Source organism: Perognathus longimembris, chromosome 5 (assembly GCF_023159225.1).
Source record: "Perognathus longimembris pacificus isolate PPM17 chromosome 5, ASM2315922v1, whole genome shotgun sequence".
Lineage (NCBI taxonomy): Eukaryota > Metazoa > Chordata > Mammalia > Rodentia > Heteromyidae > Perognathus > Perognathus longimembris.
The window spans coordinates 17,834,433-17,978,611 of record NC_063165.1 but is presented as its reverse complement, the minus strand read 5'-3'; the positions used below and the strand labels follow the sequence as shown (position 1 = coordinate 17,978,611).

General features: G+C 36.4%; 1 long non-coding RNA gene across 1 annotated transcript; it reads right to left on the bottom strand.

The window, feature by feature from the left end:
- Positions 1-29,049: 29,049 nt before the first annotated feature.
- Positions 29,050-74,211, bottom strand: LOC125351563. Its single transcript, XR_007210972.1, has 3 exons — positions 73,766-74,211; positions 36,209-36,304; positions 29,050-29,354 (listed from the first exon to the last, which is right to left on the bottom strand). It is a non-coding gene; the product is annotated as an uncharacterized LOC125351563 (long non-coding RNA).
- Between the last annotated feature and the right edge of the window lie 69,968 nt (positions 74,212-144,179).

The window sequence follows — 144,179 nt, the reverse complement described above, 5'->3', positions numbered from 1 at the left end:
GTTCAAACACCAGTACTCTAAAAAATTAAATATAATAGGGGCTGGGGATATGGCCTAGTGGCAAGAGCGCTTGCTTCGTATACATGAAGCCCTGGGTTCGATTCCCCAGCACCACATATATAGAAAATGGCCAGAAGTGGCGCTGTGGCTCAAGTGGCAGAGTGCTAGCCTTGAGCAAAAGGAAGCCAGGGACAGTGCACAGGCCCTGAGTTCAAGGCCCAGGACTGGCCACACACACACACACACAAAATTAAATATAATAAAAACTAAAAATATAAATTTGGGATTCATACATAATCGTTTGGGAGAAAAGCTGAATTCATATTCCTGCTCTAGCATATCTAAATTATAAATATAAACAAGACCACATTCATACTAGTAAAAACATAAGTACATTACAAAAATTCTATCCGACTAAATCCAATTATAATAAAAGGTTAGTAAAATTTAATAAACAGAAAAACTTACGTGAAAAAAATGTTATAAGCAAAATACAAGGAAACGACTGTAAAATGCAATGTCTTACAATTTAAAAGCCTTCATTTTTGAACACATTAAGATTTCTTTACTATCAAAAGAAGGGGGGAAAATCTCAAAATCTGGCAGAAAGTGGTAAACATGAAAAAGCACTCAACTGGTAATAAGAGAAATGCTCATTAAATCTAGGATATGATATAGTTTTGTTCCTTTCTGCTTGATAAATCTTAAAGAGTTTAGAAAGCTCTTTTGTGGATGAAGCTGAGGAGAGGGGCTTAGTGATAAACAGGTAAAATGGCTCAGGCTTACAGAACGGAGATTGGTAATATATAACAAAACTACACATGCATTCACTGTTTGAGGCAGCAATCCAATCCACTCGCCTGAAGATGCATTTTGACACACACACACACACACACACAAACACACACCCCAAAAGCAAAGTTACCTAGGCATCATTACTTAATAGCAGTTACAGAAAACAATTCCAATAGCCATTCATCAGAAACAGTACAATAATAAAATGAAATATTACAAAATCAGATAAAGACAGAGAGACTGAGAGATAGTGACAGAAACAGACACAGAAAGTCAGAGACGTGAGAGAACAAGAAGGAAGCAATTTCCAATCAAATTACAGACCAATGCAAGATTCAGGTGTTTTTTTCTTCAGGATTTTTATTTTTTTCTATGAAAAAAAGATTTTTTTCTATGAAAAATAAGATAGTAGGAAGAAAGATGATTGAGATAGAGGCAGAATGGAGATGCCAAACAATGTAAAATAATGTGGGTTTTGTTTTGCTTAATTTATTGTTTTATATCATTCTTTTTTGTCTTTCGAAGTTTTATATTATGCTTAAATTGCTACTTAACCTATTTCCTGGTTGCTGACCTACGTTTCTTGCCAGCATGGGATAGATTTTCTTTACTTGTTCTTTAAAAATGGGGTTGTGCTGTTATTTTTCAACTTGTATTACACTAAAAGATTACTGAAGCAATTTCCCTCTTACTCTCAGATATGTTCCTCTGCAGGTTTTAAGTGTTTAAAACACAGACACATTCTCCTGTTGTGAAGCAAAGAAACCTAAAGTAGAGTTTTTTTTAAACCTAGTTGAGAGGGGAGAGGCAGAGGATATGTGTATATATTTATTACTTGAGTGATACTAAAATGCTGGCTAGGAGAAAACACCTCTAATTTCCTCTTTTCTTTTTGTGAATATTCCAGGAAAAATGCCTTTGGAAAATGATCAGCAAATCCAAATACTTGCATAGAAGTTAAAATAAATTTTGCTAACTACCTAAATTCTGAAAGTACCCTGACTCTACAAATTGGTGGAGTGGGAGAAGAATTTGATGTGATCATTAAAAAATCATTATTATTGGCAAACCTAAAATACAGGATTTTGTCAAATTTCCCTCAGCCAGAAAAAGAATGAGCTGCAGTTTGCCTCGGGGAGAGGATGTTACATGGAATTTTACCTTAGTAGGGGAGGTGCTCCCCAAACACTCAGGTAAGTCCAACCTTCTTGCTCCCATCCACAATACCCTACATGGTCCAGCCTTGCTTGCACCTCAGACACCATCTGCACTCTGCATTCCTCAGCTTGCTGTAGGAAGATCTGTCTCTCACACATATCACACTAGCCCCAACTTATGTCTGTGCCTTTCCTGCTTTCTGAAATACCCTGTTCAAGAAGTGGCATATCTAGAGGCTTCTAATTCAAGTCACAGCTCATAAAGCCTTCACCTCAGAAGCTACCAGCCCCGTCCCATCCATTACTACTTACTTTCCATCTCCATTCTGTTGTTTTCATCTTTCTTAGTACTAGTTGAAATTGCCTTATTTATGCATTTACTTCCTAAGACCATATGGGTTGTTCCACCAAACATATTATGAAGAATGGAACTTAAAAAAAAAAGCAGAAGTGTATTGCTTTATATTTTTCCATCATTGAAAGAGTCTTTCCCTCTGCATACATGGAACTTTAAATCCTGCTCCTCAGTATTCTCAGTAATGAGATTAGGGTATGTACAACCATATTCTCATTCAAAATTTATTTTTCATAGTTTGGAAGACTGGGAAGTCCAATATCAATGTGCTAAAGTGCTTGGTTTTGCTGAGGGCACAGATACATCACTATAACTTCATGTAGTGGAAGGGACTGATTAGTTTTACTAGGCCTCTTTGTTAAGGATACTTAGTCCATTCATGGAAAATCTGCCTCCTAAATGCTCAACCTGAAACCAGTACTTTGAAGGTTTTCCGATGTGAATTTGGGAAGTATGTGAGTATTTAAACCATAGAGGATTTTTTTCTGTTTTGTTTTGTTTTAAATCTCCACGAGACTATCTTTTCACTTTTGGCTAGGATTCCAACTTCAAGTCATAGATCCTGGTGGGTACTTGGTAAATACTTGCTGCACAACATATCAGCCTTTCAAAACAAAGCAGGCAGAATAGTATTTTCCCTTAGTATAACCATGCCTTCATCTCCATAACCTGAGAATATATCATTTTCATATGAAAAAAAGGTAGTTTGTGGATTAAAGATTTTGAGCAAGGTTTTCCTGGATTAGGCAGGCATGTCTCTTCTAATCACAAGAGAAAGACAATTCAGAGTCATAGAGATACTAGCCGTTTCTATGCTGCTGGGTGAAAGATGTAGCTACAAGTGAAAACATGCATGTTATTCTATGAGCTAGAAGGGTAAGAGGAGCAGACAGATTCTTCTTCAAAACCTGTAGAAGAAGATGGCCTTGTGGACTTCTTGATATTATTCCAATGAGATGTACATTGGATTTCTAATCTCCAAGTCCACTTGACAATAACTTATGTTGTTTTATCCCACTAAACTAATGTAAATATGTTACAGAAGAATTAAGAAATGGAAGCACAGGCAAAGTTGTTTCATCCCAGTGTATTTGTAATACATTCATGTATGTTAGGATTCTCAAAAAACAAAAATGTCAGAACGAGGTACAAACACATGGGTAAGCTTTTAGTGTGTGTGTGTGTGTGTGTGTGTGTGTGTGTGTGTGTGTGTGTGTGTGTGTGTGTGGAACCAAACACAAGGCCTTGACCATGTTTGGTGAGTATCTACTGAGCTACATCCCCAGCCTACATTTCTTGTTATTCTGAGAGAAAGACAGAGACAGACAGAGAGAGAGACAGATACAAAGAGAGACAGAGACAAGGGAAGACACAGAAGATTCATTTTGGATTTCACTTGCTTGATTGTGGATGCTAGCAGCTATAATACATACAAGATAGACTAGGAAGCTGGTGACCTAATAGAGACTTGATATTATAGCTCAAGTTCCAAACTAATCTGAAGGCAGAATTCCTTCTTCCCTGGGGATTATAGGCTTTTTTTCTGAGTACATTGTAAACGGTCTATACTGGTATTAGAAATAGCAAACTGCAAGGGAATACCAAAATTGAGAGACACAGGGTAAAAAAAGACAAAAGACTACAAAAGCAATACTTGCAAAACTGTTTGGTGTAAATCAACTGAACAACTCATGGGGCAGAGGGAAAGGGGGAGGGGAGAGTGGGGAATGAGGGAGGAGGTAACAAACAGTACAAGAAATGTTCCAATGCCCAACGTATGAAAATGTATCCTCTCTGTACATCAGTTTGACAATAAAATAAAAAAAACAACAATGAAAATTTTGAAAAAAGACTTTCAACTAATTGAGAACCACATACATTCTGGATCATAAGTGTTATTCTCAAAAATGGACTTAAGTGTTAATCTCATCTAAAAAATTCTTTAAAACAACATAAAGATTTTTTTAAATCAAATATCTGGGTATTGTAGCCTAGTTAAATTCACATATCAAGTGAACCATCACAACTTGTCAGAGACAAGTGCTATAGAGCTCATGACATCCTGGGCATTGTTTTTGCTACTTTGATACAAACTTTTCCTCCTCTGGATTCTTGGGGATAACAAGTTATCCACATGAACAAAGTAATAAATTCAAATTATTTAGGCAATAAGTTTTCTTCAATGCACCCTCTGCTGAGCAGATTCTTATCTAGATTAAACTATACATTTTTATCTATGACTTAGTATTTCACAGGAAAACTGAATTTACAGATGTGAAGAAACACCCACAATTTTCAGGGTTTTTTTTTCCACCCATATAATAAGTATATTTGGATGTAATTTTGTTCGTTGGTTTCATGTGACCTAGAATTGGTCATTTATCTTGTAGCAAAATGTTTGCTTTGACTAAGATATCAAGACTTTCAAGGTATTATTCCTATATAGTATGAAACTACTGATTGTCACCATATTGAATCTAAGAAGGGAATGCAGCTAGAGGAAATAGATCAGGAAATGGAGCCTAGCGCACATCAGATATCAAGTCCTCCTATAAGTTAATTTCACTTTTCTTGGGCTTTTCAGTTATCTGTCTACATTAATAAATTTCCCATCCTGTTGAAGTCAGATCCATTTGGCATTTATATCATTTTCAATCTTTAAAAAAGTACTAAATATACTAAGCCTAATTTCTGCAATGTTATATTCTAAAAGCTTGGACCCAGAATATGAGATTGGCTAAGGTCAGGAGATAAGTCAATGAAGGTTTCTGATCAAATATTCCCCTGGCTTTTGGTGTATACCAAAATGCCATGAGCTCCAAGGTGGCTACAAATACACGAAAGGAACCCCTCTCAAGTTTCCATTTCTTAAGCACCACTAACGTACAATGGAGACCCATCTCATAGAGCAAAACTAGAAACTGTGGGAAATAAGCAATGATAGCAATCATCTCAGAGAATAGTGCCAAGGTCAGCTGGAGTTTGCCCTGCCAAGTGAGTGAGTCATTGGCTTCCCTGCCCCCAGGATAGGACACATGCCCTGAACTGTGCTTCAGTGTCCATTGTTTCCCAATAGGCCTCTTCTATCTTTTCTAACAAGAGTTCTGGTTATAGTTGCTGGGTCCTTCCTCCATCTTTGCACATTCAATGTGTTGGGATGGTTAAACTTGCTCTTCATACATTGATTGGTAGAGCACTACTCCCCCCAAAACCCTTATATCCTACACTGAGAACACATCCCATAGAGATACTTGAAAATTGATATATTGACTGAGACTTTGTGCTCTCCCTCTCTCTGTCTCTCTGTCTCTGTCTCTATCTCTCTCTGTCTCTCTGTCTCTGTCTCTGTCTCTCTCTCTGTCTCTCTCTCTCTCTCTCTCTCTCTCTCTCTGAGATTTCATACTTTGGGAAAAACAAAGTGAAGACATCTGTTGTTCTTGCCCAGTTGTTTTCCATTCTCTCTTACGAACACGAAGTCCTGATTTCCTCATATTCAACTCCTGTGCTTGGCATAAAAGTGACTCTAACCAAACCTACAGGTCACAGTATGTGACCAAGGTTAAATTAATCTATTCATTCTTCTTCCTGGTCACAGTGTTTGGATAAATGTCAGGAATTTGAGCCAAGTCTATTCAATCAGGGCAATGAGGCTCAATTCTGGGACGAGTGAACGGGGAAGCAGGCTCCCTGTTCATGCTGCTGGAAGTCAATCTTCTGGCTCATCTGCACAACCTAAACATAGAGCCAACTCAGAAGAACTCAGAAGAACCAAGAAATGAATCTAGTGACATAATTGAACCAGGAATAAGCTCTTATCCAACAAATCTACCTCTAGATATAAATTTATTCAAGTCTTTTTGGCTGAAATTGTCACTCACTTGAAAACAGAAAAACAGTAAACAATACAACTCTTGTGTCCTATGGGAGTGCCTTGTGCTGGAATAAGTGAGCAAATGAAGCGTTGAACAAAAGAAAGGCACTCCAGCTTGATATTCTTACTGCCTCCATTCTTAATGGTAGGAAATCTTAGCGGCTGCTTCTGTCAACATCTTTCACTGGTGAGAGATTTACCCTTACCAGTTTCTGATAACATTGAATCCCAGCCACTTGAACCTTCTCACAGTTCATGATGAGCTTTGTAGAAAATGGTGCTGAAAGAACACAAGACATGTAGCTGAAAATAAAGTCTTGTTTATTTTTAAATTCTAAGTTCATCATTAAAAATACCTAAAAAGGGAAGTATGGAGATACTAATAGTTTCATATCTGCAAGATAATTTATCAAACATTTCAAATTTATTAGGTTCATAGAGTAAACTGCAAAAGAACTCTATCTAATAAGGTTAAACTATGAATAACAAAGGTCCAAAATACAATAGGTTAAGATATAGAACTAAATTTTTTTCTGCCCTCTGGGTATATGAACATTAGAAATTTGAGAGTGATGACTCTTCAATCACGGGTGAACTTCTACTTTTCTATTCAAATGATGTTACTGAACATAAGAATGAAGTTCCCAGCTGGATAATACATCTTCGCTTGGTCAAAATGCAAGTTTAGCCAAGGAGCTATATCATTATCAAATTGTGTGAGCAAAAATGATGTGTGCCTTGTGATCTTTTTCCCTCACTGATTTCAAATGGTAAAGGCAAATCAAATCTATAAGCCATGTTTAGTGGTGGACAATATGCATTATTAGTTGAAACCCTGACTAATTTTTATTTCCTTTTCAAATCTTATTTTAAAGTTTTAAAGTTATCTGGCATGAGTAACACTTGTTCAAGGGAGGTGAGGGAATACAGAAATGTGTGGTCTTCTTGTTTTATTAAAATGAGAGAAAAATGAACATATAAATTTATCCCAATTTTTAATGTTAAGCATCAAGACTAGCCATAGACTGGCATATATACGTACACACATGTTGCTTTCCAATGTCTGAAATATGATAGTGTGGATCTGAATACATTCTTTATTGAGAAACTCCTTTAGATCAAAACAAACAAACAAAAATAGTTTTTCCACATGGAAAGTGAAAATTAGTCATTTCCAGAATGTATTCTTTTTAAGTTTTTGTTCTGACCTAAATGAAAGACACCGTAGAATCAAGAACATCAAACAGAACCATCTATCCTGTGGTCTTTTGGAGCATTTTGTTGTGTTGGTCTACTGAAGATTCATGTCTAACTTTTGGCTTGGGTTGATTTTTGTTGTGCTCACTTTTTTCCCCCAAAGACATCATTTGCTGTTCCTCTTGACCAGATCAGAAGGGCCTAGCAAGATCTTTGCCAAACAAAAATGTAACCAAACACAATAGATTCTCCTATTGGTGAATAAGAAGCCAACACATTCAGCCAGAAGAGCTGGGCACTAGTGGTTCAGGCCTGTAACCTTAGCTACTCAGGAGGCTGAGATCAGAAGATTACAAGATAGGGAAACCTGTGAGACTCTTATCTCCAATTAACCACCAAAAAGCAAAATGTTGAGTTCTAGCACAAGTGATACAGAGCACTAGCTTTGAGCAAAAAGCTCAGGGATAGTGCATAGGCCCTAAATTTAAGCCCACCCTAACATGATTTATTAAATCTCACATTAAAAAAGGACTGTAATTTTTAGTTTTAAATAAAAAGTTTCTTTCCACAAGGATATTTTCAATATGCATAAATGACTGGTAGTGTTACAACCTCTAATACCTTGACTCTTCTTCAATAATAATACTAAGATTAGTATTATTCCTGTGAATGTCAAGTGCTGTTCTAGTACTCCATGTGAAGGATGTTAATTCCCTTTGATTAGAGAGAGCTGAGAACCTGGAGGCGTAAACATTGGGATAAACTTCGAGTTACTCAAATCTGATGTTATTGATGTCTGTGTGGTAGGAGGTGGGAAGATGGCTTGCACTGATTGGAGATCTCTGAGATCTCTGTAGCTGTTCAGCACCATGGTAATTCCGAGGGCAAATCAATTATAAATATCTAATACTAAAGTGTAGTATACGGCTAATCTGAAACTCAGTTCCATTTCACTCCAGGCTATGCAATGTAATTGCCTTTTTGTTTTGTTTTGTTTTGGAAGGAAGCAAGTTGAAAAGAAACCATACCTAATCGGAACAGGAGGTACAAATCTGGTATAACAGAGGTACAATAGAGGCAGGGAAAGTTGGCAATGGCCCTTCACTCATCTCCTGGGATTATCTTCCATTCTTAGGCCATATTTGATGGGTATCCTTGTAGGAATAGAAAATTTTAGTATGCCTGTATCTTCCAAGAGAGCGTGTTAAACATGTCAAGATGAACACATTCTTTCCATATGTCTCCTTTAGAAATATTTTATGATTGGCTTAGGCATTTCCTCTAGCAACTTTTTCTCTCCTTTAGGGAAATGAAAATAAAATATTTGACATTTACATCACAGAGAAATTCAGAATAATGTTAAGGAAATCTTTGAGTCATTTCTCAAACTAGTGGGAAGGAGCAAGAAGTGGGTACCTTTTTCCCGAGTCTTGAAAAATAGTTTCTCCTGTGTAGCCATAATCCATCCTTCCCCGTGCAGAGACACCAAATGGTTATGCATGAAGAGGAATCTTCAAAAATTGGTTAACAAAGAACAAAAATAACACATATTTCCTTGAGATCACAAACCTCATTTCTATGATATCGCTTTTCATGGATGAAAAAGGGCAAAAAGGTACTTCAATTCTATTTGACATATAAATTTGACAACATTCTAGGATTTCCTGTACTCTCCACTGAATATTTTTTAAACTTTTTTCTTCCAAGGTTTTATAGTTTACCTTGTAGAGTTTATTGATCCTTAAAAAGAGGAAAAACTAGGGGAAAAAATGAGTGAGAAATATCTAGAGGATATTGAGTAGATTAGATAACAGATTGCTTTGTAGTTTCTAATAATTAATAACCAAGTTGAGTTGCCATTTAAATATTCTAGCATTCTAAACCAAAATATATATAAACCAACTCATGACCTTGGGCACTGTGTCTGCAATGTCCCCTCATCTCCATCTTTGTAAATCCTTTATCATCTATCTGATTACATGTCCAGATAACTGGAGTCTCTTGGTGGGTCATCCTTGTCACCATTCTTAGTATTCAGGCCACTGTGGAGTCCTTTGTTTTGACCTCTAGAAGATTACTGGGATTTATATACTTTTCTTGTCTCCAGAGACCCACTATAGGTCAAAATTATTCACGGAGTTCCTTCTATAGTCTTTTATCTCTTGCCCTATTTTAAATCTATTATTCACACTGCTATTGAAATAGCCAGTGGAAAACACAAACCTCAGTATAATAGACTCTCTGTATTCAAGTAACTGTGAATCTGAAATACATAGAAAAAATTGCAACTGTACAGAACATATGCACAGTTTTATTGCTATTCCCTAATCAATTCAGTTTAATGGCTATTTCCATAAAGTTTACATTGTTTTCAGTATCGTAAGCAATCTAGCGATAATTTCAATTTCATGCATGTATTTGTAAGTCACACATTAAACGCTTTGTAATTTCATATAAGTACTTGAATATCTGTGGATTTTGGCATATGTGTGATGTGGAGGAGGTCCTGGAATGAATATACTTGTATGTATAGCTTATGATATATAACCTAATTAAAATCTACCAAGAGTTCCCATTGCTCCTAGAACAAAAGTCATTTTTTTTTTCATAATCTTATGGCTCAGGGTGTAGGACTTGCTTATTTCTGAAGTCTTTTTATCAAAGTAGGCTCCTAAAGTCTGTGAGAATGCTGTTTGTATTAGTGATGTGCAATGGTGTGTGTGTGTGTGTGTGTGTGTGTGTGTGTGTGTGCGCATACGAGCACGTGCTTCATAGAGTTTTACAGTAGAAACTGAGCAACTTGTCTTCCTTTCACTCTGGAGCTGCCTTGTGACCTGAATGGTTTGCATCTCGACTCCAGAGGAGCCTTCATATCATTGAGAATGAACAGACTTCTCCAGGTATCCTACCTGGATCCTGCAAGTCAATGATCCAGCAGCACCAGGTTCCAGCCCAGTGGTGCAGAAGTCATTTTAGCTTCCACTGTCCAGTGCATGCAGTCCCAAGGAGCAGCCTGCCTTCCTAGAGTGTTCGCTCTAAGAAAACCCTATTCATCACTGGACCTGCACTTCTTAGGCTGCTCCTTATTACTGGGTGTGGAGAGCTGTTTCTCAAGTGTAATGGCCCTCAACCTGTTAAGGATTCCCCCTCCCCTCTTTTTAATATCCTGCCATAAGATTAATAGTTCAAACGTGATGCCACATGCAAACACCCTGATAAAAAAAATCTTACTTAATGAAAAGCAAGCAGAGACTTTCTTCTGAGAACATATGCCTTTTGCGAAATTCAAAGCAAATTGGAGATAACACGTAAAATGTCTCAGGGAAAGAAAAAGTTCTAAATGAGAACATTTGTCATCATCACAGATTCATGTGGGCTGTCAAGACACAATAAAGATTTTTAACTCATTTTGTCTCTGGCAGTCTTTTTCCACCAGGAACCTTCATTAACAATATGCCTTGCTTGACCTATTTCTTCCCAGCCAGAGCTCCTACCTCAGAGGACAGGGTGTGAAATAGATCTTTTCAAATGGATGTCATTGATTTTAATATACCTTTAATAATATTGCTGCCCAGTGTTTTAATTACTCATACTTTCGTGGTACTTCCACCCTCGGGTGATTTTATCTAATAAATCTGATAAGTACAGTAGACTCCATGACACCCAAATATAAGATGTACAATTCATGCTGGGGGAAGCCCATTTCCTCTCTGGTAGACTCAGACATGGGTCAAAGGTATGCTCTAAAGAGCCCACAGCAGCACAATGCTTTCATATACTTGGTAACAGCAGAACATTCTTCCTGGCTCCATGACAGGAGAATCCTTGATGGTGCCATTCAATGAAATCCATGCCTGACCACTCTCCTCAGATACCAGTGTAATGATTATTTGTTCTCTGTGCTTTGCTATTATTTACAATTTATTATCCATGCTTAGTTTTTCACTTGTATCCTGTTAAGTTCACCTGTCGGTATTTTGGCCCCCTTCTTTGGGTTGCATCAAAGCATCCATGTGTTGAATTGCACAACCTCAGTGTTACACTCAGAGTGTTACCTCCTGTGGAACTAGGATCATTACAGATGTGGTTAAGACATTGCTAGACTAGTATAGTGTGAACCCGAAATGGGAAAATTTGGGCAAAGTCACAAAAAAGAGGATGTGAAGATGCAAGACAAGCAGCACTGAGGAGCCAAGGACCACAAAGGGCTACCAGAGGCTAGGAGGGAGGGACCTAGCAGGTTCCTTCTCACCTTTAGAAGGAACCTACCATGCTTATACCTCCATCTAGATTTCAGACTGCTAACCACCAGAATGGGGAAATGATAATTTTATGTTTCACTGTGAGACATTTTATTGTCTTAAATCCTGCCATCCTCAAAATTTAATATAGTTGATAAAGCACCAACTTTCTTAGGGGAAAAGGTTTTTCCTTCAGTTTTGTATGTCTGAAATAGCACCAACATAAAATCATTACTCAATAAATATTTCTTGTACTAAATTATATGAGTAGTGAAGGATAACAAGTCAAAAGCTGAGTGAGGAGAAAGACAATCAAAGGGAGAAATGACTTGAGAGGAGATAATGACTAAGGAACAGAAGAAATGGGGAAAGAACAATGATTCAAGACTTCAACTTGAACACAAAGCGTTTGCCTAATATGCCTCCATGGTATGCCTGACCATGTCAGATGAGGACAAGCAAGTTGAAAGAGATCATGCTAGGATGACTATTAGGTCCCAGTTTGCATTTATTCATCAATTTATGATGGAAGAATAAGCTAAAAATAATAGTGCAATGGTCAAAGGGAAAATAATTGTGTGGAGATAAAAGTTCTTGCAAATCATGGAGATAAAAGTTCTTCCAAACTGTAGATAAGACTCTGGGACATAAAGGATGAGACTGATGCAACTGGAAGTCTTCAGGGTCTCATATATAGAAAATAAACACAGGGAGTTCTTAGGAATTGCACCCAAAGCTAACTGACCTGGTCCTGAAACCATAGGGAGATGTACAGACAGTTCTATTTTGAGATGATTCTTTAGGAGAGCTTGTTTTTATGTAGGATCATGACAGATATTCCATATTCTGGTATTTAAAAAAAAGCTTGACAATTTACATGTCATTTTGGTAGTAGTTGATATTCAAATGAAGTGAATATCTACAACTATAAACCAGTGACTAACTCAAGAAGAAATTGCAAAGTGATTTCCTTTATTTCATAAGTAACCAGTTAGGCTTATATATCTGATCCACTTGCCGTTTTCAAAGTGTTGTTTCATTCATACATGACTCCAGTCTGTTCCGTCAACATTTATGTGCTTGATACCAGGATCAAACTGATTAAACCTTAGTTTTCCTTAACATTCCAAAAAAAATTGTTTTAAAATAGGATATAGAATGATGTTGTCCTAAATTGTTTTAATTTACATATATCTAAATGCAAATTCTAGGATTGGATTCTAGAAAAAAAATCATAACTGTCCTACTTGTAACAAACATTTGCAGTATAAAAATGTCTAGTTGAAAATAAAGCACGACTAAACCAGATGGATGGTGCAGTGATCTAACTGATAAGAGTTTAAATAAAGTAATTGGTTTTTATGACTTTGTAAGTAACAAATGAGAACCACAGAAAAGTTGAAAATATAGAAAATTATACAGGAAAGCCACCACAATTCTTCTCACATACAAAAATGACACCCATTTGAGATTTTTCACTCTCTTTTGTCCATAGAATTTCTCATATTTTTCAGCCTTTAAACCAAAGTTTAGGGCTGGGAATATGACCTAGTGGTATAGTGTTTACCTCGTATACATGAAGCCCTTGGTTCGATTCCTCAGCGCCACATATATAGAAGAAGAAAAAAAGTCGGAAGTGGCGCTGTGGCTCAAGATGTAGAGTGCTAGCCTTGAGAAAAATTTAAAAAAAAAGAAGCCATGGACTGTGCTCAAGCCCTGAGTCCACGCCCCAGGATTGGCAACAAAAACAAAACAAATAAACAAAATAAACCAAAATTTACAACAGTAGGTGTTAAGAAAAAGCTTAGCCTTTATACATTCCTGCATTGTATACAGTCTGAGTAGAGGGCATGTCATCAAAAAGACATGTCAATAAAGTAACCAATTTTTAGGGCCAGGTGTAGTAGCACCTAACTGTAATCCCAGTTATGCAGAAGGCATAGGTAGAAGGACTGAAATCTTAAGACAGTCTAGGGGAAAAGTGTCCAAAACTCTCTCTGAAAAATTACTAAAGCCAAAAGGACTTGAAGTATGGCCATTTGTCAATTAGAACATTCTAGAAAGGAAATTTTCCCTTCATCCTACACTAGTCATTATAGTTATCCAACCTCTTAATGCCAGGCATAGGGCACCTGGAAACAAATTTTCAGTCCACAATTTCTAATATTTTTTCCCTCTTCTCCACAGTTCCTACCACATACTTACATTGTTCCAGAAGTCTACATATTGGGGAGCTAGGCAGCATTTTGTACAAATGGGTTTCCATGAGCTGAAGAACCTGAAGAGGAGATCACTTCCCGGTGCTGGAAGAGGCCTCATAATCCCCCCACTCATCCTCTTCTCATCAACTTCCCTCCTCAAGAACATTTGAGTCTCTCTCACCACCCATCAATATCTACTGTGATGTCATCCAGGGGTGGGAAGGTGTGTGCACGGCAACTGCTACATTGCATTCCTATGGTTTTTGGCTTTTCCCAAGTCATCTTCACTTAAAGAAGAGTTAAAAAGTTCTATAAGAAAAAGAAATCTCATAACAATAGGAACTAAATAAATTCATTTCTTGTGCCTTTTTTCTGCCATAGATACTGGATATAATTAGGACCATACTATCTGGAATTCCTTCCCCCTCTTCCTCCTTCTTTGTTGTTTTCATCATCATTGTCTTTACCATCTCCTCTTCCTCCACCTCTTCCTCCTCCCACTGTGCCTCTTCATCGTTTTCTTCCTTTTCCCCATTCCTCCTCCTCCTCCTCCTCCTTGCCCCTCCTCTTTCTTGTTGTTCTTGTTCTTCTTTTTCTTCCTCCTCCTCTTCCTTCTTGAACTCTTTTGAATTTTTCCCAGACATCAGTCCTTCCACCATTGCCTCCTGAATAGCTTTGCATTGTCACCCCTGGCACTAAAAGTGTATTTTATTTGCCTTATAATTATTTGCAATGTTATTAAAACTCCTAAGAAAATATGATTAATATGTGCCTTTGTTTAAACTTGAGTCTGTATCTATCTACATAATGTTGTAAGGCAGCATAATGTGGGAAGCAAGTCAAGAAGCTATGAGTCTAGGATTATCTGGATAAAATCCAATCTCTGTGCTTAGTACTTAATTTTGTTATAGTAACTAACCTCACTGTGCTTCAGTTACCTTACTTGTAAAGTAGGGTTAGCAGTCTTCATTCATAGTCTATAAATTACAACCAGTATATATAAAGCCATGAGATGTCTGTCTTCCATGGCAGAGAAATGCTATTATTTTAGCTTACCTGCCAGCTGTGCCATTTTGTTAAGAAATTGATATACTTTGGTTCCTACTGAGTGCTTTTCTCTTACTGCTTCCAAAGCTTGTCAGTTCTTTGCAGTTTCTTTTCCTGCTCACACAGCCCACCCTTCATTTGAAACTGAGCTTGACTCTCTTCCATTGTGTGTCCTTGGATAAATTACCTAGCTTTTCTTAGGTTTAATTTCCCAACTATACCATGAAAATGACAGAGCATCTATCCAAGGCAGTTATTCCAACAAAATACAAAACCAAATGTGAATCTCTGGGCACAGTTCCTGGCACATTTCATAGTCACCTTGCTTTTGAAGAGGTCCTCAAAATATCTGTTATATAGATGCCTATTGAATGAAGACCTTGTTCATAAGGAACTAAGGTAAATATAAAATACCAGAAAATTTCCCTGGGGAATAAGATTGGGGAGACTTCAGAGGATGTCATTTCATCTGTATTCCTAATATATAAGCACAATAAATACATTTTATTTTTGTTATGTAAGACAAATTTAAAAAAAATTAAATCTAATTATAAAAGAGTGGAGGCAGGACAAGCAACATCATGTAGAGTCCTGGGCTGGGTGGACAGTTACTTTACTACAATTGGTGTGATGGAGAAATCAGGGAAAAGGAGAAGCCATCCACATACAGAAGAAGCACTGTGTTCACCAGAAGGGCATGACAGGAGGGCTTCGCCATTCATTCCACTTGTGACCCTGCCTATCTGATGTGCTCACCTTCTCTACTGCCAATGACAAGTAGAGACTAGCTGAGCAACCAGCCTCTCTCTCTCTGCATTATAATTTACCATTTCTGTGAAGGAACTGGCCCTGTAGCTGCGGGCATAGTTGAAATTATGATCTAAGATCTGGTACATGTACAGTCCCAGAGAAAGGAAAAAGTTCAGGTCACATCTTGTTTATACCCATTTTTCTCCCTTTATCACTCCCCACTGGTAACCCCTAATATTACTTTCTTGTACACCTTTTCAGTCTTCCTTTAGGCAAATAGAAAACAAGAACAAATATGAATTCTCTTTTTTCCACAGGTGCATATAACATATTTAACATAGGCCAAACTGTTCTATCTTCATATTTCCACTTAAAGACACACCCTAGAGATATTTCTAGTATGCACAGTGCTGCTCCTTGCTTTTGTGCTCCTATATAATGTCTCATTGTATGAATATACCATAGTTAATTTAACCAGTCTCTTCAGTGATGAAATTTGAGTCATTATACAATGTATATCTTTGATGTATTTGTCATTTTTATTCCTACTTTTTAATCAGAGCAACATCTCTCAAGACCAGGGTTGATGAAATGCAAGAGCAATTGTTCTAAAGTCTCTCTATCTTGTTATGAAGGTACAAATTGGTTCAGGTTTCCCAAAAGGATGTGTTAAAATTTGTCAGTGGTGAGAAAAAGGGTAAAAAGAACCAATACAACAGCAATACTTACAACTGTAAACCATTTGTATAACTTGTGGGGGGGGGGGAATTGAGGCAGAGGGAAGGTGGGAGATAAATGAGGGAGGAAGTAACCAGTTTGACAAGAAATGTGCTCACTACCTTACATATGTAACTGTAACCCCTCTGTACATCACCTTGACAATAAAAATAAAATTAAAAAGAATTATGAGAAAAAAAGGTCTAGATAAAATTATTTTTAAAAAGAAAACATATTGGCTTTTTATTTGTTTAGATATCATTCTTTTTTCCTTTTCTATTTATCTAAAAGTTTCCAGCATTCAAAGGAATGAATGACTAATGGAAATGTGTCAGACTGGGATCCACTGGGCCAATTATCTAATTGGGGGACTAGAATCTAATTGTCCCATCTGCATCTCCATGCAACACAATCTAGGCAATTGTATCTTGCTATGGCAAAAAAAAAGCGCCTCTTAATATCTGGGAAGACCTGTTCATGGCTGGAGTGTGAGGAGGTTGTGGAAGAAGGACAGTCTACCATCTGTGTGTGCTGGGTCACAATTAGTATGAAAAGTGGTCTGCAAGTCAATAGCCTAATAAAACCACTTTGTCTAATGTCCTACCAACCTTTTCATGCAATTTCCAAAGAGCCGTCTGTGAAAATCTCCTTCAGAAAGATGATCATCTGAGCTTGCAGATTTCATACTATATAGCTCTACAATTTCTTGTGAGAAACCACAAAGCTACTCAATCATTCCCTTTGAGATGATTATAAATAACAACAATGCCACATAAATAGCATCAGTTGGCTGCAGGGGCAAGCTATCATTTTCAGGAGAGAGATGTGTTTTGGTTTTTTTTTTTTTTTCCTTTTCTCCCATGAGTGCAGTAAATGATCAGATTTTTTAAAAAGATCTCAAAGATAGCAGAATTCAGCTTTGCCAGGAAGCTGACTGCAGGTGTTTCATTAGATCACTTGCCACATTTGCAAAAACCAGACAGAAAGATGTAAGATTTTGCTTAATTCATTGAATTCCAGAAGAAAAAAATATATATATATGTTACCCCATGAAAAACAGAAAATTGTCTCAGACAAGCTTGATACATTGCCAGCCTGTGCTCTAATTTTGCCTGAGAATGTCACTCCACTTTTCCAAAGTCATCAGGATCAGAGGCCAAAAGGAAACAAAATAATGAGGCTTTTCTTAGATAGCTCAGATGATACAACTTTCACACAGTTCATACCTAAGTGTCACTGCAGGTGTTCAAGAAACAAGGGGCAGAGGGCAAAACAAAAAGCCTATATAGGGCTTCTGATACTATGGGACACGATAGATTCAGGACACTTCTAACCAATTGGGCTACATCAGCATTTCTAAATTTTTAACAAAGAAATATTGATTTATGTTTATTATGCTTTATGGCACTTTAGAGCAATTTATAACACTTACATTAAGAAATGGATGGACCGGGAGAAAAGCCAATATGGGCATGAAAAAAGATGAAGTGCTGTCAGGAAGAGTAACTTTCAAGTATCAGGTACAATCTCTTGCTTTTGCATTTTGTCTAACTATTTAATATGAAACAAGAAAACAATCATTGATTTTGCTACAGAGACAGAAAATATGATATTAATGGAGCAAACATGAAGGAATTTTAAAGATAGATACACACCAACATACATGTATATCTATAGTCACAATCATTAAAACCAAAGAGAATAAATCCCTCCTAAATATTTATTTAAAAATAAACTTCTGTAGTGCAATTGTGAAAAATAAAGATAGCCAATTCTTCTGCATAAAATATGAGATTTTACTTCAAATAGGAATTCTTTGAATAAAATGAAAAACAATAAAATATTATGTCTCTCTGTCTAGACATCATTTTCCTTCCCTAATATGTTCTGAGAATGAGTAAAGAACAAATCCAGATACCAAAAGACTTTCCTTGTCTATGTCCCTTAAGAGCCATTTTTGGATTTTAGCAGTAAGTAAACAAATGAAACTATAGCGAGTAGTCTCAAGAGACAATAATAGTGCATATTGATGTATTTTTAACTGATATTCATACTTTTTATGGTTATCTAGTAAAGTTCTCAGTCACCATGATTGGAAAACACTTTGGAAGCTAAAAAGTTGCCAAAATCATTTATCTCGCTAGTTCCTGTATCATTAACATTTTTGAATGATGAAACATTTGATAAGGTATTCTGTATAAAACAGAGATCTATCTCTAGGAAGACTTCAGTCTGAAATAAGATAAAAGTAGAATTTCAGAGAAAAGTGGAACACAGTCAAACATCTTAGGATGGATACAGATTTTAATAACTTTAATTTGGAATTTTTATTTTAGAAGAGTGTCTATGCATCTAGAGAAATATTCTATGCTTGATTCATAGAATTCTAAGCAGATGAGAGTATAACATTAAATAGAATGTTTGGTTTTGATGGTTGAGAGCTAGAACAAGGATTCTCCAGCAAAATTTTCAATGATAGAGTATAAGTGATATTAATAAGCCCTGTAACACTAGCATGAGCACAGAAGATAAGATTAAAAGCTAGGCACCAGTGCCTCAAGCCTGTAATCATAGTTACTCAGGAGGCTAAGATCTGAGGATTATTTTTTGAAACCACCCCAGGCAGGAAAGTCAATGAGATTTTTAATCTTCAATTAACAAGTAAAAAGCTGAAAGTGGAGTTAGGAATCAAATGATAGAACACAGCTTTTAGATAAAAGGGTAAGGGACAGGTCTCTGGTCTGGAGTTCAAGTCTTAGCAGTATGTATGTGCGCGTGCGCGCACACACACACACACACACACACACACATTAAATAGGACCTTTTACATGTGAACAAATGAAAACTTGGGAAGGAAAAACCTAAGTACAAGTGTAAAAAGAAATTATATAAAAGAATAAACATCAGTAGAAATCAGTTCAACTTGATTTAGGGAAATACTCTAAACCACAATACAGAAATAAATGAGGAAGAATGTACCCCCGATTATCAAAGGCCTGGAAGTTTGTTTGGTTCATACTGTAGGCTTATTCAGAGTACTCTGGCACTGAGAGGCATTCAAAGTTTGGTTGGTGCTATTCTAATATCCTAATAATCACTCCCAAATTTGCTAAAATTTCGAGCAAACTTTTTTATATTTTCTTAAAACATACAGGGCCCTACAAATGTAATAATGTGTATTCATTGACTATTAAATGACTGGCTATTTATTGACACTTAGATGCTTCATTCAAAGTGAGGAGGGGGATGTTCTTTCTGGATGGTGCAGCACCAGCTCCATTTGTACCATGAGGAAATAGGGAATATGAAGGAAGGAAGCAGCTTTCACCCATGACTCTGTCCTTCCTTCCCAAGTAGGAAATCTCAGGCCACCTTGTCGCCTCTGTGTTCCTCAAGCTCCATTATGGCCCAGTTCTTAACTTCTGCTTCTCCCTGCTCTGGGGACAGAAATCAAGCTCCTCATTCAAATCTATGCTTGGCTCAAGGAAAAGGGAACAGCGTACTCTAAATAGTTGCTTTATTTGTTTCCTTTGGGAATGTGAGGATTGCTGTTTACGCTTAGACTGGGGTGCTTCAGAAAAATGAAAACAGAGCTTCATGATTAGTTACATTTCACTATTTGAATATGTTAGTGTTGTACATTATGAAAGGTCAGAAGAATCTTCAGAGTTCTTCAATACATCTCATACCAATGGAAATATTTAATCCTGTTAGTCATTCAACCTTGACTTCAATCTATTAATTCCCATTGACTTCATCATTTCTGAAGCAGCCAGCTTCCTTAAGGGTTATCTCAAAAGGCTAAATTTCCTTCTCTTAAGATATCACTGTGTGTATATGATTTCACCTTACCTCTCCTCCAGAGAGGTTGTTCCATCCATTTTAGTTGAAAAACAGACAATAAGTTAATAGGTAGTCAGCAGAAGACTCACAAAATTTCTATATATCTTTAAGCATTTTCAGAGACATTTACCCATCCAGTATTTAGTACAACATAATACCATCATACTGGTGAAGAAAAACAAAACAAAATTTTCAACAATGACCCCAGAACTCCTTTGTGCTCTTGAAAACATTTCTTTGGGTTGGTCCTTGGGGGATGCTCTTGTTGTGGGCCCGAGATTATAATGAGACCAGATTCATTACACACATCAGGAGCTTGTCTAGACAAATGATGATGAGCAATGGATCTAAGGCACATTGTTGGAGGAAGGACACCAGCTTAATGGCATTCAGAGTTGCTAAGGGATGTCTGAGCGTCTGCCTTCCGTCCAACGCCCTTCTAGGTCCAGACAAGGTTGCAGGTGCCCCGAATATCCAATAATTAATCCACAGTGAAATAAAGGGATGCTGTTGCACCCAAATAATGTGTTTTGTCTTGCTTGATCTAAATGATTAAGGAAGAGAGAAGAGGAAGAAAGTTCTAGGAAGGGCAATGATTTCTGCTACATCACTGAAAGCCAGCTGTACAAAAACTACAACTAGTATCATGCACTGTTCAACTGTGAGACATGCGCAGAATCCAAAAGATGGCACATTGGGTGTGGCAATCTGGGTTCATACCACTGAAGAAGGATAACATAGTTAGACTTGTGTGTAGTTCTGCATAGATGGCTGATAGTAAGAGCTAAGAATGGGTTTGGAAGTCATCATAAAGATATCATACAATGTGTACAGACATCCCACCAAACTCAGATCAAGGAGACAGACCAAAGGATCAAGGAGCAGAAGATGGTGTGGGCTGCCAAGGAGGCTAGCAGGATCTGGATCCTGCCTGGGTTTCTGAGAACACAATGTCTGTGAGAACTGAGATTGCAGCTAGAGGTCACAACCACCAGAAAGGACAGCATTCTTATACTATCAAGGATTATCTCAGTTCTTTCCTTTCCCCATACTTAATCCTTTTCTTGTTATTCTCAGAGGAAATATTTCATGGTTGGAACAAAAGAGTGTTTAACCTAAGCTGTGTATCTATTTCACTGGGCCACTCAGTGGATAGACAGCATTTATCTCCCCCTCCCCTTAGGAGTACTCCCTTTAGGAGTACTGATGGCTTCTTATTCTCATCTCAGTGCCTAGAGATTCATTTGGGGTAAGATCTCAGTTTCTATCAAAGAATGCTGAATGCCAATTTCTAACTTCTTTGCCAAAGAAAATCTTGCCAGATTCAGATCAGTTTTGAAAAGGCAAAGATAAATGTATGTGTCTTAAAGGTTTAATTGTATTATTTTGTTCTTTATCCTTTGATTACTCTGACAGATGGGACTTTCACAATATACTCATTGTTCAGCTGGAAACCCCATGAAGTTGTAACCTGAAACCTCTGTCCTGAGGCTGCTCAATGGCCATCTCCATCCCAAGGGGCCTGTGGACCCGCAGCTGAGAGGTAGGTAAAGAGTTACTAAGTCATTTGAAATTGTTTTTATCACACTGGAAAGTGGCTGGGCCATTTCAGGCCATAACAGAGTGGCAGAATGCCCAACTGCCTACGTCAAGCAGTGTTTATAAATTAGAAATTACCAGCCATTTGGTTCCTCTCTGATCAGTCAGAGTCCCTGGAAAACCGTGCAGACATGCCTGTGGCAGAATTGTTATTGAACCAAGCAAAGCATAGCTCCTGGTTAATCAGTCATGATTTGTCTACCTGGTGGTGCTACTGGAAGAGATTTGGAAGTTTATTTCTCTTCAATTGCAGTGTTATGTGGCTAATTATTCTACCTAAAAGCAATCATTAAAATACTTATTTGGTTGTTCTCTGGCCAGGTACAGAAAACTCATAGTAAGATTAAAAGACAAAATAGTCCAGTATGACTTTCTCTGGAGAGATTTTCCTCATTTTGTTACAAAAAGGGGGGGGGGATTTATTCAGCATCTGCTTTAAATACCAATTTCTTTCTTTCTTTCTTTCTCTCTCTTTCTTTCTTTCTTTCTTTCTTTCTTCTTTCTTTCTTTCTTTATTGTCAAAATGATATACAGAGGGGTTACAGTTTCATAGGTAAGGCAGTGACTAGTTATCTTATCAAACTTGTTACCTCCTACCTCATTTTTCTCACACCTTCCCTCCTCCTCAGTCCTCCTTCTCCTGAGTTGTACAGCTGGTTTATAGCATATTGTCTTGTAAGTATTGCTGTTGCACTGGTTTTCCTTTTACCCTTTGTCTCTCCACTTTGATGTTCCTCTTTCTTTCACTAGTTCTGATATACATATATATAATAATCATGGAACCAAAATTAGTTAGAGTAACACCAAGGGTAAGACCATGGGAAGAAAAACAAAAGAAAAAGCCATAATTTTACATGGTACATTGAAAATAACAACAATAATATTTATTTCCATAACTTGCAATTCATCATCTTATGTGTTCATATGTACATAGTTATTGAGCTACTATCATCTTCTGCTAGGACTATGCTAGACATATACTAATTATTACCAATGAGGGAAACCATAAAGTCTATATTTCCTTGAGTCTAACTCACTTCAATGAGTATTTTTTTTCAAGTCTTTCTCCATTTCTTTATGAATGGGGCAATGTCATTCCTTCTGATAGAAGCATGGACTTCCATTAGGCATATGTGCCACATTTTCTTCATCTATTCATCTACTCAGGGGCATGTAGATTGATTCCATATTTTAGCTATGGTAAATTGTGCTGACATGAACATACTTGTGCTAGTAGCTTTAAGGTAGTCTTGCTTGTAATCCTTTGGGTAAATGCCCAAAAAGTGGGGTTGCTGGGTCATAGGGAAGCTCTATGTTTAGCCTTTTGAGGAACCTCCATACTGTTTTCCAATGGGGTTGAACAAGTTTACATTCTCACCAAGAGTTAGTACGGTTCCCTTTTGGCCACATCCCTGACAGCATCTGTTGTTATTAGTTTTCTTGATAATGGCCATTCTTACTGGCATGAGGTGAAGTCTCAATGTTGTTTTGATTTGTGTTTCTTTTATGGACAGTGATGTTGAGCACTTCTTCATGTGTCTCTTGGGCATTCTCATTTCCTCTTCAGAGAAGTCTCTCTTTAAGTCTTTAGCCCATTTATTAAAGGGACCATTGTTTATTTGAGGATTTGTTTTTTTGGGAAATTTAACTTTTTGAGTTCTAAGTATATTTTATATATGAGGCCCTTGTCTGTTGTATGGCCAATGAAGATCCTCTCCCAGTCTCTGGGCTTTCTATTTATCTTGCAAGCTATGCCCTTTACCATGCAGAAGCTCTGCAGTTTGATGGAATACCATTTCTCCAACCTTTGATTTGTTGTGTTTCTGAGCCTTTGCTAAGAAAGTTTCAACCTGCGCCAAGGAGCCCAAGGGTTTCTCCTATTCCTACAATGTTCTCATGGTAACTGCTTTTACCTTGAGGCCTTTGATCCATTTGGAATTAGTTCTGGTGCAGGGTGATATATAAGGATCTTTTTTTGTTACAGGTGTTAACCAGTTTTGACAGCATCATTTGTTGATGAGGCTGTCTTGCTTCAATCTTATTTTTTTAAGCAAATGTAATCCTCCCAACAACATTAGGAGAAAGTTATGGTTAATGAAACTGTACTTCAGAAACTGTACTTCAGAAAGCTAAGCAATGTTTCAGGGGCCTCTTAGCTAGAAAACTATAAATTTGTGACATGAATGCAGTAGTAAGAGTCTATTTCTCCATGTTAGTTGATGATCAAAATGAACTCAGAAATGGCTAGGGTTTCTAAGACTATCCCCAGATCAGTCTAATATAATTGTTACCATGCCTGCCTTTTCCTCTTGTAGTAGCCTCCAGCAACCTCTAGGTTGAAATAATTATTTCTCAGCAGTTCCATATATATATATATATGTGTGTGTGTGTATGTATATGTATATATATATGCATATATATGTATGTATGTATATATGTATATGTATGTATATATATTTTATATTGTCAAAGTGAAGTACAGAGGGGTTACAGTTTCATACATAAGGCAGTGAGTACATTTCTCCTTGAGTGGGGCTGAAGCCCATAACCCAGTCTGATGTCAGGCCACCTCAGTCAGTTCCTCCCATTTCCAATGCCCTCATCTCAAACCCAGTTTTACCATGACTTCATTGTCTGCTTCCAAGATGGTAGCAAGCCAAGGTCACTGTTTGGGGGATATTTAGAAGACTGGGAGAAATAAAATGAAGGGAAAACAATAATCTCACTAAAAGTAAAGTGGCTGGATGCAAAGAATAAATTAAATGTGACTGAGAGAGATATTGCCAAAGTTCTCAAATGACAACCATGAGAAGGACAGACAAAACAAACAAACGAACAAAACAAATGGGTTACCACCAAATGTAAACTCATACATCTTAGCCTTCTGGGAATTTCCTCACCTGATGGAAAAAAGCCAGGAGCCGGCCCCAAAACTCTGAAAAGGCTCAGACACCAAAGGAAACAGGCAGCTCATGAAGAGGAAGTGAAAGATCCCTGACCCTAGATGGATTGCATTATGGTAGGAAATAGTTATAATCCAGATGCCTACTCTCATTCCATTCAGCTGACCCACTGCCTCTCTCTCTGGGAAAAAATGGAAAGGTTACCATTGTGATATCCACAAAATGAAGCTCTGGATAGGTGGATGCCTGAACATGAATGGAAGACCAGTGAAAGCTTGGGTGATCATCTGCATTCTAAGTGGTGAGAAACTTTACTTTCTCTTTCTCTTTCCTTTGTCTGGAGTATGCAGATTCCAGGCTGTCATGTTTATATCCTAGTTGTGAGAAGGAACACTGGCTTTGGCAGAATTCTGTGACCTCCAGAAAACATTTGCAGTCAGTGGCCCTGGCCTCCCTTAGCTTTCTACTTACTCTAGGGCTTCCCTGTAAAATAGAATGACATCCAGTCATTGGAGAAATTCCTGTTATCAAGTATGGAATTCACCAAAAAGAATTTAGAGAAAGCAAGAAAAATAATTTTAAAAATTATTTAGGGGCCGGGAATATGGCTTAGTATTGGTAGAGTGTTCACCTTACATGCATGAAGCCCTGGGTTCGATTCCTCAGCACCACATAAAGAGAAAAGGCACCACATAAAGAGAAATGGAGCTGTGGCTCAAGTGGTAGAGTGCTAGCATTGAGCAAAAAGGAAGCCAGGGAAAGTGCTCAGGCTCTGAATCCAAGCCCCAGGACTGGCAATTTTTTTTTTAAATTAATGTTTTCAGGTAGTTATGGAAGAAATTTACTTTTAAATCAAGGGTAGATAATTTAGGACATTTCTTGGATTCAATAATAGAAAAAGAAATTGAAAATTACTGATGAAAAGTTAAGAAAATTAAGTAATTAAGACAAATTATCCAGTAAGTAGATACTAGAAGCACTATAAATAAACTGAAAAACAAAAAAGAAAGAAAGAAGATGAAGGGTAAGAAATATTAGGAAATTATAAGACAAAATCCCATAGAACAAGTTCTAAAATACCTGCTACATACAATGGAACATGTTAAATATTTGAAGCACAAATCCTAAATAATACATATGCAAACATTGCAGTGAATGAAAGGGTCCTCATCTGAAAAAATCTGAGACAAATGAACTATCTTGAAAGTCTGGTAAGAAGGCTCAACTTCAAAATAATTTTAGATTTCCCAATAGCCTCCTTAGAAACTAGAGTGTAAAGGAGATAGCCCTTCAACATTTGAGGTAAATGACTAATAAATTAAAATTCTGCACTAAATTACATTATATATCAGTTATGTGAGTAGAATAAGATATGTTCATATATGTACCACAACCTCAAAATAATCATCCATCTTCCCCCATTCCCTCCACTCCTAGATATCATTTTCCTATAAAGATGCTGGGTATGAGGTATAAGCCAAGGGCACCAAATCAAAGATAACACATGATGCAGGAACTGGGAGCCAATGTGTGAGAAAACATAAAGGAATTCACAAGACTTAAAGGAAGGAATGTTCTAGTAAAATTACTTTCAATGTCTTGCAGACCAATTGACCCTGATCTGAGTATGAAAACAGAAGAGTTTCAAGAGAATTATCATCCAGAACTGAAAATAAAACCAGTATATGTTTAACTGTGTGGATGGAGAATTAGTTCAGTCAGACACATTACAGATATATTAATATAAGACACAAGAAAATTAAAATGATTTATTTTTATTTACAAATACAGAGAAAATGAAAAGTTATGCAAGAAGGTAAAATATACATGTTCTCTCAAGATATGATATGAATGAAACTAATTTAAGCAAGACTTACAATCATTATTTTTTTTAAGTTTCAATGGACTCTAGGGAAGATAAGGGGAACATTAAAATGGTGAGGCAAAGTATAAAAGGTGAACCAACGTAGCAGCAATATTTACAAGACAATACCTTGTAAACTAACTGTACAACTTAGGGGAGTGAGGACTGGGGAGGAGGGAAAATGGGAGAAAAATGAGGGAGGTGGTTACAAGTTTGACAGGATTGGTACTCACTGCATTATGTATGTAACTGTAACCCATCTGTAAATCACCTTGACAATAGAAATTTAAAAAATGGGTTTAGGGGATGTGAATAAGAGAGTTCATGTAGCTATGTAACATGAAGGCCAAAGATATCCAAATTTCTGAAAGCTCAGAGGATAATGCCTTCATATAAGGGAAAAGACATCTTCAAAGTTTGGTCATTGTTTGTGCCATACAGTAGTAGCTCTATCTCTCTGTGGCTATTAAAATCTTCCTAGTTCTAAAAAGCAAATAAATTATCTCTTCCAGCAAGTGCATTCCTATCCTGTAGACAAAAGTCTTGTGAACAATAGTAAATATGTGCAAATATAAATCCTGCCTCCTCTTCCCTATGGACTCAAAACATATCAGGACCCATGGTTGGTAACTACAGTACGAATGAAGAATGAAATTTCCTTATCTGAGATGGTGGTAGTGGTCACAGACCTCTTAAAATATATTAAAACCATTTAATTTGGTGAATTATGATATTTACTAGATAGATAAATAGATGGTAATATATGTACAAACATATGTACTATATTTATGTTATATGCATTATAGTATACTCATCATATACATCCTATTAAGGTATACTCTTAAGTATTCCAAATTGGGAGACTTCATCTTGCAACTCTCTCAACTCTTTCACAGGACTTGCACCAGAGAATTAATTACACAAAGACTTTACATTGGCACAGCATATCTTAAGTGGATGAGAGTTTTAGGACTAAATGAGAGAAATATTAGGAACTGAAATATTTGTCTACAACCAGAGACTTCAAAGGAAAATTAAGATTTATATTAAATGTATATATTCTTGAGAATATAATAAATAAAATATTATACATAAAAATATAAAACATGATGTCATTCTTAAAAGAATGTGGATATGTCTGTATTATCATAGCAAGCAAAGAAGCTATGTTTATAAATCATGCAAACCATTTGCAAACCATGTTAATTCAGGTTTGTGTGTATGTATTATAATGATGAAAAACTCATAATATTTAATTACTAATTTCTCCTAAGAAAAGACAGTACGACAAAGAAAACTGTTAAAGAATATGAACTCAGCCTACAGTACCTAAAAACAATAGGAAAATCAATACAATTTTGTGTTCCAAAGACATCCTATTCATAGCATACATGATCTTACAAACCTCAAATCATCCCTCAGGGAAATCGTCACAATCCCTCTATTACAGATTCAGGAAATGGGACACAAAAGACCACTGGTGATCTGACAGATATTCAAGGTGATATCAGCTTCATCACCTGTGCTTTTTCCACTAGGCTCCTCCCAAATATCAGAATTCCTGGCCTCCAGCCCTTCACTTTAAACACTGTTTCAAGCTGCCTCCTGATGAAAAGATAATGTGCTAAGACACTGAATGCTTACATGGAGACTTCATTCCCCTTCGGTTAGGATTAATTTATCAAGAACTGGAGCACACTCAAAGGTTCCATTTTCTCTACTATGCTAGGATAATTACTCCAAGTAGATGCTCCCCTGAAACAAGAAGAGCTGGCACAAGAGGAAGATCCTTGCTCAAATTTCCAGTTTTTGTCAAGGTTAGCATTCCACACTGCATTCATTAAGAAGGCATGGTCTCATGTCTGTGACCGTGACCTATCCAAGGGCTGTTCAGAGCATACCCACTGACAGGAAGGATTCCTTCTATGACACTGATCTACATCCTCTAGCTCTTTGGCAAGAAAATAGAAGGTCTTGGCATTTGTAAAATTCTATGAACTTATTAATCAAGTCATGTACCTTTTCCTGAAACAATTCATATATTTTCTTGTGTGATGGATGTGTATACAGTGAAAGAGCCAAGCTTAGTCAACCTCAACAATCTATAGAAAAACTGAAATCTGGGAGTAATTAAATCTAAGTTTATGCCATAAATTTAATACATCATTTGTAGAACTGAGTTACCTTGCTCAGGAGAATCCAAAACAGAAACTCAGAATGGCAGAAAGTAAGCCAAGACAATTCCCAGCTTCCAGACAGTTCTCAGCTCCACATTTCTTCAAGACCTCCAGGAAGAATCTTAGCCATTGCAACACCATTGTCTCTTGGAGCTCCTGATTGAGGTACTTCTCTTAGAAGGACCAACAGCATATCCTTGCCTCCCTACTTCGTGGGTTTCCTGCTATGGTTCCTTCTACATGTGTGTTCCAGTTCTTCTAGGTTCAATAAAGATTTTGAAAGCAGACCACCCTGAGCCTTGTTATCATATAGTACCTCCTCTCTGCCTCCAGTGGGCATCAACCTTTGATTATTGATGGGCAGAAGAAAAGCTGTGCTACAGTGATGGCAAATTAAGGCTTTGGCCATGAGAAGCTCTAAGAAGGAAATCATCTAAGTGTCTCATGAAACTGTACCTTGGTACTCTTATCCCGATGCCTTTGCTCATCACTGGGTACAGATGATTTGAAGATTAGGCTCCCCATGGGAGAGAGAGGACAGAGGCAGCACTCTGTGGCTGAAACCAACTCTGGAAGTACTCTTGGCTGGAGGTTGTCTATCTACTGCCTGTCCCCAATGCTGGTGGCATTGTCTTTCCTGTGGGGAGATTGAGGAAGCACAGCCTAGTGATAACCACAGCTCCTATGCCACTCCCCCCAGGAGTATTCTCCTTTACCACACACTAGCTGATACCTGCTGAAGTTTTACCTTCCATACATTAGTTCTGATACTAGTCTTCCTGGAAGTAACCATTTACATTGGTATCTGATATTGATTTCTTGGTAAAATAGATTCTACCTTTTCTGCGTAGATCAGATTTATTGCTGCTTTGACAAAACATCTAACACAAAACACCTAATGGGAAAAGGCCTCATATTTGGCCTCAGTTAGTAATCGTTGGCTTTATTGGTTCTGGCCTGGAGGTACAGCACAATATTGTGGTAGTACAATCATATGCCAGAGTCCACATACTCTATGTCAGACAAGAATCAGGGAGAAGCAGAGTGTGGGAGGAGCACTGGTCACAGTCCCTATGAACACAACTCCAGTGACCTAGTCTCCCAGTTAGACACTACCTACTAACATCTGTAGAAGGTCCTAGAAAAGCAGCACCCACTGGAGAGCAAGCTTTCAATACTCAAGCCTTTGGGGCAAACGATTCACATTCAAACCATAACATTTTCCTAAGAGAATATTTTTAAAGCATCTTAAAAGAAAAACACAGGCACAATCTGTGGAGCGGTGGAGGTTCAACGGTATCTATGAATAAAGCCATACCCTTGCTTTATAGATAAGGAATATTAAGAACAAGAGATGTGAAGTGATCTAGGCAGAGCACTAATTGAGTGATTGGAACATAGCCGCCTCTTCTGAGCCCTTTCCATTTCCCTCATTTTACCCAATTTAGCAAGATATGTAGGGATTTGCCTACACAGACTGGGAATGTCTCTTTTGAAATGTTTCAGAACTATCTTTAGGTAGTTGTACAAAGGAAGTACCATCTAACAAAGCAGTTTATGAACACAATGTCTCTCGGTCAGTGTTACCGGCACAGTCTCTTTATTGAGCAAAATGGACCTGCACTCCATGTTGTCTGGGCCTCGTTGTAAACTGAATAGAGCTGTGGTAGTAGGAGAAATAATGAACTCATTGCTATGCATATATAGACTCTGAGGAGTAATAGTTTACTAGGTGGGGAAAAAAATAAACCAGAGCTCTACATTCTCACTAAACTGTACTTCTCCATTCTCTGGTGGGGATAATAAATTCCATTTGTTTGTTTCCCAAAGTGGATGTGAAATTTTAAGGACATGATACTGTTTACATTATTTGTTAACAACAGGAAAGTACTAGTTTTACAAATATCTTTAAAAATGGTAATAAGCAAATAGTAAAGAGCAATACAGTCTGGGTTACAGTCTATCCCAGTGAAACCTATCTGACCCACCTAGCCAACTATGTTAGTACTGATAACTTTAGGGCTGAGATCTTAAGTCTCCCACACCCGCAACAGTATGATATTTGCTGGGATTTGTTTGTCTACATAAAGACTAAAGTCCTTGAGATACAGAAATTACTTTGGCCTACTGTGTAGTTATACTTTGTGTTGCTTATTGGGGTTATTTCATTAAGGAAAAGCCCTAGCCATTGGAACTTTAATAAATAATGTTCTTTCAATAGCTGCTCATTCCCCTGCCCCTTTAATGGAATATCTGAGATCCTTGAGATGCTTATAAGTTTATAATTATTTCAACACATAAACATTAGAATGGAAAGATGTTCTAATAAAGGTAATACCGGACATGACAGGATGCATTTATAATCATAGCTAACTGAGAGGTGGTCAAAAGATCTTGAATTTGAGTCACTCCCAGACAAAGTTAATGAGACTCTATTTCATAAAGAAAATACACAAAGTGAAGCAACACATGAATGGAAAGAAAGGAAGAGAAGCAGGAAAAGGAGGGGGAAGGAGGAAGAGGAGGAGGAGAAGGAGTAAGTGGTGGAATGAGGAGGAGGAGGAAGAAAAAATAATAATAATGGATGTGTATCAGTTCGTAGAGGGCCTATGCAAAAGGAACTGGGTTCAATCACCACTACTGCAGGGAGGGAGGGCAGGGCATACATAATCACCACAGAAGCAAAGAGAAGGTGCAGGTGACATGTACGTAAACATATAGCAAAGAGAAATGGCAGTAAAGGAACGAATAGCCAAAGAATCTGAAGAGAAGTCATAATTCTTGGTACTGGAGGGTTATTGTTCAGTTACACTGGAGCTTAGTGACCTGAGAAAAGACACCTCAGTCATGCCTCTCACCCTGTGCCAAGGTTTACATAATACGTGGTGTTTATCTTGGCCCCAAGGAAATGCAAGCAAGCATCATTTAGAGTTCACCTGTGCTTAAGAAATAAAATACTTGTAGTATTAGCCTGTTGAGATTACCACATGTTGATATATTTGTGATGATTGAGGATCTCTCTCTCTCTCTCTCTCTCTCTGTGTGTGTGTGTGTGTGTGTGTGTGTGTGTGTGTTTCTTGCTCGCTCCCCTTTCTCCATCAATTCAGTTCCTCATCTCCTCATCCATAACATCCCATTTTTCTAGTCCACACCTAATGAGTGGGAAGTAGGGTCAAGAGGAGGAACAACTCAGTCCAAGTCAGGCTTTATGAATCCCTTCACAATTGCCTAAGGGCTGCCATGCAAGGGGTTATCATCTTACTGTCTTTCCTGTAAAACAGTAATGTTTATGACCTGCTGAGAGTAGGGCCTGTGAATTGACTTGCTTTTCACTGATGCCAGAGTCTTCTGCCCTCTTCTGACCTCTCACTTGGAGACCAGGGGGGACTGGGGCGGGAGGAAGCATTGCTCTAGTCTCATTAACACTGTGCTCAAAAATAAAAGAGAAGAAACGGGTTAACAGAAGCAATCCCTTTTTCAACTTCCCAATAAGCATGATCTGTAAAATTATTTATGGAGTTTGTGACAAATTCAGGGAACCTTAAGACTGCAGAGCAATTTCTTTGTCATAAAGAAAAAGAAAATTCAAATTGGAGGAGAGAGAGAATTAACCACAGAAATGTACTTATGATCACATAAGATGATGCTAAGCAAAATGAACTACAAGATTTGTAAATAAGTGGTTTATCTTTGTTGTTATTTTCAACGTACCATATGAAATTATGCTTTTTTCTTTTTTCTTTCTTCCCTTTAGTTTTACCCCTGTTGTCACTGTAACTGACTTTGGTACACTCGGTATTGTGTGTATGTTTATCAGAACTAGGGAAGGGGAACACCAAAATGGAGAGACAAAGGGTAAAAGGCGAACTAATGCAACAGCAATACATAGAAGACAATATGCTGTAAACCAACTGCACAACTGGGGGCAGGATGGGGAGGGAACAGAGAAGGGGGGAAGATGGGAGAAACATGAGTGAGAAGGTAACAAGTTGGATAAGAAATGTACTTACTGCCTTACATATGAAACTGTAACCGCTCTGTATATTACTTTGACAATAAATAAATAAATAAATATTTAAAAAGAAACAAAAGTGTTTGTCTGCTGGATGAGCTGGCTCACACTTGTTATTCTAATACTGTGGGGGTGGGGGAGGGACAGAAAGATGAGAAATTGGAACCTATCCTGAGTAATTTAGTGATGGTATGTCTTAACAGAAAACTGAAAAAATTCAGTTATCTCCAAACCAATGCTCTCATTTTCATTAATGTGACCCCAAAGGTGTAATCATTTCAACTTTCAACATTATATCTATAATTGTATGACTATTTTCATGTATCTTTCTGGGCAACATGTTTTTTCTCTTGGAGGGATATATTTTCCTTCTGATGGCTTTCTTTCAGATAAGCACTCACCAACCTTTCATTCATTCATCAAACTTTATCTAATAGACTATGCTAATATTTTAAAAGTAATCTGTAATTAGTGTCCTTACTGGGCTTACCATGTACTCAAGAATGTTATTTAAGAAGAGTTCCTCTAATTGTTTTCACATCTAGGTCAAAAATTAGTATAAAAACTCAGATATTTTCTGCTTCTGTAGTAGTCTAAACACATTATTTTTCAGAATAATGACATTTTATGGATTCATTAGTTTTTTTTACTATAGAAATTACTACAAAAGGCTTATTGATAACATTTAAAGTTTAAAAATAGATACCAATATCACAATAAAAGTCAGAGTTTTCATTTTGGGGTATTGTATACACTATATTCAGCAGAATATAGGATGAGTTGTCATTTAAAAATATAAATCATGTTTACAGGACTGAAGAAATGCATTTTATTCATTTTAAAGTGATATAAATTCTAAGATTCTATGGAGTAACTCCAGCAGGGTTTTGGTTTTCTTTTTCTTTTTTTTTTCCCTTCCTTTTCTTTTTCAGTTTTCCTTCTGGGTTTCCTTTCTTTTTTTGTTTTTTTTTTCTTTTGGTAGTTACATAATTTAAATGCTTCTTAATTTTAAAATGTCTTTTTGGCCAAGATATTTACTGTCAAAAAATGTCTATTCAGCAGGTAGAATATCATAGTACTTTCCATTTCTTTTGTTTTATCATAATAGAGCATGCATTTTAAAAAAAAATTATATATACAAAAGGTCCTGATAGCTATACTCGTTTATCAGAACAATAGTCAATATTCTTAGCAATCACTTAATTCAAATATATTTAATGTACATTATGAAACAATCTTATGTGCTTATTCAAATCATGACTCCTAGTGACACTTCATAACTATGTTTTGTACCCAGACTCACTTTATGCATCCTTATGGTAAACATCTTTCGGACAAGACTGCTAGAATACTGAAAATACTATTGGATAAACAAGTACATCGGAAGTCACTACAACTGTGTGAATGCCACTATAATAAATATATTTATTTGAGAATCTTGTAATGTTTCAAATTAGGAGAATTTTAACTTTATAATCTACTACCTTGAGCACTTTCTATGTCAGTCACAGGGTTTGAACTCTGCACCTGAGCTCTGTCCCTGAGCTCTTCAGCTCAAGGCTAGCACTCTACCACTTGAGCCACAGCACCACCTCTGGTTTTCTGGTGGTTAATTGAAGATAAGAGTCTCAAGGACTTTCCTGCCCAGGCTGGCTTTGAACAGTGATCCTCAGATCTCAGCCTCCTGAGTAGCTAGGATTATAGGTGTCAGCCGCCAGCACTTGACTTATTTCTAGTATTTTAAACATCTCTCAGAACAACTTATATTATCTTTGCAAGCCATCATATTGATAAAAATAAATAAATGCCACTGTAGCCACTGAAGTTTTCCAGGAATCTGTAATCATAAGATTTTTTTTTGTTTTTTTCCAATATTTTCAGTGTATAATAATCCATCCTTCTTATAAAATAGGTTCTAGTTAAGTTCCCCAACCTACCCCTCCACATTCCGACCCCAGAAAATCACTGCCAAACAACTCCAAACCTGAGGAAAAATCTGTTGTCTGCTTATAGTCCCATTAAATATTTCATAAAGCTTTTAATTCTTTATCTGACTTTTGCCAGTCTTCAAAAACAATCTCCAGTGAATGATATCATACACATAAAAAGAATAATGTATAAACACTTTGCTTTTTTAAAATGGCCTTCTTCTACCCTAACAGAATAAAACTTTCTAATTCATGACCTTCTTTAAATAAATAAATATATAGTAACTATTCTTTTCCTGTCATGGGCTGTCCCCTTTTATACCTTGAAAAGTCATATAAATCATATGATTAACTTTCAAATTGAGACTGGTTGATGTGAGTAAAGGTAATTTAACTGGAATACAATCACCCCCCTACTGATCTTAACATTTTTTTGTGCATCTAAATGTGATCTGAATTTCAGATATAGTTTTCAATTTGACATTTATTCTCTTCCAGCATACATGTGCTACATCTTTACTAAAATTGAGTTGTTATCTTCTGTCTTTTTGAACTTAACACTATAAATTAACTATTGTCCTGAGGAAATGAATTTGTTTGCAGATTTTATGTATATGGAGGGTATTTCAATTTTATTCAAGAGTAAATACTGAGTTTATATGTCCCATGATTTACTGATCTTTGAGATCTAAAACCTCCAGAACTTTATAAAGTATTACTAATTTTTAAATATTATTGCAATGTACTTTCTTGACCTAAGAAATATGTGCTTACTATGTTAATAAAACAAGAAGTCAACTGGATTTGACAAAATAAAAATCTGCATTCCAGATATGTTCCAGTTAATTTTCCTTTGGATTTGTGTTTTTATTTTTTAAATACTAGAGTTTGAACAGAGTCTTGCTCCACAAAGCAGCTACATGAGCCACCCTTTGCATCGGTTATTTTTAAGATAGCTTCTCACTTTATGCCTAGGCTGACCTGGATTTTAATCCTCCTATATTTTACTTCCTGTTGTGACCAAGATGATAGCTACACATCACTATCCTACTCATCGTATTTCCTCCATGAGATAACAGGCACAGGCCAACTTGCCCAGTCATTGGCCTAGATGGAATCTCTCAAACTTTATTTCTGGACTGGCCTTGAATCACGATTTCCCAGTGTCTTCCTGCCAAGTAGCTAGGCTTGAACTACTGTGTCCAGAATTAATTTCCTTTTTTTAAATAAAGAGATGCACTGGCAAAATACAGTGAATCTTGGCAGATCCTGAGACTGTTGTTTTGATTGTTGTTTAGAAATTCAGCCCATTTGCTCCTTTACAGCTACCATTATAAATCAATTTTCTTAATTCAAAGTCAAATAACCCTCTATCTTAGAATTAAGGAATCTAAAAGAAAATTATCTACAGTATTAATCATTTTTATCTTAAAATATAAATAAATCGTCACACAAAGTATGACCTTTATATAATGATACAAAAATATTGATAATCCCTAGACTGCTTCTCAAGACACAGTGAAATTAGCAAGAATTTGCAATGTATCTCACCTTGAAGGTGAAGAAGATATATCACTGGGATTACAAAAAGATTGATGAGGAAATCATTTCATCACATATATTCAAATCTTAACCTGTGATCTTAACCTGTGAAAAATGTATGAAAGTAAAACAAACTTTTCTTCTTTTTTTTTTTTTTTGAGTTGTAGCACACATTTGGAACATTACTTTTACAAATGTGTACTAATGTGGAAACCATGCCCAAATTTGGATCTTAGGTATAAAAATCTTAGGGATTCAATGAGGCTACCCCTATAAGAGTCACAATTTCTGAATGTACCTAGGTGTGTATTTCTGGTGTTCAACAAAACAGGTGGTGTAAAACCATACTTAGCCAGGGAAAGAGATTTATGGCTGTTGGGAGTCTACCAACATAGAACATGGAGCCTTTGTGGTTAAAGACCTCCACATGACAATATGGCATTATCTCAAAGCAGGAAACAGACCCATGCTCTTTTCAATTTTAGGTTATTGGGGTTTGGAAAGGGAAACGTATGCCTCCTGCCATGCACAATCTTTAAACATTCATAACATGCTTACCCGTTATCACTCTAAAGCACTTTGTCTATAAAGAGTGACACTTACGTGGCAAGTTATATTTTATTATTAGGTAACAACTTCTTTTTCAAACAAGTAAAAACATTTGTCTTTAATAGTGATTAAATGCTGGACAAGTTAGAATCTGTACAGAGGACAGAGAGAGCTAAATGCAAAAACAGGTTTCTAATGCTGACTCCAAAAATAAATAACAAATGAGGAAAGGAGATGAACACAATGTAACAAGTATTTCCAAATGAGAAAATTTAAAATGTCTTCAAAGTAAATTAATAAAATGACAGTACAAAGAGCTTCTCTTTATTTCACGTAACTATCAAAGTACTGTTCTATTCTCGGCTTTTCCCTCTGCTAAAATTTACATGCATTGAATACTTCATTCCAGGAAAGAGAAAATGACTAAAATGTTATTCTTACAAATTTAGTTGAAAGCTCATGAAATATCTTTAACTTGGTCCTTTACTGAATGAAACTTATGTAGATAGAAATGAAGTAGTTTTTAAAACTGTGAGATCACAGTAAAATCACACAAAAATTCTTTAAATTAAATTTTGAGGTTTCCTTCTAAGTCTATGATACATATGAGTGGCTTATTTTAAGAAGAATACAGGGCAGCTTTTAGAAATAGACACAAAAAAATGAAGAAGAAAAGAAAAACCTCATGAATAGGTGTTTAATGTGGAACGTGAAAAGAATTGAAACTCTTAGGTAAGCATGTAGGTATGCTGAACATGTTCTGCATTTTTCTCTTTTGTGATACTTAGTCACATTAATTAAATGAGCTTATCATGCCATGTTATCTCTCAGGTATGCATTGTAAAAAGAAATGACAGGGTACTCTGGGAGTTTGTATTGTGTTTTTTGGAGAAGGAGGAGGTCTGGTTTCAACATCAGCTTCAATATTCTCCACACAAGAGTTAATGGACTTAAATAATTATTTGTGAAATTTGTTAGGATGATTGGTGGATGAGAGGCAATATATATTTATCAGACACAAGAATAGTGATGTGAGAAATAAATTTAACGGAGAAGCCAAATCTTACTGTGAGTGGACGACTAGAATTCATTTAAAAAGGTATTACTATTGGCAAAGCACATTGATGTGAATAGAAGCTCTTAATTTTTCACAGATCTACAAAACTTAAAAATGTCTTATAGGACTTAGAAACTTCTATGGTTTCTAATGATTTTCTCTTTTCCAGACTGCATCCTCCCTGAAGGCTAGATTTATATCACATTCACATTTTACCACCATGCATATAGTGGATATCTCCATTTAAAATATCCGCTCAGACATTTATTGAATGTCTGGGTCCATATGGCACCTTTTTGCGAATTAGGAATAAAAGCATTCTTCTTTTCCAGGAAGATGCCACTTCGCTTCGGGGGTGGTTAATTGGCAAGAACTGTTCTGAGTCTTGAAACAATCTGTTTCATAAAACATCTACCTCTCTTGTGTCCTTTTTGAAATTAATCATACAAATTCAGAAATGAGAATGGATGGTCTTATAATAGGTGTGTTAGTGGAAAGTAATGCACGACGTAAGCATTTCTTAAATGCAGTCTTGAGCCATTTCTTAATTTCAGTTTTAAACGTTTCTTAAACTCAGTCTTAAACTGAATCACAAGAGGAAAAAGTTTTATGCAATTAATGACCTTAATTTCCTATTCTAGCAAAGAAATTACAGTGTACTGATATAATTTTTTGTTAAATGTTTAAGATGAAATTAGAGAGAGTTTGCTAGTTTAGGTACAATGGGCTTATTTGAATGAATACAATAGCCTAATAATTTCGCTAAAGTTTATGTAGTTGTACCTAAAATTCTCCCATTACTCATCAGTAGCATCTAAATAGCTTGCCTTGGAAAGGTTAATGATAATGCTTATATTTTGCCCAGGCAACCCAAACTCTTTGTCTCAATTTCCTATGGTGGCTGGATCTCCTGTATAGGTAGCTTCATCAGATGTGAGAACTATCTATGAGCAAAATGCCAGTAGATACATAAAGACAATGATGAACTCTGGTGTTTCTTTAAGTGGAAATTCATTCTGTCATATTGGAATACCACATATCAGAAATATTACATATCAGATGTCATAAATTATTTAATGAGGTATTTGGGGATATTTTTCTATATCTAAATGTTTTCTGTATCTAAGCTTTGATTCTGAAATGCATAAGCAATTTATCACCATTAGTTCAACAGTGCCCAAATTTAATTTCACTTCATTATATTTAATGTCCAGTATGTACACTTATATATTAATATACACATAAACTAATGTGACAATAAAAACTATAAGAATAATCAAGTGTATTTAAAATATATGACAAAATGCACAAAACTTTCATGCAAAAGAACTTTTACAAACACCCAACTGGATCACACATCAAAACGAAAATGGCAAATATTTCAGTTATTCATTTTGTCACATACAGTCTTTATACATATTATTCTTGTTCTAAATTGTAGAGGTTATTAAAAAGAAAATTATCTTGGGCTGGGGATATAGCCTAGTGGCAAGAGTGCCTGCCTCGGATACACGAGGCCCTAGGTTCGATTCCCTAGCACCACATATACAGAAAACGGCCAGAAGCGGCGCTGTGGCTCAAGTGGCAGAGCGCTAGCCTTGAGCGGGAAGAAGCCAGGGACAGTGCTCAGGCCCTGAGTCCAAGGCCCAGTACTGGCCAAAAAAAAAAAAAAAAGAAAGAAAATTATCTTGAGAAATGTAGCAATACCATTAGTTTGAAGAAGATAGATGTAAAAAATAAGCTTCTCTCACTATAGCAAATTTCTTAAATTTCCAATAGTTCTATTGTTCAAAGGCCAAAGTTGCTCCCAAATCAAGAAAGAGGAAATACTACTTAGTTGTGCACAGTAAAGTGATGTGTTCTGGCAGGAAAACAGTTAGAACTGGAATCAAAAGAGGCACTGGCCATCTTATCCTACCCCATCTCCACCCTCACCCCCCTTCACCTAGGCCAGTACATGCTGAACAAGCACCAAAAACAACCAATAAAGGAAAGGAAACTCAAAGGTCACTCGGGGTCATTATTTTCACATACCTTTGAATAATGAGAGCATCACATGTCAGCTAGAGGAGAACAAAATGTCACATTCTCCAGCTAAAGGTCAGGCTCGGTCAAAGGTCACAGAAGGGAGGCCAGGAAATAACCTAAGAGGTTAGGCCGGGTGCACAAAGAAAGGTCACCAAATGTCAATGAAAGCATGCAGCTGTTTGAGATGAAACAACCAAGGCACCCTTTTGTGCTGACATCGGCTGGAAAAAAATGTCTCTGCTGACATTTTTTTTTTTTTAGCTTGCAGTTTTATAGGATATTGACATTAATGTACCCAACCCAGAATTAGCCATTTTAAAAGCAATAGTTTAGAAGTTAAGTGCAGCAGTTTCCAAAGAGTCATAACTGTGTCATTTTTATTTCAAATGATTAATACAGCAATGGATTTCCCATACCAAACTTAGATTGCATCTGAGTTCTTTCATGTTGACAATGTGTTAGTAACCAGGCCTTAGGACAGGCAACTAGTATTTTCATATTTTATGAATGGTTATTATTCCTTTAACTGGAAGGTACTCAAAAGATTCCACTTATTACAGGGTTGGAAGATACAAATTACTTTGAATCTTATTATGCCTGGATTTTTTTTTGGCATTCTTGATGTAGTAATAAAACCCACTCCAAAAAAGAAAAAAGGAGGAATGAATTTGCAATTGCATTTTAAAGGAATCTGTGCAAACACTTGTAGAATAAATCCTGATTTAAGTAATAATTATTTTTGAAAGTAATAATTTCCATTTTGTATACAAGTCCTAGAAGTAACAATTCTCAGAGACTACTCCCAGACATTACAGCCTACAGGAAGGAAGTTCAAATAAAACAGTTTCCTCAAATTATTTAGAAGGTCAGCTTACAGTCAGTCTCATGGCAGCTTCAAGGTTCTGAGTTTGTTTGGGTCTACTCTGTGCACACCCTTGGTACTGATCCAGAATTATCCATTTGCTGACAGACTCAGAACATTGCACTCCTACAAACACCAATTTCTAGCCATGAGATCATGTGTTAAAGCACAATTTATTGTTCTGTCCTCAGGATTCTAACAAGTAGTCCCAATGTACAACATGGGAAGTTCTCCACCCCCCCTTTTTTTTTTTTTAGAAATCTTGTCTCCACCTCTTGTACAAAGGAGTTTCAATTTAGCATGCCCATTTAAGTGTGCAGTGCACCTAGACCAGAGTCACTCCCTTACCAGCCACTGAACCAATCTCACTATCTCCTCAAGTTTCCCAGTTTCCTTCAGAAATGTTTCTGGAAGTGATTGAGCCATATTTATGTCATTTTAATCTCAATTCTACATGATACTCGAAAGGACTATACTATGCTTCTATACAATAAGAATAAAAGTTCAATGAGAAAGAAAACTTGAAAACAAGCCCAGTGTTCCTTTAGAATTTCTATTCCAGGTGACTCTGATTGTGCTTGTGCCATCATAAATATCCAGGGAGACTGGTAACTAATAATGCTCACCCCAGGATGATTTCAGGACACGCTAGAGGTAAAACCACCTTCCTACCTAATGGACCCAAGGCATATGAAGCCTGTCAGGAGAACATTATAAATCCTGCAGATGGGGGCAGGGAGAGTCACACAAATGCTGTGCACTTAGAAGAAGCAGTTATTTAACACATCAGGGAAGTGCATTTAATAAATGAAGTCAGTGACTTGAACATGTCATATTCGATCTATACAGAGGTTGCTGAACTTTCTTTAAAAAGTCATTTTTATGCTGGTTGCTTTTCTTATGAAATTTTCTACACCTCTAGTGTATGAAATGAATGTGTAAGTGGCTGATTGAGAAATGGCTAAGGTCAAAGTTAATAAGGAAAGCAAAAGGTCTAAAAGCAGGCTGTCTTTTTTTTTTTTTTTAACTCCCTTTGAGTTCAAGAGACTCCAGATGAGTTGGGCATGACTTATTAACAATTCTGACACCAAGCTTTTCTTTCTGTCTTTTTAAAAATCAGATACTTAGTCAGTAATAAATGTGGAAGGTGTCCCATTGCTGGAATTACAAAATTGAACTTTAGCCTTCTAATTTCATTCATGGATCAGCCTTTTATCTTTAAAGGTAACATGATGGGACAGCCAGACTAAGATGAGTAAAATGATGATCAAAGACTTGGAGAGATCAAATATCACCTTAAAATGTCAGGACCTCAAAGTAACACGATGTACAAGCTAGGTAACAGAGAGAGAGAAAATGAATAGGTACTCCTTTGAAAATAAGGTTGGGAAAGAAAACTATATAGCATGGATGTCAAGTACAAATTGTGTATGTATTTTAGGAAGTACTTTTGTATCCCTTAAACATCTCTGGATTTTTTTGCATTTTAAGTTGTAAGACTCTTGAGATTATTTTGTTGCATAAAAGAATTTACCACTCCCACCCTTATCAAGGACTTTACCACTAGGCCATATTCCCAGCCCCTCCCACCCTTATCAAAACAACATATTTGTCTGCTGCCCTAGAAGAATTTAATTGAAACTTGGAATATGGACAGTGGGTTCATCAGATACATATGTGCCCAATTTAAGATTTGTATCTATCCTAACATGGATGTCCTCGCTTCTCTGGAATACTACCACCTTCATCTTCAGAGTGATTATTCTGGATATAGGATATGAATGACACTCAGACATCCTAACTGAATGGTGGAAAAACATGAATAAGCTAAAAAATAAACAAATATCCTGACTTATGTAGGAAAAAATACGTTTTAGATTTTATAAAATTTGGAAATATCACAATTTTCTGACTTGAACTACCTGCTACTCTGTGGAATGAGAGTAAAGAAATCCCAGTATCTAGAAATGTGTATTTTCACATTGATGAGAAAGTGATCTTCTAAATTACTGAAATCATGTCCTCCTGTGCTTTATATTAACCTGACTTTTTTTCTTGTCAAGTCATGGTTCTTTTTCTAGCATCTGAAAGTATGCCAAAGTAAATGTCAGTGACTCCATAAGGAAGATTTAGAGCTCCTTTTGGAGCAGATAGAAGACTCAAATGACAAACATACTCATTCGGAATGTCCCTCCCTCAGGGGTGACTTACCTCCAGAACAAGGTCGTAGAAGCCACGAGGGGACAGCTAGGATTCATTTGATTTAACATTCCTTGATCTTTCCCTTTGGTCTCTTTGTATTGTCATTTTGTGCCACAGAGAAAGAGAGAGGTGAGTAGTTGCTTTTGGGTTTCTCTGACTGGTAGCTCTACATACCACAGAGCTTATGTGAATTTTGTGGTGAGAAAAGCTTCCCTGTAACTTGAATGCTATGGAAATATTAATGGGGCAAGTTCTGAGGTATTTTCATCCAGCTGAAAATTTAGTTTCATCCTTCTTTTGGAAAATATCATAATCTTGATCAGCTTTGAAGCTGAACTTCAGCAACCACACACTATGGCAGAGGGACTGGTGTGGCCATCCCATTGTGCCTATTACTTCCAAGTCTAAAGAGGTTAAAGGATACAGAGACAGGCATGGAGTCCTTTTGTAATAAGTTAATGAGCATTAAAAGTTTACCTGTTAGAGGACAAAAGAGCTCTTTTGATTCACTGAGGAATACCAAGTTCTGACATCATGTTTGCAATCATCAGTGTTTAAAGGCACAAAGTCATAGTCGTTGCAATGTTACCATCGACTTCCTTTTATGGTCACCTCCATCTTAGGGACTAGGGAGGCAAGGAGCTTACCTCAGTGAAAAGCACTTTCTTTCCTCCTTGAATCGTTAACATCTTCTGTCTTGTCTCATATAGGTTTACACTGATGGTTTGGGAATGCATCAAATATACCACAAGAGAATGTATGTATATGATATCCAGATAGATACTTGTAATCCAAATAATATTTGTTTTTAGTGAACTTGGCAAAAATTGTGAGCTATTCTCCCTATGTGCATTTCCTTAATTTTGTGAAATTCCTCTACTATGAGAAAAATGATTGGCTCTAAAACTGTACTTACTGCCTCAGCAACCAGACATGCCACCACAGAGAATTTCATTTTTCCTTCCTCATCCTCTTTATTGAGAATTTTATCACACAAATTCTCATTCTTGACAGTTTTACCACAGAACTGCATCTGTACCTGACCCTGCTTCTTTTGAGTTCTCTACTAGACATTGTTCTTAGTGAGCAATCAAATCTATTGCTTGTGATCCCTCATGACTTTTTTACAAATTTACATGGTAATCACAACAGGATTCGACTATACATTCTGTTTATTTGTTTTGTTTTTGTTGCCAGTCCTGGGGTGTGGACTCAGGGCCTGAGCACTGTCCCTGGCTTCTTTTTGCTCAAGGCTAGAACTCTACCACTTGAGCCACAGCGCCACTTCTGGCTTTTATCTATATATGTGGTGCTGAGGAATCGAACCCAGGGCTTCATGTATACGAGGCGAGCACTCTACCACTAGGCCATATTCCCAGCCCCTCAACTATACATTCTGAACACAGAGAATGCCATTGAATTTGAAACTTGGCTACATTACTTAAAGGGACTCCCTAAATATAGCCAATCACCCATTTTAAGGAAGGAAGACTATTTTGACAAAATGAGAGTGCGAGAGAAATGACCTATTTTAAACTAAAGTGTTGAAAATTTCTACTGATTTTCACTCCACAGGGAAAATAACTGGAAAAAATGAATCATAAATAAAATGAATGATCTCCTCTTATCACCTATCCATTAACTGAATGGACAATACTTGGGTAATGATATTCAATTTTTTCATAAGAAGACAAAAGGCCATTTGCCTACATGTTTCCTTTGTGAAAGGCTCTCTGGAAATGTGAGGTATAAAAGCATAAAGGACAAAGGATAATGTCCTTTTTTTCTTCCTTTTTAAAAAATTTGGCACTTCTAGGGTTTGAACTCAAGATTTTGTACTCATTAGGGAGTCACTCTGCTACTTGAGTTACACCTCCTTTGTGTTAGTTTTCAGTAAGACTTTTACTTTCTCCCAGTTAAATCTACTATTGTACTCCTTCCTATGCCTCCTACACAACTGCAATTACAGGCATGTGCCAACACACATTGAGATGTGGTCTTGCTAACGTTCTACTCAGGCTAGACTGACACCACAATCTTCTTCTGCCTTCCAATATTTGCCACGTGTGGTCCCACAAATGTCTTTATGCTGGTTTGCAAGGTCTACTTCATGTTTTCTAGAACCCTTTCCCCTCCATTCTTTCCAAATGAGATGGATGTTTGTGTACATTTTTCCCCAAATATAGATGTAAATTTTTACCTAAGTCTTATAATCTCATATACCTGATCTTTAACTTGCAAACAATAGTAAAACAAGAACTATTTGTCAGCCCTTGGCACCGATATGAAATGGAATTCATTTTCCATAGAGTTTATATGTAGAAATATTAATGGCAAGATGATAAGTGTATGGATAGGGTTTCAGGAATTATAACCCTTTAGGTAGCATCATAGCTTGGGCTAAAGGAACAAGAAGAAAACAATAATCTCAACCAGAACCCAATGAGAATAATAATCATGAAGAAGTTGCCTAGGTAGATTGAATTTCTTAAGGAACATAGAAGTTCCCCAAGATGCACTGGTAAAGGAGGAGGGAAAGAGAAGAGACTCCTCAGCTCCTCTCTTCTCGAGTGCGTTGTTCTGCCCGTGTATCCTGTTGGCTAAATACAGCCAGCAATTCACCAGTAAAAAGAGGAATTGAAGAGGTTGGCTTTTGGTGGCACGAAGCTGGGAAGACACAATGAGAAGACTGAATTTGGGATGCGAAGATTAAGACTACCTAACATCCATCTTACCCTTTGAATGTGTAAGAATTTAACTAGTGTCCACTAATGTGGATGAAGCCACTCTGTAGAAGGCTAGTAATATACACCGAATTGTGCTTTTCTCCCCTAAAATTCCTACATAATTGAAATTAATTCCCAACATGACTGCCCCTGGAGACAGGGTGCACTATAGTTTTGAATATGGTCTGTTTACTTCACATTTTGTGTTGGGGGGGGGGGTTAATCCACATTGTCAGGTATGATAAGGTAGAACTTACTTGCTCCATGTTGCTTAGAGTTAGGATCCTGGAAGCTGATCAAGAGTGGAGAAGATCATCAGGATGAAGTACATGGTGGCCTTATAGTTGAACACTTGGGAGATTAATGCCCAGAGAATTCATGCGTGCACATGTACATTCCCCTACCCTACCCTACCCTATACCACCTAGGGACTCTGCTAGCAAGAGGATTAGCTCCAAATCCATACCCTCAACGCTGCACTTTCAGAACTATTAGCCAAGATAGAGTTATTTTTCTAACTTATCTGTTCTGTAGGATGCAGTTATTAACAATAGAAAAAGGAGTAAGACAGACTGTCTAAAAGATAATTAAGATTAAATAGTACTTAAATGGTGGGACTTAATCCTAATATTACTATGGGCCTATTCAAGAAGAGAAGGGAGGAGGGAAGATGTCTTTGCTTTTTCCTCCCTGTTTTGTTTTTTTCCCCTCCCACCTCTCCTTCCATTTTCCCTTTGCCTTCCATCTGATGACATAGCAAGAAAGGGGCTATCAATAAGCCCCAAATTGGACCTTTACCAGAAGCTGAATTGGCCAGAAATTTTCTTGAGCTTTCCAGCCTTTAGACAATGGAATAAAAAATAAATTTATGTTGTTCTATGGTACATTGTTACAGAGACTTAAGCAACAGAATGAAAACAACAGGCTTTGAGTCCAATGGACCAGGCTACTTAAACTTATTTCCTCTCTATTTACAGACTCAGGAAAACATGCTCAAGTTAAGTTTTCTAGTTTAGATGACAAGTGAAATTATTTTTACATCATTTGCCTTGTTAAAAATCACAATTCTTCTTAAATATTTTGTTCCTACGTTTTTTCTTTTCCTTGAAACAGTATATTCTTTATAATATTGCTTCTAAAAATTGCAATTCCACTAAAGTTCAATGACATCTTCTGTACCACTTTCATATATGTTAAAAATTATCTGTAATTATAACCTTCAATACTGATATTTCCCCAGTATCTCCCATGTCTTGTGGAATTATAACCATATATCAAATATTTACTTCCATTGTCCATTGTATTCTGGGTTATTTCTGCTTCTTAGCTTTCCAATTGTGAATTCCCTGTTCATCTGTGTCTGAACTACTGTCTAAACTTCCCATTGAATTTCTAATTTTAATGATTTAATTTCTAGATGTTGTGTTTATGCTTAAATTAAAAAAATAACTTTAGTACTTTTATTTCCTGCTGCAGTTTGCTATTTTGTTTTTATTGTGTGGTTAGGTTTAAAGAAAGTTTTTCCCTGAGCTAATCTAATTGCTAGATTTTTTGGACATTTCTTCAAAAGATTTGAATTTTTTTATACCATGCACTAGCTGGAACCACTCAGGAATTTATATAAATTGAGAACATAAGCCCATGTTAGGATGGATGTTGTTCATGGACTTTTAATAAGGGTCTACTCTGTTTTTCTTTTTTTAGTGATTTTCAAGTTGAGGTAAAGTTCATAGACTATAAAATTAACTATTATACAGTGCATATATAACATATTCCAAATGTTATGAGGCTGTCAGCTCTTTCTAGTTTGAAAAGACATTTTTATAACTCCAAAAGGAAACCCTACACATGATATTAAGTAGTTTCTTCCATTATTCCTCTGTCTGTTTCCCAGGGTTTTGTCTGTACAGAATTGTCTATTCTTAATATAGAATATTTCATATAAATGGATCATTTTGGGGTATAATATTTAGCATCTGACTTTTTTCTTTTAGTATAAAATACTTCCATATTCATTATTTTTTCTAAGTGAATTGCATTTGTTTTACAAGCCATGTTTCTATTTATTTGCCATGGTTGTGCATTTGTTTTGTCTTTATTTTCTACAGTGACCTGGATTGAACCCAGGGCTTTGTGCCTGGTAGCAAGCCTTCTACCATTGAGCTACATCCCCAATTCTATTTCTACCCTTTGATGACTGTAAAGAGTGCTACTCATAATCAAATGCAAGCTTTTTCTAGAAATTATAGATCATCTTGGATACAAGTGCTATCTTCACACTGAATTGATAAATTCCAGATCAGAGGATGTATCTCCGTTTATTGAAATCTTGCTTAGTTTTTTTTCTAGTATGATTTTACTTTTAGTATACAAACCTGGCACATCTTTTCTTAAATTTATTACTATTTTGTTGTTCTTAATGCTCTTTAAAAAGGATTTCTTATTGATATTTGGACTCTTCCTTGAGAGTGAATAGGAAGACAGGTTAAGTTTTATGTGTTGATCTTGTCTCTTCCTAATTTTTTTTTTTTGCCTTACATCAAGACAAAGAACAGAGTCAATTTTTCTTCACAGCAACCTTTGTGAGATAAAGTTTGTTTTGTTTCTATCTAATCATTTCAATGGGGATCCTCTTGGAGTTCCAGCTTTATATGAAGTTCTGGCACATATTTGGAAGCCTGAAGCTTTATCTCTTCCAACCACATGTGGTCCATTAGTATCAAAACTGTTCTTCAGATAATTCTGGAAATCACCTGTATTTCAGCCAGAACTCCTTGTTCTGGGTTTATGCTTCTGCTCAGCTTCACCTTTGTTGCCAGCTCAGCACCATAAGTGAAACAGTGTGGAGGTATTTGCATGTGTTTATGTATTTTATTCAATATTTTAAACAGAAAAGTCTTACAAAATATTTTCTCCACTAAATTGCCAGACCAGTATGGAATTGCCAGATATAATGCAGGAATTCTCTGTATTATTTTTGGTAGCATAATTACATAAATCATTTTCTATCTGCAAATTTCACTGTTGCCCATTAATTAATATCAGAGCAAAACTGAGGAAAAGTAGCCTGAAGCTGTGTTCAAATATGCCCCTCTGCTGTATTCCTAGGAGTGAAAGTATGGTGGCAGTGGAAGAGCAGAAATAAGGTTGAGGGAACTTTCCAGAGATTATTTTATAATAAACAAGCTCAGCCTAAACCAACATGACGTTCCAGAGAAATTCATTTTTAAAGCTAAAATAATTAAAGCCAGACTTGAAGTACATTGAACCTTTATTGTGGAATGTAAAAGTGCTGTTGAAGCAGACTTATTTACTAATTTCCTGTGAAACAGCCCAACTTGTTTACTTATTGATCAAGTCTAAGTACAATCTTATGCCTGCCTGCTCAAGGTTCTAATTTTGAACTACTAAAAAATTAAGAAAAACTATAGTTAAAATGCTTCCCATTTAGAATAGTTAGCTTTTAAACTTTTTACATACTTTTTATATGACATTTTAAATATGCCAAAATGCATTTTTCAAACATCAACTAGTCCATAATGATGATCAATGCATCTTTTAATGCCTAACACAAAGGCTCACCTGTACAATTATACCATGTAGAATAACCAATTTTAGTTATGAAGTTTTCTGTCTACTTACTAGAATTTTTTGTAAAGGCAGCAAGTGTTATTATATGCCATTGAGTTTGAGACATTTGTGGCTTTCTTTTGTTTTCAAATTTAGTCTTGTTAGAACTATCATTTGGGTCAGGCTTATTGTACATGAATACAGTAGTGATATGATTATGCTATAAGCAGTTAATTGTATTGCTTGTGCCAATAAATTATTCATACCATAGTCACATAAATTCCCTTCACGCTGATGCTTTATTCTGCATACTAATTTGAACATGGTACATGGTTCACATTTTGATCTAGAGATGATCTCAGATAATGACCTGTTTGTGGAAAGAGGAGTTAACATTGACCTCAATATTCCTCTGTTCTCTAAACATTGCTGCATAATGTGTGTATTTCACCAGGGTAGTATAGGTCACTCAGAGTCAGGACCCTGTTAAGAATGCCTTTTAAGGCCCCCTAATTATTGCTTATTAATAAGAATTCCAAAATATTTTTTCAACAAAAAAGGAGCTCCCCAAAATAGCCATTTAGCCTTTTATCCTTCTCTTTAGCTCATACTTTTCAAGCTCATCCTCCCAGAGTTATGCTGAATTCCTGGACTTTTCATTGAATTACTCTTTTCTAACTTGTACTCCAATGCATTTGTGACAATAAATCTCACAGATAATAGTGAAGTTTTATTTAGGGAGTAATGATTCTCCCTTGATCAGTGGCTATGTATCTTCATCGTCTCCTTGACTTAGCATTCTCACCACAAGCCCTCAGAAGGCTGTCATATTCATTATTCTACAGCCACAGATTAAAACACCTGCTTTCCTATGCCATCATCTCCTTTAGCATACTATTGACTACCCATGAAATAGCTCTGCTTTGCTGTCAGACCTTCACTAAGAACAAAACAGGCATGACAAGACTATTTTTTCACTCTGCAGTTTCTTAGGTTGTACCTATAACACATTTGACATTCTCTCAAGGATTAGCACAAAAGCAACATGGCTTATGAAATGTTCTTAGCCTACCACAACTTTCAATAATTTCCCTTTAATGCTTGCCAACCTTCAGTACTTTATTAGAGACTTCTTTGTATTTCTGTCTTATTTCATTTGATTTAATTTTACTTTTCTTATAAGATTTAACAAAAATATTTTGAAAGTCTGAGCCATACTCTAATGACATTTCTCCATGGGATGGGATGAAACAATTCTTGTTGACTGGTAGAATCTAACACATCTTAAGATCTCATAACTACTTATTTTATGTGCTCCATTATTAACACTTCCCATGGCAGGTGTTGACACATACATAATACTTAGATAACATAGATTCAAATGACCCAGCTTTATTTCACACTGTAGGTAGTCCTCTAAGAAAACAGATTTGATAAAAAGCACTCATGATGTTTTTTTATGAGCATCTACAGGTAGAAAATTATTTGACCTCTCTTCCCCAAATTGGAAATATTTATCAACTTTTTAAGATGTGAGGGCATTGAAAGGCTAGCACTCTCTGCTGTACACTTCAGTGATGCAGTAGGTTCATTTGATCAGGCTTGGATGCTTAAATTGTGAGAAGATAAGAGGATGAGCAGCTCACATGAAGTACCAGTTCCATTTTTAAGAATATGACAGGAGAAATAATATGAAATAATATGAAAGCTGCTGTGTTCTAGGTGGCAATCAGGATTGCTGTATAACTCAAACTTGTGTCTAGGCTACTAGGGAGATAGGTAACAGTTCTATGTTACCTGGGGCAAATCAGTTTGCAAATCCCCTCTCAACAGGAAAAAAAAAAAACCAGAATGAGACAAATAAAAACAGAGAAGCATAAGCAGAAAAGGCCAACCTGAGAACAAGACCCTATTTCAAAAACAACCAGAGTAAAAGAAGATTGGATCTCTGACACAAGAAGTAGAGTGCCTGCCTAGTAAGTATGAAGCCTTGAGTTCAAAATCATAGTACTGCTTTCAACAAAAACTAACAAAGGAATCAAGCAAAAATTATTTGTCTATGTCTAGCTATCTCAGAGATGTTTGAGATTTTTTATTTTAAATCCCTAGAAAACTAATAATAACAAATGCTGGAGGGAATGTGGCCAAAAGGGAACCCTACTACATTGTTGATGAGAATGTAAACTTGTTCAATCACTCTGGAAAGCAGTATTGAGGTTCCTCAGAAGGCTAAACATAGACCCCTATGAGACAGCAGCACCACTTTTGAGCATCAACCCAAAAGATTACAAACAAGACCACACTAACTCCACCAGCACAACTATGTTCATCACAGCACAATTTATCATTGCTAAAATATGGAACCAACTCAGATGCCCCTCAGTAGATGAATGGATCAAGAAAATGTGGTACATATACACAATGGAATTCTATGCCTCTATCAGAAAGAATGACACTGACCCATTCATAAGGAAATGGAAGGACTTGGAAAAAATTATACTGAATGAAGTGAGCCAGACCCAAAGAAACATGGACTATATGGTTTCCCTTATAGGAAATAATTAGTACACATCTAGGACAGTCCTAGCAGAAGATCACAATAGCTCAAGAGATTTGCCTGTATGAACATATAAGATGATGCTAAGTGAAATGAGCTCGAAGTATGGAAATAAGTGGTATATCACTGTTTCATTGTTTTCAACATGCCATGTGAAACCATGCCCATATTTTTTTTTTGTATTCCTTTCCTGTGGTTTTACTCCTGATATCACTGTATTTGATTTTAGAACCCTAGATATTGTATATATGGGTACTGGAACTAGGGAAGGGAAAGGGAATATATCAAAACTGAGAGACAAAGGATAAAAAGACAAACCAAGGCAACAGCAACACTTACAAAACTATATGGTGTAAACCAACTTCACAACTCAAGGAGGGGGGAGGGAAATGGGGGAAGGGAGAGGGGGGAAATGAGAGAGGAAGTAACAAGTTGGATAAGACATATACTCACTCCCTTACCACTCTGTACTTCACTTTGACAATAAGAAATGAAAAAAATTAAATCCCTTACAAGTAATGAAAAGATTATTTTAATATAAGTATCTCTAAAGACATGCAAGAACTAAATTGAAATTTTCACTAAGGGAAACTGAAAGTCATGTACATCTTGTTTCTAATGTGTATGCAGCACAGCAGAATGTCTAGCACCTATGAGATATTTAGCAAATGTTTCTTGGACATGTCAATGAATAAATATGGGAACCTGCATGTGAGTATAAACAAAGTATTGTGAAGTTTACCTACCAGTGAAGTCAAAAACATTTCCATTTTTATTATCTCCTACATATATTGTTGCCTGAGCCAGTTTCTGATTTAACTGTAGAAAGTCCATGGTTTTCTATAAATATTTTGTCCAGATATCTCTGATGTCCCCAGGGGCAATCGTTAGTCTTTGATGCTTGCTGCCAGCTAAGGAAGGCGATCTTTCCAATCTTAGTCCTCTGAGATCTATAGAAGAAACTAAGATTGAAATACTGTTTCCATGACTACTGCTGTCATGGCCACAAGGAAAGTCTTCTACCAAAATTGTGCTTGTGGCCCCATGACCAAGGGAGTGTGGGAGTGGATCATTGAGTAATAAAAAAGATCTCTCCTAGGTCAGACTTAATTGGTATTTCCAAAGACAACTTTTCTTGAGCCTCAGTATTAGGGCATTGGGTATTCTACATTCTTAATCAGCTAGGGAGTCAGGATCCTAAATGGCTAGACCCTAATACCGAGGCCAGTTCTAGACTGAGCCCCTGCTGTCATTAAGATCTTTCCTACCTGTACCACACTGGATCCTGATTTCCTTATGTCATTGAAACTGGAATTGGCACTAGAGTGAAAAATATTTCTTCCCTCTTCCTGCAGAATGTGCCATGATTAGAATGCATCTAAATGACAGAATGCTAGCTTCCCCCTTATGCAGGGTCAGAGGGCAGTGTTGGAATACCCAGCCATCCATCCAAGAGCAAGGCTGCTTAAGTTCTCCTTTGTCATACCCCTCTGTTTGATGGGTAATTTCAGTTAAATATGGATTAGGATTCCTGATTCATTTCCTATAATAGCCTGACAAACTGTACACCGTGTACTAAGTACTTCCCTACTGAGGCTCTGCTGCTGACTTCAGACTACTGAATTAGGCTACACTTCTCCTTAAGATGAGGTCTCCCTTATCCTTCTCTATCCAGGGGAGATTGAGATCACTGTCTTTTGACAGGCCCTCTTTATTTAACATATAAGAAATAGCTGAGCCATTTTGACTGGTAGATCTTAGCCTTTATTTTCTCCTTCCTATGTTTTTTAAGAACAAATACCAAATTCAAGTGAAAAGGTGATATTATGATTTGAATGATTGTGTCTCCTCCAAGGTTTATGTTAGAACTTAAATCTCAATGTGAGTATGTTACAAGGTAGTGCATTTAGGAGATAATTAAACCTGAGATCAGAGCCTTCACAAGAGAGACTGATGATCTTTAAAAGGAATATGGGGAAATGGCTAATCTGCTTTTACCCTTTTCTCTCTCCTGCTATCTATGTGTGGTTCTAGTATTGTTCTTTTTGGTGTTTTCCCTTTCAGTACGTCATCATGCAATTACAAGATTAGACTTTAGTGGAGTCCAAATCTCCTGGCACTTTGATCTTGAACTTCTCAGTCTCCTGAACTGTGAGAAATCTATTTCTGTTATTTATATATTACCTAGTTAGTCTCAGGTATTTGGCATACTGGCAGAAATGGAGTAACATGGATGCCTATTTATAAATGTCAAATTTATAGTATTCTTTTTCAGCCATGGGGCTTGAACTCAGGGCCAGGCACTGTCCCTAAGCTTCTTTTGCTCAAGGCTAGTGCTGTTCCACTTTGAACTCCAGCTCCACTTCCAGTTTTCTGGTGGTTAATTGGAGATAGGAGCCTCACAAACGTCTTGCCAGGGCTGCTTTTGAACCACAACCCTCAGATCTCAGCCTCTTGAGTTGCATGAGTTACCAGCTCTCAACTCAAATTTGTAGCATGTTAAACCTAAGTATGAAAAAGAATGCACAAATCATTTTTAATGTCTAAGTCTATGATTTGAGACTGTTGATATGGAGAAATGGCTCTGTTGAGATTATGAATGTTCAGTGTGGCTGGTCACTCAGAGATATGGCCCAGAAAGCATTTGCATTGCTGGGAATCAGACAATGAGAGGGCCAGGCAGCTGCAGTATTGTTCACTTTAAGAGTGGATTCATTTTTTAAATACATTTTTAAAAATATAGGTGTGTCTCTGACTCACATTGTAAAATGCTTGCTCTGAGTTCAAATCCCATAGCTACCAGATTAAAAATGTGTCTTTTGGGGCCAAAGTAATGGTTCATATCTGCAATTTCAGATACTTGGGATATGAAGATTGGGAGGATCATGATTTAAGGTCAGACCAAGAAAAGTACTACGAACAGTCCCATCTCAATAAATAAACTTAAGATGGTGATGCAAGCCAATAATCTAAACCAATAATCAGCAGGAGAATCAAGTTCAAAGTTGGCTTTGGGAAAAACTAAAGATTAGTTGGCAGTGACACAGGTGAGGAATAACTGAAACAACAGCAAAAAAGGTAATCTGACTTTATACAATTATGACCCCGAATTTTCTAGATAAGGCAATAAGTTATCTTTCTAGTACTAAAAAAATTAAACTACTTTATAAGTTAAAACCATTATTTCAAGTGCAGGCTGACCACATTTGTGCATAGCTTTTGTTTAGTATCCATGGAAATTTTTATTCTTACATTCCATCTTGAATATAGATAAAACAAAATTTTGTACAGGAAGATACCTGAATATGAGAACTTTGTGCTATTTGTTGCTAGGTAACCTACGAAAATAGACACCAATGGAAAACCATTCTCCATATATGGCTTTGAGCATTTGTCAAGAAGTGAGAGAGACATTGTAAGATCAAGGATTGTAGGATATTTCAAGATCCCTTGTGAAACCAAGAAGCAGGGAAAAGTGAGCAGGAAGACTTGAATGATGAAGTCCAGGATGCATTACAAGAAGTAATAGTCTGTTACTCATGCTGCTTTAATTGTGAAATCCTTTGGTGACTAAGCACAGTTGCAGCCCAGAATAACATTTTTGGGGCACCTATTGTGTAAGGACAGAATTCTCAGGTAAATTACTTCCTCTCAGCTTTATCAATCCCCAAGTAGTATGAATTCCTTATTCAGATACTAGAGGTGGAGTTTAGAACATTCAAAGGATGTCTCCACATCCTAAGAAATAAAGAGTAGAGGGAGAATTCCAATCTAAATTCAAAATTCTTTTCACCTGTTATAAGAGAATTACTCAGAAATTCAAACATGTAGTAGGAATAAAAATCTTAAAGTCTCTAATTCTAAAACAACAACAAGATTTTCTAAAACACAGAGTCATGACTGTCATGATTAGGAAGGAAAGCCACTCATTCATCTCAATGAACTTGGCTTAGTGAGAATTAATAGAGTAACCCCCTTGCCTATGGTTTAGGATCAGAAAAAAATTAGGAAAATATCTATTTCTTTAGGTTCCAATTATATATATATATATATTTTGGGGGGGTAATCTCCACAATTTGGAGACTTAACCTTTGTGAGAGACTTGTCTAATTTTTGTTCAATATTTTTAAATTATTTTTTAATTTATTGTTTTAACTTTATTTTTTAATTATTTATTATAAAGCAGATGTACAGAGAGGTGACCGTTTATAAGTCAGGTATTGAGTACATTTAGTTTTGAACAATTGTCATCCCCTCTCTCATTTTCTCCCAGTATTTTCCCTCCTGAAATCCCTCCTCACGAAGTTGTATAGTTCATTTCCAAATTCACATGATTTGATTTGGATAATAGCCTTTAAATAGAAAGGAAGCTTTTTTTTTAATGCAGTGATTATTCTGTGCATCTACACACTCACACGTCACTTATTAACAAATGTTCTTTGGAAATGCATTCTTAGGCAGTGTTGTCATTATGGAATGCCATAGAGTTTGCTTTTACAAGCTGTAATGGCTATGATGTCACTAGGCATAATCTTATGGGACTACTGTCACATACGTATGTGTCATTGACCAGATATTCTTATGTGGAGAGAGAGAGAGAAAGAGAGAGAGAGAGAGAGAGAGAGTGTGTGTGTGTGTGTGTGTGTGTGTGTGTGGTTTATGCATGGATATGCATATCTTAGCCCTAATTTAATAGCTTTATATTGTCTCTATTCATGTTAAGATTTCTATTTCAAAGATCTTGTTCCATCATCAAAGCAACCTTGGGTTTAGATTATTTGGACAATGATCCAGTCCATACTTAACTCTACCATACTTAACTGAACCTTTGCAGCAGCCTGTGGATAAGGAGGAAAGAGGATAAAAAAGAGGAGGAGGGTTTAATTAAGATGACCAAGTATCTAGAAAACAAGAGGTCAAATGTACGACCAGGTATAGAAATGGAAATTGCAGGACACATAATTAAATGTGACTTTCAGATAAATAAGGTATCACTTTCATAGTATAAACCTGTCTCCAATATTATATTAGAAACACTTAAAAATTAGCCATTGTTTATTCAAATTCAAGCTTAACTGAGTGTCCTATATTTTATCTGGCAACCTTAGAAGAATACATTTACAGGACAAATATAACTAGTGTTGGGTTCCAATTGCCACGTGTCTTTCTTGAACAGACTGGCAAACTCCTGGGCTGAAGCAGAGGCTGAAAATTGAGGCCACTTTCACTCACTGCTTAATAATGACAAGCTATTGATAGCCAGGCATTGCCAAATTCTCATTAGTTTCGAAAAGTCAGGAACTACATTTAGAAAAAAGCCACTCACTTATAGAGAGGTCATCTCTCCAATAACCTCAAGTACCAGGAACACAGCTGAAACCCAGGAAGCAAGAAGGGGGAAAAGGCCTCTAAGGATTCAAAATAGAAACCATGTGCTAAAGCTCAGGCTCTTTCCTCTGAGAAGAGGTCCTCAGACCTGCACTTAGTATAACTCTTTTTTTTCCTCACACATCATCTAAACAAGTTCAGTTGTTTGATTTCTCAAGCAAGAGATAAAAAGAAGGAGGTTAGCAGTGGACTGTATGGCCAGGCAGGCTAAGGGTCTGCTTCTTGGCAGACAATTGAGAAAAACACATGCATACACTGTGTAAAGTTATTTCCAAGCAAATTCTGTGTATAAATCTTAATAAGAGATTTACAAATGATTTTATTTCCTTCTTACACTTCTTTAGTATGATTTTCTAAACTCTTTACATGTATATTTACAATAATAATTTTTCATTAAATAAAAAGTAAAACTTATACCTCCCCCACAAGAGCTCTGGGCTCATAGTTATTAGGTCTATTAACCCTATCATAAATATAAGCCAAATACTGTCTCTCACTCCTACTGGCCTACAAACTTCATTACAAAAATCAATGTCTTTGCAACTTTAAAAAAACTGATCGGTGCATATACTAGGGCTTGAACTCAGGGTCTCATCCTCTTGTTTAGCATTTCTACTCAAGACTGGCACTCTACCACTTGAGCCATAGCTCCACTTGTGGTCTTTGTAATCATTCAGCCTATATAAGAAGCACAATGTGTAGCACACAATGCTGAGTAGGTATTTGTTGCAAAAACAATAAAAGTCAAAATGCACGGTGCTTCCGTGTGCAGTCAGCATGCATTCTCCACACCACAGTCATCCATCATCTAGGGCCATGTTGAGCCACAACCTGCCTCCATCGTTGGCTGTTATGGAAGCCTATTATGAATCCACACGACTAGTGAGACGTAAGGTTGTGTTCTCAGTTTAAGAAAGCATAAAGGACTAAAACACATTGTCAAACGCTATTGAAAAAAATGGTTAATATGTCTTAAAACTTGTCATCGTTTTGAGAATTCTCTTATACGGAGTCCTAGTTTCATCTGTCACTTGAAGGTGGTGACAAGGGAACTGGATACTGCTACTCAGAATGGTCCCCTAGTTGTAGAAAGAAGATTGCATGCTATGTGCTAGAAAAAGAAATGATAGGCAAGGCTTCACATAGTTGCTAGAAAGCATCAGCATCTTTCAAATACATATAAAGAGGCAACATGCTTAAATTCCACTTTCTTTGGATTTCATTTCTGCAAAGGCCTCCTCAGTGCTACATGGAGAACATGGAGGTGTTAGAATTCTGCTGTTGTCAAATTTTCATTTGGAAATGCAATCTAGTAATTTTTCTTTCTTCCTATTAAGTTGGATGAATTCCTGTTTGTATTGGAACTACTTCTTTGTGCCCAGAAAAACAAACGTGAAGCAGAGTCTGGTGGGGATAATGGTGGAGAAATCTAACATGAGCACCATGATGCAGCAGCTATTACTCCTATCGTCCAGTGATTTGACACATATTTTAGTAACTTGGAAGAGATTCTTGCTATGGGACAGTAGTGTTCTTTCCCCATCATCACCAGACCTGGAAACAACTGGTCACCTTGCCCACAGTGCACTACAGCCAGCACAGTCTCCTGACCCTGAGAGGCAGCTTTGCAAAGCTAAGCTGCACCTTCAGAAATCCTTCAGTATAATCCAGCATTGCGGCTGACAAATAACAGGGCTAGCTTATGTAAAACAATCGAGACATAAGGTTCTATGTTAGCCTTAAAGTTGAATCTTTCTCCACTTGATTTTTCCTTAGTTCTTTTCCCATTCTACCTCATGCACACACACACATATACATACACACACAAACCACACACTCACAGAAAACTCAAGCAGCAGGAGAAAGAAGGAAAAACTGATAGAGAAGTTATAAATTACCAGAAAAATTAAATGTAGTGATGCATGGATGCCATTTTCAACAAATAAGAGCAAAATATCCTCTAAGTAAAAACATTAGCTACTCCATATGCTTACAGAGGTAATTCGGAAAGCATAAACAGATATGGAATGTTTTTCCAATTGTTCCTGTGTGTTCTCGACTTTGACATAATGGGATATAATCTGCATGTCAAAGAGGAGATCCAAATAGAGAGTTCAGATTTCCTATGCCATAATCCTTTGTGTTACTCCCAAATATTAAATCATGTTTTTGTGTATCTGAAAAATCCTTTACTATAAACTAGTGAACTACAGTGCTGTAATCTAAGTTATCATTGAGAAAGGTAGCTGCCATTGCTCAAGACAAAGCTATGTTATTGCTGTCATGGTACCCAAGGTGTTTTATGTTTGAGGGGATTTCGGGGGTTGGTTGTGATGTTTGAACTCAGGGCCGTGGCACTGTCCCTGAACGTTTTGCTCAAGGCTAGCACTCTCCCACTTTGAGGCACAGTGCCACTTCCAGTTTTCTGGTGATTAACTGGAAATAAGAGTCTCATGGATTTTCCTCCCCAGGTTGCCTTTGAGCCATGGTTCTGAGAGCTCAGCTTCCTGAAGAGCTAGGAGTAGAAGTGTGAATCACCAGCACCCAGCTCTACCCAAGTTTTTGACTGACAGCAAACCTGTTTGCCAATACCATTCTGACTAGGAAGGAATTTTTTTCTACCTTTTCACACAACTTCATGAGTGAGAATTACTTTTTTTTCTACAAGCACCAAGTAAAGTATATTTAAGCACTGAATATCACAAAGCTTCCTTCAGAACTCTAAAAGATCGTGAGACAATCCAAATTTGACAGCAAAGTCATAAGACTGTGTTTGGAATGTATGCATATAAATTGTAAGTTTTGTTTGTTATTAAGTTGTTTTAGGAAGCATATACTCCACGCAAGACGTTTCAAATGGAAAACATATTGTTTTTTTCCTTGCCAGTCTCAAGCTTGAACTTGGCCTGAGCACTGTCCCCTGAGCTCCTTTTGTTCAAGGATAGCACTTGAACCACAGCTCTACTTCCAGGTTTTTCTGTGATTTAATTGGAGATAAGACTCTCACAGACTTTCCTGCCCAGGCTGACTTCAAACTTAGATATCAACTTCCTGAGTAGCTAGACAGGCATGAGCCACAGGCGCCTGACTGAAAAAATGTATTACTTAATTTACCATTTTGTCAGAAATGCTGGTCAAAGATTATCATCAGCTTACCTAGAGGAAGTAGAAGAAACAATTTCAGTGTCTCTCTCTACAAATGGTTTGTCATTCTAAGAAATGATAGCAACCACTACTTAACTCTGATGACTAATACTGTGTAAGTTACAAGCAACACATCCCTTTATCCTCTTTCTAGTCCTGAGTTTAAGACTTCACTGTAGATATTTGATAAACAGATATCTAGGCCAACAGTACCAATGAATATTTGCTGAATAAATGAATTTAGATTTAGAGGGATTTAGAGGATTTGGAGGGCTGCCTATTCAACTTAGAAAAGAGTAATCCTTATTCTTCTGAACTAGAGTTATTTTTATCTGGTATATTGCGTATTTTACTATGTTCTCCACATTTAGAATGAAATTAATGCTGTACAAGCGTTCTGAAAAAGTTCACCTCTCTGACCTTGACCTTTTACATGTATTTTGATTCAGGTTTTGGCTTTGGAGTGTCTATGTAGAGCTCATCCCACACTGCCAGTTCAGGCTGGCTGAACATAACGTCCAGCAGAGGGCGCCCTGAGAAACTGCTTTGGCTTGGGAGACCTTTTGGCCTATTGGCAGAATGAAAGAGATAGATAGATCCACTCTGTTGTTTTCCACTATTCCAGAATCTAGTCCCTAGAGACTTCTCTCTTTTCTTATGCCTCGAAAAGGAGAATTCCATTAGTCAGAAAAAAATCAGGATAGGTGTAGCTTTTCTAGTGCTGTTGTGCAAAATGACTACAGACAGGTGACATAGGAGCGACAAATGATCCTTTCATGGCTATGGAGGCCAACATCTCAGCGAAGATACTCCTTGTGAAGACTAGAGTGCTGGATTCCACCATTGGCTCTCTGAGCTGCTCTTGCTCTCAGGGTTTCTTCACTCGTAGGTTGCCTAACTCCAAATTCTGCTCTGTCTTCAAATGACCTCCCCCCCTCCTCTTCTGCATGTAAATAAGATATTTGTTATTGAATTTTGGACTAACCCACATAGCTCAAGATAGTCTCTTGTGAGTACCCTTGACTTCACCAGTTTGAAATCACTGCATCATGAATATTGGAAAAGTAAGTAATTTGTAATATGCTATTTGATATATTTTTTAAAGTTATTGTTAAAAGTATTTGCTCACCATATTTCTTTGTTGGCCTCCTTACCAGTACTGAATTATTTTTGCTGTCTTCATTAGTGACTCTTCTAGGCCAGGGTTGTCTTCTGCAACACTATTGGCTTTGGGGCAAGATAATTCTTTGCTGTAGGCTTTTGTCCTCCTACAGAGCTTGTGTCTTACCATCTCTGGCCTCGACCTACTTGAGGCAATTGCACATCCTCTGGCTGTACCAATAAACACGTCTACAGATATTGCCAAATGTCCCTCAGATCAGAGCATTGGTTTTCCTTGAAAATCTCTGGTCTAACTTTAAACACAAGTCCACTACTTGGAATTCTTAGAGATTCCATCAACACAAAAAACTTTAAATCATATCTTTGATGTATTTGGCTAACATTAGTGCCCTGAAAGTGTTCTAAAAAGGATTTATTTCATTTTAGCTCATAATAATGGAGAACTGGACAATGTTCTAGCATGTAAATAACTTTGAATAGTAGATTCTACATTCTCATATCAAATAACATGAGAAACATTTAGTTCATTATATGTTTTCTGACTTATCTGTTATTGAAGATGAAAAAGAAGTTGAACATTTATTTCAACAAGAGTAGAATATAAAGTCTTTAAAATGAGGATTAACAGAGGAATATATATGGTATCAGTGAACCTCTTTAAATTGCAAGAAAATTTCTTATGCTAAAGATTATAAAGCCAGCAATTATGATATTAGATTCAATGTGAAGCATTCAAATACTGGTTCTTTTACTAAATCAGAAACAGAAGGCTTATTTCTTATAATTAATCCAAACTGTTAGGCACGGGTCTCTAAATTATTAGTATTGTCTGTTTCAAATATCAGAACACACATTACCCAAAATTACTTCATAAGGTTATAGTCATCTTAGTAACTGACACACCTTAGAAAATTCCAAAATTGTCATTACTTCTCCCCTAAATATTTCAAATAATAGAGACCTGGAATAAATGACAGCCTCAACAAGTTATTTAGATCTTCTTATTCAGTGGGTTTTATAAATCTTTTATAAACCACTACTAGGCTCAGAAGTTATTAGCATTATGGATGTGAGCTACCAGTGCCCAGTGTATTTGTGTTATTTTGTTAATTAGTAATTCTATCAATTAATTCTACAAAAACAAATTGGCAGACTATTTGATCACTAAAATTTCCCTGAAAGCAAGAGAGAGAGAGAGAGAGAGAGAGAGAGAGAGAGAGAGAATTTCCATGTGATTATAGCTAAAATATAAAATTCAAAATGGTAATAACTAGTTGTGAAGTATGACCTTTTATTCCACTAACCAAATTGAGAGACATCACTATATATTGGACAAATTTTTAAGCTCAGTAGCTCAACTTCCAGGATAAAATTCTGGCTCTGCTATTCCCCAGTTGTATTATCCTGGATTCTTAATCTACACAATGTGTCAACAATAGAATCAACCTGGTAAGGATGAAATAATAAATGGGTACCTAAAATGCATAAGGGGTGGATCCACATGTGGTATTTGTTCAATAACTGATGATCATTACTGCCACTCATTTTTCTCACATCCCCCCACAACCATTTTTTAAAATCTTATTTGATTCAATCATCTTCTCTAATATACTGAGCCATACGGCTGCTCGGTTTAAGAAATGAAATGTTTGAACCCCAGAAAGTCTCTACAAGACATATGTTTTATCACTTTGTTTTTATTGCCTTGTGGGGATCATATCTTCATTTTGCCACTTTTATTTCCACTATTATTTAACTTTCATTATACATTAAAGTATATTGATAAAACATGGATATGAACTTTGTTAGCACAGAATGAAGAATTTATTGTAATGAAGAATTTAAAAGTGTATTGACAGATAATAGAAAGGAGAGGCACATTATTTTGTTTCATGGAAGCAAGAAGAGTGCAAAGACTATAATCTTAGTTCATGGAAGGAGGTTTCCATGAAAGACTTCAAGATTTTGATGGTTTGTTTTCATTTTTTCAATTTTTTGAGAGAAGATTTCACTATGAAGCTCAAACTGACCTCAGACTTGCTATGTAGCCCAGGCTGCATTCACAACTCTCTTGTTTCAGTCTCCTGAAAGCTGAAACTGTAGGAGAATAGGAACATATTCCACTAGAAGAAGACATTTGTAGTCTATAAGATAGTCTTTGCTGTAGAGTATCATGTTTTAGAGCATAGCATTCATTTGAATATAATTTTAGGTGATTTATACCTTAATCATAACATACATATTAACTCAAAAAGCAGGCGCTCTTCTCATTTCTAAATGTTTATAAGTAATTAACACATTATAGCAGTTACATTGTAGGCATTATTTATGACACATTGAAAGAAATTCTGAAGTTGGCTCTTTGTAATCTAAGTGGGACTAAACAAAGTATGCTTACTTTATGGAAAAAAATTACACAATCCAAGTATTAGTCAGAAATCTTTGGTTATTATTTATGCTAATCCTAGAAAAGATATGTGAAATTTTTTTAAAGTCACTGTAAAAAATAAAGATACCAAAAAGACTAAAATAATTTGCAAAGTATCCTGGGAAAGAAAAAGAAGGTAGAAGATTCTTATTTCTATTTACTAGAATATGCTTTTTTTGGCAATGACTCCTTTTAATTCTAAGGATAACCTTTTGAGGAAAATATTTCAGTATGTAAACAATTTTCCTATTTATTTAGGTAGTTTACTTGATGATAAAATATAATTTTAGTGAATTCTTCATCTGAGAACAATGTTCCATCATACTGAGAGGTATGCTGAAATCTTCAGACTTAAATACTTTTATACATAATAATAGCTTTATCAAAATGATACTTTTTTACCAAAAATAATCTTTCTTCTTCCTAAGAGACAAGGCCTGAAACTGATGAGGAATTAATAATTCCCTCAAGGTTGCTATATTCATCAGGATGAATCAGTAGGCATGATAGAAACCCCCAAATCTCAGTGGTTTCATGTAGTAGACATTTATTTCTTGTTCCTGTCAATTCTGCCATGGGTTTCTGGGAATGCTGTAGAGTATATGTTATCCATGAAGCCACAGTTTAGCTCTGTGGAGTTGGATCAACTGGTCTCCACCATCTCACAGCTGTATCATCTGCAGTATGCCCTTTGTCTCAGTGCTGCAGAACACTGAGGTGCTCAGGGAAGCTGTGAGGTGCTCTAGACCAGAAATGACAGCACGGCACATAGCACATCTTTTCACAATCTTTTGCCATGGATAAGTTGCATGGACTAGCCTCATTGCAAGCTTTAGAAAATACGGTGGCCCCATTATGGCAGAAAGAATAGTGTAATTGACTAAATGTCAAAAGTCATTGACATACTACTTTTTATCATACATTTCATTCTCTTTCACTCTTAATTATCTCACTATGTGTCCTGCTGTTTCTTATTCAAGTAAATATTCACCCACACATTTTTCATGTCTCTAGTGGGTAGTATATATTACTCTAGAGATATGAAGTGCTTGATGACATATTCTTGCTGCAAATTTCATCATTTGACCCTCAGTATTTTTGTAAGGAGCAAAATGAAGTCTGCCAAGGGCTTAATGTTTTCTCCTGAGAGTTCCTGTCGAGTTGTAGTGTCTAGGGGCTGCTGGGGATTAGCTTTACAGGCTCCTGCTTAGTCTTCGTGCATTTGGGAATTGGGGAGCAATTAATATCATCTTTTAATAACAGAAGGAATTATCTCTGTATGCTGGCTAGGCTGATAGAATGTACTTAAATAGTTAGATGTTAACATGAACTTCTGAACTTGTGTAGGTCAAATAGGAAGAGTGGGTGTGTATGCATGTATGTGGAAGGGGCTTAGTTTGATGGTGCTACTGTAGTTTGAATTCAAGGCCTCATACCTGCTAGCCACATGCCCTATCATACTTTTTTTCTTGCTTTGGTTATTTTTGAGATATGGCCTTGCATTGTAACCTGGGCTGGACTGGACTGTGAGTTTTCCTACCTCTGTCTATCTGGTAACTAGGATGACTAGGTGCACTATGCCTTGCTTTGTGTTGCTGTTGAGTAAGGGTCTTGCTTATATTTTCCAAGATTTCCCTCAAATCATGATTTATTCCAATCTCTGCCATATGTAATTCTTTAGAGGTCCTTCAAGATACACAAGACAAAGAGTTTCTAAATACCCCCACCTTTTTAAGGACTCAGAGGAGGAGACTCAAAGTCACGATGGATTGAATCTGAAAATCTATTCAGAATCTATCCACTGTGCGGAGAGGAATTAAGGGCAAAGTGGAAGGTTCTAACATGACACATATTAAATGATATGAAAGTAGAAGAAAAGATGCTAGAAAAGGAAGTAGTGGATCAAAATAGCAAGAGACAAATGTGATACAAAGAGACATTGATCTCAATCGTAATACAGTGCTTTTGGAGGGTAATAAAAGTTCAGAAGTCTTTATTCATAAAAAATGAGCTAGGCATTTGTCTTCTGAACACATTATATGGTGAAAGCAACAGATGTGGGTCAGAGAAGATCCCTTGATATACACTGAGCCATCATGTTTGTCTCCCCACAAATAACTGTAGTTGAGATAAGAACAAGAACATGTGTGGGCACACGTACATTTGCAAAGGTTTGTGTGCAGCATCTGAGCAGTGCAACCTAAGAATAACTAGGCATAAAATAGGTGACTAAGAAAAAGACATTACAGAAACTAAATGTGGATTCTGTCCAACACAAAAGAACTCAGCATAGGAAATCTATAGATGAAGCAATTGTATGTAATGTTTTTCTCACCCACTTTCTTAGCGTGTGTACAAATAGCAGATGCATTAAGGAATAAAATTCCCTGTCCCAAGGAGCTTGGACCAGGCTTCACCATTCTTTCAAACCCAGAACTACAAGGAGCTACATGAGAAATGAAGAATTGAATTCTGCATTGAGTGTGAAAGCTACTTTCTTTCAAAAATTAGCCAAAGATTTTTGAATTTCAAATGGTGCTAAATAGTCTTGCAAAGATAATTTTTCTTTACACTAAAAGCTTGTTAAGTTTATATACTTCCTTTTCAATTTCTTGTCTTGCTCTCTTGCATCTTTCCTTGAACAAATATATATACATGTATATATACATATATAAATATGTATACATGTGTATATATACATATATAAATATATACATATACATATACATATATATACATGTATGTATAAATAGCATACCACATACCCATATTTGTGCCAGGAGCTGAGGACACAGCGAAGACCAAAATGCACAGTATGAAATCTCTCAACAATGTTCAGCACTCATAACTACATCTCGGAGGATTTGCTTCACTTCACTCTTCCATCCCTCTACTGTCAGTTATAGGACCCTTGCCTTGTTTGTTGTTTAATAATTCTTAGTTACCTACACTCTTATTCATAAAATCCATTCTCTGCACTGAAGAATGTGTGTGTGTTTGTGTGTGTGTGTTGTGTAGTGGGATGTTTTTGCTTTTGTTCTTTATGATTACTATGGTAGAATATAAATGCTAATGCACTGAACCTCTTTATCCCTATGATCCACTAGATTTTGCTACTGGGGACCAAATGATTACAGCATCCTGGGGGTGAAGCCAAACAGCTGTCACTATCATGAAAATAGATAGATGTCACACAAAGCATTCAACAATGCCACACTGTGGTGGGCTCATTAGGAACTGTCACTAGAGAATTCATCTTCCTCTTCAACTCCAGGAAAGAAAATTAAATATCACTAAGAACTTCAAACTTGCTCATTTCACCATCATGTCCTCATTTTCAGTCTATGAGTCCTTTCTTAAAGGACTAAAAATGCCTAACTATATCTAGAAACAGTGTTTCTTACTTGTACCAACTTTTTTTTCTCCCTCCTCTTGGGAAAACAGTTCTTTACTCTTTTTTGTTCTTCTCTAAATTAGGATTTCCAGGGCAATTTGACATTTTAAGATACAATGTAGATCACCAAGTTTAGTTTGTGTAAATTTCTCCTCATACATGTAAAAAATATGGTTCATCAGTTCAAAGTACAATAATATTTAATGGTAAATAGAAGGTGCTATTTAATGCATGGTATTTAATCGAAGAGTATCATCAGTAAGTACAGACAGATATAGATTTGTTTTCAGAATAACTGCCACTAACCCATTTAGTTACGCATCCCTAAATAAATCACTTAACAGCTCTGGTTATAGAAGTTGTAGATGTAACACAGAAACAGCAGCCCAGATACCTAAATATCTCAATGAGTTGATGATACCTTATTAATAATAGGAGAGGAACTTCAAGAAATTAATTAAACATGTTAGATAAAACATTATCATCATTAGAAACTACTAAATTAAGATTACTTTTAGACCCATGTTTAGACTATAATTTTATTTTTTTCCTTGATTTTGAGACATTTCATATTTTTCTAAAATCAGCTTCCATTTGTTCATTGGTCATCAGAAATGGTAGTTTGCTGGAGTACTGGTTTTTTTTTTTTTTTGCCAGTTCTGGGCCTTGGACTCAGGGCCTGAGCACTGCCCCTGGCCTCTTTTTGCTCAAGGCTAGTACTCTGCCATTTGAGCCACAGCGCCACTTCTGGCCGTTTTCTATATATGTGGTGCTTGGGAATCAAACCTAGGGTTTCATGTATATGAGGCAAGCACTCTTGCCACTAGGCCATATTCCCAGCCCAGTACTGTTGTTTTTAACTTGTGTTAACCTAACATTCTGACACTTCAAGCATTTGTGACAGTGCACTAGGTGACCACGACTTATATAAAACAGCCTTGTGCTGATATATCAAATGATCTCAGAGCTCTCCTGCATGACATTGTTTGCCACTATTTTCTGTTTTTCAACCTTTTCACGAAGGCATCTTGTTCACCATCAAGGTGCCCAATCAAGTGGACCCTGCTCTTTTGTGTAGGTGCACCACCGCCCTCTGCTGGTCTAGAGGTTGTAGCCTCCGAGTCCCTTTCTCCAATGTGGTTTGTTTTACCACCATGTTCCTATGCATCAGACCTGAGTGATCAAGTGCAATTGTCTTCAGAGTTATTATATCAAGAATGATATATTTTGAGTAACTGGATACACCAGCATTTGACTTTGTAACTTGGAAGTTTCAACTCTATTCATTAGAAACTCCTATTCACATTACAGGGACATAGTTGTTCTCCATTAATTCAGAACACTTCCCTAGGTATCTTCAGTGTGAAAATGATTTCATCACATGTGAATTTAGAGAAAGAGCCTTTCAAAGCTTAGAATGATCTTCAACTGAGATGCTTAAAATGATCTTCAAGTGAGATGCACTTCTCCTGCTGAATTACTTACTGACTAGCAGGATATAGTACCAGTGATCCTAACATTAACTATTTCTTGAAATCCTATGCACTTAGAAACCTTTTGAATGCTATGGACACAAAAAGTAATGAAATACTTCTAAAAAGTAACATATCAAACACTTTGTCTGTCTGTGACCCCTTTTGAATTAGAAGTGCAAGTAGGAATAAAAGTTGGATGACCTACCATTGTCCAATGCTTTCAGCTGTAAAACAAGTACCAGGTAAACCAAAACAAGAATATCATGACAAAACACAGTGTGTCTGTGTGAGACTGTAACTAGAAATAGCATGTGTTGAAAAATAACCTTTGGATAGAGTGCATTTCACCAACCTTGTACTATTATTCAGTACAGTTTCTTCTCATTAAAAATGTGTTCTAATTTATGTACTGTGTACTTATAAATCAATCCATTGAATTACTACTTGCTAGACATTTTGTTTTATAGAAAAGAACTGAGCAAATCTACAACCATATATACAAATTTCCATGGTGAAAGTGAAGGAAAATAAACATGAGGAAAGCCAAGTATAACCTTGCAAAAAAAGCAGAAAGAGCTTGGGTTGCTAATGCAGAAAAGCCTTAGCAAAGAAAGGAAATTGAAATCAGAAAGGAATATGTATTAGTAAAATCCATGAGAAAGACAAACAATATCCATCAATCAGATGATAAAGCATCATTTAACAAAAAACCTCACAGGGCTGGGGATATAGCCTAGTGGCAAGAGTGCCTGCCTCGGATACACGAGGCCCTAGGTTCGATTCCCCAGCACCACATATACAGAAAATGGCCAGAAGCGGCGCTGTGGCTCAAGTGGCAGAGTGCTAGCCTTGAGCGGGAAGAAGCCAGGGACAGTGCTCAGGCCCTGAGTCCAAGACCCAGGACTGGCCAAAAAAAAAAAAAAAAAAAAAAACCTCACAGACAAAAGGATCTAAAACTCATCCAGTTCCTTCTATCCAAATTAAAACAAAAATTCCTTCTGGATTTTGATAACATTGAGTAAATCTTAAATAGATCGTTCTGACATGTTGGTCCAAAAATTAATCTAAGCTTCTCATTGGCAAAAGTTCTTGATATTTTTACCTAGGTAATGACCCTAATAATGAGTATCTTTTGGCTTTAGGATGAACAGATCAAACCTCTTACATCCATGTGGCTTAAAGATTGAAAATAAGGCTCTGCATTCAACACATCTTGAGTTCTGCTAAAAATGGCAGATTTGGAAGGGCCTAATTGCAATTTCCCCCTTCACTGCTCTGGCGGCCAAAGTTCTCTGCTGAAGAATTTTTCTAAGTGAGGATCCAGGCCAGGTCCTACTTAGCACTAAGCAGTGGTTTTCGTTCCTTGCCATCTTATGGAATTATTCAAATAATCCAATCACACTCTGCCCTCCACCGTGACACAGCATAGTGCCAACACAGAAACGGAGCAGTAGGGCCAGACAACTGTGGACTCAAACCTCTGAAACCCAGACTGGTGATAAGCCTTTCCTCTGGTAAGCTGATTACTAATGCATTTTATCCGGATAATGGGAGCTGGCTAACCACATGAATCCACATATCTATATATAAGTCTGCACTGTATTGTCTTCAGTGGTGTTTAATTTCTTTTATTCCAATCCAGTTTTATATGTCAGAAATGATAAAAGAAAAAAGGATCTGAGCAATCACTATAAGCAACAACTCTAAAGAAGTCTAATAGACATGATAGGCAATGAACTGATCAATAATGCTGTTTTGAATCTTGTACTTTTGACAAAATTTGAAATCAACTCTGAAAACTATCAGAGAGGCATAATTACCCACAACATGAAATTTCCATAAGATCAACAAAACTGGACCTGTGCATCTGCTGCGTGAATATGATAGAGCAAACAACAAAGAAAAATAGTTACCAGTGAAGGCATGAGAAGGAAGTAAAAATTAAACTGAAAATGGAGCTTCAGACTTCAAAAGCAAGAAGCGATTTTGCAAGTGATCACAAGATGAGATGGGGATTATTTACAAAACTAAGCTACACCATACCAAAGAGCTAAAAGAAGTTGGAGTAACACAGGACATATCTATAGCTGATGATACAATCAATGGTAATGTGCTTGCCTATCATGCACAAAGTCCTGAAATAACAATGATGGAGAGAGGGCATGCTTATTAAACAGGAGAAATTCAAACACACATACATGCATACACACATGCCTTTCTTAAAAATCCCACATTCATTTTTAAACTATAAGAGGACAAGCTTTAGTTATCTCTTGACCATCACCAAAAAATGTTCAGCAATGAAGTTAAGAAGTGAAGCTATTTGCTATCATGCAAAAAGAAGTGAAGCTGTTTGCTATCATGCAAAAATCCACCTTGAATCATGAAACTCAACTCTGGAAAACTATTCTCATTAACATGTCAATGTATTAACATTAATACAACGGTGCCTAAAATAAGCCAGCTAATAATTCTAGTGATAAACTTAAGTTCACAGGAAGGCTGGCAAATTTAAGATTGGGGGCAGGGAGTTTCTAAGGATGTGAATTGAGAGGGATTTTTGTGTGCTTTCAACCCAGATGAAACATCTCCTTGAGAAAACTAAGAACAGTGAAGAAAATGATTGAGCAGACAGGCTTCTACCAGCAGGATATGTTTCCAGCCAAATTTCAGTGACAGCCAAAAAGACTAGGCTATTTAAAAAAATAAAAAAGCTCAAGAATTAATGGTGATTTATTACTCAAGGACCTGACATTAATTAAAGCAAATTTAGCAGTATCCTTATCACTTCAAGTTGATGTTATTGCAGTTGGCTGGGAAGAGAATACAAATTACTTAGGCAAGTCCTGCCAGTTCATCTCATCCTTCTAAACTGCCTTTCAACCCCAGTAGAGAGGTTTCTGGAACTGTAGAACCCCTAAATTAAATTATGTTGGCGGGACTCAAGCCTGACTGTTCACTTTATCTTGGCTATCTCTATGTCTCCCAAATGTATGACTTCGCTCTTTTTTGAAACTCCATAAGAAAATGTATGATGAAATAAATGATAAAGGAAAGAGAATGTTTTAATTATTTAGCTTGGTTGACAGAACTACTATACACATGATTTAATGCAGAATGGTAATGAAATGAGTGCTATGTAATTAATATGTTACAGTAAGACAATAATCCAATAAATGCGATTAACTTATGAGTTTCCTTTTTGTGACAAGCAACCCAACACTTAGATACCTAAATAGTCACAGTACAAAGCTAACATCTGGGAAAGTTTCTTTCTCTACATTTTTTAATTATCACCCATATTGATCACCAATTTCAACTTACCTTCAAAGTAAGAAAGCTACATTTTAAGAGTTTGGTGTATTCTGGTCCACCAGGATTTAGAGTTCAATAATATTCGGTGTGAAATAGGATGCCAAGTGCTCAATTGCAGTTTATACATTTTTTTCAGTTTATCTGAATCCATTACTTAAAGAGTAGATCCAACTGGCAATATCATTGTTTTCACTGAAAAGTGACACCATCTTACTTGAAGACCTCATTTTCAGTCACTCAGCTAGTGATTATTACACTTGTGCTATGTTCCTCAATCAACAGCAATGAAATTAACACACACACACACACACACACACACACACACACACACACACTGCTCCTTCTCCCTTTTCTTCCTTGGATTCATACATCATATTGATTTTCACAAATAGCCTCATGATATAATTTCCAGTGTTACACCAGTGTACAAGTAACAAAAGGATGATATTATATTGAATAAATAGGTGGATATTAGGAAACAGGGGGTGGTTGGGAGCTATATTAGAAACTGTCCCAAAAGTCATGGGTTCCAGGTTTGTTCATTTGCTTGTAAATGATTTTCAAATTTTATATTAAGCTTTAGGATGACATAATTGACAAATCTGGTCTGGTATGTCTCTTCTAACCTCATTCCTCCTGACAAGTTTGTAAATCCCCCACTACCAGTCTGACACTTAAGTCTCTCTATAATTTACACATTTGTGGATAATTAAAGACAAGCCTTTTTTGAACTCTAACTTAGTGGGTCTTATAAGCAATTACATTCAAATTCAATATTTGATGAGATATCCCTTAGAACAAGTCATATATCCAGCCAACTTTTAGTCATTACAAAGAACTTTTAGATTGTTACTGTCTTATCACTGACTTAAAAGCACTTAATTTTACAGACCAGCAAGAATGTGAAGTGTTACATTTTCTTTATTTTATATCATATAAAATACTAAAAGTGTGATTTCATCAGACATCAGAAAGACCAAAACTATCAAATGAGCTTGCTATCTTTTGCTCTTGTCCTTAGATGCATCAGTGAATACATATTCAAACACAGGTGAATTTTCTCTGTCTCACAGGCCATTGAAGGGATTTCTACTGTATTTAAATATTCATAGAACTGGTTATATAAATCCTAATGTCAAAGCAGTTTTCTTTAGACTGGGAGATGGCAAATCAGCACCTCTGAAAAGCTGGGCAATGCTGATCTACTATAGGCTCAAATCTAATCATGTCTTCGGGGAGAGAGAAGGTAGTAATACTTGCTGAACAAGAATTACTATCAAAATTCAAAACGCCTGATCATATTCATTTAACTAGCAGCAATTCTATTGAAATCACAACTGTGTAACAAGAACAGGCTCAATCACAATCTAAAATCTATCTTATCAGAATATGGTGCCCGTTTCAAAGACAGTCATTAGACATCTTTGTTCTGTGAGAAAAGGGCAATAGCTGTAACTTACTAGCTCTACAAAGCTTAACTAGCAGATCTGTGCCCTCTCTCTCTCTTCCTTTCTATCTTTCTCTCTCTCAAAGTACAAATTGAAGTGGTACAGATCATTCCAAGAAAAGCCACTATACATAGTGAATGGATACAGAAAAGAATCAGCAGAACAAGTGACATGGAGGTGACATGAAAATGTGGACTTTCTCGTTGAGCTCTTGCAGTGGAACAATATTAACTGCACCCATTTTCTCCCAGCAATGATGTGTGACAATATGCATGGAAAATTGCCAGAGAAGGACACTTACCTGAGTCTTGTTGACTGGCATTTTATGGGGCTCAATCATGTGGGAATGACTGGTTTCCCACTTGGCTGATCTTAGTCTCCACCCTTTCCATCAGCCACAGTGATAACACTTTGTACATGGATCTTTATCATAAATCATTGGCACGTATGATCTGGTTTGGCACATAAAGCTTCTAGATAAACAGATACACATCTGAGGCAGGACAGTCGACAGGCTTAAAAATTACTTCACTGGACAAAGGCCAAACCTCTTTTGGGGAAAAGTTAATTGTTTACCCATTACTATCTGAGATCAGTTCTGTTACAGGGATATACTGCTTTAGATTCTCCAACTCTTCTATTAATATTTCTAGTAGGAGCCAAGGCCTTGGCTCTGAAGAGAATCTGGGGCCTGCTGTCATTCTTTCAAACCACTCAGATTTTGTCCACTTTTGTACCGGCTTCCCTGTTTCAGCTCTGAACACAAACTTTATCCCTTTGCCTTTCTGAACATTGTCTTTGCCCCCTCTTTTCGGTAGGCCTACATTTTAAAACTCAGATCCTTACATGTGTTAGGCAGTCAATCTACCATATAGGCTACACCACTATGCCTTTTTCTGCTTCAGTTATTTTTTTCAGATGGGATTTCATACTGAGACCAGGCTTGTCCTAGGAACATGCCACCACAGTGGCCAGGTCATCCATTCATTATTATTTTCTCTTACAGAATGTGCCAGTGTTTTGCTTGAAAGCCATCTACTCTATTCTTTCAGGGACTTGTTTTCAATCACTACATTGCCTTAGTTTAGGTTGCATCAAAAGTAAAAACTGAGGTAGGAGTTTGTATGAAGTTGATCATTTGGAAGAAACTTCCAGGACACAGGAGTGAGTATGCAGGAAGTGTGAGAGGATGAGAGGGACTATTCAATAGGATGACATGTGTTCAGCTTTGTTGCTGTGGAAACCCATGCATTGTCCCACTGGCACCTCTGAAAAGTCTAAAAACTGCTTCCTGCAATTTGAGATCTGATAAGGGACATTAATCCATTGGTGGGTGTTCCATATTGGTTAAACATGCCCTACTGGAATCTCTTTGGACCGTCTTTGGCATCAAAGAAAATATAGGATAGAAGGCAAAGATGTTATTGTTAGAGTGCTCTCAACTCTCAACTTCAAATGTGGTTAGAGCCAGAGGAGAGACTTCTACCATGTGTACTGTAACTATACTTCATAACAGTGGCTCAAAAGTATTCCCAGAAAAATTGCCAGAATGGTCTGGATGGATGGCTTGTGAAAAATACAGAGGTGCAGATTCATAGAAGAGAAAAAGGATGTATTTGTAGTCTTACTGAGAAACTCTGAAGATTCTGATGCACTGTTGTGTAATATGTACTCTATCCAGACCTACTAGGAGAAAGGAAACCTAGCCAGGGCATAATTTGACATGGTTGCTCTTACTGTGAGCGCTTGGCACATCTTGAGTATGATATGTGCTCCTTTCTCTTTCCTTGCCATTGCTCTCAGGATCCCTAGTCATGTTGCTTCCGTCTGTGTAAATCTTGGTCAGATATTTTCTTGACACTCTCTTAGCACTAGCCTATTCTCTTCCTCAAAGGAAAGCAACCTAATATTTAGTGAACATTGCAATGAACTAGCCAAAGTGGTACCCATTTTATAAGCAGGAATTAACTTGACTGTCACTAGCAAAACTTGTGTAATAGATGATGCTTTTCCTACTTTCTGGAGGACAAATTTAAAGTACAGAAAGATCAGGGCTGGGTTAGAAAGTCAATCTACTGAACTGTAAAGACTTCTCAATCTCTCACATAATTGTCTTTGAAGAGAAATTGTAAACATTACCTGTATCCGCTATACCTTAAAAATGTCTTTTCTGTCTTAAATCTGTCAAGAATGACAATGAACTGGCCAAACATTTAATTTACACTTGTAAGACTAACTACCCTGTGTGAAATAGTACCTGGTCACACTTTGGCTGGAGGATGTCAAAGGTATTTTATTGGGCACCTACTCTGCAACCAGAAAAATGTCAGGAGCTCTGCACACACTGTCTCCTTCCTCAGAACAGAACCTCAGAAGCCTTTTTTTGGTCTCACAGCGAGGAGGTAACAAACCGTACAAGAAATGTACCCAAGGCTAACGTATGAAACTGTAACCTCTCTGTATATCACTTTGACAATAAATAAGAAAAAAAATAGAAATAATGCATGCTCTAAAAGCAATTTTAAATGCATTTTAATAGTAATATGTTTCAATTAAACGTTTGTGATTTATCAAAAGACAAAATGTCACCTTTAGGATAGATGAAAAACTGTAATATAATGAATATGTATCCTTTATTCTGCATGGGTATATTTTTGTACTTAACATCCATCTGATTCCATGTAAAATTCAATTAACTACATAGTCAAGCACATTTAAGAATACGGTGCACAGGATCCGTAGAAATGCCCCCCCCCCCAATTTAAGTGGATTTCAATAAATATTTATTTATTTATTGGCATTTTTAGATGCTTTTATTGACTTTAAGTATACAAAGCAGTTGTTTAAACAACATCTTTTTTTAAAGTCTCAGAAATGATTATTTGAAAAGCACCACAGTAATTCTGTTCTAAGAATCACAATTGGTTCTAATACTAGAAGATATAAGTTCATTACATAGTTAAAGACTATGTAAATATTTAATAATAAATAAAATAAATATAAAATAAATAAATATTTAGATTAAAAAAAAGAAGAACGCTGGTAACTCCCTCCAGTAATGGAGACTTCATGTTGGTATGACTGCCAATTCTATCAAAGTAGCATGTCAACTTTTTAATATATCACATAATGGAAGATAACAGTTATTTTTTTTGAGGTTGAAAATTAGGACTGAACTTGAATCATAGTTTTATTACCAAGTCTTGAGGGAATTTTTTAATAAACTTATATATCTTTTAAAGGGTTAGGATATTTAAACTGTAACTTATTATTTAACAGCAGTTTAGACCCATATCTTACAACATGTATATTCATTCTGTCTATCTCAGTTTTCATTAGCTTTCATTAGCATAGTGGCAGTCTTCTAACAATAATGCACAATGTCTACACTGAGAGCTTTCTGTCATCTCACTAATAGTAATTCTATGCACTGGAGCACTAGAATGTCCATTCTAAGTTGTTAATCTTTATCAGAGCTTCTCCAGACACTCATCAAAGCAAATGTATTTAGTATATTACTCTGTGTTCCTCAAGCAGACAGCAACATAGTTTTTGACAGCTTATTTTCAACAGCTAAGCATAAAGACTTTGTAAAACCGTCTAAAGGCATTTAGGCTGGTGTTAATGATCTGTTTTGACTCTCTCTTGTCTTCAGTGTCTGGTGTTTCGCTTCAGCTCCTGATGCGACAGATAAGATGACATTTGATAGTTGGGTTCATCCCATGAAAAGTTTAATTTAATTACAGATGGATCTGATTTTCTAGATTAAAAGGTCAAATATTATATAATTCATTTCTGGTGCAGAGACTTGAGAAGGCTGCATGGTGCAAAGTTCACGTGCTCAGACAGAGCCAAGATACATTATAAAGGAGGGAAAGTAAGATGTCTGTGACTGTCTTCATTAGAAGAGCAGTGACACATTCCAATAAATACAAAGGGATGTATCATTTAATGCCAGTACTCATTACTGTGTTTTAAGGTGTTTTTTAGAGTTCACACACACACACACACACACACACACACACACACACACACACACACACACGCACGCACACACACACATCCAAACAAAAAGAGAGAGGGAGCCAGAATAGAATCGTCTTTGCTTGGAATTATCACAAGGCTTTCAAAATATTAAAATAAAATTGCTCTTAGACCATACAGGTAAGAGCTTCACAATTCCTCTCTCTAGTCACCATTCACTTAAACCACGACACACAGAATCTGCTGAATTTTTATAGAGATGAAATGAATTCAGACTTTAAAAAAATACCAGCAGACTCCAGACAGCTCTGTTTGCTCTCAGCCCACAAGAGCAAACAAGAGACAATAGGAGCCATCACTTCAGAGCAACTTTATTGAAGAACATGAAGTGCCTGAGTAATGAGACCTGTGCCTCTGGCACCAGGGTCAACTTGACCAGATGACTTTAAAACAATCTGAACTAGCTGAGTGGTGACTTTATACCAAAGAATATATTTTGACAGAGAAGCAGCAGACTAGAAATGAGTTCAGGGCTGTATGAGTTAATAACTGAGCGCTTATGTAGGAGAGAGGGAAATGGAGCATAAGTGAGAGAACTTGATGGACTCAAAATCTGGCTTCATAACATAGATCAAATGTTGATCAAAGGATAAAAGAGGATCAGAAATGACTCAAAGATTCCTGGCTAGGGCTGCTGAAAAAGGGGCCGCTTCATTAGACAATATGATGCGAGGAATGTGAGGAACAGCTGGCATTTCGCTTCTATTAAAAAAAATCCTCTAAACTTGTGCCTGTGTCAACACTTCCACACAAGTTTTCACTGGCTGGTTGGACAGACAGCACAGAAACCTCCTGCCAGTGAAAGATAATCTCTCCATACTCATCTCGCCCTGTGTTAAAAATCCCAAGTAATCACACACTCACGGGATGGAAGGGACATGTAGATTTCCATGCCTGCATGTCTATAACACATTTGATCCACTGCCTTGCCCAAGCCGACTTGAAAAATGAGTATGAATTGATGTGGACAGAAGTACTGTCACATGGATGGAAAATTGGCATGAAGAGTGTAAACAAAGAGTAATAACAAATGGCAGCATGACCAAGCATTAGTCGTTGAGCTTTCCATAAGAGGACAGTGTCCTAATGCCCCCCGCCTTAGTCAAGCTTTCATTTAGTTTTCATCAGTCCATTTACTATCTGCAGCAAAGGAATGATCGGCACATGAAAGACAGAACAGTAGACTGTCAGGAGAAAGTATGGTAAACAATAATGAAAGCCATGCCACACCAAACAAATTCTAGAACTCAGCAGTCCTCTTTACCCAAGATTTTATTTTCTGCTGGTTCAGTAACTGCAATCAATGGCAGCCTGAAATTGTTCAAAGGAAGATTCCAGAAACAAGTAATCCATACATTTAAAACTGTAGGATATTCTAAGTAATGTGAAGAATCTTGTACTTTCCCATGACATCCTGCCCCTCATGTGAATCCTCCATTTTCCCAGTGTGTCTGAAACAGCACATCCTACCAACCCGTTAGTCACTTGGAAGCCTTCTTAGTTATCAGAGTGACATAGTACGGTTGTTGGCAATTGTACTACAGTCTGATATTTTAATTCCTGCCTTTTCTTATTAGTGTCTATTATTGTGCATAATTTGTACATGAAATAAATATATAGCAGGAGTGAGTATATAGCAGGAGAGGTTATGTATAGTATATAAAAGTTTACCACTGTTTGAAGCATCATTAGAAACTTTTGGAACATATTCCTCCAACAGGAAAGAGTGGTGGGAAAAGCAAATAAACAGTTACAGACATAAATAAAATTCCAAGTAGACATTCTTCCCAAACTCAAAAATTAAGAGAGCACACCGTCAGAAAAACATTTCAAACTTGGCTTACTTGGCATTTTATCATCTTTAGTTTACTGATGATGTTCTAATATTTAAATAAAATTATGATACAATTTAGGGTGATGAGCAGTCTCAAATCTGAAAGGCATTAAGAAACATTAATTCAGCACAATTAATTTTCTTAGAGAACCTAGGTCTTTGGGTGTGGATAAATTTGCATACACGTATGCTCACCTATACTAAGAGTAAACATCAGGAAGTTTTGCACCCAGAAAACCAAAGTAAAGCATAAGAAGATAAAAAACAGATATGCAAATAGCTTTTATTATTTGTACACAGAAGTTATAATAACTGATTATCTTTTTAATATGACTAACCATTTCCTGTCATGATGAAAATCATTTAATTACATATTGATTGCATTTCTATTATGTGTGGAGCCATCACTAATGATTACACTTGTTGGCTTGTGAAAGGGATTGCTCCAAAGTAATACTGGAGAAATGAAAACAAGGGAAGTTCATTTCTTTACCTCAAGAAGTTTTGCTCAAAGATCACAATAGCCCAATGTCTATGCCTTTATGAACACATAAGATGATGCTAAGTGAAATGAACTCCACATTATGGAAACTAGTGTTATAATATTGTTGTAATTATTTTCAACATGCCATGTGAAATGGTACTTTTATTTTTCTCTTGTATTCCCTCCCTGTGGTTTCACCCCCGCTATCACTGTATCTGATCTTAGTACCCTGGATACTGTATATATGTGTATTAGATCTAGGGAAGAGAAGGGGAATACCAAACTCAAGAGACAAAGCATAAAAAAGACAAACAATTCCAAAAGCAATACTTGCACAACCATTTGGTGTAAACCAACTGAACAACTCATGAAGGGCAGGGGGAATGAAAGGGGGAGTAGGTGGTGGGGGAATGAAGGAGGAGGTAACAGGTTGAACAACAAATGTACTCACTGCCTTACATATGAAACTGTAACCCCTCTGTAATTTACTTCAGCAATAAAGGGAAAAAAATAGAAAAGAAGTTCTGCTCACAGGACCTGCATAAAGGTTTAGAGCTTAGAAGGACCTAGGACTTCATTGATTCTAACTCTTCGACTTAGACAAAAAACAGGCTCCAGAGTGCCACCAGCAAGCCTCCTCCCCTCCAGCTTGATGTGGCCAGCCTTTGGCCCTCTGGCCATGTGTGTGCAGAGACCCTATGGAATCTTTCACTTCCCAAATGCTTCCCACATGCCTGAGATCTCACCTCATCACTGTCCTTCCAGCCAAGCTGGATCAAGCTCCAGAGAGGCCCGCTGGACTTTTCACAGGCAACCATTCTAGAAGCCTGACTGAGCCTGCTGACTGGGCTGGGTGCAGACAGTAGCACCTGCCAACGATTCTCTGTGCCAGGGTTGAACAGTACTCTAAGCCAGAGTCTTTCAGAACTTTGGGGCCACTTAATCCCACGGAGCTTTCATTCCTACCATCCTTGGCCTCCACCCCAAATGCACACTGTCACAGACGTCTGTCCTCTCACGTCCTCAGCCCCACTCTGCTAGTTTGCTCTCCTGTGACTCATCATCCTGTTCTCATCAGGTTTTCCTGCCAGCCTCCTAACCTGTGCCCAAGTTGCTCTCTTTGCCTATCCTGCCCTTGCTTATACGTTCTACCTGGGGAAACCCTATTCTCCTCTTAAGACTCATAACAATCCTCCTCCTTTGTCTTATAGCAGAGCCACCACCCACTCCCACCTAGGTGAGTGGCTCACTAACTGAAAGTACACTCCTTCCATTTTTATTACATTATAGGATTTAAAACTGGAGGAAGTTGTCAATTCACAAGACAGGGCAGCTATTATAGTTATTTTAAAGGATATATATTTTTTCTCCTCATTTTAGATCCATCATTAAACTGTTTTTATTTATTTACTCCTATTGATGTATATACATTGTACAAAAGGGTTTCCTTTTGATATTTCCATATATGCATATAATCTATTTTAATCAAAATCATCCCCTCTATTGTTTGTTTATTTTCCATCTCTTGATTTTTTGAAAAACAATATGTAACAGATTTTGTACTATATTTCCATAAATACATAGAGAGTGACTAGATTATATGGCATATCCCTTTTGCTCTTGTCCTCCCTCTGGCTCCCACTTGAAAACAATCTACATATCATCCTTTCTTTTCTTTGTAAGTTTTAGGTACTGACCTCGCATGAGTGAACATGTGATATTTGCTTCTCAGTCCTATTTATTACACTACACATGATGATAAAGAATCTCGTTGTTTACCAGTTATCATCACAAAAATGAAATCTCACTTCCAGCCTGGACTAGTTTGTACCCACTGCTGTATCGTCAGTGCCTGTCCTAGCACATTGTGGACACTTACTAAATAGTTGTTAACCATGACAACCTCTGTAGAGCCAATAGCATTAATGAGGCAAGAATAATACTTTCCTCCCCTTCGCTCCATATTTGTTTTCTACAACATCTTCTGGAACCCTTATTTCACTATAAAGAAACAACATTCAAGCTCATTGCCTAGCTGTCCATCCATCTAATCCTTTTATTTCAACCCAGTTCTCCCTTACATAAGACCTTCATGTTGACATTTTGAAATGAGACTGCTCATTCTTGGAACTTCTCATACCTGGTACCAGGGTCAGCCTGATTCTAGATACCCATTTGTCTGATCTCTCTTTTTCACAGACAGGACAATTGCAAGAGTAGTTGACATTACTGCCCCCATCAATCATCAGTTTTTATTCCCACTCCAGTGGCTCTTCATGAGATCCAATGCAGTGGATAATTGCTCAGCCTATTTCTGGTTCCTCAGAGATTCCATCCTTTCAGGTATCTCAATGTCCTTGTAAAGTACATTGCTTCGTGTGAAGTGTTTTCCTCCTTTTCTGTACTAGTCTTACGTTCTTTGTGATTCTTTTATTTAGCATTTTGGCCACAGGCCTATTTACTGTTCTGTTTCAAATATCACCTTTCCTCAGTGCTGACACAAACACTGGATCTTAAAGAAAAAGACTATATGCTTTAATATTTTTTAAAAAATGAAAAACCAGAGAAAAGTACATGTTTTTAAAAATATTTTAAACTTTATTTTTAGTTAAAATGTGGGATGGCTTTGCATTTAGCCATTTCATGGTAAAAATAACAAAAGAACTGTTACTTTAGTTGTATAATTGACAGAAATCTATGCAGGCAATCAGTAGTTTCTCCTAACTTGCAGTTATGATATCTCCCTGAATATTTCAAGAGAGCACAATCTATCATAGTTAGGAATATTTCTACCTGAAAACTTTATAATTGCTGCCAAAATTTTTCCTAGTACTTCTTCCTAATCCTTGTATTTACATTTATTCCATATCTGTCTTTCAGTATATACAAAAATTTTTGTTTCCTTTCTGGATAGAATACATGGAAGCTAAGTCAATGAGTAAGTAACCCAACCACTACACAAAGAGAAGGGATCAGTGAAGGGAACAAGGCAAAGGTAGGTGAACACTTCCAATAAAGATAAACTCAGTGTATTAAAATTCAGGCACGCTGGGGATATGGCCTAGTGGCAAGAGTGCTTGCCTCGTATACATGAGGCCCTGGGTTCAATTCCCCAGCACCACATATAAAGAAAATGGCCAGAAGTGGCGCTGTGGCTCAAGTGGCAGAGTGCTAGCCTTGAGCAAAAAGAAGCCAGGGACAGTGCTCAGCCCTGAGTCCAAGCCCAGGACTAGCCAAAAAAAAAAAAAAAAAAAAAAAAAATATATATATATATATATATATATATATCAAAGAAACATGGACTCTATTGTCTACCTTATTGGGAATAATTAGTACAGGTTTAGGCAAGCCATAGCAGAGCATCACAAGGCCCAATAGCTATACCCTTATAAACACATAAGATGATGCTAAGTGAAATGAACTCCATGTTATGGAGACAATTGTTATATCACAGTTGTAACTACTTTCAATGTCCCATGTGTATCTGTAGCTTCTATTATTGATGATGTTCTTGTACCACCTTCCTGTGGTTGTACCTACACTATCTCTGTAATCTTATCTGAGTATATTGGAAACCGTGTATACTGGTATTGAAACTAGGAAATTGAAAGGGAATACCAAAATTGAGAGACACAGGGTAAAAAAAGACAAACAACTACAAAAGCAATACTTGCAAAACTGTTTGGTGTAAATGAACTGAACACCTCAGGGGGGGAAAGGGCAAGGGGAGGAGGGAGGGGGGGTATGAGGGACAAGGTAACAAACAGTACAAGAAATGTTATCCAATGCCTAACGTATGAAACTGTAACCTCTCTGTACATCAGTTTGATAATAAAAATTTGAAAAAAAAAAACTCAGGCACCTTCTTCACTTAGAGGAGAACTGCAGAATAATAGAGATGTGTGAGTGTAATCAGCCTACAAAGCTGATGTAAGCAAGAGAGAGTTATCCCAGTGACTCCTTTTACAGTATGTGTGTGTGTGTGTGTGTGTGTGTGAGAGAGAGAGAGAGAGAGAGAGAGAGAGAGAGAGAGAGAGAGAGAAAGATTAGGGTTTGAATTCAGAACCTATGACTTGGTCGGCCAGCAGTTTACTACTTAAATCATATTCCTAGTCTTTTTTACAATAGTTATTTATCAGATGGAGTTCCAAGTTGGCTTGTTTGTTTTTCACATGGGTAGCAACTGACCATTACCTACCTACTTATACCTCTTCCACACGGGGGATTGTTACAAGTGTTCCCTACCATTATTAGGTTCTCACCAGCTATTTTTTCTGCCCATGTTTACCTCAAATCACAGTCACACTGATCTCTGTCTTTGAAGGAGCCAAAATTATAACTATTTTTCATCATGCCTCCTTGACTTAGGATTTTTGCCAAAGAATGCATATATATTTAAAAGAAAATGTATCAGTTCAAGAGACTTGGGAGTAGAGTCTATAGGCTTCTTTAAACATAAGATCATGTCATCTGCAAAGAGAGAGTGCTTTACGTCATCTTTCCCTATTTGGGTCACTTTATATTTGCCTCTTCCCTTATTGCTCATTGGTAATAATTAGTATATATCTTGGATAGTCCTAGCAGATGATCACAATACTCAATAGCTATGTACATATGATCATAGAAGATGATGCTAAGTGAAATGAACTCTAAGATATGGAAACAGGTGGTTTATCATTGCTGTTATTACTTTTAATGTACTACGTGAAATTATTTATTTTTTCTTTTGTTTATCTTCCCTATGGCTTAACCCTGTGGTCACTGTATTTGTTTTTGTTAGCCTAGCTATTGCATATATGTTTGTCTGAATCAGGGAAAGGAAGGGGAATATCAAAATGGTGAGAAAAAGGGTAAAAGGAGAACCAATGCAACAACAATACTTACAAGACAATATGTTGTAAACCAACTGTACAACATGGCAGGGGATTGGGGAGGAGGGAAAGTGGGAGAAAAATGAGGGAGGAGGTAACAAGTTTGGCAAGAAATGTACTCTCTACCTTATGTATGTAACTGTAACCTATCTGTACATAACCTTGACAATAAAAATTTTAAGAAAAAGAATGAAAATGTAATCATTTAATTTTTTTCTGATGCAAGCACACAAGAGTCTTAAATTTTTATTTTAATATTTTTTGTGTGCTTTATTGTCTGTTGTAATGTGAGGCAGTGGTAGCAAGACATAATTTCCAGTCATGGGGTAAACAACCAAAAAAGGCAATATGTTGTTCTGATAAGCTATGTATTCTATAAAGTTAGGTGTGTTGAATGCATTTTTGACTTATATTATTTTCCATTTACAAGGAATTGATCTGAACATAACCCGTGGTCAGTCATGGGTTATGTTCAGGCAAACTGGAACATTGGTAATTTTGTCTTTTCCTAGTCAATTCCTACTAACTACCTAGAACCTGAAACTGAAATTCCTCAAGTTCCCCATCCATTTGAAATAGTAGCTATGAACATGGAGGTTAACTTCACTGTCATGAGATTTTAAAGACTGCTTTATTTGTCTACAATAATAGCAAATTTCTTCTCAATAGCGTTAGGAAGTATATGTTAGGTTTGTATGTCATCCAGTGTTACAAAAGTATTCAATTGTGAATACAGCCACAACCTATTCAAAAGAATGGCTATATATCTGTTTCAATAAAATTTTATAGACATACTTTGTTTATGATTGTGTTGTAATAGAGAGCATCCCTTAGAAAGATCATATATCATTCTAATTTTTGGAAATATTTTACTATACATAATTTTTATTATAAGGGTATTTTAGAAAAGGAATTGACCTAGAATGTCTCAGTAACATTTTACCAATAGTAAGTTGAGATAATTCAATTTTTATTTCAACTGTATTCTCATTTAAAATTAGAGGCTTACTGTGTCTTTTCTATTTCATTTCTATCATTTACACTCATGTCTAAGATAAGCAGCAATAGGAAGTATGTGTTGAAAGCATTTTCCTTGAGATGAAGACCAGTAGAATAAGTAGAATATATAATTTTTAAAAAGTAATATGGGAAAATACCATTTGCTGGCCATCTATTTCATCTTGCACTGTGGCCAAAGTAAAAACCATTTTCTCTTTTCAGTGTATAGTTTCCAGTAAGAAATCACTCTCAATTTCCATCATTCCACTCAGGATGCTAAGTAAACCTGTAAAGACATGCTGTCCATGAAGAAGTTCAAGAAGCCAAGTGATCAATTATTTGCCAAAGAAATAGAATATTGCTTACTTGTCTACAGTCCTATAAAGAAAACAAGAAAAATTAACAAGGAAAGAACGGGGAAGAAATTGAAAAGGTCTCAAAGTGTATCAAGCATCTACAAAACAATTTAATTTTCTTGGTCAAGATGTGGTGCATGGTAAGAAATAAATCATGTTCCTATTTGTTAATGTACTCCATCTGGACATTTACTTTGAAGGAAAGCAAGGACTCTCATGCCAGTGTTTTTCCATATCTATGGCTATCACTTCTGTGGGATTTCTATTTAACATCAACACTTGGTTTCCCATATTTACATTTCAAAATCTAAAAAGGAAAAAAAAAAGCAGATCAGGGGCTAGGAATGTGGCTTAGTGGTAGAGTGCTTGCCTAGCATGCATGAAGCCCTGGGTTCAATGCCTCAGCACCACATAAACAAAAAAAACTGGAAATGATGCTGTGGTTCAAGTAGTAGAGAGCTAGCCATGAGCAAAAAGAAGCCAGGTACAGTGCTCAGGTCCTGAGTTCAAGCCCCAGGATTGGCAGGGGAAAAAAAAAAGAGATCAAGGGAAATCAGTTCACAATTCAGTTGAATATGTAATCACTAAAGGCATCCATGTAGCTGGTAATTGTGGACGTGATAAACAGCAGGGAACATCTGCTGATTCTAAATTTAGTTTTTTTGAGAAACTTCCCAACTCTTCTCCCCAGTGGTTCTACTATTATATATTTCCACCAATAGTGCACAACTGCTCAAATTTATCTACTTTTTATTTGGAACTGAATATGATTTAAGTATTTCCACTATGTGATGGATTTTTTAAAAATTTTTATTGTCAAACTGATGTACAGAGAGGTTACAGTTTCATACATTAGACATTGGATACATTTCTTGTACTGTTACCTCCTCCCTCATTCCCCCTCCCCCCTTCCCTTTCTCCCCCATGAGGTGTTCAGTTCATTTACACCAAACAGTTTTGCAAGTATTGCTTTTGTAGTCATTTGTCTTTTTTACCCTGTGCCTCTTGATTTTGGTATTCCCTTTCAGTTTCCTAGTTCTAATACCAGTATACACGGTTTACAATCTATTCAGATAAGATACAGAGATAGTGCAGGTACAACCACAGGAAGGGGATACAAGAAGATCATCAATAATAGAAGCCATGGTTACATATAGCACATTGAAAGTAGTTGCACAGTGTTGGATTTTTATCCCTGCCCTACTGTGGCAGAACTATGGAACAGTGAGGCCTGCTGGGAAGTTCTTAGGTCATTTGTGATACTTTTCTGAGAAGATGATTCTGATATCCTGGAGTGAGCTCTCAGGATAACAAATTGTTACAAAAACCTGAAATTTATCCCTGAGCTTTTTCCTCTGTCTTCTAGTTGAAGACTTGATCCTTCTACCACTAACACTCTACCATGTGCTATGATGTATTTGCTAAAACTAGTGTTATACTCTTCCAGACTGTGAGAGGAATTAACCTATTTTCCTTTATAACTAACATGATTCAGGCATTTTGTGATAGTGATGAAACTGAGACAATTCAACATCATTGTCAACATTTATTCATTTGGCCATTTGAGTCAATATTGAGCTTTGATCACAAATTTTTCTAAGAAGTTCAGAGTTTATTTATCATGCATAATGTTACAAATGATAGAGAAAGAGTACAGACACACATATTTCTAGGCAGACTAATGTTTCACAAGGTATGCTTGATAAATATCATGAAAAGAAGTGAAAAATATGCAGATAAATCAGATAGGAACTAAGACAAATGGAAAAGATTTGGTCAAGTGACTCAACAATTCATGGCAAGAATTTGATTTTGGGGTCCTCTTACAACCAGAAAACCTAAGGAAGTATATCTCCTAACTATGCTTAGTCTCATTTCCTAAGTTCCTGACCTTGACTTCTACACTGAGTTTGGATCTCCTTTGTTTCTTTCCTCTTTTAGCTTTATTCTGCCAGTATCCCATTCTCTTCTTCTTAATTCATGACTTGAATAATTATGAGAGCTTCCTATGTGCCAAGAACATTATAGTCAAAACAAACAAACTATTCTTGCCCCAGTGAAGCTGACAGGCTAATGGGAGACAAAAATGCAAAAATAGAAAACTACAATAGAGAAGTATTATATAAATGAGATATTAATTGCTGTAGAAGTACAAAGACTACACAAACCAGTTCCATGAAACCAAGGAAAGCTTCTGAAATTATATCTGAGACTTAGATGGTATGTAAACTATTTTAGGAAACTATACAGTGGGCTGTGTACGTATATGAATGTGTGCTTGTTTGATGGAAATTTTTTAATGAAAGAAGAAGCTTCACAAAGCTGTTAAGGTTAGAGAGAAGGGTAAGAAACAATGTGATTGGAATACTGTCACCCTGAAAGGTACAACCACCATTATGAAGAGAGTCCAGAAGATAAAGGAAGGTGTAAGAACTGCTTAGATGTTTGGATTTTACCCTTAGTGTAAAGAATTTCTGAAAAAAAAAACTAGATAGCAATGCAAGAAATAATGTTTACAATTTAGGAAAATAGTCACTGTCAGCCTGGTGGAGAATAAGTGAAAGAGCAATTCAGCTACTGAAAAGAAGACTTCTAGATGCTTAAAACAAAATAATGGACTGAATGAAGTGATTAACAAAATAGATAAAAGATGAAGGGATGACTTGTTCCATTCTAGGAACCCTAAGGCCAAAAGAAGTAGAGGTGTCAAAGATGATGCCAGTCTGGGTCAGTGGACAATAGGTGAAATGATAGGAGAGTAAGGAAGAGAACCTCGAGTATAAAACTGCTGACTTGATAGGGTTTTTAAACATCAGAACACATCTCCTAGGTTGACAGATAGGCAGATGTTAATCTAAGGAGATTGTCCCTGGATAAATGAACTTGAGGGGTTTTTCAGTATAATAGATATAAGCTTATTCAAACCACCATAGGAAATAAAACGATATATATTCTAGAAAATGTGCCGAATGAAGTAAAATAATCTAAGACCGAACCCTGAACAGTACAAGTTTTTCAGAGTTCTATAAAGTAATCTGTGACTTCAAAGTAGTTAAGAAGGGAATGGCAGAGTGTGGTGTTAAGGAACAAAAGAAAGTCAACAGTGAAAAGAGAGGTGGAAAGCTCAGTTGATTAACTTAGCAGCAAGAAAGATTCTGCTAGCTTTGGGAAGCACAGTTGCCAGGGAAAGATAAATTTTAAAAGGCTGAAGAACATAGATAACTTTCTCAAAAGAGTCAGAAAAGATTTAGTTGGAAAATAGAGAAGCTACCGGAAGGCAAAGTTTTGGGATATGACAGCACTGAATATGTTTACAGACTGATGAAGGAGAATGAAAAGAAAACTTTGAAGAAAGGAGTTGCTGGAGGATGGGAGAGCCTGTCTGAATATAGATATATAGACACAGGAACTGATCTTCAGACAGGGAAATAACTTTTCTTTCCTGAGATTTCTCTTTGTTGATTGATGGCAGGAAGTTGTTGTTCTTTTCTATTTTAACTCTAAACAAATACACATGTGAGTCAGTCAAAGTGAGAAGAGCAGAATGAAAGATTTGGGGTAAAAGCAGAGAGCACTTACTAGATACTACAGCATGATTATCTCCTCCAAAATTCATATCAAAATTTAATTAGCCTGTGATATTACCAGGAAGCAGGAGCTGTAACAGGCGAATACCATCAGCATGAATGGATTTAGGTCATTTTCATCAGATGGTTTAGTTCTTGCCCAGAATGGGTTCCCTTTATGCTTTGAAAGTAAAGCAAATATGAATTCCTTAACATGTTCTTCAGCATGGCTCTGGCTTTCTCAGGTGCTCTTGTGCCATATATGGAATTTCTCCAGTTTATCACCCAACAAAAAACTGTCCACAAAAGTCAGCAGACTTTTTGTACACCAGCGATGTACAACCAGAAAAGGAAATTATGGAAATAATACCATTTACAATAGCTAAAAAAAGAATAAAGTACCTAGGGATCAACTTAACCAAGGACGTGACGGACCTATTCAATGAAAACTACAAAAATCTAATAAGGGAAATCAAAGAAGACACAAGGAGATGGAAAGACCTCCCATGCTCATGGGTAGGCAGAATCAATGTAGTAAAAATGGCCATATTGCCCAAATTGTTATACAAATTCAATGCAATCTCCATCAAGATCCCAGCTACATTCTTCACTGAAATAGAGAAAGCAACCCATAAATTCATATGGAACAGCAAAAGACCTAGAATAGCCATAGCAATTCTAGGCAAAAAAAGCAATGCAGGAGGTATCACAATACCAGACTTCAAGCTCTACTACAGAGCCATCATAACAAAAACAGCCTGGTATTGGTATAAAAACAGACCTGAAGACCAATGGAATAGAATTGAAGACCCAGAAATAAAACTGCACTCTTACAGTCAGCTGATATTCGACAAAGGAGCTAAAGACATACAATGGAAAAAACATAGCCTCTTCAATTACTGGTGCTGGGAAAACTGGGCAGCTATATGCAGAACACTCAAAGTAGACCCTACCCTATCACCATGCACCAAGATCAACTCAAAATGGATCAAGGACCTCAACATCAGACATGAATCCTTGAAACTACTGAAGGACAGAGTAGGAAAGACGCTAGAACTTATAAGCACAGGAAGGAAATTCCTGAATAGAGTCCCAGGGGCACAACAGATAGGGGATACACTCGACAAATGGGACTACTGCAAATTAAAAAGTTTCTGCACAGCTAAAGACATACACACCAAATTAGAAAGAGAGCCAACCATATGGGAAAGGATCTTTACCAGCACAGCAATAGACAAAGACCTAATATTCGTCATCTACAGAGAACTCAAAAAACTATCCCCCTCCAAGCCCAGTAAACCAATTATGAAATGGGCAAAGGAGCTAAAGAGAGACTTCACAAGAGAAGAGATAAAAATGGCAAAGAAACATAGGAGGAAATGTTCAACATCCCTGGCAGTAAAGGAAATGTAAATAAAAACAACCCTGAGATATCACCTCACCCCAGTTAGAATGGCCTATACTCTGAACTCAGGCAACAACAAATGCTGGAGGGGGTGCGGAGAAAGAGGAACCCTTCTCCATGGTTGGTGGGAGTGAAAATTAGTACAACCACTTTGGAGAACAGTATGGAGGTTCCTCAAAAACTCAACGTAGACATACCCTTTGACCCAGCCATACTACTCCTAGGCATCTATCCTGAACAACAGGCCTCAAGATATCAAAAAGACATCTGCACTTCCATGTTTATTGCTGCACAATTCACAATAGCCAAAATATGGAAACAACCCAGATGCCCCTCCACACATGAATGGATCCAAAAAATATGGTACCTATACACAATGGAATACTACATAGTGATTAGAAATGGTGAAATATTGGCATTCGCAAGGAAATGGTCAGAACTTGAACAAATAATGTTGAGCAAGACAAGCCTAGAACACAGAAAACAAAGGGGCATGATCTCTCTGATATATGACTGTTAAGGTGGGGGGAGGGGGAGACAGTAGAGACCAGGTCTGCGAAACCAAAAACTTCTTGTCAAATGGTATTTCCCTCAGGTTTGGGTCAGTGACCCTACATTAGGTAACTAAAACCAAACAACTACTCAACATATGAAGGTCAAAAATAGACCTCTGAGTGGATCACAATAGCTCAAAAGCTATGTATGTATGTTCATATAAGACAAGGATAAGCAAACTCTATTGTTGATGTTACATTTAAAGTCCTAAGTGAATTTCCTTTGGCTTAGGCCACATGGATACTGTATATGTTTTTGATACACTGTGTATTGTATATATGTCTAACTGATCTAGGGAAGGGAAAGAAAAACAGGGTGCAAGATATCACAAGAAATGTACACACTGCCCTATTATGGAACTGCACCCCTTTTGCACAACACCGTGTCAAAAAAAATTTGTAATTAATAAAAAAAAAAGAAAACTGTGGTCACCATACAGTACTTTTAATATTTTCTTAAGGTATATTTACTTTGTAAAATGCTAGAGAAAAAGGTATCCGGCACAGGGTAAGACGAGATTGAGAGGGTCACAATTTAAGTTCAGCTTAAGAAAGAAAAAATTCAAGATTCAATATCAGTCAAGAACCCAGATGTGGTGGTGATGCACATCTCTAATTCCAGAAATGTTGGAGACATAGGAAGCATAGGAAGGTGAATAGCAGTATAGGCAGGCCTAGGGTGTATGTAAGTATGTATGTATGTATCCCTATCTGAAAAATAATTGAAGTAAGGTCATGGCTCAGATGGTAGGCATTTTCCTGGCTAGTGAAACACCCTGATGTCAAATCACTGTACCAACAAAAAGAAATAAAAATTATGAAATGCAAGAGAAAGAAGAAACAAATTAAAGTACTTGGATTCTAATGTATCTTAGAGTATTCAAATGAAGGTCTGAAGGTATGATAGACACCCCTTTCCCCCCAAAGAAATAATTGTGTTAGTCACCTTTCTTCTTACAGTGATGTGATGCAATATCTAAAATGATCAACTTAAAAGAGGCAAGGTTTATTTTGGCTCAGTGTCAAAGGCTTCAGTCTCAGATCAATTGGTCCCATTTCTTTTATCCTGTCCTGAGGCTATCATAACTGGGAATTTGGTGGAAGAAACATTCACTGTATAGTGGCAGGAAAGCAGAAAGAAAGACAGGAATAAATCACAGTCCCTAGAATCTCTTCAACAAAACACATGTCCAGTGACAACATTTCTTTGTCACATGCCTTGCCTCCCAACAGTGCCCATAGTAGTAATGTTGTCCCTTATCTAGCAAACTACCTATAGCCACATTTTTATTTTCTTATCCACAGATAGATAAGTAAGAATCCAGGGTTTATGCAAAAAAACACTTAGATAAAATAAAACATATTCCAAAAAATAAAACTCCACTCCATTTTCCTCTTAAATTCAACAGATCAAAAACTTACCCTGACCAGGCTCCAGTGGCTCACAACTATAATCTTAGCCACTCAAGCGTCTGAGATCTGAGGCTGCAGGATCAAAGCCAGTCTGGGCAGGAAAACCCATGAGACTCTATCTCCAGTAAACTACCAGGAAAAGGCTGGAAGTGGCACTGTGGCTCAAGTGGTAGAGTGCCAGCCTTGAGCAAAAGCAGCTCAGGGACAGCACTCAGTCCCAGAATTCAAGCCCCAGGACCAGAAAAAAAAAAAATTACTCTGTAACATTGCTAAGTATTTATCTCTATGTCAGTATTCATTTTATTGTAATTTGAGACAGGCTAAAGGCTACAAATTGCACTTAGCTCTGGCTTAGTGATTTTTATCCAGGCTAATCTAGAGATTCATAACTAATTTCTTTAGAAAGCTTTGTTTTCCAGAAGGAAAATTAAACAAGTTACAGACAAAAATCAATGTTTCTCTCTTTTTAAAAAATGCATTATATGTGTCTTGTTTTTGTATTACATTATCTTATGCCAAATAGTTTTTCCTGGTCTCCAACTGAAGAAAGGACAAGTAATGACAGAATGAAGAAGAAAGGTATCCTAAGAGATAGGCTGCCTCATTGATTTTTAGTCAGATGCAATATTTACAGCCCATTTTCTATCTATTCATTCTAAGCAAACACAATTCTTACTAGTAATCAGCATTCTGATGCCACAAATTGTTGGTAAGATTTCCTTAGGAGCTGGTATATTTTTTTCCTCCTATTTCAAATTATGGACCATTATTTTGCTAATGAATGTTAAGAATCTGTCACAGATTCTGAGATGAAATCAATAGTGTAGACAATAAATATGAGATGATTTTAGTAATTTACTATAAATTTTGAGATTAATTAGAATTTTTTCCAATAAGCTAAAACAAGCTAATTTGGCTTATGGTCCGTGATAGCCTTTTAATATTTTAAAACTTTAGTGGGAGTTTTTACCTGGGGATATTGAGGATGCTGTTGATTCATTTGATCCTTAATTACTGCAGTGGTGTGCCATTTACTTGTTCTCTATCCTGTCTTGCAAGCCTCCTCTCTTGGCAGTAGTCCTTCTGTGTGTACAGCTGTGATGGTTTAGCATTCTTCCCTTTGCTCTCTCCCTCTGAATCACTTGTTATGTTCCTAATTAAAGCACCTCTTTCATTAGCTTATGATGAACTGCGTAGAGTACTCTAGGGTGCTTTGTATTAAAAGGCCCATTAATGGTAATCTTATTAGCATAAGCAAGATTCTCTCTCCCAGTACCAATCTATCTCCCTCTGCCTCTGTGACTCATAACCCAGCTCTCTAGCCTTCATTCTGTTTGTTTCTTGAAACACTTTTATAAAGAACTATGTAGAAGTAAAGTATGAATAGCAATGAAACCATTAAGCTATTAATAATTTTCTAATACTATAATATAAGCAACTTGAATGCCTTGAGCTAATCAATGCAGAAAAAAAGATCTTATATCTCTCATATCATATAATTGTCATTTATAGCATTAAAGAAAAAATTAAGATAAAAACATGAAGTGAATTTTTAAACTACACATTGTATGATCAAGGAACACTCTAACCAAAGGTAGACGATAATTAATGTTGTGTTGGCTGTTTTAAAATTATGTACTGACTCAGGAAGCTGAGTCAGTATCATGAGTATTTGAGTATCACGAGTTGAAGCCAGCCCAGACAGGAAAAACCTTGAGACTCTTACCTCTACTTACCCACCGAAAGAGCCAAAAGTGGTACTGTGGCTCTAGTGGTAGAGTTCTAGCCTTGAACAAGAAAGCTAGGAACAGTAACCAGGCCCTGAGTTCAAGGCCTGGGACCAAACATACCCAAGTATATTGACTATTTAGAATGGGAAAGAGTGATCAAAAGATAGTAGAGTAATGGTGTGGAGCATTATTAATTCAGCATAATACATAGATATCAATAATATAATTTTTGACTTAATATATTAAAAATACTTTGTAAAAAGACATTAATATTACTTGGGTACCATTAACTGGAGAGTTTCTGCTTGAAATGGAAGAGTTAGGATATTCTGAAGTATGCTAGCTAGCTTCCTACTCGTATAAAGACTATAATTCAACAATATTTCATATTAATATTTGCAGAAATTTATTGTCTCTTTAATCTTCGCAATGTGCTTCCAAGCAAACCATATCAGGAAAACACCAGAATTTGAGTGTGATGTAATCATAACTTTCAATCTACATTTTTTATGCTTTCAAAGGCTTAGTCCTTGAAGAAGACTTTATTAACAAAGACTTCCTGGTAAGTAAAATACCACCGCAAATGAAGATGTAGTGGTTTTAATCACGTATGAGGTTATTTTATTATGCCTATTAGATAATCACTACTCCATATTTCACCAACAGGAATGCAAGAACATTATGCAAATGAGGATTTTACTTCTGATCTGAAGCAGCCAAATTTTATGTCAGGGATTGTATTCTTCTGGCCACCTAGGGAAATAAGCAGCCAGAAAAATCTGGCTTGGGCTGGAAGAAGACTAATGCACTAATATTTATTTATGAAAGCATCATATATTCTGCTCTTCCAGGAATTATTGCAGGCAGAGTTTCACTGCAGTGAACATCAGGTGAAAATAGAAGCTGGAATGCTTTACTACATTGAAAAGCTAAACCTCCTACTAAAGAAAGGTAAAGGATTGTTCTATGATTTCTAAAAAATTTACACAACTTTATGACAGTCTTGCGTACTTTCTATTAAGTTAAGGGAAAAGCTTTTTGCAGGGTAATATGTTGTTTCATAAGTAATTTTTAATAGGTTATAAACACATTAACTGTATATTTTAAGAGAATAATCAGGACTATGCATAGACAGTAGGTTAACAATCTTCAAATGCACTAGTAAGGGAAAGGTTAAGTTACTTTAATACTTCTCATCTTCCACAGATTATTTATGTGAATATCCTTGGTGAACTCATTGTTATCTGCAAAGAAGGCCTGCATTTTCCTTTACAGCTATGTAATCAAATGACCCATCAAATTAATTAATGGGATTTTAATCTAGTGCAGCTAGCATGCTAATTAACTTGTCAAGTATATACACAAAGTCTCCATACAAGTTATTTTTAAAAGTCTTTGCTGGTATATATGTAGAATCACAAAAACATAGACTCTCTCTGAAGTAGAACACAAAAGCTTTGGAAGGAACAATAGCTCACTCTGTGGAGGGAGGAGAACTGGTCAGAGGAGGAACATTAATTGTACGAAGAGACACTTTTTATTATGTACCTTTTATGTTTTGATTTCTGTACCACAAGCACAGCTATTAAAAATTTTTAATTAGGCCTTTGCCCAGGAAGCAGAAATGGCAAGAAAGAAGAGGGTAAGAGAGGGACAGAAAGGAAAATGGAATGGGGAAATCAGGACGTGAGAGACAAAGAAGACAGAAAAATGGAAAAAGGAAAGTATTCTATTTTGTCTTTTTGCTGCAAAACTAACCTGGTCAAATCTTTCCTTTCTATCTTTAAACCAAAAAGTCTGGCTATAGATCAAATCCTTAACAGCCCTGCCCTAGTTGACAGCAGCAAATTTCTGTCTTCCTTAACCCAACTGTTACTGTCTCAACGTATGCATCCAGCCCTCCCACCTCAAATCTCTTCCATTGCTCTCTACCATCCACAGAACAAAGATTCCTGCCTGCAACTCCAGCCCAGCTCTCATTTCCTCCTATCTTGGACTTGACACTGGTGGAGTTCAATCGCTTACTGCTCCTTGGGTGCTATATGTCATCTCTTGTTCATCATGCCATTGCCTTAACACTACATTAAGCATTCTATGGCCCTCCCCTCCACTTATGATATTTTTCTGTAATTATCTGTGTAACTCTTTTCCTCCCTGGATTGCAATGTGCTTCATTAACATAACTATGATGAGCATTCACTATTTGAAGATGCATAGTACATATTGATTAAAGGAAAGAGAGAATGCTCTCCATGTAACTCTCTGGGATCCTAAGAATGGTATTTCACCTGTGCCTCCCCTTCCTTGTTTTTTAATTAAAAGAGCACAATGTGCCTAAAGAATTTACCTCTTATTAGATGAGTACTATGAGTTAATATTTCTATTGTATCTGGAATCTGAAGATGTTACTGTTCATAAACTATCTGATGGGACTTCCTATCCACTGACTTCCTTATATTTATATTGTAGAAATTCCAAACATACTCAAAATGTAGAAAGAATAATTAATGAACTCCATTTGTCAACATCCTCTTGCTTTTACTGCATATTCCCCTGGCTAATGACAGATATAACCATAACACTTCATCTATAAACATCATGTTATTAGTACGTAACAGATTAGGATTTTTTTACATGAAGATCCTGATGATGACATATTTCCTTTTTGTCTACTATAATTTATTTTAATTTTGTAAAATAGATTTGAACTATATAAAGGTAGTAACTATACAAGGATATCTAAATTTCAAAATCATTTTGTACATATTTTAATAATCATGGCATCATTCTACTATGGACATTTTCTTCTTGTACCCATATTTATTAGCAAATATTTGTAAATGTTATTCTAATAAGTTTTTAGCATATATTTCATTGTGATATTTCCACATGCGCATATATTATACTTTGTTCAAACTCAACTGCAGGACTTTTTCTTATGTGGATATTTTACCTGGCATTAGGAAGCCAGGATTAGGTGAAGAGTAACAGTCTGTATTCTTACAGATAGTTAAGAACTCCATGCTGAGGTCAGGCCTGAAGGCTATAAGCAGTACTTTCAAGGAAATGTTTCAGACTTTTTGGTTATGTCTCTTGAACCATTATGCTTAATCCCTATCATTTGCATATTTATTAAATGTCTGCCTTATATTCCTTTCAGAAAGCATTGATCTTTTGACTTGACTTAATCACAAATAACTACAGAGCATTCCAGGATTTTCACACTTGCTGTAAGTACCACAATTGTCTTTTCTAAATGTTTAAATTGGTTGGCATGGCTCAAACCTCTTGGAGTCATTGGTTCAATTCATGGATTTTTGTTGAAGAAAAAAAGTTGAAGTCAATATATTTAACCACAGACAGCCTATTTCTTGACATGCACTGTGGACACAATACAGATTCTCTCTTCAAGCTACATGTAACTGTTTGGATGAGTACTTGTGAGTGTCATAGAAATACTAGCTATAGCTATCAAATAGGTGAAAGCTCTGCTGAACTGTACATGAGTTTCCTTACTGAGGGCTAAAATAATAGGTCATATCAAATAAAATACTTCATTCATCTCCCCAAAACAATAAATGGTAGGTGTATATACTTATATATTGAATGCATAAAAATAAAGTTAATGATCCAACTAGATTCATGAATCATCATGCAGTTATCCAATGTTTTAAATGTTTTGATGATGAAATGGCCTGCTTATTCATGTTCTCCTTGGACCATCTTTTTAGGTATGTTTAGGCTGACAATTAACCTTTGGAGGTTAAAAAAATACCCATAAATGCAATAAATATGGTTGTGATATGCTAATTATCTCTAAGGAAAATTGCAACAACTAATTTGTCTTGCTTTATTTTGTTTTCTTCCTATTGTGAAGATATAGAGATCATTAGCCACCAATAGGCACTACACAATTTCAAATTCCCAGTGCTATTTTCTCTGCATATACAAATATACATACAAGTTGACTTGATAAGAGGAATGGTAGTAATTAAATAACTTGAACTGGCTTCACTTAAATATAAGTAAAACATTAATGAACTATGCCCATGGCAGTAATTTTCACTACTTGTACATCCTTTGCAAATTTGCCTTTTGAAAAGCTAGCTTTGAAAGATTTAATCTGCTGAGAGCTAAGCTGTCAGGCTTCGCAAGCTTATATGTAATAGGAAAGACAAAGTGTGAAGGAATGATCTCTGGGTTAGAAGAAATCTCTCAGTATTGCAAAGCTTTTCCTTTTAGTGGATTTGATAATTTCCTAGTGATATATTAACTTATCCCATTTGACTTCAAAATAGTCTACCAGTTAGTCAAAGCCCATTACACCTGTTGACAGAAGTTCAAAAGAATTGTAAAAGAAGTGAGTTTTCTAAAAAAAAATTGTGTATCTCTGAAGGTATCATTTGCACAATTTTATCAAGCTATGCACATACACTTTATGCAAGCTGCATCTCAGTATGAAAGTGGCAGTCATTCAGTCCTATTAAGAACATAGTTAATAGAAGTGTCTTCCTTAAACAATACGAATATTGTTTGACAGATAAAAAAATGAAATTTCCCAAAATGGTAGGATCATTTCCTGGCTACAATTTACTAACCAAAAATGCAGAATAATATCCTACTTTTATAGTAGATATTGATATGTCTTTTACTAATAGATAAAACAGAAGATTTTATTGATTGTTTAATGCAATGCAATACTCAATTACATAAGAAGCTGCTTAATTGGTAAATGGTATCAAATTAGTCATCCCATTCTCTAGGATTCAGCCATTCCAACTCTTGCCCCAGTGGACCGTAAGGATAGTCATAAATCAATGATGACTTAATTACTTTTCTTCTTAAATTTTGTGAATTTACCCCATTATTACCAGACATTAACCCAGGGAAATTTGAAGAGCCTGACTCACAGTATGCCATAGTCAAAGATTTTGATGGTGTAGAATAGGAAGATTTAATGGCCTTTCAAGGTTGAGTTCTCTGTAGCCTTGAGAGGAAGAAGATACAGAAAATTCAACTCCATTTTCAAGGGGGGAAAAGTATATGTGAGTGTACAACATACACATATTTTTGCTGTAGAAAATGTATGTATATGCATACTCATGAATACGCACATAGATACAGATATGCATATATGGTGCTAAAGTTAAAGTACTTTCTATAACTCTATTTTGAAATCATTCCATTATGGGACATGCCAGGGCATGTTACATCAGAAAGGGGAAACTAGTTGGCCCCGCCTATTTCCCAGCCCTGGGGTCACGTGTGGCTAAGATGGCGCCTGATGGTGAACCCGGAGACGGTCCTGTGGGCTGTGACGGAAAATTAGACCACCTCTAGGATTGGTCCCTGGCTTTTCCACCTTTGACGGACAGCTCATGCCTCCCCTCACAGTCCCTGGATAGGTGCACGTACACCCCTCCCCTTTCTGCCGATCTTTGACCTGATTGGCTCCTGTGCCCTATTTAGCTGTATGTACTTCCTCAATAAACGAGATCTTGTGCTGACTTATCTCCCAGACACATCTAATTGTCCTCCGGTGACAGAGGGCTGGGTGAGGGCGATCTGTCGTCAACCATTTCCTTTCTTGGCTCCTCCAGTCGGGGCTTGTCTGGTTGGGTGCGTGCCTTCCTTGTTTCTCCCGCAGGTCAGGGGAGCACGGGCGGGGGTGGGGCTAAAAACCCCAACATTCCATGACCACATAGAAAGATATCAGAGGTATTGCAATTGTTGACATTAGTCATAGTGCCAAAGTATGCTACAGACACAACTAGAAGAGTTACACAAAAACATTCCTCATTGTAAAGTAGTGTTTTCTGATGCTAAATTGGTCTTTGCAAAACTATCCCCTGATCATAAATCAGGAAGGAGCCACCCTGGGTTTCTACAAATACCCTTGACCCAAATGACTTCTAGTCCTTCTAAGTTGAGAGTTAAAACTTTCTCTAGGTAATGAAGATCTGGAATTGCCTATTGACTCTTCACTGATATTTTGTTAGGAATTTCTCATATTCCAAATTTAGTGCCTCAAAATTATTGGGCTTCTAGAATTTTTATAAAATAATTCCATATATCATCAGGAGGATATTTAAAATTATTCTTAGTAATTTGTGCACATTGTCATTTTATTGCATGTTGGTGTATTCTAAAATAATTGTAATAAGACAAATCAGTTTTGATTTGCAACACTTTCTTATAACAACAAAAATAAAGGTTTTGTTATTAGTTAATTTTCATAGAATGAAGGTGATATTAGAATATCCATACTTATATTTGTATATATACATACAGAGCAGAGCAGTATGATAATCAAGAGCTACAAACTCCTGACTACTTTGAGCTAGAGTAGTCAGTTGATTTGTAGGACAATTTTCCATTTTTCTTATTATTAAACTAATTTGCCATGTATATGCATGCATGGACATGCATATGTGAACCTGTGTGTGAACAAGTACATTCTTATATGTACACAGTAGAGTTGTTTCTCAAGACAAATACCTTGTTTTTAGTCTTGCTGATTTTTTATAGAAACATCCATATAGCTCAAGGATGTCAAAGCTAAAAGAGAATTATATGGCAATTCTGAGTTGAATTAAATATATGTTGTAGATAGGAATTGACATAGGAATTAACTCTCTTGAACATTTATATTTCATTCAATATTGTGATTATAGCCACTTTGTTTAGATTTTCACTGCAGGTTTTCCCTGAGGTTTACCAAGAATAAATTAGACTAACATAAACCATCAGATTAATAAAAATAAGAATATATATTTGTGTCTCCAGGGCAGATACAAATGTTCTGGCACAAGCTCAAAAGCTGAATTTCTTTGGATTTTGCCTTAAACTAGAGCTGACAGCCATGAGTTAAGGAAATAATTACAGGAAGGGATGCAGAGGGAAGTAAACCAGGAGAGAAGAGACATGCAATACTTATGAATTACAACTTTCTATGCTCAGCGTTTTATTTGTAGAGGTAGTCTATGTATTATCTATGCATAAATAAATATGGTCACAGTACATGTGAAATATTTATAAATTTATAGTCAGGTGCGAACACTCATTTATATTTGATGTTTATTGCTCCTATCACTACACAATCGAGGCACTTTAGAGAAATTAAAAATACAAGTTAGTTCAAGCACTACTGATAATAAATTCAACTTCATAAAAGTAATCCCACATCTGAAATGTAATATTGGTAGCTTGACTTCTTTTAGTTAGTAATGAACAAAGGGTACTAGTGAAATGCTGTTTTTAAGCATCCAGGTTAAGTGGATTTGATCTCAATATTTAATATCCCTTCCATAAAATTTAACAAATGAGAAAAGGAAAAAATACAATGTGCAAATAAACTGTGTCTTCTCTTATAATCTCATTAACTTTCACAGATACTGAGCTAAAGTTTCAATAAATATTTATTAATTACTTAAATGAATCACTGCCTATTCTCTGTTAAGAAATATACTGAGCCTTGAGAAAAAATATGGCATTAATAAAATGTGTTTTTACTTGATCAAATCCTAAAGCCAGTTAAAAGCAAATAGTTCCTAATCAGATTGCATAATGTGAAATAAATTTGTAGATGTGATGGGACAATTCAATACTTACAAAGAATTTTCACTAGGACCAAAGAGATACAGGTTAATATATTTCTACAAATTACAATGAGTAATTCTCAGTTAAACAACTCACTATCTATAGCAGAATTTTGTCAGTTAATCTCATTGTCATTTGTAATTCAGCATTAAAGAATGCTAAAGAAAAAATATACTCAAAACTCTTCGTACTAGCAGCCCACTACCCTAAAACAAAATTCCAAAAATACGTCATAAAGATAGATGTTTTTGTTTTTGCAAAAAGAAGACTGTTTAAATTACCTAAGCTAGTATCATTTTTTTTCAATTCTATTTCAGTTCTTTCTCCACCCTCAGCTGCCACCTCATTGTTTTACAAGTAATGATAAATGTGATAATGAGTCATGATATCTATTCATGGAAAATGTGAAAGGCCTGCAGATACAGTACTTTTCATTAGAAAAATGTGTTTCTAGCAAAGTCAGACACCTTGACTTAGTTAGACAAGCAGTAATAGATGTGAAGTATCTTTTAAGTTTCAGAGTTCCCTCTTCTTCCCAATTCTTACTTCAGTCCTATGAATTACACAGCTTTTTCATGGTAGTTTTAGTGTAAAGAATTGTTTTAACTCATCAAAATGCAAATGATATAGGACTTTCTGGTTGATAAATCATTTAGGAGATTCTGGATATGCAACATTAAGTACATGTTTTCAGAGTGAATTCTTACATATCCTTTACCTTCTCCCTCAAGTATCAGTACATAATACATGATTAGTGCTAAGCCAGGAAAGCAATACGTGGAGATTAAAAATGACTTTACTTTCTTGGTCTCCACTTGGGGCCAACAGTTTGATGCACACTGACCACCTTAAAACCTTGAGGTTGCACTTGTTATTTTTTTTTTAACTTTATTGTAAAGGTGATGTACAGAGGGGTTACAGTCACATAATCATCATTAGGAGATATTGGAATCAAGTAAATTAGTAACTTTTTTTTTTTCTGGCCAGTCCTGGGGCTTGGACTCAGGGCCTGAGCACTGTCCCTAGCTTCTTTTTGCTCAAGGTTAGCACTCTGCCACCTGAGCCACAGCACCACTTCTGGCGGTTTTCTGTATATGTGGTGCTGGGGAATTGAACCCTGGGTCTCATGTATATGAGGCAAGCACTCTTGCCACTAGGCCATATCCCCAGCCCCGTAACTTTTTAATTAATGTAAGAAACTTGATCCACATTTAGAAACATAAAAATGTGGACTTTCTTTTTTTTTTTTTTTTTTTTTGCCAGTCCTGGGGCTTGGACTCAGGGCCTGAGCACTGTCCCTGGCTTCTTTTTGCTCAAGGCTAGCACTCTGCCACTTGAGCCACAGTGCCACTTCTGGCCTTTTTCTGTATATGTGGTACTGGGGAATTGAACCCAGGGCCTCATGTATACAAGGCAAGCACTCTTGCCACTAGGCCATATCCCCAGCCCCCAAACGTGGACTTTTTACATCAGAGGTTTACTTGAACATTTGTGAAAAGTGGCGATTTAAGGGTAGATAGCTTTGAAACCCTGACATCAAAGATCTATACAAAATAACAAGTGCACATTTTAATTATTACAAGTTATGGAAACCATGCAGCCTATTTCTTTGGGTCTAGCTTTCTTCGCTTAATATAACCTTTTCCAAGTCTTTCCATTCCTTTCAAATGAGGCAATGTACAAATGAGGCAATGTCATTCTTTCTTTTGGAAATAGATGTGTTTGTGGTAAAGAGGAATTAAAAACTACATCTTGTAGGAAAATCGTACAGGGTATTACACAAAGTAGTGATGTCTAGATTCTTCGTGATTTTACAGTTCATGTTTGGATGTTTAGAAGCCTTGTTCCTAAAGCAATGATCAAAGCCAAATCAAGAGGCATATTCTAATTTATCAGTATCTCATTAAAAACATATCTAAAATAATTTTGTGGATCTGTTTAAATACATTTCCTTTCGCTTGATTTTATTTTTGTTTTAACTATCAATTGTTTTTTTAAGTTCTACCTAAATTAATTGTAATCATAATATTTGTTTTGAGCTCCTGATAAGTAATCTTTAGTTGTACTCACCATCTATAAACTTCTCTTTCCCCATCCGTGACTCAGGTTATAGAAAAGGAGTTTTATTTCAGACCCATATGACTGTCATGCAATCATTTTAGTTCCCCAGAAATGAAAGTTTGTCTCAGTAAGTGTTTACCTACATAAGTTTGTGACCGTTGTTTATTATTCTTCACAATTTCTGCCTCAAATACATATTCAAATATGGTTTCTGGTCTGGTCTCTCCATTGGATGCACTGTATTTCCACTTCTAAATTAAATATTTTCCCTTCTTTGTGGAGAGAAAGGAAGATATGATGATTCCCTTCAGTTTCTACAAATAAAAATATTTACTGGACCATTTGCTAAAGGTGATGGAGTATTATCTATTGACAATCTGTCTCCCAAACAGGGTGGAATTTTACAAAAATGTTTCAAAATAAATATTTTAGTCTATATAGATTTTTATTCAAACAAACCAATTGATTGAATAACATGAGTCTTATGATTCTAACACTTCTAGCTCTTAACATTCCTAACACATCTAAAGTTTGAAAAACATAGTTTTTATAATATGCTAATTACTTCCAGCAATTCAAAGGCTTTAAGGAAAAAGTAATGGGGAATATCTGTAAAACTAGTCTCTTTGAATATAAATTTGGTAGAAAATAAAATAGTGGTATATACAGCAATCTAACCAAAAAATCAAATATTTAGGCAAATTATAATTTTAATACATTTACCTCTTTATACATTATCAATTTATAGTTTGTTAGAATCACAATTTAACAGTATGATTGTGACATTTCATTAAAAAATAGGTTCCCTAGAACAAACAAGCAGATTTAGTTTTTTGTAATACATACAAACAAGAACTTATATAATATACTGGGACACTATAAAAAATAGAGCATTCTTATGAACAGGTACAAAGATATAGATACGAAGAGGGCACCAACTCTTCCTAAAAGATAATTATTATTTCTTTGTATACTTGCAAATGTTGATAACACGTTACCTAAAGAGATTTGTAGGGGATTCATAATAGAGAGGGACATTGAAAGCCAACTACTTGAAAAAACTATTTAATTTCCAACTTTTGGATGTGGAGAAGTTTCAAAAAACCTTCAGAACCCAGTGTTATTGGAGTCAGAGGAATCTGATGTTTAGCCAGAGCCTTGCAGACCCAAAGTTGCAATACCTGAACTATCCCCAGTGCAAAAAGAGAAACATGGCAGAACAGCTGATGTTAGAGACATCCCTAGAGACAAGAAAGCTACAGGGACAGTGATTCTAACATCTGCTTAGCTCATTTTTGCTCAAACTTGGCAGTGATAGGGGATCTAACAGTGTATAGGCTAAAGTAGATAGGCTATGAAACAGCTGTCTGAAGAGATGAAAAGGTAGAAAAATGAGCACCCATATACTGTAGATCATGAGTGGTGAGCAAAATTTACAGGCAAACTGATATTTAAGGGAAACTAAATTCAATCCTCAGAAGAATATCATAATGTAGATTTTCTACAATATATTTTATCATATCTAGAATATAACCCAAAAGTAACTTTCATTCCAAAAAGGACAAATAAGAAAGTATAAATCTGTATTTATGCTCAGTGTAATAAAATATATACTAGATTAAATTTCCTGTAATTTATTTAAAATAGTTCTTCATAAACTCTAGATAATTGTGATAAGCAAATAATTCCACAATGCTTTAGAGTTGGTTTTATTGCAAAGATGCAAGAATAATTCAACACTACCTATGCCTATAACTTAAAGATCTGTTGCTATGTATTTATGTAGGAATTTCAAAGTTTGAGAAGCTGTATTTAGATACGTGATGTATTCTGAGTTAAGCTTTCTACAGGGTGAGATAGAGAACTTGTTTTAGTCTTCTGTGTGTGGATATCTAGCTTTCCCAACACTGTTTGTTGAAGAGACTGACTTCTCTAACATGTTTTAGTGCACATGAATACAAACAAACATATACACATACAAGCACACGCATGAACATCTGATGAGATTTCAAAATATTTTCAGTCATTAGCTCAAAAATCTCAATTGCAAATATAACTGATTGTACTTCTGTCATTATGTTTTATATTTTGTCTTTTCTTTTTTGTCAGTCATGAGGCTTGAACTCTGGTCCTGGGCACTGTCCCTGCTTTGTTTTTATGTTTGGTCTGTTTGTTTTGTTTTGTTTTGCTCAAGGCTACCACTCTACCACTTGAGCCACTGAGCCACTTCCAGTTTTCTGGTGGTTAATTTGAGATAAAAGTCTCACAGACTTCCATGCTTGGGCTGGCTTTGAACCCCAGTCCTCAGATATCCACCTCTTGAGTAGCTAGGATTATAGGCATGAGCCACTGGCACCTGACTATACTTTACTTTTGTTTTAGTATGTCTTATACAGTGTAATATATACAAAAGAATATGGCCACTTCAAGAAATGGACACGTATTCAAAATATCAGGCAAATATTCCTGTTTCTAAGCTCATTATTTATGTGAGTGGTCTTTCTCTCAGAAAGACTTACACATTTGGTTTATGTCATTCTTGAGTAAGTTCCATTGTGTCTGTATTACAGCTTACAATGTACTTGTCTTGGCTTGTAAGATTTCAAGTATCTTTGAAGGATATCATGCCATTCATTGTATGTAAAACATTTATTTTTTTTCTCAAATTTTTATTATCAAACTGACGTACAGAGAGGTTACAGTATCATACGTTGGGCATTGGATAAATTTCTTGTACTGTTTGTTGCCTTGTCCCTCATGCCCCCCTCCCTCCCCCCCTTTCCCTCCTCCCCCCTGGTGTTCAGTTCACTTACACCAAACAGTTTTGCAAGTATTGCTTTTGTAGTTATTTCTCTTTTTTTACCCTGTGTCTCTCGAATTTGGTATTCCCTTTGAATTTCCTACTTCCAATACCAGTAAACACGGTTTCCAATATACTCAGATAAGATTACAGAGATAGTGTAGGTACAAACATAGGAAGGTGATACAAAACATTATCTATAATAGAAACTACACATACACATAGGACGTTGAAAGTGGTTACAACTGTGATATATCACTTGTTTCCATAACATGGAGTTCATTTCAATTAGCATCATCTTATGTGTTTCTAAGGGTATAGCTATTGGGCCTTGTGATGCTCTGCTATGGCTTGCCTAAACCTGTACTAATTATTCCCAATAAGGGAGGCCATAGAGTCCATGTTTCTTTGGGTCTGGCTCACTTCACTTAGTATAACTTTTTCCAAGTCCTTCCATTTCCTTACAAATGGAACAGTGTCATTCTTTCTGATAGAGGCATAAAATTCCATTGTGTAAATGTACCACATTTTCCTGATCCATTCATCTATGGAGGGGCATCTGGGTTGGTTCCAGCTTCTCGCTATGACAAATTGTGCTGCGATGAACATTGTTGTGCTGGTGGCATTACTGTGATTTTGTTTGTGGGCTTTTGGATAGATACCCAACAGTGGGGCTGCTGGGTCATAGGGGAGTTCTATATTGAGCCTTCTGAGGAATCTCCATACTGCTTGCCAGAGTGGCTGAACCAGTTTACATTCCCACCAACAATGAAGTAGGGTTCCCTTTTGGCCACATCCCCTCCAACAATTGTTATTATTAGTTTTCTTGATATATGACATTCTTGCTGGGGTGAGATGGAATCTCAATGTTGTTTTGATTTGCATTTCCTTTATGGCCAGTGATGTAGAGCATTTTTTCATATGTCTATTGGCCATTCTCATTTCCTCATCAGAGAAGTTTCTTTGTAAGTCTTTAGCCCACTTGATGAGGGGGCTATTGGTTCTTTGCAGTTTTGTTTTGGAAGAAGGTAATTTTTTTAGTTCTGCATATATTTTAGAGATGAGGCCTTTGTCTGTTGAATGTCCGGTAAAGATCTTCTCCCAGTCTGTGGGCTTTCTGTTTATCTTGAGAGCTATGTCCTTTGCCGTGCAGAAGCTCTGGAGTTTGATGCAGTCCCATTTGTCCAACCTTTCTTTGATTTGTAGCCTTTCAGGGTCTTTGTTAAGGAAGTTCTGTCCTGTGCCAAGGAGCCCAAGTGTTTCTCCTACTCCTTCCTTTAGTGTCTTCAGGGTGCCTGTTTTGATTTCAAGGTCTTTAATCCATTTGGAATTGATTTTGGTGCAGGGTGATATATAAGGATCTAGTTTTAGTTTGTTGCATGTGTTGAGCCAGTTTTGCCAGCACCACTTGTTAAAGAGGCTATCTTTCTTCCATACTATTGTTTTAGCTCCTTTATCAAAGATTAAGTAGGCATAGTTCTGTGGGTTTAATTCTGGGTCTTCAATTCTGTTCCATTGGTCTTCAGGCCTGTTCCGGTGCCAATACCAAGCTGTTTTTATTACTATAGCTTTATAATACAGCTTGAAGTTGGGTATTGTAATTCCTCCAGCACTGTTCTTTCTGCTTAGGAGTGTTTTTGCTATTCTAGGTCTTTTATTGTTCCATATGAATTTCTGGATTGCTTCCTCTATTTCATTAAAGAATGGTGTTGGGATATTAATGGGTATTGCATTGAATTTGTAGATAGCCTTTGGCAATATTGCCATTTTGATTACATTAATCCTCCCAATCCAGGAGCATGGGAGGTTTTTCCATTTTCTTAGCTCTGACTTAATTTCATTTTTCAAGCTTTTAAAGTTCTCTTCAAAGAGGTCTTTCACTTCTTTGGTTAAGGTTATTCCTAGGTATTTTATGTTTTTAGGGGCTATTGCAAAAGGAGTTGCTTTCCTGATTTCAGCCTCGGTCTTCGGGTTGTTAGCATAGAGAAAGGCCGTTGATTTTTGAAGGTTTATTTTATATCCTGCAACTTTGCCAAAGTTTTGTATCAGCTCTAGTAGCTTGGGGGTAGAGTCTATGGGATTCTTTAGGTATAGGATCATGTCATCTGCGAAGAGAGAAAGTTTAACTTCATCTTTTTATTATTTTTTTATTTTTTGGCCAGTCCTGGGCCTTGGACTCAGGGCCTGAGCACTGTCCCTGGCTTCCTTTTGCTCAAGGTTAGCACTCTGCCACTTGAGCCACAGCGCCACTTCTGGCCGTTTTCTGTATATGTGGTGCTGGGGAATCGAACCCAGGGCCTCATGTATACGAGGCAAGCTCTCTTGCCACTAGGCCATATCCCCAGCCCTGTAAAACATTTAAAATGTACTTTTTATTTTAATGTGAGCTCAAGAAACACCATGTCTCATTCCTCCATTCATTTACCATCAGACTGAACTGAGGATTATTATTTTTTTTTTTTTTTTTTGCCAGTCCTGAGCCTTGGACTCAGGGCCTGAGCACTGTCCCTGGCTTCTTCCCGCTCAAGGCTAGCACTCTGCCACTTGAGCCACGGCGCCGCTTCTGGCCGTTTTCTGTATATGTGGTGCTGGGGAACCGAACCTAGGGCCTCATGTATCCGAGGCAGGCACTCTTGCCACTAGGCCATATCCCCAGCCCCTGAACTGAGGATTATTAAAGGGGATTGTTCTGTCTAAAGAATACACCAGTTGTCATGAACAACTGATAGCTGCTGTTGAAAGGCAGCCTTGAAAAGACTTGTATGGCAATATAGCATCTCATTTCTCCATTCACAGCTGACTATTCGTGGGAAGATCCTAGAACTTGGGGCAGCCATTCCAATTTCTGGGCAGAGAATGACCTACAATAAAAGTTTGATCAATGGATTATCCACAAAAGAAAAATAATCAAAATAATAAATCAGTGGAAAAAGTCGCCCTCAACGTTATCAATAGTGAAGATGCAAGACAAAAAGAGATAAAAATTAAATTGTTTAAAATAAGAAAATGTCAGTCTAAAACTTAAAAGAGCAAGGGAAAATTGTCCCTCTTTTACACCAAAGGAGGTAATATAAAGTATTGAGACACTGACAACATTTATAAACACTTATATTATGATCCCTTTTTTGGTTTACTTTATCTTGGGTAAGATTTCTGCAAGCCTATTCACATTCGGACAGAATTCAGAGAGGAGAGTTCATTGTAACATTCACAAGAAATACACTGGAAATTTTTCCATCATTAGGAAAATCTATGCTATCTATACTTTAAATAAAGAGGCAGACATTCCAAGGTTGAAAGTCAAAACCTCACTTTGTCCTGGTAGCTCATACTTGTATAATCCTCATTGCTTGAAAGACTCAGCAAAAGAAGATCACACTTTAAGGCCAACCCTGGAAGAATAGGTCATGAGATCCCCTTTCCAGTCAAAGTTGAATGCAGGTGGTATTTGCCTATCATCTTAAGCTATGTGAAAGCCTGAGATTGGAAAGATAATAGTTCCAGGCCAGCATGGGCAAAAATATTCATGAGCCGCCACCTGCATAGAAATGGTATGCACCTGTTATTCCACAAGACAAGCCTACAGGTAGGTGAACTCAGATAAGAAGTGAGACTCTATCTGAGAAATAACTAGTGAAAACCAGGGCTTGATGTATGCCTCTGATATTTCATCACTCCATCATGGGCAATGCTTTGAGTTTAAACCCTAATATGGCAAAACAAAAACAAAATAAAGCACAATGCCATAAACTACAGTCTATTGTAATCGAGCCCTGGATTCTCAATTTATATCCTCTTGTTATCATTTAAGCTGTCTCAAAAAACATCACTAACTTTTGGATGGTTGGGCATGGTGGCACATTCCTGTAATCGTAACTAGTAAGGAGACAGACATAAGAAGATCACAATCTGAGACTGGGTAGGTCAGATGTGGAAAACATCTGAAATTGAAAGCAAAAGGACAGAGGGCTCAAGTGGTAGAGCACTCAAGTTACTCTGTTTACCTCTTAGACCACACACAAATTAAAAATAATGGGCACTGGATTTTGTTGTACTTCTGTTTTTATAGGTCTTTCTATAGACATTCTCAGGATTGGTTTTTTTCTCTTCAGAGTTCCCAACTAAAGGCCAAACTACCAGAGGTCTTTCCAGCTCATCCCAACGTTAGGCATCTACAACTTATGCTCCTTCGTTTTAGCTCAGAGACCTTATTACTAGTTGACATCATAATTATCTATATATTATTTTCTATATATCATCCATTTCCTTTGTTAGAAACAAAACTTCGGTAGACAAAAAAATCTGTTGGTTAAGAAATCCATATGGACTACAAAGATGACTTAAAGGGGAGAAAGATATATGGTGAATTTCTTCATCATCTAAATGTAAATGGTAGACGTGGTTTTTTGAGCTCTGTTGTTAGTGTGTGTGTGTGTGTAGCATGAAGGATTTAACTTGGGGCTTATGATTACTAAACAAGTTCTTCACACTGAAGCCAAATCCTGAGCCCTTTTGTTTTTTTTTAAAGAAAGGCTTGATTGTCTTTTCCCAGGCTGGTCCTGAAGTCAATATTCTTCTGCCTTCCAAGTAGCTGAGATTAAAAATATATAGCAACCATACTTAGTTTAAATTAGAACTCTCTCTATATATATATGTATAGATATTCTCTAAGCAAATAACTGTACAATGGAGTTTGAACTCTGAATGTCAATTAATAAGTACAGTATGTTTTATTCAATGTTTCCTGATCCATTATCTCTCCATCACCTATCCCAATCATATCCATCCCCTCAAGTTACATGTAACATCAGGACTAGGGATATAGGTCAGTAGTAGAGAACATACATAATATGAGGCCCTGAGTTTAATCCCTAGTACAAAAAAGTCTATCTTATTGTTGCCAAGAAATGTAAATAAGATTGTCAAGTTATGTTAAGAATAATTCTGCAAACATAGTTGTGTTTTTATATATAAGTATGTGTGTTTAGTACAAAATATGTGTACATTTCTAGACAAATAACTGAAAATATTAATGTGAAATTGTTATCTCAACTAGGAGTATCTGATGGGAAAATGATTGTTAACATTTTTTCTATTTCGATATTCAGCCAATGTTGAATATAGCACGGTTACATACACTTCTCATGAAAGACAAAAAGAAGGAAAAAGTAATGAATAAAAAGCACATTTTCAGAATCTCCTGGAAAATGTGGACGCATTAATTGATTTCATCATTACCACAACCCTAGCAGACAGATTTTATTATTATTCCTACTAGGAGAGACAAAGCAATAGGAGAGCAATATAACTTACTCAAAATGAAGTATACTCTTGATAGAAAGAAAAGAGGAAGGGGAAAGATGAGGAAATAATCGATTCATCAATTGCTATACAAAAGCCTATATAGAAATAAAAAGTTGCTAAAGCTGTTGCGTCTACTATGCAAAATTGCAGGTTACTTGAAAGAGAAGGTAAAGATGACTTTTACCTCTAGTCATGGAATGAATGGCTCTTCCAAAGTGCCAAACATTCCATAGACAGATTGTTCAATCCTACATATGTTCTGGCAAACGCCCTATGTCACACATCACTTTGGTCAAATAAATTCTATGCTAAACAATAACCTCTTGACCTATAGAAAGAGTCTCATGCCTAGTAAAAATTATTTATGTACCAAATTTGTGAAAAAAATATTCAAATTCACCTCACATTGGAAAAGAAATAGTGGACATTTTAGAACTTCTCTAAGGGATCACCAAAACAATCTAGGTGTTTATGAGCATTTCCTTTAATTAGAGCAGTGGTATGTTTTTCTTTCTTTTTATCTTTGTTGCATAATTAGTCACTTACTCCTTTTAATTTAGAGTGACGTGTGATCTAATTACCTGAACTTATGTAAGTTTGAAAAGACACAAAAGATCAACAAGAACAGTACAAAGAGACCATGTAAGAACATCTTCCTTCCAAACTTAATCACTCAGTACCTGAATGCACCAGGATACATTCCATTATTTACTGTACTTTGCTTTTTTAAAGAGTTTTTCCCTGTGGTAAAGGAGTGATTATCATTAAGTATTGCAGGTATGCATGCCACCAGGCCTCCTTTTTCCTTATGTATTAAAACAACATTTATTTCTTCAAAGCTAATATGGAATTTCACCTGCAATTCTACTATCAACTTTGAAGTTTGAGATGTAGGAGTAATTGATCCATGTAATTATCAGAGTATTCTAATTAAAAACATTTGTTAGTTCACCCAAATACAGCTTTAAATGAACCCAAAGATGATCTTGCAGTTAGACTATTGGTATTATGTTCCAGAGAATGATGGTTTATTAGCAGTTTTAAGACAGTCTTTTGGTTGTTCTGCTTCAGAGAATGAAGTTTATTGCTTGTGACAGAGGATTAAGTCTGAGTGTATATGACTACAATTGTCCACATGGTAAAGCTTGGCTTTCAAATTTCAAAGAGTCTACAAAGCAAAGACTGCTCTTTTATGAAGCCATGTTGAAAAAAAAAAGTAAAACCAAAGTATCATATCTGCTGTTGATTTTGTTCCTTCTTTTGAAATAACCTGAAAGAGTAGGTCACGTTGTTCTATCAAAGCATATTCCCTTTTACACTTAGGTAAAGATATGATTTAGGAGTTTGTTCATCATGATAGCCATGTCTTTATGCGGTGAGCTATTGAAATATGAATACACCACTGATTCTTTGCATCTACTAGCCTGTAAATCAAACATGCCACTTAGTAAATGACCTTTATTCTCCATTTCTGTTCCTTATTAAAGATTTTGGGCTATTTGAACTGCAAGAAAACAGAAAATTTGGAGGAAGTTGTCTTAATCTGTCATTCCCCTAAAGCAATTTGCATCATTTGAAGCTCTGAAAGTATAAAGAAACCAATAACTAAGAGAAAGGTGGAAATTTTTAGGCAAACAAACAATGTTTATGGAGGTTATATTTTCATTCTTTCCGCAGGATACTAAATAATAGATTTTTTTTCCTCCTACCAAATTTTCTGCTTGTTTTAATGGCAAGTGATTGTATACAAAAGAGAAAATCTCTATAAGGAATAAAATGATCTCACAAAGTGATAAATTATAAAGATAATTCTTCTTGAGATAAAGTGCATTGGGCAGTATTAAAAAATTAATTCAGCCCATCCACAATAATAACAACTCTCATTTACTGAATATTTGTTATGTGCTAGCCAGTCATTAGAATTTATCACCTCTGGCCAGCTCACAGCTGAGAGCCTGATGGCCTTAGCAATAAGCTAGTCATTGTGGCTTGCCAAAATCAGTTTCAGAAGTGTAGGGACAGATGCCAGGTTTCAATGGATTGGAGAGTAATGGCACTCGTGTCGGGGCAAAGCAAATGCCTCCAGAAACTAATAGAAAAAGTGAACTTTAAGGGAGAAAGCATTTTTAAAGATACAAGAAAAAGGTGCACATATATATATATATATATATATATATAAACCTGGAATGGCAATTAGAAGGTAGAGAAGAGCTACAATAATCTATGGAGCATGGCAATGAAAGAGGAGTAAGGGATTTAATAAAGCTCCTTATTTAGGTGTTCTTGAATTCTTCACCTCCCCCACACTGTCTATTAACTATTGGGTCTCACATAAAGCCCTCAAAGTGAGCATTTCTTCTCTACCTACAAACCTGCCCTCCATCTCTGCTTTCTTGCTTAGCAAATAGAACATTTAACTTCTTATATTTTCAACCTTATATTCAATCATGCTTGTTCCTTACATTTTTTAATTCTACCACCTAGATATGAATATTTTGTTCTTTTAAGAATTGGTACATCATTCTCTCTTTGCCTGAGCACCCAGGATCTGATTATCCAAATAGAGGCAAGGTGGGATGATTTAATAAAAGGCAGTTAGGTCTTTGAGGATGCTGAGCTCAGAAGGGATTAATGTAATACTTCTGAGACTCTTCTTAGTTCCCAGAGGCATGTTTTTTTGCAGAAACAACTTGGCTTTGTGTCTCTCCATGCAGTTTTCCTCTCCCCCATGTTTCTACCATGATGCTATCCATAATGCTGTAATGCAGCCAAGAAGGCTCTCACCAGGCCCAAGCAAAAGGCAGAACTATACCACTGAACCTACAGAACTAAATAAATCTCACTTCTTTACAAATGACCCCGCTTCAGGTATTTAACTTTGACAAGAAAAAAATAGTATGAAATAATAGTATGTCTTATGATATCAGTACTTACTAAGATTAGATTTCACACCCTGTAATAATTATGCAGAGGAAGAACAGAGAAGTTGAGGCAATGAAGACCATACAAAGAACAAAAGCCAACTATCATATCCAGAGCTTAAAGAACAACCCAAGGAGATGGCATTGAAAGAACCAGCAAATGATTGGCTAATGCTTAACCTACAGCTCCCTAGGAGAACCCAAATTTGTCTGCAATGTCTGTGGTATAAAGAACCTACCATGTATGATTTCAAGATTAAAAACTCACCACTAAGTGAAGAGTTAGGAAGAAATTCACAGATTCAACTTTTATGAGTGAGCCTATAAGGGAAAATCTGGAACCAGGACAGGAAGGTAGCTATCTCCAAAGATGCTCTGTAAGTAGAACAAGGGTCCAAATTAGCCCCCTTCTACTCTCTCTTTTGTTCCTTTCTTTATCCATAAACAGCTCAAGATTTATTGGACCTTGGGAAGGCATTCTGGAAGATCAGACCTCCTGAGCCACACAGCAGATCTGGAAAATGACAGAATGGGTGAGTAAAGACTGGATCCCACACTTAAGTTTTCTTGGGTCATTTTTCCTTCATTACAACTCTATGAGCTCTGATGGGATAAGAACCACTACCTATCCCGGAGTCTGCCATTCATTGAACATCAATAAATATATTATAGAATAGTTTATTAGCAAATATAATGTCAGAAGGTAATAATCAAAACCAGTGCTCTTTGTGTATATATCATTTCCTATTAAACTGCCATATTTATTCATATGACGGAGCAACAATTTGATAAAATTGCATAAAAATATAGCACTATGTGGTATGATTTTTCCCCAAGCAATGCCTTAAACCTTTGATTCCATTCTATACAGTTTTTAGAGAAAATGAAAAGTCTATTTTGATCTTACAATTTTTATAATTAAAAAATCTCCAAACCACTTGCAAATTGACATTTTAAAAATAGTCACCAACTTGATTTCGACATGTTATTTTCTACATCCGGGCATAAACTGTTCACTTGGGTAATCTAATTCAATTAGTTGAAAAAATCATCTTCATTACTAGTTTTTGCCCTGGGTAAACTGAATTTCTACCAATCTTCTTTCATGTCCAACTTGTACTTCTGGCCATATCCAATAGGATACTCTACTTGGAGGACTATTTGTAGTGGAATTTTTTTTTCTGTAGACCTCAGCCCAATGGTGACTTCTCTGCATATGCTGCTTTGCTCAAGTTATATTTTTAGATTTACTTATAAATCTTGTCACAGATAAACAAAGCTATTAATTAAAGTGATAAGGACAGGTCTTAATCAGTAATGCACTTTTTTAATCAGTAATACACTTTTTTAGGGACCAATTCCAGCCTGAACTAAACTCAACTTTGAAATGCAGATAAGTCACAGGACATTGAAGAAGATGAATGATGAGTGAGCAAGAGACCAATGGAGCTAGAAAACATGAAAAAAATTAAAGCATTAAAATCATTTAAATAATTATTAAAATTATTAAAAAGCATAAGGAAGTTCGTCTTCATTTGGGTTTGTTAACTGATCCTCATTGCAGTTAGGCACCTATTCTCTTACAGAAGCTGAAAGACAAAGATAATATTTCTAGGCCTTGGGTCTTTGTGACCAAATACTCAAGAGCTTTGTTCATCCCAAACTGTGGTCTTAGCTGGTAGAAATGATACTAATATTTATTCAAGTACCTGAGGGCTAAGATTGATGCATAGTCAAAGAAATCAAAGAAGCCAAACTACCCCAGCAATCAGCAGGTACAGGCTGCAGGATAATGAGCTCAAGGAAAGCCTGGGTTACATATCAAGACCCTATCTCAAATGAAAAGAAAAGAAAATGAGAGAAGAAAAGATAAAAATTAAAAGGAAATTGGCTGAGACTGTAGTTTGGTCAATGAAAGATACTTCATCACTGACAAGTCACGGAACATTGTCAGCTTACTCTCAAAAGGTATCTTCCCTACCAAAAAGACTTCAAATACCTGTTAACATCATATACCCCCCATGCATGTCATATCCTCTTCAAATCATTTGATGATATCAATTCCAAGCTAATTCTAAACCAATTAAGTTTTTTAAATGTATAAGTTGTAATAGAGTTTTGTCATGTGTCTCTTAATAAAGGCATTTTGTAGGAAAATTAATCTGGGGAACTGACAGTTATATAGTTGAATTTTTATACTAGTAGGACTGTGCCTATGGTGTAACCTAATGGTTTGGAATACATGTAAGCTTATTTTGAGTGCTGAATATAATGTTCACTCTATTATTCAAACAGTAGGTTTAAAATAATCAATGGCAACACAGTGATTGCTAAGACTAGAACTGAATTACTTCAGTTCTGTTATTCTATCCATTTGGTGTATATATTTTGCTTATTATTTTAAATGGGCTGGACACTGGTGGCTTCTACGTGTAATCCTAGCTACTCAATAGGCTGAAATCTTAAGATCATGATTTATAGTCAGTCTTGGAAGGCAATACTGTGTGACTCTTAATCATAAGAAAAAAAGAAAGTCAGACATAAACCTATGAATCAAGGAGTAGAACACTAAACCTGAGCAGAAAAAAAGCTTAGAGACAGCACCTAGTTCCTGAGTTCAAGCCCTAGGACAGGCACCAAAAACAAAAGGGACGGTTCTTGTAAATGACAAGAAGTGATATTTTCTTTCTAGGTACAAATTTTAGAGCATCTATATAATAATTTAAGATATGTTCTTTTGAAATTAGTAATCATTTTAAAACAAAAAACAAATCAAAGAAACAAAACATTCCATCTGTATTATCACTTAGCTGTTGTCTCAAGTGTATTTTGTGCACAGGTTGGTTTTATTCAAATTCACTTATTTTCAGGATAGTATATGAAATATAATAGGATTATAACCAGATGATTAATATCCAAACTACTAAATAGCAATAAGATATACATAAAAGCAATAGGAACAATCGCTTTGCTTCTAGTTACTTTTGTGCTTTGTTATTTAATTTTTCAAATATTTTTGGATATTTGTATGTACAAATCCAATGAGATCTTTTTTATTGTGTTTCTTTTCTAGTCATCGTTCTCATAAGCTGCTTGTTTCATCTGAATGTTACTGAAAATAATTTTCTTGTGGAGAAAGGAATTAACAACATCAGATATTTCAATGTTAAATATACTAGGTCCTCAGTTGCTTTTTACTAGCACTTATCTCTCTTACTATTTTTAGCTCTCACCTCTGATTTAACTTATTTCCTACATTACAAGTCTTACAGTGTTTGCCGTATGTAAGTCAAGTTGAAAATTTCAAAATACAGCTCTCACTATACTCATCTCTTTAAAAAATTGTTTTGCTGTGACCCTGAAATATTGTTAGGATGAAGATACATCTCCTTAGAATGGACTCTCAACACTCCACAAGGTAGCCCCTTACATGGCTCTCCAGTCTTCTGCTCTTGCTATTTTCTGTCTCGTATATTTAAGTTATTTCTCTTGCATTTGCATATCTATCCTTCTTTCCATAAAACCTTTGCCAATATTTCCTTTATCGAAAAAGCTAATCCATACGAATTTTGAGTAATTATTTCTTATTCATTCTTTAAGATTTAGTGAAGTACTATCTCTTCCAAGATGTCTTTCTTCATGTCTTTTGGTTAAATATAGTATCAATAATCACAGCCTAACATGGTCTCATGTGTGCTGTTCCCTCCCACCACATCCCATACTTAAATTTTTACAGGTTTTTGATGTTTATAAGAATAACATTTGTTCTTTTCATTGCTTGCCATATACCTAGGGCATAGTAAAAGTAGGAAAGGAATTGAGACAGGGTGAAGAAAGGGGAAACCAGTGGAGGGGAACGAAGCTGAAAAGACTGAGAAAGAGGAAGGCAGGAATAAGTGATAACAAATTTTTAAAAGAATCTAGACAGTTACATAAAATGTTAAACAGACACCAGGTGTTAGAATATTATGATATTATTTGTCAAGTAAATGTTTTTTAGCACTTTCACTGTAAATCTTCCATGAAGGTTAATTCACTTAATATTTATTCAGTATAATCTTTCATTGAAATCTCTTACCTGATAATTACTTTGTGGGTTATTATTATAAAGATAGGTTATTTTGCAGAAAACATTAGGAGAAAGTAAAGCTCAATAATAAAAAAACTACAATTTTTTAATTATGCCCCCAAATTATTTTTGGGCATAATTTAAAATTATATGTTGAAAATCACGTTAAAAGTGACAATATCCTTCTACAAAATGAAAGTAGAAAAGCTACTAGCCTTGTGGAAATAGTGGACAAATGGTATAAACCAATCACAAATACAAAATCCTACTCAATTCTATGCTAAGAAAATTAAAATTATCAAGGTAACAAACAGTACAAGAAAAGTATCGAATGCCTAACGTATGAAACTGTAACCTCTCTGTACATCAGTTTTATAATAAAAACTTAAAAAAAATTAAAATTATGTGGGTATGATTGACAGAAATGTAAAAGTTTGATAGCCTATCCCATTGGAATACTGAAGCAAAAGGGAACCTAATATTTTGTTGGTAAGACAAATCTAAAGTGCTGCAGTCCAGATGGTAGAAAACTTAGTAATAATTAAAACAACACGCAAATATGTACCTTTTGATATCCTCACTCTATAAAAGTATCTATAAATCTAGACATTTATTTCAAGAATACAACGGGAGAGTAAATGGGGAGATAGCTTCTTGAGTGTCAACTTTACTCCTTTATTGCTTTTATGAATATTTATAAATATCCATAATTGGAATCTGTTTTCAAAATAATTGTTGCTGGGGTTTTCTTTTGACTGTAGTATTGCTGCCTATGCTTGAATTTCTTCTTCAAAGCCTAAGATAAAAGCTACCTCACTACTACATAATGTGATGGAGGAGCTGTTAAGCAAGAAAGAAAGGGGGGGTCATTACAAGGGATCAATGTTACGCTAGCCTCCAAAAGAAGCTGCTCAAACCATGATGCGATAAACCTTGACAACAAACATCCAATTTCAAATTCCCAAGGCAGGCAGTAAGGGGGAAGGTTGGCCTAGGTGAACAGACTCCTTCGCAGGTTATCTCTGGGACAAGCTGAGCTAGTTCTGGACAAATCCCAGCCTCTATGGCTGGACAAATGGGAGGAGATAGCAAGAACATAACATAGTTCACAGGAGCTGGATGCTACTACACTGGGGTGTGGGGGATTGCAACCCAATACATGACTTGTATAATTTACCTTTGATTTGATATAATGAAATAAATCATATGATTACATTTAGAGATTTTGCTATTAACTCACAAAACCCTAAATTGGCAATTTTGTGATTATCAACCTCACCAAGACACTTGCTTTCCTCAGAAAAGACTAATGCATACTAGACCAAGAAAATGACAGTACAAGTGAGCTATGAGCCAATGTCTATACCTGGTTTTCAGTGATGATGACCTGAATTTTAAAGACTTGGAATATTTAACATGTTAAATACACTAATGAGTGGGAAAGGCACCTTAAATGTATGTATGTATGTGTGTATATATATATATTTACACACATACATATATACATATGTGTAATGTAGCATAAAATAATCTGAATGTGTGTGCAAATACTGATTTTGAAAAGTCAGATAATGCAAATGGAAGGAAAGTGAACTGGCATGCCATGTGCTCTGTAAGCAGTTACTAAGGCAATACAGAACAGCCCAGGGCCCATTTTGAAGTGCTGATTATTTCTTGATGCCAGACACAAGTGAGAATCAAAGTGAAGAACTTGGCTGAGTTACTGTGAAATCATTTACTCACTGTTAAGGGATTTGAATACCCACAAAGTCTGCAAGTTCCCAGAGCACGTTCTTTTACATTTCTCTGCATTTTTTTCCTACCAAAGCCAGATATTAGGTGAAGTACAGAGTCTGGAATTTGTAAGTAGATATAATTTATTTTATCTTCCACCTATTAAGGAAAGTTGTAAGATGGTTACCTCATCAAAATGGCCATCCTACAGGTGCTTGCTCATTTTGATCTTATAACAAATTAAAACAAATTATGGTAAATTACCACAGGCACCTTGGTGGTTTCAAACATTAGAAATTTATTTTCACTGTTCAGACATCCTGAAGTCTAAAATGGCACTCCTTGACTATTGGCTGTGTTATACTGATCTCTCTCTCTCTCTCTCTCTCTCTCTCTCTCTCTCTCTCTCTCTCTCTCTCATATCTTCCAATCACCCTCTGAGTGTTTATCAAATCTCCTTCCTGCCTGATACATGTCTTATCTGAGGTTACGGATAAGTAAGAGGCTGAATGGAAAGAGAAGAGTGGTGGATGGATACAGTCATAATAGTCAGTGAACATACCTGAAAATGGTACTAGGACATTTGAGGGGATGAATAGGGTTGGGATAAATGGGAAGGAGTGATTCTTATCAGAATGCATGATGCATATGATGTGACATGATGAATTGAAATCCTTTTGTAAAATTATTTAAGGAAAATAGAAAAAACTTCTCCATTCTGCTTCTTTCTTATGGAGATACATGTGGTAGTTTGCAGAATTTAGGGAAAACTCTTCAGCTCAAAATCCTTTTTAAAATTATTTTTGTTGGGGGTTGGGGATATGGCCTACTGGCAAGAGAGCTTGCCTCGTATACATGAGGCACTGGGTTCGATTCCCCAGCACCACATATACAGAAAACGGCCAGAAGTGGCGCTGTGGCTCTAGTGGCAGAGTGCTAGCCTTGAGCAAAAGGAAGCCAGGGACAGTGCTCAGGCCCTGAGTTCAAGGCCCAGGACTGGCCAAATATATATATATATTTTTTTTTTTTGTTATCTTTATCATCCCAAGATTCTTAATCACATCTATAATTTTTTGTCCAAAACAAGGCAACATTTATGGACTGTTTGGAACAGTACCTGTAATGTTTAAGGTCACAATTCAGTTTACTTCATCCTAGCTCATTAACTGTAAGTTAATGTATTAAGATAGAGAGATTTAAAACTACACAGGAGTAAAAAGAATTCTAAAAGGACTAAAAAGTAAAATTTCAACAAAATAGTAAAAAAGTAACATTTGCTAATATCCTTGGCTATGGGTAAGATTTAGCTATAGGAAAAAGCCTCTCCAAGAACAAGAGCACTGCAAAAATTAGTCAATAACAGAAAAGCCCAAATCCTGTGATTAAGCTGGAAATTTTAATATGTAAAAGTTAATTATTTATTAATGTACTTACAAAAGTAAAATTGACTTATATCTTGGTGGGGAATGGGAATGGGATGTGTGTTTTAAGGACAGGCTAAGAATTGTTGAACCATTAAAGGCTTTTGAGCAGGGAGGGTGCAATAGTAGGACATCTGAATTTCTTGATGGCTAAATAGTGTAGTCACTTTCTTTCAAAATTCTTCTTATTTCTATAGAAGCTGAAGTTTAAAATACAAAGGTACATGAGAAGAGCTGAGCAGAAAGAAAGCTGGATTCTCTACTTTGTAGCTGAAGAAATTACCTAAACTCTCCCAAATCTGACTCTATATTTAGAAAATATGAATCAAAGTATCTGCTTCATAAATGGAGAATCAAATAGAAATATATGTATATAGATTGTATGTGTGTGTACACAGAAAGTAATATTTTGACTCTGGGATATATGTGTCACACACACACAGAGAGACACATACTCATACATACTATTATTTAATTCTAAGTTGTAGAGCAGATATTTTTACCCCAGATAGAATGTAGGAACATTATCTTCAATATTTTAAACTGAATAAATATGAGAAGACTACAGAAGTTGGATGGTTAGTCTGACCTTCATCTGTCTTTTTAAAATTTTATTTCTAAATTTTTTACCTGTTCTTGGGCTTGAACTCTGGGCTTGGGTGCTGTGCCTTAGTTTCATTTGCTCAAGGCTAGCAATCTACCATTTGAGCCACAACGAGATGTCCGGCTTTTTCTGAGCGGTTTATTGGAGATAAGGGTCTCATTAACTATCCTACCTGGACTGACTGTGAACCACAATCCTCAGATCTCAGCTTCCTGAGTAGCCACGTTGACAGACATGAGCCACTGCACCATGCTCATCTGTCCTTCTTTGTGACCTGAAGTAGATGATAAAACCTAGGAAGCATTTTTTTTATTTTTCTTTGAAGAATATGAAAAGATGTCTTAAAAAGATATCTCTCATATACTCAGTAAAAAATCCTTATTTCTGAACATACTAGGACATAGTAAAGAACAAGAAAAAACAGGCCTATCTAAGCTCCTTATTATTTTTAAGGTTCCTCTCCCTCATCGTCTCATACTTCTCGACAACTATCCACTCCTTCATCAAACCTACCATTAAAAAGTTGAAAATGGACATTTGTCCATTCTTTTGGCTGTTCATTTCCATATGAAGGCTTCTATGTCACACAAAACTTGTTAAAATAAATATTGTTCTCTCTTTCTTGTTGATCTCACTTGTCACAGGAGCTTCAATTACAACCCTAGTGAGGAGTAAAGAAAGGGTATATTTATCCCTTTATAACCTGCTTGAGTACATGTCTATATGTGTATGTATACAAATCATCATTTAACATGCATTAGTAATTTCATATGTGGAATTGCCTCATTTCCACTATTTTCCAACTTCTAAGGCATTGAAACATTCAAATATTAAGTTCTTCAACACTAAAGATTTTATTCAGTAAGAGCTTTACAGCACCTGGTCTAACTGGCCGTTACGCTTCTTTTTTCAACCTGTGGCCTTCTCCTTTGAACTACCATTAGAAATGGCTACAGGTGTTTAAAGTGTACTTGTGTGGCAGGGGACAAATAGATCAATCTCTTCCAGGTCATTAGAAGCTCTAACGGCACAGGTGTGGAGTCCTCTTCACAAACACTGAAACATCTTTGAAAATTGTGATCGTTAATTTTCAATCTGACTCAACCGTTGGCTGTGTCATTCCAATTCTGTCCTTTATTGTGCAATTTGGAGTTCATTTTTTTCGTTTTCAAAGAAAAGAGATCCCTCTAGTGGTTTAAGTGAGTCTCTGGTTTTCAGCCAACAAGAAACAGAAAGACAAGAGGCTTTTTCATTCCTAAAAGTGTGCAGAGTGGAAGAGCTAGGAGGATAAAGGTGTGCAAGAAGATACCAAGAAGCTGACTTTATGCTCATACAAATTTTCTTTGCTACATTAGTAGCAAAGAATTTTATAAACCTTTAAAGACTTACTATATATTTACCAGTCATTGACCAGGATCTTTCTGATTATCATTTATAATTTATTACCATTTTCTCATTCCTGTCAGAATTTATTTTGGGGAATGCAAGTTTCTCTCAGGCCAAATCTGCACATAACTTCCCATGCATAATTCTATATTAAAATATTTGGGCTAAAAAGTTTTGGTTATCATCATTATGTTTGTATTGAAAGGAAGACATCAAGCAAATACACTTGTATTTCTGGTTTTGTGACTTTTACCTCATTAGACTGAGAGAGAAGAACCATCGAGTCATTTTTTTCTCCCCCTTTAATTCTAATGAAGCAGCTGGAAAGATCAAAAAATCATTGTGCATAGTCAAAACCAATTAAAAAGAGAATGCTAGCAACCTGCAATTATCCACACTAAAAAGATGATGCCCAAGATTTAATTGGATAAACAAAAATGTGCCTATATTTCAATAACAGTTTAACCAGTATTTCCACTGTAGACATTTTGCCAAAGTAGGTAATGTGTTCGTTCACCTTTGAAGGGTTGATTAGTTATGTCTGAGCATGTACTTTTGTCCAACAATGCCAAGTGCAAGATCTTTAACATCAATGACAATTGCTTTCATCTGGCTTGTTCCTATGATGACCCTGTCAAGGAGAAAGGACAATTCTGTATTTAGGAGGCCTTTGTGTATCCTGTGAGCTGTTTCAAGTGTGACAGAAAGGAAAGACTCAACATTGTTCATAACAAGTATCACTTAGGTAAAAGTTACAGTAACTGGTTACAGAGCATTTCAATATCATGGCAATAAATCATATTTGTGAGTCAATGTGTTGCAACATATATAGCTCTTTAATTCAAGTAATGAGCAACAATGTTAGGTTTTGTTCTGGTTCAGGGAAGTCTAGAATGCAACATGTTTCAATGTCAGAGAATATTGTGTCTCTCAAAAATTCCCAACTCGGGGCTGGGAATATGGCCTAGTGGCAAGAGTGCTTGTCTCGTATTCATGAAGCCCTGGGTTCGATTCCCAAGCACCACATATATAGAAAACGGCCAGAAATGGCGCTGTGGCTCAAGTGGCAGAGTAGCTAGCCTTGAGCAAAAAGAAGCCAGGGACCAGGGCTCAGGCCCTGAGTCCAAGGCCCAGAACTGGCTAAAAAAAAAAAAATCCCAACTCGGATTGAGTGAACAAAAATATAGCAAATTAAAGAGGAAGTACAAAACAAAAAGAAACTGGATAAATCATGAGCTCGTCTGTGAGGAAAACTATGTTAAATACCCCAAATATGCCTCTTTAGCAGATGGCTCTTTTTTAGATAAAGGCCCATGAAAATCAGCAGAAGTAGGAGAAGCTCTAAATGAAAGAAGAAATTTTCTTTTCCTAAAGGATTCCTACATCTTCATCCCTTTTTATACTAGAAAGAGGGTGGATGTGAATAATTTTAGCCATTAAAATGACACAGACTCCTCTAAAAAACCCTTGATAGCTCCACCTTTCCTGGTCATTTTTCCTTAACTGGCCTCTGCAAGCTTTTTGTATATATGCCTAAATTTTAGCTCTATTGTGAGTTATTCATCTCTGCGTGTTCCCATGAGTAATTGTGATGTTTATGTTACTAAACTTCTGTTTGCTTTTGTTCAGTTAATCTGGCTTTGAGCAGTACAATTTATAAGGTCACAAATGAAGAACCTAGGATTATGTTAGTTTCAAGGTGATGCTGACGCAAAAAGGGAAAACTACTTGACATTCTTTGCCAAGCTTCTGAATTTTTGGCTACATCACAAATGAATCTGATAGCCAGTTCTCATGACAGAAGCTTCTTTTTATAGCATTATGTTTACTATGTCTAGCTTGTCTCATTTTTATGTAATACTATAGCAACCTAGAAATAAGATTTCTATTACCCTTAGATTTCCACAAGCCCTGTCTGATATAGGAAGGTTCTTGAGAAGGCATTAGACTATTAAGTAAGTCTGAGGAGTTATTTTCCCCTGTAGAAGGATCATGATGCTATAGTACCACTAACATCTGCATCACTTTTTATAATTTATTAACAAATTCATTTAACAAATTCTTCTGAGTGCTTATCAGAGCACTTTATATTTTGTTGGATGAGCTAAAATTGGACAGCATCTCCTATGATTAGCTTCACTAACAAATCTAAGAGTGGGCCAGAAGGATATCTGTATGAGATCTGAGAGGTAGAAGTAAAATACTCATTCAAAGAAAACAAGCAAAAAAAAAAATGCTTAGAAGATCTTTTCAGTTTCCCTCACGTGCAGTCTATGCAGATGGTGGCCTCCTGACTCACCTAGATGGAACAGGGCAATGGCCAGACCCAGCTCTTCTTGCTCCCATCAAACACAAATCTATCTGTTCGACACAAATCAATCTGGCTATCAGATTGATGGGAGCAAAGGGCTCAGTGTTCTGTCACAGATCGCCAGATGTATCCAAGTTAGAGATTTGGAAGGAGTGACCTGAGTTCTTGCCTATCCTGAAGAGTTTCACCCCATCCCCCTATATCGGAATTCTCTCAACTTCTCAACTCCGTCTTCTCTTCCCAGACTTGTTCTAAAACAAGATGCAAAGGCAACAGACTTTGGGCAATAATGTCAGCAATTCAGAAAATTACAGAAAGTCACATCTCTATAATAAACTCCTTATTGTAAAACAATAAGGAAAACCATTTTCTGTACTTTCACATTTGACACAGAGCACAATACTATGACTAAATGTGGGTGACTTTTCTACTCACCAAGGAATTCTCCAGGACACAACACTTGGACATTCTTTGACTCAATTAAATTTGACATTATCTACATGGAGATATTGTCTGATATCACTGCCTAAAGGTCCTATATGTCTCAGTCCTGTACATCTGACCATAGTTCAAGTGGAAATCAAAATTTACAAATTGTTACCTATCCCTCTTACCAACCAGCTGTAAATTGGTATTCTTACAACCCCTCTCCCCCTTTTAGTTCAACAGTTGGCTAGTATGGCCAAGAGGACTCAAAGAAACATGTTTATATTGCTCTATCTCTTATAAAAGCTATAGATGAACATCTAGATAAGAAGATGAACAGAGGTGATGGTGGGTATAGAGTCTCTCTGGGAATGCCTGTTCAACAATCTGAAAGTTTAACAAATCTGAGTGCTAAATACTTTTTATAAAGCTTAAGTTCCATCATTACTACCAACCTCAAGTCAATGGGTGGAGCTGAGAATTTCAACCCTTTAAACCTCTGATCTCTTGATGTTCCTGGGGATGGGGTCAGCTTGTATTGTATTAATGTTCCATACCTAGTCATCTTATTAGCATAAACTACAGTCAGTGAAGTTTATTACAGTAACAAAAGCCATTCCTTTGTCTTAGAACATCCCAAAGATTTTAGGAGCTTGCGAATAGGAATCGGAGAAAACATTAAGATAAGTCAAATTATTGCATATTTATTGTCTATCAGTCTCAGTGGTACACTGTTTCTCTGGCTGTTCCTTTAGTGCTACAGAGCATACCTGGAGTTCCTAAGTGCCATAAGAAATCCAATGCCCAACGTATGATACTGTAACCTCTCTGTACGTCAGTTTGATAATAAAAATTTGAGAAAAAAAAATAAAAAAAAAAAGAAAACCTCACAGACTTGATGTCTTAGACTCAGCATACTGAAAATCCAAGATCAAGGTACTATATAAGTATTGTTTCTCTTGCATCTCATCTCCTTGGCTTGCAGATGTCTCCCTTGTTGTTTTATCCTTACATGACCTTTTGCTGGCCATGTAGCCCTGTTGCTTTTCTTGTTGTACAGACACCAGTTCTATTATACTCCAGTGCTACCAGTATGGCCTCATTTAGACTAATCATCTCTCTAAAAGCACTATGTCTAAAAACATTCACATTGGAAAGTAAAGCTTTAAGATATGGATCTTGTGTGGACACAAAAAAATTTTCAAAGGAAGCAGAAAATTATCATTGCTTGTGGAAATTCTAGGGCTAATTATGGATCATAAGATGGCTAAATTTCACAGTTCTTGGCTTTTAAATTCAGAGAATGAATGATTATATATTGTGCATTCAAACTGCATTTGACAAAGTAAAAATATACAGTAAAAGTAGATGATTTTCAGCAGATGTAGTCTAGCACTGTTTTGGGGAAATGAGGAATCACAGGCACTTTTGTAAAGGGAAGGCATGGAAAAAGGAAATAACATTTAAATTTTGACTTAGAGGAGAAATAGAAGTTAAGGAAGCAAACAGGAAATAGGTAAGAGGTAGCAAACAGCAGAGGTAGACAGAATTGAATGAGCAAAAAACATTTAATAAGCTGGAGAAACAATAGCACTTTTGGGCACTATAATAGTAACTGGGCACAATGAAAGTTACAGGATTGAGAGGAAAATAGAATACTGTAAGAATCTGTTTTGATAGTAGCTTTAGGCAAATGGAAGTTCCAGTATTAGAGGCAGAATAATTGGTCTACATTTTCAAAAAGTCTCAAAGCTATTAGATCAAGACAGCAGACTGTTTCCATTATGGCTATTTCAATCTAGATACCTATCTTCCCCAAGGAACAATGTTGTTTAAAGACCCAATAATTAAAAGGCTTGAGAAACAGTAAGAAATCTATTTATAAAACAAAATTGTGGTGTATATGAAAATCTGCTAATGAAACCTATTATTTTTTACAATTAATATACATTAATATAAACTGAAATCACAGAATTGTAAAACATGATAACATAGAAATCAAATAGAATCACAGCAATAAAGGAACCACAGTCTAAGTACAAATGGGATAGAATACTTGAGGTGAGACAAGATCCAAGGGTTGTCATCTTCAGGTGGAAGAAGTGTAGTGCACTCCTCAGTGTAGATACTGGGTCATTGTAGACAGATGAGCCAATCAACTTCAAGTGCTAACCTCAGTCCAATACTTTTAAGTACTAAGGTGTTAATTTCAGAAAAATCATAAACTAAAGATATGATCACTTCATTGTCAACTTTATTGATAAGTACAATGGATCAAAACTTATTAAATATGTTTCAGTCTATAAGTCTACACTGATAGTTTAATAAAACAAAATAAGTTGTCTGCCACAAAATATCAATTCATTGCTTTGAAAAATTTAAAGAATCAAGTGTTTATTCTGCCTTTTTATATAAACTATATTAAAAACAGAACAATACTAGACACAAAAGGGGATTTTTTTCTTCATTGAAATGCTTCAGTTAGTAAGTGAAGAAGAAATGGCTTAATTGGTTCAGTATCATTTTGCAGTTATGAATGAGTTAATGAAGTAGGTGTTGATCAACAATGGCCTCTAAACCCATAAAAGAAAAGCCAGTAGACATCATGAGCACCTTATTAAAAAAGCATAATGCTACCTATGAATTAATTTTGCCCAAAATAGTTGAACATGAATCTAATCAAATATCTAATCAAGTTTCCAGATCAGTTACCAATTTACAAAAAATTCAGAACCAGACAGGTTACAATCAGCCAAATCAACAGGACAAACAAAATAGCAAAAATTTAAAAAAATAAAGACAACAAATTAGAAGAATATTCATGGGCATACCTACTGACCATAACGTGGACAACCATTATTATACCCTGGTTCAAAGAAATCAACTGTAAACAGAAATTGTGAGATTTATTTATACTACAATCACACATCAAAACACTGACTGAATACTTGATGACTGGATATCGAGTCTGTGGTATAGGAGATGAGCATTCATTTGATAACACAATTCTTGTCAGCTCTCTAAAGTAGAGATATAAAGGTAAGGCCTAGAATCATGTAAAGATATTTAGTAAATGCATGCCAATTGGTGAAATGAAAATCTATACCTAGGGCTGGGGATATAGCCTAGTGGCAAGAGCGCTGGCCTCGTATACATGAAGCCCTGGGTTCGATTCCCCAGCACCATATATACAGAAAATGGCCAGAAGTGGCGTTGTGACTCAAGTGGCAGAGTGCTAGCCTTGAGCAAAAAGAAGCCAGGGACAGTGCTCAGGCCCTGAGTCCAAGCCCCAGGACTGGCAAAAAAAAAAAAAAAAAAAAAAAAAAAAGAAAGAAAGAAAATCTATACCTAAGGAACTTTAAATAAAAGCTCTGTTGAAAGTCTCTAGTGGGTATTGTAAAATGTTTATAAGTACATCCAAAGCATGTCAAATGAATGCCAAGGACCATTTCTATTACCCCATATTACTGTTATAACCCAAAATATCTCCAGACATTGCCCAATGCCCCTGGGGAATGAAGACCTAAATTACTCCCAAATAAAAATCTGTGATGTAAGGTAAAATGAGAAGTGGGATCATACAGACCTAAGATTCAATTACAACTTCACTGCTACTTACTGTGACCATCTCTCAGAGGTTTTTAGTTTTCTCATCTATAAAATACAAATAATATTATCTAATTAAAATGGTAATGCCTAAATATTGAAAATACTTCTTTAAAATAAGAACGTGTTCAAAGTGCCTGTCTTTGTAATAGGACCATTCTTTGGCTTTCTTTTCTTTTGATTTCAAATACTGTGTAAAAGCCCATGAGTTAAAAGACTTGATCCCCAGCATGACACTACCGGGAAATGGTGAATATTGTTAGTAGTGAAGTCTGGTGGGAAAGTATCGATCCATTGAAGACATTTGCTTTAAAGGGACTACTGGGTGCCCAGCACCTTCCTCTCTTCCACTTCTGCACTATGAATTTAGATTTTTCCTGAACTCTGCCATGATACACTGTCAGGCCCAACACAATAGAACCTGTAAAACTGTGAGTCAAAGGAAGCCTTTCATCACATTGAGTATCTCAGATATTTTGTTATAAGAATGGATAGTTGCCGAATACGGACACCTAAACCAAGTCTCTGGGGAGAATGTATAGATTAATACAGAAATAGAGCTATTTTCAACTTTTCTGTATTTTTGTCATTTCCTCCTTATTCTTGCTAGTTTTTTTTTTTAATTCATTTAGTCTTTTTTGAGTGTGGAACATAGGATGTAGGACTGTGCTCCAAGCTCTTTCTAGAATCTGTTTCTTTTGTTAAAAGTTTTATAGGCTAGCCTGGTTACCTGAACATTATTTATAACCTAAGGCCTATGAAGAAATAAGTGTACATAAAAATAAGAGATTAAAGTTTCTATCAAAATGAAATTTTCTAGTCCCAAATAGGACCTGGGGTCACACTGACAAGGAAATATACCATGCCTACCTCACTCAGCAACTTCCAAGGCATTCATTTCTCAGAAGGGCCTTACCAATCCTGGAGTTTCAGGGATAACTAGGGAGAAGGAATTTTCCTTTCTTTTATCCTTAACCTCTGGACCCAACAAACAATAATGCAGAAATGTGGAGACCAGCAGCTGTTTCTGGATGTTTTCACTTCCTCCCAAACTCTATCTGGCATACATCAGAGACCTTGCATATATCTGTGACTTTCATCAGGTATGTGTTCCACAATGAGTGAACCTCTTGACTTCAATTCCCAGACTAACATCATCCTAGTGGGAAAATCCACCAACCACATAAGGGCAGATAAAGTCCTTTAGCAATCAAGTCTAGGAAGGATGACCAAAGCCAATGGTTAGAAGTATAGCAAAATTACAAATAAAATAATGGGCATGAGTTTATAAAACTCATAGATCAATATATGATCATGAAGACAGAGGCTACAGATACTGTGGAGCTTGCAGTAAGCAGAATTCTAAGTGGTTCATCAAAATCTCTACCCTCTGTTGTCCATGGCTTTGATAATACATTCCAAAAGTATAGAAGGCAGAATCACTAGTTATTATGTCATGGTAGAATCTTTCCTAGTTAAATTATATTTATGGCAAAGGTAAAGGAATTTTACAGATATTTACTAATGTACCTAATCAGTTGTTATTCTATATGGGCCTGACCTAATCACGGAGCTCTTATAGCAACTGTTGTGTTGTAGGAATGTCAATGGTAGGATTCTTTTGAAACAGTGGAAATCTGCAAATAGGAGCTGAAAGTGACCAAGCTGACAGCTATGAAGAAAATGGTTGTTGTAAAACTGCAGGAAAGGAATATGGCCAACAACTTGAAAGCTGGGGAATGGATTCTACTGCTTGAACCTTCAGATAAGGATGAAGTCAGCTGACACCTTGATGTTAACCTTGAAACCCTGGGCAGAAAATCCAATTAAAGCATATCACACTTCTGACAATTAACTTGGGCCAGGTAACAAGTTAATATTAATGTAAGCCACTAATTTGTGGTAACTTGCACTTCTTATAGAAAACTATAACACCATAAGTCCTATCATGAGTATGTGTGGACCTGTATGTGTTTGTGTGTATGCACACACATTTTGTGCCCCATGAGTACGTAGGAGCTCTGAAACAGAGTAAATCCAGATCTAGTACATATTCTTGTTATTGTTCCACACGCTTTTTGTAGCTTGTCCTTAACATTAAATGTATCACCCTTAAATGGCTCTTTTCCTAATTAGCATCTATGCACACATATGCTATACTAAATATATATATTGAATCCCTATCTTGATAAAATCAATAATCTCTACAAATGTTCTTGCTGTCTTGTTTTATTCGGATAGGCAGTCCAAACTTCACAAATGCTTCTCTGCTTTGAATCCCTAAATGCCTTTATAAACAGAATAAGAGGTGGAAGAAATTAGAAACTGGCTACAATGAGATTTGGAGCTCCTAAGGGAGTGGTAAACCTAAGAGAATACCTGAAGTTTGTCTGTGTAATCACACAGTCCATTTAGATGTGGGTGTTATTGTTTACTTAGCTCATGGGCATATAGGGGCCTAAGAACTTTAGTTTAGGTTTCCTAGTTTGGAGTGGTGCGTATCTGTGTCATCAGACTGAAGTCAGAATAAAAAGCAGGCAGAAAAAGTCACATCCCTTCTCTTCATAATGGTGTGTGCTCCAAGCTTCTCCCCTTTCACCCAACAGATGAGCAAAACTGTGCCCTTCTATTATGACTACAGAACTCAAAGTGAATGAGATGTCCTGGGGCTTTTGTTGTTGTTGTTGTTGTTCATTTTGACAGTGAAAGGAAAACAGATCCTGGACTGCTAGAGGATTGTGTTCTAAAGTCTAAAAAAGTTACTGAGGACCTTTTGTTTTCATATATATGCCTAACCCATGGTCAATGTGAACATTTGCAATCAATATAGCTGACTTTGAGTTATGAATTAGGCAAATATCTAACCACCCCACCTCAGATAAGACCAGTCTGTTTCAACTAAATCTTTAGCAACAAGAACATCTAAATTTGTTCCTTCAGAAATTCAAAGTCAATATAAAATTTTCTAAATAATATTCATAATACTATAACCATGGGACACTATGCCACATGTCTCCATGTGTGCGTCTTGTGTCCTGCAACCTGGCTCCTGGCTTGTCTTCAGTCACCATGGTGTCCCACTTCGGCTCTCCATTGGAGCTGAATTGGTTTGTTGGTATCCTTTTTGTTCTTTCTTTCCTCTATAGCCTGTTTCCTAATTGTGTTTAGGGTATTTGCAGGCTGAAAGCCTTTGTAACAATTGGCTGCCTGTAGACTGCTAATGCTCTAACAAAGACTCAAAGATTCCATCCATATATGTAAGTGTGTGTGTGTGTGTGTGTGTGTGTGTGTGTACTTTATTGAAACTGAACAAAACCTAAAATGCATTTCCTGTTGGCATGGACTGTCTTTCTCACAGAAAACACTTGCTCAGCCTTCCAGTTGTTTCTGCTCATTCCCACCTCCATCAGCTCCACACTATTATCTTTAAAGGCACAATAGGTTTCTCCCAAATCATCACAACACATGATGAAATTAACTCTCCACATCTAGGAATTCAGACAAGAAATTTGCAAGGGGTTAATATCTCATTTTCAAAAAATGCCCTATTCACACGTAGCTATAATCACCCTCAGGACAATAATCTCTGGTTTCTGCACTTCAAGACTCTCCAGTTATCTTTACAATAGCTAAAAGAAACTTTTTAGAAACTCTTTAGAGTTGAAATAACAAGAGTCTAAAATAAAAGAGGCGGGCTGGGAATATGGCCTAGTGGCAAGAGTGCTTGCCTCCTATACATGAAGCCCTGGGTTCAATTCTCCAGCACCACATATACAGAAAATTGCCAGAAGTGGCACTGTGGTTCAAGTAGCAGAGTGCTAGCCTTGAGCGGGAAGAAGCCAGGGACAGTGCTCAGGCCCTAAGTCCAAGGCCCAGGACTGGCCAAAAAAAAAAAAAAAAAAAAAAAAAAATTTCTGACAGAATTTTCTTAATATTTCAAAAATTATACATTGGAATTTGAAAGCTGATATGTAAAATGAAAATAAAACATAAGTATTATTTTCAATAGAATTGAGTGATCTAAGAATAGGAATAACTAATGCTTGAAGGACTCCAACTTTTTAACATCATCTTTTCCCAAATTAATTGATGAATGATGTATAAGTTTAATAAATGTCAAATTTATTTAAAATATTGAAAAAGAAGCAAAAACTGGTGACAAAATTGAAGTTCATTGAAGCCATTTAAAATGCCATAGACATCTTACCAGCTGCTATATAAAACTTTTTATTTATTCTTTGTTTTTACCATTTACTTATTTATTTATAGACAAGATCTTGCTATGTCACGTAAGCTAACATGGGAATCTTGATCCTACTGTCTTAACTTCCTAAGGAGAAGGCTTGCAGGGGAATCCCACTGTATCCACCTTCACCACAAGTTTTAATAACCCCCAAAGTAGCTTCAGATCTTCCTCATGCACAAAGCTCTTTAACTTTCGTGACCCTGCACCCATTTCCTTTTGAGGAGAAACATGCTTGTATTTCACTATTGGCTCATTTGATTAAAATGTCTCACTCTGTTAAACATATCCCTTCAAATTGTCAATTATTTTTACCTCTCTCTGTGTCTCTTGATCTCTCTCAGTCTCTCTGTCTCTCTCATCTCTCATCTCTCTTCTCTCTCTCCTCTCTCTCTCTATCTCTGTCTCTCTCTCTCTCTTCCCCCTCTCTCTGTGGCTTATGATGCTAGAACATTTCCTTGATATTCTTTCTACCTGGACAAGTCCTAGAATTTATTAACGGCCACACTGATTACTTCTTCAAGGGATTTCCCCCTTTATGTCCTTAGGTTGGGGACTCCCAAAGGAATAAAAAGTTGAATTTACTTTTCTCCTCACTATTACTGCTCACAGAGGCTTAAAATTGAAGACATATCATTATAAGCCTCTAGAAGTGAAAGTTCTAAGGTTAAATTGTGCACTCAATTTATAAGTTATGCAAATTGTAATTTACTGTCTTTTGCATTTCTAGCACCCTTGTAAATTGTGCCTGATACATTCAATAGATTCTTTGTCTGGTCAACATATAAGAATGGATATTTCATGTCAATTCACTTGTTACTTTTCATGGGCTGGCTAATAATGATTAAGACTTGTATGAACAATAAAATAAGAAGAGAAAAAGAGAGGGAAAGAGGGAAGAATGGCAGTGAAACTATTCTTTTGCAATATCTAATATTCTTTCCTTCTAGATGTTTGAGTTAAGGAAGTGAATGATTAAAAAGGGGGGGAAGGTGCATGGATATTCTTGAGCTAAATTTAAATTCCTGCAATGGTGAATACATCTAATCCAAATTCTATCAAATTAAGTTAAATTATTTCTTTCTGTTTTTGGTAACCTTGATTATATGGAGGCAAACATTTCTATTTTGCTTCTATATAAACTCTCATTGGTAGATTCTCTTTCATTTTCTAGACTTTAAAAATATCAGCTCTGCAAACTGTTGTAGTATTTCAATAAACAAGCACTAAACTGTGCATTCCCTAAGGACAATGTGTCTCATTCAATAATGTTTCCCAAGAGCCTCACTAATGCAGGCAGGCAAGGCTGCCTACACTTACCAGAGAATATATTGTTGTTAATTCTCTAAAGACCAATAGAGTATGTGTTCCCTTAATGTCCACCCACATGGAGAAGCTCTGAGAAGAATAGCAATCAGACAGACCTGAAAATTGCTCATTTGGTGTTTTATTCTGATGGATGGAGCAAGCCAAAGCCTCAGAAAACATTCTCTCCTCGAAGTGTTATTTCCCTCAGATCAATAATATGCAGAGAATACAGTCATGGGATGAATGAAAATCATCTTGTCTCCAACCATAGCACAACAGGGAAAAGAAGTGAGAATGGTCTAATTTTGTCAAGAAAAACCATTCTCAGTTAAAATGCATTGCTTTTAAAAGAGTTTTCTGTACCTTCACCAGTTGTTCCTGTTATATGCCAGCAAGTACTAATACAGTTATTCTAAAATGCATGAGAATATTCAAAACAGACTTACAAATCTTCTGATTTTTTAACTTTATGAAAAATACATTATGTTTCCTGACAACAAAAAGGTCACTGATAATGTTCTTAATATTTTCCCACATTTTTATTAGTATACTACTAATTGTACAGGTGGATGTACTTTGATATATCCATATATGTTTACAAGGTAACCTTTATCAAACACACTCTACTACTCTTTCTCCTATCATTTTTAAAGTTGTACATTTGATGAGTACTACTTTTGAATTTGTCACGCTGGCTTGTGGGGAAGCAGCAGAAGCGGGAAGTCCCTTCTCATGTTCCATCTGCCCCTCTTCCTCCTGAAGCAAGTTATAAAATGTGGAAAGAATTCTCTGACCTTTCCCCTAAAGCAGGCCATAAAACCCTAGCTGACCTTCTCCTGAAGCAGGTCATAAAACCCTCTTCCCAGAAGTGCCCTCCCCTTCCCACAGGAGGAGAATGTCCTTATCTCTAAAGTCACAAGGGCACAGAGGAGATTATGAACAAGCAGGTCAGGCTGGTATTACCACTTGATCATACTCCTTTGTACTATAGCACTCTGTGTGACAGTCCACTTTGCATCTGACCTAAGCATAAAAACACAGAGGTTTTCCCTGTCTTTGGGTCTTTATTTCCAAGGTTTCAATGTCCGCAAAACTTTTTTTAAAAAGTAATATTGTAAGGTTTTTCTTTGGTTAATCTTCCTTTTAGAATAAGAACCCAGTTGTGGACAGTAAAAATACATTATTTTTTCTTCTTGACAAGACTCCATTTTCAAACAGAATTTAGCATATATCAGACTTTGTGCTTCCCTACGCCTTGTGTTTAAACACATGGCTGGGTTTAATTTCCAATTTAAAGTCATTTAAAAGATTGCCTAATTAGTTTTAATGTTTACTGAACACTGAGTATGAGTGAGTCACTTTAAAGGATAATTCATATATTCACAATTAGGCTTCAACAAGTTCTTACCTGATAGATAGATAGATAGATAGATAGATAGGTAGATAGATAGATAGATGAAAGTTAGATAAGTGATCAAATAAGCATCGTGGAAAGACCTATGATTTCCCCATTCTACCAGCATGATCTCCATATCAGTCCAACCCATGGTGGCTTCAAACAACAATCTTAGAATACTTCCAACTAAAGTTCTGGATTTCTTCTTTTTACTTTTTCATATTAGTATTTTTTTTCAGCGAGCTTCCTTTACAAAACACAGCAAACAATTTGAGAGAACACAAAAGCATGTGAAGTTCATTTAAAAAATTACAGTATAGAGCTGGTATAGTACACCAAGACTTTGATACAAGAAACAATAATAATAAAAGGCCTCCATTTTAATTGTCATTCACATATGCCTTCTGGAAGAGAGCAGTATACTTTTGTACTTTTTAGATGAAAGAAGTTTGGATTGCTGAAAAGAAAATTCTTTCAACCAGAAATAATTTGATATAATAAAAAGATCTACAGAAGTTGAGGGCTTTATGACCGAGGTTCCATCCATCTACTCCCCTATTTGACTAAATAATCTGTGTCCAATGGCTAGTCTACTTTCAGCCACATACTCTTTGTCTTTAAATAATATCAACCATCCAGTTACCTAGAACATTTTAACTTGAGTTATAATAGCTTGCAGGTTTCCTTTAAATTATAATTTTATCAGTAAATAACACAAATATGTGGTATGGCTTGCAACTTTAAAAAAGAAGGCTTAGTTTCTCAGCTATACGCCAATGTCATTTGGTATACTTCAAAAAAATTTTAAGAAGCATTTTTTATCATATGACATTTAAGATGTGATGCTCCTAATAGAGAAATTCCACTGTCCAAAATGTAGCAAAGGGGAGTGGATTTCTTTAGATGTTCCAAGTACAGAAGCACTTTAGCTAGCAGATAATAATAAGTCATAAATTGAGAATGACAGCCTGTGTTGATCATGGTGCAATTTATAGTACATTTGGTGAAGGCTTTGCAGATTCTTATTAAGTTAATGACAAATTCTGGCCTTTCTTGCCAGTAGGAATGAGCAAGGTAACAAACAGAAGCATTGAGACACCTTGCTACCACCCTGGGAAGGAAGACAAAAAGGACAGAAAACCAATTCCTCTGAGTGATTTGTTTTCCACTCACCGGTTCCCTAGATCTCCAGTTATTCCATTCTTCTCTTTTTTGTTTTCAGAATCAGAAGCAGGGAAAGTAGTTTCTTTGAGTTTTTTGGCTGTTTCCACTATTGTTTCTTAAATACATGAGAAATCAAAAGATCCAGAAACTCAAAGGGTCTCTAAAAATGTCTTATGAATTATCCTCTTAATTTTGATTCATATACAGGATTTTTTTATTTCATTTTATTTTTATGTTCTACTTTCTTTTATAGTCAGTAAAATGCTTGGTCTTCTCTTCCAAGTGAGACAGAATCATTAGGTTAGAATTATAAACCACTAGAATCTAATTTTCCTTGAATTACATAGTGTTAACCTCAAAATATATATATTAGGTTGCAACAACTGACTTGATTTCTGCAGTTATCAGTCTCTTCTCTGGCCAGAGAATTAGTTTGACAGTAAGCTGGCTAAGTTTTACAATATTTGAAAATATTCAAAGACAAATGTGGAAATGAGAAAGTGACTGAAAGTTAACATTCTCACCTTTATCTTTCCTTAGGGATAAGTATTTTTCTATGACTAGAAGTAGTATCGTACACACTCCATTTTATATGATGAAGCACGATATATGTAATCTCACTTGAGTATCAAAGCTAGACAAACACAATGTGTTTGCGATGCTACTGTTAGTATTCTCTGCCATAAGTTGTAACAGAACTTAATTGATCAACATTGCTTGACCAGTCTTATCACAATGAGCTTGGGTTTGCCTAATCTGCAGTTTAAGTCTCTTAACACCCCCCTCCTTTAAAAAGATACCAGAACTAAACAGACAATGCATAGAATGGAAGAATAACTTGTCGCTATTCAATGGACAAAAAATATCCAAAATACACAATGACTTCACAAAAATAAAACAGTAAAAGAACAAATAATCCAATAAATAAATGGCCAAATGGGTTGAACATGCAGTACTCAGAAATAGAAATACAAATGGCTAATAAATACATAAGGAAATGTTCAACAGCCGTAGCAATAAAGAAATGGAAATCTAAGATTCCATCCCACCCCAGTTAGAAAGATTATTATCAAGAGAACAAATGAATACAGATGACAATGAAAATGCATGGGAAAAGAACGCTTTACAGCCGGTCATGGTGGCTCACACCTGCAATCCGAGCAAAGAGCCCAGGCCCAGAATTCAAGCCCCACAACGGACAGCATACATATATACGTACGAACATACATACATACATACATACATACATACATACATACATACATACATACATGAATGGATGAATGAATAACTCCTACAGTGATGATACAGTGATGGTGGAGCCACGGATGAGTGAATAAGTTTAACCACTATGAAAAACAACATGAAGGTTCCTCAGAAAGTGAATAATATATGTGTATAAGGGAGAGACATGTGTGGCTAATGATGGAGAGGTGGATGGGGATGAGGATGAGACAAAAGGGAAGGGAAAGCATTAAGCATTTGGGGGAAAAAGTGACCCAATGGAGGTGACACCCTCTCTTCTTCCTGGAGACCCTGGGATGTGAAGGAGCCCACGGAGTTAGCATCACCTCTCCTGCCTGGAGATCTTGGGAAGCAGACATTACCCGTCATCTACCTAAAGACCCTGAATAGTTGAGATGATGTTTCATGAAACTAACACCCTGGGTGAATATGAAGCCAATCTATTCTAGGAACAGGTGTCCTTTCTTTTGGAGCAAACCAACCAGCTACCAGAGCAGCTGCGACTCACCCCCAAAAACAGATTCCATGAGCCTCCATCAGACTTCTGGGACTCCTCACATTGGGAAGTCTATAATTCTCCCTCTAACCTCTCCTTCTCTATCTTGACCAGGAAACAAAGGCACAAGATCTCATACAGCATAATTCAGCCCTCTCACCTGGGATTCCTGATTAGGGGTCTGTACCAACCCACCAGTAACCTACAGGTTTGCCTCAATTTCTCTAGCAACTTATTTTCATACAAACTTTGATTCTGTCCTCACTGTTCCTACCCCACAATCCTTTATTTGGTACTATCAATGCAAGATCCTGACTTTTCCTTTGGATCTTCCCTCCCATATGGATAGTCAATACCAGAATCAGGATTATGCCTAGTATTTATTGCTTTAGAATGAGGTTGTTTATCACATTAGATCACCACTTTTTTTGGAAAAAAAAAATACTCAAGGTAATCCCTTGATATTTGTCCTCTGTTTTTCTCTGCCTCTTCAGGCTCAAAGTAAAGTTCTTTTAATTTAAACTTGTTTCCATCTGTCAAGGGTCTGAATTTAATAATAAAATGTTTTTATTATTAGAGTTAGCATTTATTGAGAACTCTGTAGCCTAAACTATTTGCAAATACCCTCTTATTTAATGCATTGGAGGACCAGGTGCTAAGATAATAGTGTTTGCACGTTTGAGACAGGAATCTACAGAGATTTAGCAATCTACTCAAGATAAATTTATTGGGAGATTCTGGCAGAAAAAATCCACCAATCCAACATATTTCTATTTATACAGTTTGTGTACTGGGTTACTATGAAGATTTCTAAACCTCGGGAAATGATTCCTAACAAATTTTCCTTACTCTCAAAGGTAGGGGACTTAATTATACTCAGTTTGTAATTTTTAAAAAGTACCTCTCTATATTTCAAAAAGTCTCCTCAACTTTTGATTCATCATAAAGTTATTCTATACGGAAGAAAAACTAAACATTGTTGGCATGGTATACCACTTCCATCTAGTGGCTGCCAATGGTAGCTCACTGTAAAGGTCTGGGTGAAAAGGAATCTGATGGTTACTTACATAGAAGGATATAACGTTGAATTTGAAGAGGAAACATTGATTTTTATTAATGACCATGGACCTGAGCCACCTTAGAAGGAAACAAATAGATTTGTCCCACATTATGTATGTCAGGAAGCAGTGAGCGCATGACAAATAACCGTTGCTTGTTCTATGCAGGAATGGAGTGGCATGATTGAGGCAAAAATAAAATGTACAAGACACATAGCAACAATTTGAGCAGTGGCGGAAGTCTATCTGGAGAAGAAAATTGAGCTGGATGTGGTTAGGTTGAGCAGTATGTTTCAGATAGATAGTGGTGATGGAAAGATCTAGCACTAATCTAAACCTTAAGTAATATGAAAAATAAAGAAGCTATATAGGTTTTGTGACCTAAGAAATGTCATATGATGAGTATAAATTTAGACTATCATAGTCTCCAACCATAGTCAACTGTACTCTAACTCAATGCATAAAGTATAATCTAACCTACCAGCATACCTTGGTAAACAACTGGATGTCAGCCAACCACAGCTGATATGATAGGTTCATATGAGACAAATACCTATTGCAGCTAATGAGTTACCTTGTTTCTGTATGTCACTTTGTCTGACTATAATACCACTTACTTATATGATGGAGTGGAGCATTTGGTATAAGGCATAATATAGTTAGATTGTGCTCAGGTACCACGAGGACAGAAAGAAAGATCTTACTTGAAAAATGGTGAGCAAAAATCAGGGTTGGAGGCATGGCTCAAAGGTAAGAATGTCAGCATAGCAAACGTGCAGACATATTTGACATGAATTCACGCACCTATTGTCCCAACTACTCAGAAATAAGAGGGTATGGTTAATGGAGCCTATGACTTCAAGACCAGACTGTTCAACACAGAGGTACTCTCATCAAAGGCAATAAATAACAGCAACTACCAGTCAGCAAAGTTAGATCTATTATTATTATATTGTTTGTTTGTTTGTTTTGCCAGTCCTGGGCCTTGGACTCAGGGACTCAGGGCCTGAGCACTGTCCCTGGCTTCTTTTTGCTCAAGGCTAGCACTCTGCCACTTGAGCCACAGCGCCACTTCTGTCCATTTTCTATATATGTGGTGCTGGGGAATTGAACCCAGGGCTTCATGTATTTGAGGCAAGCACTCTTGCCACTAGGCCATATCCCCAGCCCAACTTAGATCTATTATAATAAAACCAACATTATCTAGCTTACAGTAAATGAAATTAGCTCATTGTGCACATTTAAAACTAAGAGGGACAAGAAAGGCTATAAACAGTTATAAAATCCCAATAGCTTCTATTTCTGGTAAGATGGGGCTGCATATTTTGAACCACATTACTAGTAAAGACAGGGAAAAAACTGAATGAGATATCAAAGCCATTAGGAGATGGCAATTAGGCTATCCAGAAGAAGATGAAAGTCCAGAAGAAAGCCCAGCTAGAGAATAATTTTTCCTTTGGGACGTCAGTGGCTAAGAAACTGACCAACACTTTTGGAAAGTTTTTCAGGAACAAAGAGACAAAACAGCAGAGGTAAAGTGCAGGCCTATGTGTATCTGTAGCTACTATGGATGATGTTTGTGTATCACCTTCCTGTGGTTGTATCTGCACTATCTCTGTAATCTTATCTGAGTATATTGGAAACCGTCTATACTGGAATTGGAACTAGGAAATTGAAAGGGAATACCAAAATCGAGAGACACAGGGGAAAAAAAGACAAACTACAAAAGCAATACTTGCAAAACTGTTTGGTGTAAGTGAACTGAACCTCATGGGGGGAAAGGGAAAGGGAGAGGTGAGAGGGGGGAATGAGGGACGAGGTAACAAACAGTACAAGCAATGTATCCAATGCCTAACATATGAAACTGTAACCTCTCTGTACATCAGTTTGAAAATAAAAATTTGAAAAAAATAAAATAAAATAAAGTGCAGGCCTAAATTCATGTTCAAGGTCAGCTCCCTAAAGGCTGTGTTTGAATCAAGTTCAAGTCAAACTTCTTTTTGAATCTATGAATCTGAAATATAGGCTCCTAGAACATGTAACAACTTAAATATTTTGCTTTAGCATCTCATTTTTCTTTAAGCTAAGAGTTCCTTGCCCTGGACACGGAACCTCAGGGAGAGAATCAGGAACTTATCATCTAGTGTATGACGTATGTCACAAAAGCAAAAGAGAATTTCGCCAGTGACTCACGCCAACAATCCTAATTACTGAGGAGCCTGAAATCTGAGGATCCGGGTTGGAAAACAGCCTGAGCAGAAAACTCTGAGAGACTCTTACCTCCAATTAACCAGGAAAAAGCTGGAA